Source organism: Oncorhynchus nerka, linkage group LG26 (assembly GCF_034236695.1).
Source record: "Oncorhynchus nerka isolate Pitt River linkage group LG26, Oner_Uvic_2.0, whole genome shotgun sequence".
NCBI lineage: Eukaryota > Metazoa > Chordata > Actinopteri > Salmoniformes > Salmonidae > Oncorhynchus > Oncorhynchus nerka.
In genome coordinates this window covers 2,725,911-2,836,305 of record NC_088421.1, presented here as the reverse complement: position 1 = coordinate 2,836,305, position 110,395 = coordinate 2,725,911, and the positions used below count along the sequence as shown (strand labels likewise).

General features: G+C 43.2%; 7 protein-coding genes across 11 annotated transcripts in view; 5 read left to right on the top strand and 2 right to left on the bottom strand.

Annotated features, from left to right (window-relative positions):
- LOC115110852 (uncharacterized) overlaps positions 1-420 on the bottom strand; it is a 6,858-nt gene extending 6,438 nt beyond the window's left edge. For all 3 annotated transcript variants that reach the window (XM_065011086.1, XM_065011087.1, XM_065011088.1), the window contains exon 1: positions 362-420. The gene's annotated coding sequence lies outside the window, so the exon portion shown is untranslated. The remainder of the gene's footprint in view (positions 1-361) is intronic.
- Positions 421-34,171: 33,751 nt separating this feature from the next.
- srrm2 (serine/arginine repetitive matrix 2) lies at positions 34,172-47,886 on the top strand. The gene is given in 16 exon segments (XM_065011052.1): positions 34,172-34,375; positions 35,561-35,815; positions 36,450-36,545; positions 41,621-41,806; positions 41,932-42,018; positions 42,130-42,252; positions 42,519-42,647; positions 42,735-42,848; positions 43,057-43,195; positions 43,347-43,997; positions 44,000-45,444; positions 45,638-46,305; positions 46,308-46,380; positions 46,515-46,604; positions 46,810-46,917; positions 47,221-47,886. Coding segments are annotated over 15 exon segments (4,212 nt in total). The 5' UTR covers positions 34,172-34,375; positions 35,561-35,567; the 3' UTR covers positions 47,276-47,886.
- Positions 47,887-50,049: 2,163 nt separating this feature from the next.
- Positions 50,050-55,575, top strand: thoc6 (THO complex 6). The gene is made up of 13 exons (XM_029635320.2): positions 50,050-50,175; positions 50,513-50,604; positions 50,838-50,902; positions 51,110-51,213; positions 51,339-51,376; positions 51,544-51,592; positions 51,679-51,750; positions 51,964-52,066; positions 52,204-52,253; positions 54,117-54,179; positions 54,517-54,627; positions 54,776-54,904; positions 55,337-55,575. The coding sequence occupies exons 1-13, from the start codon at positions 50,161-50,163 to the stop codon at positions 55,415-55,417; spliced, it is 972 nt and encodes a 323-aa protein (XP_029491180.1). The 5' UTR covers positions 50,050-50,160; the 3' UTR covers positions 55,418-55,575.
- Positions 55,576-56,340: 765 nt separating this feature from the next.
- On the top strand, positions 56,341-62,868 carry si:dkey-16l2.16 (ras-related protein Rab-35). The gene is made up of 6 exons (XM_029635332.2): positions 56,341-58,234; positions 58,715-58,765; positions 58,910-59,033; positions 59,324-59,448; positions 61,815-61,939; positions 62,326-62,868. The coding sequence occupies exons 1-6, from the start codon at positions 58,174-58,176 to the stop codon at positions 62,473-62,475; spliced, it is 636 nt and encodes a 211-aa protein (XP_029491192.1). The 5' UTR covers positions 56,341-58,173; the 3' UTR covers positions 62,476-62,868.
- A 5,023-nt stretch (positions 62,869-67,891) lies between these two features.
- Positions 67,892-83,207, bottom strand: LOC115110019 (putative carbonic anhydrase 5). The gene is made up of 8 exons (XM_065011105.1): positions 82,881-83,207; positions 82,535-82,686; positions 81,271-81,360; positions 80,898-80,970; positions 80,206-80,690; positions 74,512-77,703; positions 69,409-70,159; positions 67,892-68,774 (listed from the first exon to the last, which is right to left on the bottom strand). Exons 2-5 carry the CDS (start codon positions 82,661-82,663, stop codon positions 80,506-80,508), a joined length of 477 nt encoding a protein of 158 aa, XP_064867177.1. The 5' UTR covers positions 82,664-82,686; positions 82,881-83,207; the 3' UTR covers positions 67,892-68,774; positions 69,409-70,159; positions 74,512-77,703; positions 80,206-80,505.
- rnf25 (ring finger protein 25) lies at positions 70,697-77,231 on the top strand. Of its 2 annotated transcripts, XM_065011092.1 has the most exons (10): positions 70,697-70,766; positions 73,530-73,598; positions 74,184-74,280; positions 74,672-74,739; positions 74,868-74,937; positions 75,172-75,243; positions 75,454-75,600; positions 75,793-75,882; positions 76,078-76,215; positions 76,332-77,231. In XM_065011092.1, the coding sequence occupies exons 1-10, from the start codon at positions 70,750-70,752 to the stop codon at positions 77,127-77,129; spliced, it is 1,566 nt and encodes a 521-aa protein (XP_064867164.1). In that variant the 5' UTR covers positions 70,697-70,749; the 3' UTR covers positions 77,130-77,231. The 2 variants fall into 2 exon arrangements, with proteins under 2 accessions (XP_064867164.1, XP_064867165.1); XM_065011093.1 differs by lacking the exon at positions 73,530-73,598 and having other exon boundaries at positions 70,735-70,766.
- Positions 83,208-87,363: 4,156 nt separating the features above from the next.
- kat8 (K(lysine) acetyltransferase 8) lies at positions 87,364-98,908 on the top strand. Of its 2 annotated transcripts, XM_029635299.2 has the most exons (11): positions 87,367-87,736; positions 88,076-88,150; positions 88,284-88,462; positions 88,627-88,680; positions 90,303-90,467; positions 90,672-90,761; positions 91,026-91,166; positions 91,752-91,845; positions 92,224-92,374; positions 96,425-96,579; positions 98,640-98,908. In XM_029635299.2, exons 1-11 carry the CDS (start codon positions 87,406-87,408, stop codon positions 98,702-98,704), a joined length of 1,500 nt encoding a protein of 499 aa, XP_029491159.1. In that variant the 5' UTR covers positions 87,367-87,405; the 3' UTR covers positions 98,705-98,908. The 2 variants fall into 2 exon arrangements, with proteins under 2 accessions (XP_029491160.1, XP_029491159.1); XM_029635300.2 differs by lacking the exons at positions 96,425-96,579; positions 98,640-98,908 and adding an exon at positions 93,505-96,418 and having other exon boundaries at positions 87,364-87,736.
- The last annotated feature ends 11,487 nt before the right edge of the window (positions 98,909-110,395 follow it).

Below are 110,395 nucleotides of genomic sequence, written 5' to 3'. Positions count from 1 at the left end.
ATTAAACATTTGAAGTTGCATAAATACAAAGCACGCGCTAAGGTACCATGCATCTGGCATGATGCCAAACCATATAGCTAATTGTTAACCATATGGTAAATGCTCCTTTCATTACTCTAATAATGTATAACCATCTATGTAGAATAACAAAGCATATTACACTAGAAACAGTAACAAACTATTTTAAAGTATTGTATATTTTACAATTCGTTTGCATGACAGGCATGAGCAAAGTAATACAGCTAACGACATACATTAAAGGCATTGCAATTTGTGAGTAAATGCAACCAACATTGATATGTAAGAAACTCTATCAATAACAAGATTATCATCATTAGCTAAATGCTTGAATCGAACTTACAAACAAATATTTTTCCAAGGCTGAAGCGTGACAAGAAATAACTACATTGAAAGACCTGCTTTTCTGCTTTAACAGTTGTCCAGCGTTGTTTGTAGCTGCATTCTAATGCTTTGAATGCAAAACAAATTCTGACAAAAAGCGCAAGGTACAAACCACTTCCTGTTTGCGTCAGTCTTTCTAAGTACCAGAAAGCGCCACTAGGGGGCAAATAACACCATTGAACACAATGAAAATCCAATTGAACCATTGTAATAAATAATCTGTTACCTTCTAACAGGATGGCAGCACACTATTTATTATAAAATCCTCACCCTGTACTTGCATCCGGTCTCCCAGCGTCTGTCGTTACGGAACCGTTTCAAGTTTATGTAAAATCCTCTACCTTCTGTAGGGTTATCAAGTTTCCACACATCTACTGATATGTGGCTATTATTCTCTTTCTATCGTATATTGTTACTCAACATACCGAATATGGTAATGGACATTTTCTTTGTTTTAGTTTGAGGCTTTTTTAATGATCACACATATATATATATATATATGCAGCTTCTTCTTACTGTCACAACATTTTCAGAGATTTGATGAGATGTGTGATGAGATTATTTTAGGGAATACATAGATACATAGTTAAGTTTGTATTTACTCTGAAAATGAATTACATATACACAGTGTACAAAACATTAGGAACACCTTCCTAATATTGAGTTGCACTCCCTTTTGCCCTCAGAACATCCCCAATTTGTCAGGGCATGAACTCTACAAGGTGTCGAACGCGTTCTTTATACACATGGGAAACTGTTGACCGTGAAAAACCCAGCAGGGTTGCAGTTCTTGACACTCAAACCGATGCGCCTGGCACCTACTACCATACCCCGTTCAAAGCCACTTAAATATTTTGTCTTGCCCATTCACCCTCTGAATGGCACACATACACAATCAATGTCTCAAAGCCTAAAAATGCTTATTCAACCTGTCTCCTCCCCTTCATCTACACTGATTGAAGTGGATTTAACAAGTGACATCAATAAGGGACCATAGCTTTCACCTGGTCAGTCTGTCATGAAAAGAGCAGGTGTTCCTAATGTTTTGTACACTCAGTGTAAGTGCAATGCGATATCTATTTTCACTTTCACTTCCGCTCATACATGTATTCTTATTTTAATGTACACGATGAGGTAACAGATTTGGGATAAAGACCAAATTGGCAGCAGAGAATGTCATTAACCGTATCAGTCCCGAGACCTCAGCAAAATTCGGATTTTAATTTATCTGACTTTCATTTATCTGCATGTCCAGCTCTTATATATACATTTTTAAGACAACCAGGGCTACAAGTAGAACACAAAACAATTTGGCATCAACATTTGCATTCATGAGTTTTATTGACAAATTGTCAATAAAAGAATTAAGTCTGCCAAAGAAAAAAATATATAAAAATGACTTTATATGAATGCTGTAATTACAGAAATGGTTTGCTCAATGGGAAATTAATATCCAACTAGTCAGTGACAACTGTGTAGTTTGTAGATTGTGACAGCAGCTATGTGAGCTTATTACAGTATTATAGATACTATGTCCTAGGATTCCTTATGATCTTCTAACGACTCTTGAATAGCGTTTGAGCGTCATAGAGCAAAACATATTACACGTGCATGTTTGTGGGAGCTCAGCTTTTCATAGATTGTTTATCGTTTGTAACTCAAACAATTTGAATCAACTTTTGTTTTTAAAGTGAAATTTCAACCACAGGATTATGTCATCATGTTAGCCAAATTTTTACATAGACAAACCTTGTATAAAATATGTTGAATTTGAACCTTTAAAAAAACGTCAGATCTTCAACATTATATCCACTATCAGAAAAACAAAACGATAGGGAGCACTGTGATCTATCTAAAGATACACTTTGGTCTCCCATCCAGGATTTTAACCAAACCCAGCCCTGCTTAGTTATGGTATTTGCCAGTAACTATTTTCAATGTGCTATCGTGAATGATTGTTGAGAGTTCTCTACTTAAAAACGAAATAGATTTACTGTTTCTATCGAAGCCATTCCACTCTCCTCAAACAATAGCATGGTATTCTTTCACTGTAAGAGCTACAGTAAATTGGACAGTGCAGTTAAATTAACAATAATTTAAGCTTTCTGCCAATATCAGATATGTCTATGTCCTGGGAAATGTTCTTGTTACTTACAACCTCATGCTAATCACATTAGCCTACTATTGCTCAACTGTCCTGTGGAAGGAACACCGATCCTGAATAAGCTTTTAACAAGGAAAATGAAATGTAACCATACTTTATAACTAAAATAATCAATGATGACATTTAGGTCTACAGTATAAAGCATTTGCAAAGTCATCATCAGCCATGATTTAAATTCAACCTAGATTTTAAACAAAAATGGACAATACAACAGTCCTATATTTAGTAGGGGTGTAATGCATGGCTCATTATGTATTGCGGTTTTGGGGTCACAGTTCAAGTACAGAGGGAAAATGAATGCCAACAGTTACTTTAGTTATTTTTTGTTTATTTGGCAAAGCTAAAAAGCACCCTATTTGTGGCCCAAGTCCAGCTACTGTGGCAGCATTCACAAGGTTTCTGGCATTATATGTTGTAACAGGGATTGTTATGTTGAGCCTCTCAAGTAGAGGTCTTAAGAAAAAATACTTGAAAGTAGTACTTAAGTAGTTTTTTGGGGTATTTGTACATTACTCTACTATTTCTATTTGGGACAACTTTTACTTCAGTACATTCCTAAAGAAAATAATGTACTTTTTACTCCATACATTTTCCCTGACACCCAAAAGTACTCGTTACATTTTGAATGTTTAGCAGAACAGGAAAATTGTCTAATTCACACACTTATCAAGAAAACATCCCTGGTCATCCCTACTGCCTCTGATCTGGCAGACTCACTAAACACATGCTTTGTTTGTAAATTATTATTGTGTTGGAGTGTGACCCTGGCTGTCCATAATTTTAAAAAAATGTTTGGTGCTGTCTGGTTTGCTTTAATATAAGGAATTGGAAACAATGTATACTTTTACTTTTGATACATTTTAGCAATTGCATGTACTTTTGATTCTTGAGTATATTTCAAACCAAATACTTTTAGACTATTACTCAAGTAGTATTTTACTGGGTGACTTTCACTTTTACTTGAGTAATTTTATTTTATATTTAATCCCAAAAGATCTCTGGCCAACAACATGGCCAACAACTATGCCATGTTATTTGATTGTAGGTGACAGCTTTGAGCTGCCAACTAGCTGACAGATATTCCATCTGTACTAGCTAGTTAACGTGAGCTAACTATTTGGCAACAATGCTATAGACCTCTATATGAGTGACTGTGTCCAACACACCTGATGTTATGTTGAGCACCTACTGAACAAAAAGGATGTTATTATGAAATACAATTTTTTTTCTCCCCTTGACTTTTTCCACATTTTGTTATGTTACAGCCATATTCTAAAATGTATTAAAAAAATGTTCATCAATCTACACACAATACCCCATAATGGCAAAGCAAAAACTGTTTTTTGGTCAGGGAGGTTACCAAGAACCCGATGGTCACACTGAAAGAACTCCAGAGTTCTTGTGTGGAGATGGGAGAACCTTCCAGAAGAACAACCATCTGTGCACCACTTCACCAATCAGGCCTTTATGGTAGAGTGGCCAAACAGAAGCCACTCTTCATTAAAACGCACATGACAGCCAGCTTGGAGTTTGCCAAAAGGCACCTAAAGACTCTCAGACCAGGAGAAACAAATTCTCTGGTCTGATGAAACAAAGATTGAACTCTTTGGCCTGAATGCCAAGCACCACATCTGGAGGAAACCTTGCACAATCCCTATGGTGAAGCATGGTGGTGGAAGCATCATGCTGTGGGGATGTTTTTCAGCGTCAGGGACTGGGAAACCAGTCAGGATCCAGGCAAAGATGAAAGGAGCAAAGTACAGAGAGATCCTTGATGAAAACCTGCTCCAGAGCGCTCAGGACCTCAGACTGGGGTGAAGGTTCACCTTACAACGTGGACACTGACCGTGAGCACACAGCCAAGACAACGCAGGAGTGGCTTCGGCACAAGTCTCTGAATGTCCTTGAGTGGCCAAGCCAGAGCCTGGACTTGAACCCAATCTAACATCTCTGGAGAGACTTGAAAATAGCTGTGCAGCAACATTCCCCATCCAACCTAACAGAGCTTGAGAGGATTTGCAGAGAAGAATGGGATAAACTCCCCAAATACAGGTGTTCCAAGCTTGTAGCGTCATACCCAAGAAGACTCAATGCTGTAATTGCTGCCAACGGTGCTTCAACAAAGTACTGAGTAAAGGGTCTGAATACTTATGTAAATACTTTCCAAAGGCACTGAATATGGACATTTAGACATGACAATGATGAATACATACACTACCATTCAAAAGTTTGGGGTAACTTACTGTAGAAATGTCCTTGTTTTTGAAAGAAAATCTTTTTTTTCTGTCCATTAAAATAACATCAAATTGATCAGAAATACAGTGAAGACATTGTTAATGTTGTAAATGACTTTTGTAGCTGGAAACGACTGATTTTTAATGGAATATCTACATAGGCATATAGAGGCCCATTATCAGCAACCATCACTCCTGTGTTCCAATGGCATGTTGTGTTAGCTAATCCAAGTTTGTAATTTTAACAGGCTAATTTTGTATGTTAGCACAGCTGAAAACTGTTGTGCTTATTAAAGAAGCAATACAACTGGCCTTCTTTAGACTGGTTGTGCATCTGGAGCCTCAGCATTTGTGGGTTTGATTACATGCTCAAAATGGCCAGAAACAAAGAACTTTCTTCTGAAACTCGTCAGTCTATTCTTGTTCTGAGAAATGAAGACTACTCCATGCGAGAAATTACCAAGAAACGGAAGATCTCGTACAACGCTCTGACTACTCCCTTCACAGAACAGCGCAAACTGGCTCTAACCAGAATAGAAAGAGGAGTGGGAGGCCCTGGTGCACAACAGAGAAAGAGGACATTAGAGTGTCTAGTTTGAGAAACAGATGCCTCACAAGTCATCAACTAGCAGCTTCATTAAATAGAAGCTGCAAAACACCAGTCTCAACGTCAACAGTGAAGAGGCGACTCCGGGATGCTGGCCTTCTAGGCAGAGATCCTCTGTCCAGTGTCTGTGTTCTTTTGCCCATCGTAATATTTTCTCTTTATTGGCCAGTCTGAGATTGGTATTTTTCTTTGCACCTCTGCCTAGAAGGCATAAAAAATTAAATTCATGTGAAATGTTATATACACTGTAAAATACCTTAGGCACAATTTCTGTAATTTCCTTTTCAACTAAAATAGCAAATGTTATGACATGGTGGTAATGATATTTCCCGTCGGGTATTTGGGGAAACCGATAAAAATCTTTATTTTCTTAAATACAGATCTGAAATAGATCTGAATTAATTAAATATTCTTATTAAATACTTTTTTCTTTACATAGTTTAATGTGCTGACAACAAAATCACACAAAAATGATCAATGGAAATCAAATTTATCAACCCATGGAGGTCTGGATTTGGAGTCACACTCAAAATTAAAGTGGAAAACCACACTACAGGCTGATCCAACTTTGATGTAATGTCCTTAAAACAAGTCAAAATGAGGCTCAGTAGTGTGTGTGGCCTCCACGTGCCTGTATGACCTCCCTACAACGCCTGGGCATGCTCCTGATGAGGTGGCGGATGGTCTCCTGACGGATCTCCTCCCAGACCTGGACTAAAGCATCCGCCAACCTTGGTGTTCTCTGGCAAATGCTAAATGTCCTGCACGGTGTTGAGCTGTCGGGCCCTCATACCACCCTCATGGAGTCTGTTTCTGACCGTTTGAGCAGACACATGCACATTTGTGGCCTACTGGAGGTCATTTTGCAGGGCTCTGGCAGTGCTCCTCCTGCTCCTCCTTGCACAAAGGCGGAGGTAGCGGTCCTGCTGCTGGGTTGTTGCCCTCCTACGGCCTCCTCCACGTCTCCTGATGTACTGATCTGTCTCCTGGTAGCGCCTCCATGCTCTGGAAACTACGCGACAGACACAGCAAACCTTCTTGCCACAGCTCGCATTGATGTGCCATCCTGGATGAGCTGCACTACCTGAGCCACTTGTGTGGGTTGTAGACTCCGTCTCATGCTACCACTAGAGTGAAAGCACCGCCAGCATTCAAAAGTGACCAAAACATCAGCCAGGAAGCATAGGAACTGAGAAGTGGTCTGTGGTCCCCACCTGCAGAACCACTCCTTTATTGGGGGTGTCTTGCTAATTGCCTATAATTCCCACCTGTTGTCTATTCCATTTGCACAACAGCATGTGAAATTTATTGTCAATCAGCGTTGCTTCCTAAGTGGACAGTTTGATTTCACAGAAGTGTGATTGACTTGGAGTTACATTGTGTTGTTTAAGTGTTCCCTTTATTTTTTGAGCAGTGTAGTATGGTTTCAACCACTATTAGATTTTGTTTCCAGACAGAGTAAAGAAAATATTCAGATAGATGAAAAAAAGTTTCAAGAGGTTTCCTTTTCCATAACATTTCACATCCAAAAGTGACGTATTTGCAAAATCAACCATATATGTATTTTTTTAACTGACAAATAAAATCAGTCAATCAATCCAAACTGTCCATCGTACAATTGATGAATGGAAGGAGACATTTTATTGACATTCAGAGATTGTGAAGTAAAGCCTTCGATAGTGGGTAAGCCTACAAGGTAGGGAGGGATGTATTTTCTGTTTGTCCAGATTGAAATTATCTATTTACTGTGGTGTTGAAAACACAAACCATGATTTTTGAAGTGCCTGAAATCTGCATGCTTTGTTTGTTGGTTGTGTGATGCATTGGCACAGAAACCTGTTGGTTTAAAATTTGGCATCAAAATGTTGAAAATCTGATTTCCCCCTAGCTGATCATTGTCTGCAGCTGGCTCTGACCCTAGTGTAATGAAACAGTCAGGGAGAGTGAGCTCGTCTGTGGTAATAGGAGCAAAGGAGGAATTTGGTTCCTAAACGACCAAATTAAATCCTCCAATAAACAGCCTGTTGTAATGAAGATCAAATGTGGTTGTGTGAGAGCTGGTGAGAGATTCTCCCATATGTTTCCTCTAGGGTTTTCACTGGAATAGAGAGAGAGAGAATCCCCCCTAATCTAGTCTCTCCCTGCAGATCTCAACAGCTCTTCATCCTGCTGGCTCTGGACTAATGGCTTTGGTTGGCAGATCTGCAGGGAGGGAATAGATTAGGAAATATTCTCTCTACAGATATGGAGTTAAATTTTTCCAGTGCCTAAATTTACACCCCCTTTAACTTTTTTTCACAGTTAATTGTAATTATTTGTAATTAATCTACTTCATAATGTTAAAGTGAAAAGAAAATTCTACAAATGTTTTTTTTTAAATGTAAATTTTTCTAAAATATAGCCATTGCATAATTATTCAACCCCTTTGTTTAGGCAAGCCTAAATTAGTTCAGAAGTCAAATTTGGCTTAACAAATCCCATAAATTACATTATATTTCTGTGTGAAATAATAGGGATTGACAATATTTGTATGGTCCCTCAGTCAAGTATTGAAATTCAAGCACAGATTCAACTAGAAAGACCAGAGAGCTTTTCAAAATCCTCGTAAAGAAGGGCAGTGATTTGGTAGATGGGTAACAATAATAAATCAGACGTTAAATATATCTTTAAGAATGGCCAAGTTAATAATTATGCTGTGGATGATGTATTAAACCACCCAGACACATCAAAGATGCAATCGTCCTTCTGAACTGAGCTGCAGGAAAGGAAGGAAACCGGCTTAGGGACGTCACCATGAGGTCATTTGTGATTTTAAAACCACAGAGCTCAATGGCTGTGATGGGAGAAAACTGAGGATGGATCAACAACATTGTAGTGACTACACAATAATGACCTAAATGACAGAGTGAATAGAAGAATTATAAATATACAGAATACAAATATTCCAACACATGCAGCAAGGCACTAAAGTAATACTGAGATGGGGAAAAAACACAGCAAAGGAATGTCATTTTTGGCCTAAAGGCAAAGCCTTATGTTTGGTGCAAATCCAACACAACACATCACTGAGTAAGTGCCTCCTTATTTTCAAGCATGGTGGTGGCTGCATCATGGTATGGGTATGCTTGACATGGGCAAACACTGGGGAGTGTTTCAGGATGAAAAGAAATGGGATGGAGCTAAGCACAGGCAACATCCTAGAGGAAAACCTGCTTTACACCAGACATTGGGAGATGAATTCACATTTGAGCAGGACAATAACCTACAACACAAAACCAAATCTGCACTGAAGTTGCTTACCAAGAAAACAGTGAAGGTACAGTTTTGACATAAATCCTTGGCAAGACATGAACATTACTATCTAGCCATGATCTCCAACAACTTCACAGAGCTTCTCACCTGCATTACTTGCTGATTGGAGTTTTAGGCTGGGTTTCTGTACAGCACTTTGAGATATCAGCTGATGTAAGAAGGGCTTTATAAATCAATTTGATTTTAGCTGGAATCAATTTCTAAAGAATAATGAGCAAATACTGTACAATACAGTTGTGCAAAGAGGACTCACCGCTGTAATTGCTGTCAAAGGTGTTTCTAACATGCATTGGGGATGAATACTTATCTAATAAAGATATATTAGTGTTTTACTTTGCATTAATCTTTAGAGTATTTTGTGTAGATTGTTGATAACCAATGACAATTAAATCCATTTTAAACCCACTTTGTAACACAATAAAATGTGAAGAAATCCAAGGAGGCGTGTTTGGGCCTTCAGAGAGTATTCACACCCCTTTTCCAAATGTTGATGTGTTACATCCTGAATTGAAAATGGATACCATTTCGATGTTTTGTTACTGGCCTACCAACAATACTTCATAATGTCAAAGTGGAATTATGTTTTTCGACATTTTTACAAATTAATTAAAAATGAAAAGTCATTAAGTATTCAAACCCTTTGTTATGGCAAGCCTAAATAAAATCAGGAGTAAAAATGTGCCTAACAAGTCACATAATAAGTTTCATGGACTCACTCTGTGTGCAATAATAGTGTTTAACATGATTTTTGAATGACTACCTCATCTCTCTACCCCACACATCCAATTATCTGTAAAGTCCCTCAATTGAGCAGTAAATTTCAAACACAGATTCAACCACAAAGACCATAGAGGTTTTATCATGCCTCGTAAAAGGCACATTTTGGTAAATTAAAAAAAATGAATCCATTGAATATCCGAGTTTTAATGACTCCAACCTAAGTGTATGTAAACTTCCAACTTCAACTGTATTTCACCTCTTGGTGATGTCATTCGGAAACATAATGTTAACTTTCACTGCTATGAGGATGATACACAGCTTACATTTCAATGAAACATGGTGATGCCCCAAAATTGCCCTCCCAGGAAGCCAGTGTTTCAGACATAAGGAAGTGGATGGTGGCAAATGTTTTACTTTTAAACTCGGACAAAACAGAGATGCTTATTCTAGGTCCCAAGAAACAAAGAGATATTCTGTTGGATCTGAAAATGAATCTTGATGGTTGTACAGTCGTCTCAAATAAAACTGTGAAGGACCTCGGCGTTACTCTGGACCCTGATCTCTCTTTTGACAAACACATCAAGACTATTTCAAGGACACCTATTTTACATCTTCGTAACAATGCAAAAATCCGAAACTGTCTGTCCCAAAATGATGCAGAAAAGTTAGTCCATGCTTTTGTCACTTTTAGATTAGACTACAGCAATGCTCTACCTTCCAGCTACCTGGACAAAGCACAAAATAAACTTCAGTTAGTGCTAAACATGGCTGCTAGAATCTTGACTAGAACCAAAAACTGGCTTCCTTTTAAGGCTATGGCTGATTTCAAGGTTTTACTGCTAACCTACAAAGCATTACATGGGCTTGCTCCTACCCATCTCTCCCATTTGGTCCTGCTGTACATACCTAGACGTACGCTACGGTCACAAGACGCATACCTCCTTATTGTCCCTAGAATTTCTAAGCAAACACCTGGAGGCAGGGCTTTCTCCTGTATAGCTCAATTTTTATGGAATGGTCTGCCTATCCATGTGAGAGACGCAGACTCGGTCTCGACCTTAAAGTCTTTATTGAAGACTCATCTCTTCAGCAGGTCCTACGATTCAGTATATTATGGCCCAGGGGTGTGAAGGTGATGAACAACCCTTGCAAATCTCTGCCAGGGCGGTTCCCCTCTCTCCACTGGGATTCTCTGCCTCTAACCCTATTACAGGGGTTGAGTCACTGGCTTACTGGTGCTCTTCCATGTCGTCCCTAGGAGGGGTGCATCACTTGAATGGGTTGAGTCACTGACGTGATCTTCCTGTCCAGGTTTGGCACCTCCCTCGGGTTCGTGCTGTGGGGGAGATCTTCGTGGGCAACACTCAACCTTGTCTCAGGGTAGTAAGTTGGTGGTTGAAGATATCCCTCTAGTGGTGTGGGGGCTGTGCTTTGGTGGTTGGGTTTATATCCTGCCTGGTTGGCCCTGTCCGGGGGTATCGTCGGACGGGGCCACAGTGTCTCCCGACGACCCCTGTCTCAGACTCCAGTATTTATGCTGCAATAGTTTGTGTCGTGGGGCTAGGGTCAGTCTGTTATATCTGGAGTATTTCTCCTGTCTTATCCGGTGGCCTGTGTGAATTTAAGTATGCTCTCTCTAATTCTCTCTCTTTCTCTCTGAGAACCTGAGCCCTAGGACCAAGCCTCCGGACTACCTGGCCTGATGACTCCTTGCTGTCCACAGTCCAGCCTGGTCTGGTTCCTGCTCCAGTTTCAACTGTTCTGCCTGCGGCTACCTGTTCACCAGACCTGCTACCTGTCCTGGACCTGCTGTTTTCGACTTTCTCTCTCTACCGCACCTGCTGTCTCTACCTCTGAATGATTGACTATATAAAGCCAACTGACATTTACTCCTGAGGTGCAGACCTGTTGCACCCTCTACAACCGCTGTGATTACTATTATTTGACCGTGTTGGTTATCTATGAACATTTGAACATCTTGGCCATGTACTGTTATAATCTGTTACAGCCAGAAGAGGACTGGCCACCCCTCAGAGCTTGGTTCCAATCTAGGTTTCTTCCTAGGTTCCTGCCTTTCTAGGGAGTTTTTTCTAGCCACCGTGCTTCTACGTCTGCATTGCTTGCTGTTTGAGGTTTTAGGCTGGGTTTCTGTATAGCACTTTGTGACATCGGCTGATGTAAAAAGAGCTTTATTAATACATTTGATTGATTGATTGATTGATAATATTCCAAAAACATGCATCCTGTTTGCAACAAGACACTAAAGTAATAACAGTGGCAAAACAATTACCCTTTTGTTTTGTCTTGGGCAAATCCAAAACAACACATTACTAAGTACCACTCCATATTTCAAGCATTGTGGTGGCTGCATATTGACACCTTCAATCGTTCTCAAACACAGCAATACATGTATTGTCTCTAAGCACAATACTGCACAATAAAAAATAAAAAACTTCCTCATCTCAAAGACCTATCTGTAAAACTCTCCCAGCCCATTGACTATGACAAATCATTCTTGTCAATAGTAGCCCTTTGCAGGGGATTTTTGCAGACATGTCTTTCTATTGTGTTTTGAGAATCTGCAGAGAAAAGAATGAGGTGATTGTGGCTTATTCTTTTAAGAATAATGTGCAAATATTGTACAATCCATGTGTGCAAAGCTTGCCCAGACTTGCCACGAAAGACTCACAGCTGTAATTGCTGCCAAATACATTTTCAAACATTTAAAAAAGCACGTTTCTACTTTGTTATTTTGCTGTATTGTGTGTAGATGGAAAATGAATCAATTTACCTCATTTGAATTCAGTCAAGGGTTTTGAATACTTTCTGAAGGCACTGTACCAAGAGTATTCTTCCAAATACATTTCATAGGTGTCAATTTACCACCACAAACTGATGCTGGCACTAAGACAGCACTCAATGAGCTGTATAGGGTCATAAGCAAACAAGAAAATACACATCTAAAGGCGGCGCTCCTAGTTGCCGGTGGTTTTAATGCAGGGAAACTGAAACAAGTTCTACCTCATTTTTACCAGCATGTCACCTGTGCAACTACAGGCGACAAAACTCTAGATCATTACTCCACACACAGAAACCCATGCAAAGCTCGCCCTCTCCCTCCATTTGGCAAATCTGACCCTAACTATATCATGCTGTCAAGCAGAAACTCAAACAGGAAGTACCAGTGACACGCTGACGTTTTTTTTTCAAATGCTAACATGCATTGGTCAAAACTGAAGTCACATTGTCAAAACTCTTCACACAGTCAGCGAAACAGAAGTGTATGTGGACCAAACTGTGAATCATTTTTCATGCATTCACACAAAATGCATTCAATGACCACATTCTCCGAAATCCATGAACACTTTCCACATTCATACTCCACCACCTGCAAAACTATATATTTGCAGCACATGTTTTCAAATGCTAAAACACTGTTTCCAATACTGTTAAAAACACATTCAAAAACAGAATGATTGCAAATGTCATGCATTTCTGCAGTAACCAGATTGAAACATAGAAAATCTCAGCAGAACATTTAATCATTCCAATTGTAATTTCAGCTGAAAGTCAACCCAAGTGTCCTGTTTTTAGTCTCGTTACCAAACAGACAAAAGAGGACGGCTTCGGAATGGTTTAGTTTGGAAACATGGAAGACAGGTTGATGGGGAAAGAAGAGTGGCAGGGAGAGGGAGAACGCGTGGAGGACAAAGGAGAGGAAGACCAAGAGCAGTGGTCTCTGATGAGATAAGGGCCACAATTATTGACCATGTTGTAAACCATGGTCTCTCTTTGAGAGAGGCCGGTTTAAGGGCACAACCAAATCTGCGGCGTTCAACCATTTTCTGACCAAACAACAGCTGTGATGTGCATCCTTCAATGATAATTGAACTACATATTACAGTACAATACAAGAGTTAGAGGTGAGGGAGTGAGAGGAAGAGGAGGACGAGGAAGGACAGTTATCTCCGATGCGATCAGGGAGTATGAGTTGAGGGAATATCACCATGTGCGCAGCTGTTAGCCAGCAAGGCATCCGCCATCACCATGCCAAACTTGGTCCCTACAACACCGCCCTTCTCATCACTTTGTCACGCCCTGACCTCAGAGATTCTTTTTATGTCTCTATTTTGGTTTGGTCAGGGCGTGAGTTGGGGTGGGCATTCTATTTCTAAATGCATTGTATCCACATTTGTAGTTGTATTGTGTTATTAAATATTCAAATCAAATCAATCAATCAAGGAATACTAGTGCGGAGTATTGTATTCTACATTATACTACAACATTTTATAGTAAGCACTACACGATCGAGGGGGAACCTCAACATGAGCTCCCCATGGACAGCACGTTCAAATCAAAACAGCATTGACAAAGCTAGCAACTAGCAGTAAAGCTAGATAGAAGTTCAATTGATCTAAAAAATCTCAAGTTATCACGATGTGATCAAGGCATACTACAGTGTCTAGTATACTATTCTCCAGTGTACCACAACATTCTATAGTAAGCACTACATAATCGAGGGATACTACAGTGCGTAGTATAGTATAATACACAAATCTAGTTCAAGTGCAAATTCGATTTTCACATCTGCAATTCACATGTGAGGTAAAAACATGTTATTCTCATGTTTTAAAGGTGGTGTTAACATGAACTCTATATTACAGTTTTTTCCAACTGCTTACACAAGTTTTCAAAACTATCTACTTTTTTTCAAAACTCTACACACAATTCCCAAAACTGCACACACAAAATGGCGGCAGTCACCAGTGCTAAGCTAGTGCTTCATCTCTTCTCCGGCCTCTTCTCCGGCCTGGGTCTGGCCACAATACTTCGTCCACATCACAAGATACGTTTTCTCTTGCCAAACATCGAGGGAAGTATCTCCTAGCATGGTGTATCCATCCTTGGACAGAGGCAACCTCCATGTCCCCACATGCGTCCTCCATTGCCTGGAGAAGCGGCATGCAGGCATAGGGTTGGCGATCATACACTTTCCAGCGCCAGGCTGAGAAGAATTCCTCTATGGGATTTAGAAAAGGTGAATATGGGGGTAGGTACAAAACTACAAATTGTGGATGGGTGGCAAACCAGTTTTGAACCAGAACAGCCGGGTGAAAACTAACGTCCCATAAAACCACAAATCTAGCAGGCTCCTGATCTGGATCAGGGACAAGCATTGTGTAAATTGCATCCAGAAAAGTGAGCATATGGCCGGTGTTGTACGGTCCGTACAGTGTGGCATTGTGATGGAGGACCCCGTTTTGAGTGATGGCAGCACACATATTACCCCCACGCTGTCCAGGGACATTGGTAATCGCCCTCTGTCCTATTATATTTCTTCCGCGGCACCTGGTTTTGGTGAGGTTGAAGCCAACCTCATCCACATAAATAAATTAATTGCGAATTACATGGGCATCCAGCTCCAATACTCTCTGTAACAGACAAAAGGATATACAGATGAGTAAATATGGTATGTCTGAAGTACTGGAAGTAGTGTTGCATACATTCCTCTACAAAGTCATGTCGCATATTCTTGACTCTGTCAGAGTTTCTCTCAAATGGCACCTTGTAAAGTTGTTTCATCGTCACTCGGTGCCGTTGGAGGATGCGTTGTATGGTGGACAGGCCTACAGCATTGATGTTGTTAAATATGGTGTCATTATTCAAGATATGCTCTCTTATCTCTCCAATCCTAATTGCATTGTTGGCCAAAACCATATTTATAATTGCAGTCTCTTGTACATCTGTAAACAAGCATCCTCGTCCTCCATGATGTCTTTGCCTTTCCACTCTGGACAGAATTCAAACACAGTATGTGTTCAGCATAGGAACTGTAAACAATGTACAAAAAAATGTAGTACAGCATGATAACCAACCTCATTCATTCAATGCAGTGCAGTAAATGGATGGCTTAGAGTTACATATGTTTATGCAATACTATGCAGTCATACGTATTTTACAGTACATTACTGTAATGCTAAAATAGTCATTAGATAGTTGCATACCTGTTCTCATTTCTGAAGGTTCGAATTATGGACGCTGTAAATCGACTCAAGTTGGGCTGGACTCTCAGTCCAGCCTCTCTCATGGTCAAACCGTGGTTGATCACATGATCGACAAGTGTTGCCCTAATCTCATCAGAGATGGCTCTCCTTCCTTCTCTTCTTTGCCCTCGTCCTCTTCTTCCTCTTCCTCTCCCTCCTACTCCTTTTGCTCTCTGTCCATTGTTGGCATCCATTGTTCAAAACAGGTAATCTGACCTTTGACCTATACTACAGTAAAGCAGTGATTGGTTAGTGATCAGTTAAGCTATTAGTGTTTGCACATGTGAGGAGTGTGTGTGTCACCTGGTGAATAAGTGTAGCATTTTGATTGGTTGTGTTTGGAAAAGGAAAGCAAGTCACTTCCTGTTAGATTTTTGTGTTTTAGTTAGAGAATTGTGTGTAGTGTTTAGAAAAAAGTGTTTTATGCAATTGACAACTGAGTCAAAGGCTGAGAAATAGCTTATGGTTTTGGATATTTGGTGAGTAGTTTTGCACTTTGAGTGAGAGGTTTCAAAAATCGTGTGACATGAAAAGATTTTGTGTGTAAGCAGTTGGAAAAAACGGTAAATAATAACAACTGTCTCTTTTTGTTTTCACATGTGAAAATGTCAGCTCAACATGTGAAAACAGTTATTTGTATTTTGTAAGGGAAGTAATTACATGGTATGGGGGTAGCAGGAAAATCGGAATGCCGTGAACCAAGAGGTTGTGAGTTCAAATCCCAGGAAAGGATATGTTGAATAATGATTACTGTATAAATTAACATACACAATGTAATCGTGTGTGTCAAATATGTAAGTGGAGAACACTGCGGCTATTTTGTGATGTTCCGGGGACATCCTAACATCTTTTGTTTGCAGGGCATCATGTAAAAATGTTCATCCACATGTGAAAGGTTATGTGATCACGTGACAATCTACGTGTGTGTGTGTGTGTGTGTGTCACGCCCTGGTCTAAGTATTTTGTGTTTTCTTCATGTATTGGGTCAGGCCAGGGTGTGGCATAGAGTTTTTGTATTGTGGTGTGTTTTGTCTTGGGATTTTGGAATGTGTGTATAGTGGGATTGTAGCTTAGTGGGGTGTTCTAGGAGAGTCTATGGCTGTCTGACGTGGTTCTCAATCAGAGGCAGGTGTTTACCGTTGTCTCTGATTGGGAACCATATTTAGGCAGCCATATTCTTTGGTTGTATTGTGGGTGATTGTCCTGTGTGTCTTGATGTCCTGGTTAGAGGTTAGTAGACACTTGTATAGGCTGTTTTCGTTTTTGTAGTGTTAGTGTTTTGTTGTGTGTTACGTTTGTTTATTAAAGATGAATCACAATAGACACGCTGCAGTTTGGTCCGACTCTCCTTCACCATTAGAAAGCCGTTACAGTGTGAAACTTCATGTGAAATATCACATGTGAATTGTTCCAAAACCACATGGTTTCACACGATTTCACATGTGCATAACATGGAAATTCACGTGAAATCATATGTTTTTTCCCCGTAAGGCATAGTCATAGTCCCAAATGGCAACTTATTCCCTATATAATATATACAGTGTGTGTATATACATTTACATGACATTTAAGTCATTTAGCAGACGCTCTTATCCAGAGCGACTTACAAATTGGTGCGTTCACCTTAAGACATCCAGTGGAACAGCCACTTTACAATAGTGCATCTAAATCTTTTAAGGGGGGGTGAGAAGGATTACTTTATCCTATCCTAGGTATTCCTGAAAGAGGTGGGGTTTCAGGTGTCTCCGGAAGGTGGTGATTGACTCCGCTGTCCTGGCGTCGTGAGGGAGTTTGTTCCACCATTGGGGGGCCAGAGCAGCGAACAGTTTTGACTGGGCTGCGCGGGAACTGTACTTCCTCAGTGGTAGGTAGGCGAGCAGGCCAGAGGTGGATGAACGCAGTGCCCTTGTTTGGGTGTAGGGCCTGATCAGAGCCTGGAGGTACAGAGGTGCCGTTCCCCTCACAGCTCCGTAGGCAAGCACCATGGTCTTGTAGCGGATGCGAGCTTCAACTGGAAGCCAGTGGAGAGAGCGGAGGAGCGGGGTGACATGATATATATATATATATATAATGTATACCATTTATCAGACACTTTTATCCAAAGTGACTTACATTCAAGCATGCATAAACTTTTGCATAGATGGTCCCAGTGGAAAACAAACCCACAGTCCTGGCATTTCAGCCACCATGCTATTCTACAGTATATAGTGCACTACTTTTGACCAGGGCCCATAGGGTCAAAAGTATTTTACATTATAGGGCATAGGGTGCCATTTGGGAGACACCCTATGACTATTTTGGGCTCCCGACTGGCGCAGCGGTCTAAGGCACTGCAACTCAGTGCAAGAGCTGTCACTGCAGTCCCTGGTTTGAATCCAGGCTGCATCTCATCCGGCTGTGATTGGAAGTCCCATATGGTGGTGCACAGTTGGCCGGGTTAGGCCATCATTGTAAATAAGAATTTGTTTTTAACTGACTTCCTTATTTAAAGGTCAAATTACATTTCAGAGAGGAACAGGCGAAGCCACGCGTTTTTAAAACCAGAGTTCCAAGCGGACCAATCAGACCAGTGACAAATTCTTCTTTAGATGTTAATTTTCTCAATCTAAATGCAAAACCTAGATTCGAGCCAATTTCTTAAAGTAACTGTCCAGTGAACATCTCACTTTTAAAGGTTCATATTCTGTTAACTCATATCCAAATAATGTTGTTGACTCGCCCTATAGCCTACTCGTATATGTGGCCAAAGCATAAATTGGAGAAAATAAACATTAAAAAATCCACCTCAAACTTGTATTTTAAACAGATCTGACCAATCAGCAGTCTACTCGCATGAATATTTTTAATGACGGTATATGCCCTCACCATTCTGTTGTTGGGGTACATTTTAGTTCATATTTCATAGAAATCTGGAAACATTGGACAGTTACTTTAAGCAATAATAATTCATAATAATTCATTTCTATAGCGCTCTGTGCTTAGGCTGCTACTAGGGCACCATGGCAACTAGAACTAGCATCTGAGCATGTCCTAACTCCAGCCTCGTGAAGTTCCCAATATGGTCAAAAACGACTTTCTATCAAAAGAGTGCTTTCAATTGGACTGGATGCATATACACAGTTCAGCTTGAAATGACCTGATGACGTGTTTCTGCGCATAACGTTGGCATGAAATTGCCTACAAGAGTGATCGGGGGACTTATATTGGAGAAGCAGTTCCTGGAACTCTTCATGTCCTCTATACTCTCTTTGGAAAAAGCTGTATACCACCATCTTTGCTGTATCACACATTCGAATCTATCCTGTTTGCGGGGCTAACCAAGTCAAAAGTCCCTTTTCCACTGTTGCATTGCTGGAATCTACAGGTAACTGGCAAACTAAAGGAAACACTAACATATAGGGCCCTATTTTATCAAACCTAACGCAATGGTAAATCTAAGCGCTGCTGGTGGCGCTATAGACACGCTCAGGTATGGCAGAGATATTTTAGCTATTTTCACTGCTGGAATTATGGTTTTAGTAGCTGGTTGCGGCACGAAAAGGCTCGGGTTTGATGAATAAATTCATTATAGGCGTGTTGAGGCTTGACCCATCACTGGACAATCAGAACATGCTCCATGGCGAAATATGTGGTTGTTTCTCACGGATCCTCTCCGGTGCTGCTGCTCATTCCTTTCACCAGCTCCGTGAAAGGTCTATGTCACAGGCCTTCTATTCGTCACAGGCCTTCTACGCACACCTGGTTCCCATTCCCCCTGATTAGTGTGTGTATATATGTGCCCTCTGTTTTCGATTGTTGTCCCCATGTCCTTTGGTCTTGTGAGTACCTGTGCTCTGTTGTATCGGCTTTCGTGGTATTGTGCACTTGTTATTACCGGCCTCGTCCCATGTATTATTTAGAGATTTTACACCTCACTCTTTTGTTCGGATTACATCCCTGTGTTATATATTTACGTGCCTGTTTTGGGCTTCGTCCCTGTCGTTTTCATGACGTACTTTATTTTGGGGAGAAATAAAAGATCCTATTACGTATTCCTGTGCCTGTCTCTTATCGTAATACAACGTGACATTGCTTCAAGTTGTGTGTTTTATGTATTGCGTTGTCATCAACTCCAATTCGAATGTTAGTCCGTTATAGCCAAGCTGGTTGAATCAACGTTGTTTCAGCATAATTTGTCAACGTATTGTGACGTGGGGTCTACATGTAAAACCCATTTGGATTTGCAAAAAGTCATCAACCAGCATCAGGGGCAGACTGGGACAAAAATTCAGCCCTGACATTTTGAGCTCCTCTGTCACTCTGTCTGTGATTCTCCTTGTTGTCCTCTGACTTTTCTAGGGCATTTGCCTCTCTTTCCTCAACTTGATGATGGGCTTGAGCATCAACATTATCTGGTTCAATGTCTCCCACAAGTTGGATTGGCTTGATGGGCACTTCTTACGTACCATACGGTCAAGCTGCTCCCACAACAGCTCAATAGGGATGAGATCCGGTGACTGTGCTGGCCACTCCATTATAGACAGAATTCCAGCTGACTGCTTCTTCCCTAAATCATAGTTTGGAGCTGTGCTTTGGGTCATTGTCCTGATGCAGGAGGAAATTGGCTCCAATTAAGCACCATCCACAGGGTATGGCATGGCGTTGCAAAATGGAGTGATAGCCTTCCTTCTTCAAGATCCCTTTTACTCTGAACAAATCTCCCACTTTACCACCACCAAAGCACCCCCAGACCATCACATTGCCTCCACCATGCTTGACAGATGGCATCATGCACTCCTACAGCATATTTTCATTTTTTCTGTGTCTCACGAATGTTCTTCTTTGTGATCCGAACACCTCAAACTTCGATTCGTCTGTCCATAACACTTTTTTCCAATCTTCCTCTGTCCAGTGCCTATATTCTTTTGCCCATCTTCATCTTTTTTTTTTATTGGCCAGTCTGAGATTCTCACATGGAATAGCCTTCATTTTTCAGAACAAGAATAGACTGACAAGTTTCAGAAGAAAGTTCTTTGTTTCTGGCCATTTTGAGCCTGTAATCGAACCCACAAATGCTGATGCGCCAGATACTCAACTAGTCTATAGAAGGCCAGTTTTATTGTTGCTTTAATCAGAACAACAGTTTTCAGCTGTGCTAACATAATTGCAAAATGTTTTTCTAATGATCAATTAGCCTTTTAAAATGATAAACTTGGATTAGCTAACACAATGTGCCATTGGAACACAGGAGTGATGGTTGCTGATAATGGGCCTCTGTACGCCTATGTAGATATTCCATAAAAAACCTGCCGTTTCCAACTACAATTGTCATTTACAACATTAACAATGTCTACACTGTATTTCTGATCATTTGTATGTTATTTTAATGGGCAAAAATGTTTCTTTTCTTTCAAGAACAAGGACATTTCTAAGTGACCACAAACTTTTGAACGGGGGTGTATGGAAATGTGATATTTCAGTTGTTTTTTTAAATAAATATGCTAACATTTATAAAAATCTGTTTTTGCTTTGTCATTATGGGGTATTGTGTGAAGAAAAACTATTTTATCACTTTTTGAATAATGCTGTATTGTAACAAAATGTGAAAAAAGTCAAGGGATCTGAATACTTTATGAATGCACTGTGTCTATATACAAAAATGTCATGCCCTGATCTGTTTCACCTGTCGCTGTGACTGTCTTCACCCCCTCCAGGTGTCGCTTATTTTCCCTAGTGTATTTATCCCTGTGTTTCCTGTATCTCTGTGCCAGTTCATCTTGAATGTTTAGTCAAGTCAACCAGCTTGTTTTTCCCCATACTCCTTTTCTATTCTCTTTTGCTAGTCTTCCCAGTTTTGACCACTGCCTGACTCTGAACTACTTTCCCGCCTGCCTGATCATCCTGCCTGCCCTGACCTTGATGCTGCCTGCCCTGACCTTGAATCTGCCTGCCCTTCGGTACCTATTGGACTCTGAACTGGTTTTGACCTTTTGCCTGTACACGACAATTCTCTTGCCTACCCCTTTTTGGATTAATAAACATTGTAAGACTCCAACCATCTGCCTCCTGTGTCTTGCATCTGGGTCTCACCTTGTGCTTTGATACAAAAATACAACCAAGTAATAGACAAATCATGTTTTAAAGAAGAAGCAGGAAGGGTAATAGGAATATATACACAATGAATATGTTTAATATTTCAGTGGTGATGCCCGAGAAGCCGGTGTTTGAAGGGGTGTTGTGCCAATATATCCTCCATCACCGGCTTTGAGGGCATCATCATTTTTATACAACGGGTAACATTTTCAAATAATGATTGACATATTTTAATGAAAAACGTTATTTTGAGAAATATATTCATACTATTTCTTCCTTCCAAAAGATATAGTCCCGATATAGTCCCGGCAGGCTGGTCATTCGTTCTATTGGTTCAGTTGCTAGAGACGCGACCCAGTCGTTTAGTCTTTTTGTTCTGTATCTATGGACGCGACCCAGTCATTCGTTCTAAATGTTCCATTGCCATACTGGCTGGCAATGTTCTTATCCCTTGCTTGCTAGCCTACTACGGCTAACTTACAGTCACGTCAAAAAGTGCAGCCAGAATAACAGCAAAGTAGCTGCATTTGTTTAAGCTGCTTTCTAGTGACATTTATTTGCATACATCCATAAAAATTTGCTAATGATTTCGCCTGGCATATAAAATGTGCTCACTCGTCAGGACACTGTTGTTCAGAGGAGCTAGCCAACAACACAGCTAACACAATCACAAACTGAAGCTGGAAAGACTGCAAAACGTTCACCTTTTTCTAATTTACATTTCTTTGTATATATACATCAAAATTATGCCAGCTGATTCAAGATTTCGATTGGCTGAGAAACACTGCCTGCATGTCTGTCTCGTCCCGACTCCCGACATGTTCATTACTATGGGACAGCTGGAGATGGAATTTGAATATTGAAACAATGTTGCAAATGTCGGGGAGACAGACAGCAAGTTTATACAAATCTCCGCTGTCTAAAAGAAATGTGAGATAATGTCTGGATGCTTTTTATAGTGGATATCAAGTTAATAAATTGCTTGGCTGGGCTGATGAGACAGTGGATTGCGCAGTCAGATGGAACAGAGTAAATAGTCATTTTAAGGTCTAGATTTAGCCTGTGGTAACTTGTGGAATAGACACCTGCTGTAATGCAGTTTTAACCAATCAGCATTCAGGATTAGACCCACCCGTTATATAAACTATGAATATACTATGAATACTACAGAATATGGTGGTATGTGCAATAAAGTAAATAGTAGCAGCAGTATTGACCGCGTGTGTGTGTCTCTGTTTAGTCTTCCTACCTCCACTGCACTTGACTCTGCTGCAGCAGCTGAGCTGTCTGTGCATCGTCTACCGTCACTGGGACCAGAAGATGAGGGGATCACACTGCCTGTACTGGGCCCAGCAACATTCTAGTGGTGAATGAATAAACACATACAGATTAGACAAAGAAGAAAATCACTGAATAAATGCCTCATAGATCAGTGGTTCTCAAAGTGGGGTTTGGGGTGTCACACGTGAAACTCAGCAGCATTGCAGTTCTTGATACAAGCTTGGCACCTACTATCATACCTGTTCAAAGGCACTTAAATCTTTTGTCTTGCCCATTCACCCTCTGAATGGCACACACACAATCCATGTCTCAATTGTCTCAAGGTTTAAAAACCTTCTTTAACCCGTCTGTTCCCCTTCATCTACACTGACTGAAGTGGACATCAATAAGGCATCATAGCTTTCACCTGGATTCACCTGGTCAGTCTCCATCATGGAAAGAACTGTCCCTTATGTTTTGTACACTCAGTGTATATCTACTATATACTGTATCTACTGCTGATTCGGAGTTTGACTGAAGTGCCTATATCTGTGCAGCTTACAATGAGGAACCCTGTTGTGTCTGCCTGAGGGGAGAAGCTGAAATTCTAGGTGGAGGACATGGGAGGGTTAGTCTCATGATTGTTTGTTCATAAACACAGTCTGCAATGCAGAGCTACCTCACACCTACTGTATCACCTTCATGGCTGTCTGGACCAGGCAATTGATTTGTTATTTAAAGTAACTGACACGTTTCCAAACCTGGCTGAAATGCCATAGAATACTCTATATGGCAGCCTGGTAGAATAGGAGCATGCCCTTCTGTTTGACTCCAAAAACCCTGAACCTACGCAGAAAATAAAGGCATTGTTAGACACTAGAACATTTGTAAGAGTGGACCTGAATTTTTGTCCACGTTATGGACCACCACAGGTGAGTGGTCACCAATAGATTTGGGGTCAAAAAAACATTTCCACAGTTTGCTGGACATTTAGGATGAGGTACACAAACCTTTGCATCTCTGACATATACACAGTCGTGTCAGTGTCTATACATTAGACTGAGAATGGAAATATCAGAAAACTGGACAACATAGTCTACTTGTACATTCATTTGTATACTGTGTGAATAGGATGGGTGAACTCTCAGCCTTGGGGGGCACCTCAATGACCTTTGGCTCCCGTTGGTCAGAAATGAGTGATACCACCTGATGGTATAGGGTTTGACTGATATCTGTCTGAGTTTACTGAGGAGGATGTGTGGCTGCAAGATGTTAAATGCTGAACTAAAATTCACAAATAGCAGTCGAGCATAAGCCTTGGGGTTCTCCAGATGTTGCAGGATGAGATGCACTATGCTGAAGATTGCTTCATCAGTGCCACGCTTGTATTCTTAAGCAAACAGACACAGGTCCGACAGTGTGTTGAGTCTGAGGGAAGCTTAAACACCATGATCTTTTCAAGACAATTGATTACAATGGAGGACAGAGCAACAGGTATACAGTCTTTGTTTTCTTTGGGAGAAGGCTTTAAGGGAAGAGGGGTGATGATTGCTTTCTTCCACCAAGGTGGAACTGTGTGGGAATGTACAGACCTCTGAAAGACCAGGACCCAGGCTGGTGTAACTAAGGGAATGGCGTCGGCCGTTTTACGGGCTCCTGACCAATGATGCTTTTTTGTTTTTGCATTGATCATAACTTTTTTTTGTACATAATGCTTCCGTCATAATTTCCTATGACTGAAAATAGCTTCTGGACATCAGAACAATGATCGCTAACCTCGATTTGGATGAAGAATTCTACTTCAATGACTCGGCCGCGAAGGACATACTGTTCAACTGGGACCAGGTCCTAATCCCTGACACTGAGACAATGAAAAGATGAGCTCCGTTCGAGATTATTATATTAACGGGACCTGGATTACCAAGACTCATGAGCTGACCAGCTGGCAAATGTCTTCACAGGCATTTTCAAACTCTCCCTGACCCTTTCTAAAGGACTATCGCACCGTAGCACTCACATCTGTAGCCATGAAATGCTTTGAAAGGTGGGTCAATGCTCACATTAACACCATCATCCCAGACACCCTGAACCCACTCCAGTTCACATACCGCCCCCAACAGGATGCAATCTCTATTGCACTCCACACTGCCCTTTCCCACTTGGACAAAAGGAACACCTACGTGAGAATGCTGTTTATTGACGACAGCTCAGTGTTCAACACCATAGTTCCCTTGAAACTCATCACTAAGCTAAGGTCCCTGGGACTGAACACCTCCCTCTGCAACTGCATCCTGGACTTCCTGACGGGCCACCCGCAGGTGATGAGGGTAGGCAACAACACATCCGCCACGCTGACCCTCAACACGGGGGCCCCTCAGGGGTGTATGCTTAGTTCCCTCCTGTAGTCCCTGGTCACCCATGACTAAGTGGCCATGCACGACTCCAACGCCATCATTAAGTTTGCCGACAACGATGAGATTGCGTACAGGGATTAAGTCAGAGACAACAACCTCTCCCTCAACGTCAGTAAGACAAAGGAGCTGATCGTAGACTACAGGAAACAGAGGGCTGAGCACAGCCCCATTCACATCAATGTTGAGTAGGGAGCTTCAAGTTCCTCTGTGTCCATATCTGTCACGAACCGGTTCAAAGTTCATAACAAAAAGGGAGACAAAGTGGAGATAAGGAATAACAAAATATATTTATTCACTGGAGTAAACTAAATACAATTAACAATGGTGTGTGTAGTCAGTAATCAGTAGTGTAAGTGAGTGTTTGCGTGCATAAATGCGATAATGAGGGGTGTTGAAAGGTGCCAAAGCACGCACACAAACAAACAAACAAACAAACAAACAAACAAACAAACAAACAAACAACCACAAAAATGCCACAACCAAACTCTATCAGTGTGTCTACATGGAGAGAGTCTCCTCAATAAATGGGGAAGAGGTGTATTTATCCCAGGACACACCCGAGCCAAGGTGTGTCCCATTTCGCTGACGACCCTCCTGGCTCTGCCCACCGACATCCTATTAAGGAAAACAAGAGCAAAGAGAAATAATTCGGCAGACAGAGTGGGAGGGTCATCACACATCACTAAGGGTCTATCATGGTCCAAACACACCAACACAGTTGCGAAGAGGGCACGACAATGCCTTTTCCCCCTCCAGGAGGCTGAAAAGATTTTTCATGAGACCTCTCAGATTCTCAAAAAGTTCTACAGCTGCACCCTCGAGAGGATCTTGACTGGCTGCAATCACCACTTGGTATGGCAACAATTTGGCATCCATAGTGGGTAGTGCGTACGGCCCAGTACATCATTGAGGCCAAGCTCCCTGCCATCCAGGACCTATATACCAGTTGGTGTCAGAGGAAGGCCCAAAAAATGGTCAAACACTCCAGCCACCCAAGCTACAGACTGTTTTCTCTGCTACTGCACAACAAGCAGTACCAATGCACCAAGTCTGGAACCAACAGGACCATGAACAGCTTCTACCCCCAGGCCATAAGACTTCTAAACAAAACTGCTAAATAGCTAATCAAATGACTTCCCGGACTACCGGCATTGACCCTTTTTGCACTAACTCTCTTGCACTGACTCTATGTACACATACTGGACCCTACCCACACACTCACACATACTTACACTGACACCCCAACACACACATACACACACTGCATAAGCCCACAAAAACATAACATTCACACACATGTAAACTGATGCCACACACTCTAACACACACACACACACTTTCACACTCAGTGTAACCGATGTGAAATGGCTAGCTAGTTAGCGGTGGTGCGCGCTCACTCGCTCTGAGACCTTGAAGTAGTGGTTCCCCTTGCTCTGCAAGGGCCGCGGCTTTTGTGGAGCGTTGGATAACGATGCTTCGTGGGTGTCTGTTGTTGATGTGTGCAGAGGGTCCCTGGTTCGGAGCGAGGGGACGGACTAAAGTTATACTGTTACATTGATGCTGCTCATTGACTCGTTATTGGTACTCGCTGTACAGTATAGGGCCATGTTATTTTTACTCATTATTTGTATTCGTTATTCACTATGTATTTTTTCCCCCTGTGTCACTATTTATGTGTTTTATCTTATCTTTAACTCTGCATTGTTGAAATTGGACCCGTAAGTAAGCATTTCACTGTTCGTCTACACCTGTTGTCTACAAAGCACGTGACAAATAACATTTTATTTTATTGGAAAGTTCCTCTGCACAAAGCAGAGACGCCATTGGGGCCTGTTGTCAGGTTGCTTAAAGAGTCTTGTGGCCTCTCTAGGGTTACATTTTAACTTGGGCTCACAGCCATCATTAACAAAGGTGTTGAGCAAGTATGCAGAAGTCATGACTTTAATTTGCCATTGTCTTTTCATCTGTTGTGTATACTGGCTTTCTGGTAGGACTCGTATAAGTGATGGATTTTTATTGTTAACCCTTGTCCTTGAATACTGTTCATTCTGGGCTGGTATGCTGCCAAATTCTACAATAGTGATTGCTGTATATTGAGCCAAACACAATTCGGGCATTGGGCCACCAATCGCTGCCAGAACATCTTTAATGCGCCTAAGCATAGATTCAACAAGTGTCTGGAACTCAATTGGAGGGATGCGACACCATTCTCCCGTGAGAAATTCCATCATTTGGTGGTTTGTTGATGGTGGTGGAAAGCGCTGCCTCAGGCGCCGCTCCAAAATCTCCTAGAGATGTTCAATTGGGTTGAAATCTGGTGGCTGAGACAGCCATGGCACATGGCTCACATAATTGTCATGCTCATCAAACCATGCAGTGACCACATGTGTGCTGTGGATGGGGGCATTGTCCTCCTGGAAGAGACCACTCCCATCAGGATGGAAATGATTCACCATAGGTTGAAGGTGTTCACTCCGGATGGCTGTGTATTTATCAGGGTTGAGTAGACCTAAACCATGGCATGAAAATGCAGCCCACATACCATAACCGATCCGCCAGAACCCTCATTTACTCAAGTGTTTCCTTTATTTTGCCAGTTGCCTGTAGCTATTACTACTCTGACTTTGGGGCGAAGCAGTATATACCGTCATCTTTGCTATATCACACTTACTCAAGTCCACCCTGTTTGCGCTAGCAGGGTCTAGCCTAATCAAAAGTCAAATTTCCCCTCTTGCATTGCTGGAAGCTATTATTACTGTGACTTGTACTGTATATGGATAATATTCTCGAATAGAAATGATAGGAGGCCGTCTGCTCTCTTTAAACGTCCTTTATTTCAAATAGTGATGTTCCAGATGCGTATCAAAATAAAGAATAGTGGAAGAGAGTGTGCTGGTCCCCATATCTTCTAATATTCTGTAATAATAACATGTAAGAACATGGACTGTTGCCCATCATTGCAAACGAAAATGTGTCGTTAGGGCGTCGCCGGAACATCAGTAGGTTGTCATGGTCGCCGGGATGTCCTTAAGACATCCACTGTTTGCTTATATGTTTTTATGCTTTTCTACTGGATATTTATTGCACTTAAAGACGAAAAACCTGTCAACTTTAACATGCTGCCTTTTTCTATATCTCTGAAAGCTTGTACATTTAATCCCACCAACAGAGGTAGTGATGATTTCAGTATTTCTTTTCATCCCGCCATACACCTCTGTGTAAAACGAGCCATAAAAACATTTCCAGGCTTTGGGACAGATGCTCACTTGTGAGCCAATCAGAAAGATTCACAGAAATGCTTTTATTCATTTATTCTCTCCATTTAAATGTATACAGTTCCGTCCTTGAGCTGTTCTTGTCTATTGTCGCAGAAATGCCTTGGCATTTAGCCTGGAGGAACGCACACAGTGCATCTGCCATTTCATCTGGTGGCTACTTTCAGCCAGCTTCATCTCATTCTCGATACCATGTCTTGTTTTGAGATGTTTTGACTGACGTCACGTCGATGCTAATATGGTTCAAAATTCGCTAGCTATTCAACAAGTGTAAGGATGTGTTTAATTAAGAGACAAGTGCTCATTGTGCAAACGTATATATGTTTTCAATAAACATTGGAGACAAAATATAGTTTAGATGTTGTCAAGAATCTTAGGCCAACGCTGTCTGTTTCGCTACATAGTTGCGCACACGTTGGTTTTGTTGCTAAACAATGCAGGCAAAGATATTTATAACTAACCCAAGATAGTTAATTGATGTCATTTACGGTGGGAGCAAATTAATTGCATAGCGGGCAGAATACGCAAGAAGGTGGACAAAGCCACACACGAGCTAGCGTTGTAGCATATAGTTAAATTCAAATCAAATTTGATCAGTCATATGCGCCGAATACAACAGGTACCTTACAGTGAAATGCTTACTTACGAGCCACTAACCAACAATGCAGTTTTTAAAAAATGAATCAGAATAAGAAATAAAAGTAATAAGTAATTAAAGAGAAACAGTAAAATAACAATAGCGAGACTATATACAGGTGGGTACCGGTACAGTCAATGTGTGGGGCACCGGTTAGTTAAGATAATATGTACATGTAGGTAAAGATATTAAAGTGACTATGTATAGATGATAACAACAGAGAGTAGTAGCGGTGTAAAGGGGGGGGCAATGCAAATAGTCTGGGTGGCCATTTGAATAGATGTTCAGGAGTCTTATGGCTTGGGGTAGAAGCTGTTAAGAAGCCTCTTGGACCTAGACTTGGCGCTCCGGTAACATTGTCGTGCAGTAGCAGAGAGAACAGTCTATGACTAGAGTGGCTAGAGTCTTTGACAATTTTTAGGGCCTTCTTCTGACACCACCTGGTATAGAGGTCCTGGATGGCAGGAAGCTTGGCCGCAGTGATGTAATGGGCCGTACGCACTACCCTCTGGCATCCTCCCTATATATAAGTTGTGCCTGGCCATGCAGTCATGAGTGAACAGGGAGTACAGGAGGGGACTGAGCACGCACCCCTGAGGGGCCCCGGTGGTGGGATCAGCGTGGCAGATGTGTTGTTACCTACCCTTACCACCTGGGGGCACCCGGTCAGGAATTCCAGGATCCAGTTGCGAGGGAGGTGTTTAGTCCAAGGGTCCTTAGCTTATTGATGAGCTTTGAGGGCACTATGCTGTTGAATGTTGAGCTGTAGTCATTGAATAGCATTCTCACATAGGTGTTCCATTTGTCCAGGTGGGAAAGGGCAGTGTGGAGTGCAATAGAGTTTGCATAATCTGTGGATCTGTTAGGGCGGTATGCACATTGGAGTGGGTCTAGGGTTTCTGGGATAATGGTGTTGATGTGAGCCATGACCAGCACTACAGACATGAGTGCTACTGGTCGGTAGTCATTTAGGCATTTAGTGTTCTTGGGCACAGGGACTATGGTGGGCTGCTTAAAACATGTAGGTATTACAGACAGGGAGAGGTTGAAAATGTCAGTGAAGACACTTGCCAGTTGGTCAGTGCATGCTCGCAGTACACGTCCTGGTAATCCGTCTGATCCTGCTGCCATGTGAATGTTTTTTTTTTTTTTACCCCTTTTTCTCCCCAATTTCATGGTATCCAATTGTTGTAGTAGCTACTATCTTGTCTCATCGCTACAACTCCCATACGGGCTCGGGAGAGACGAAGGTTGAAAGTCATGCGTCCTCCAATACACAACCCCACCAGCCGTACTGCTTCTTAACACAGCGCGCATCCAACCCGGAAGCCAGCCGCACCAATGTGTCAGAGGGTACACCGTGCACCTGGCAACCTTGGTTAGCGCGCACTGCGCCCGGCCCGCCACAGGAGTCGCTGGTGCGTGACGAGACAAGGACAGTCTGATGGCACAGCTGGCACTGCAGTACAGCGCCCTTAACCACTGCGCCACCCGGGAGGCCCTGCCATGTGAATGTTGAACTCTGGTTGCCTCTTTAACAAGCTGAAAGAAATTTGGTATGACAGATTTCAGTTTCCCTGCATTAAAGTCCCCAGCTTCTTGGAGCGCAGCCTCTGGGTGAGCGTTTTCCTGTTTGCTGATGGCGGAATACAGCTCATTCAGTGCAGTCTTAGTGCCAGCATCGGTCTGTGGTGGTATGTAGACAGCTACAAAAAAATTCAGATGAAAACTCTCTAAGTAGATAGTGTGGTCTACAGCTTATCATGAGATACAAAAATGATTAAACGTGGATCAAACAAGCTCCCTTTTCAGAAAGAGATTTCTAAAGCACATACAAGTTTCTAAAGTTTCTAAAGCACATACAAGCACCTTTGTTCCACAAAATTCAAGTTGTTTGGGGAAAATATTATTAATATTTTATTCTATTATATTCCATTATATTCTTATTATACAATATATGTGTTGACTGTTATTAGGGCAGGGGAATGTACGTGTGTCTTATCTGTTAAAGTAACAAAATAACAAACTATTGATTGTATCCTTTTCCCTCTCGCTCTCATCCAACACTTCCCACACTGCCCCTACTCGGATGGTATCGCGCCGTCCCAACCTTCGCTCTCTCTCCCCCGCTACTCTCTCCTCTTCCATCCTATCATCTCTTCCCTCTGCTCAAACCTTCTCCAACCTATCTCCTGATTCTGCCTCCTCAACCCTCCTCTCCTCCCTTTCTGCATCCTTTGACTCTCTATGTCCCCTATCCTCCAGGCCGGCTCGGTCCTCCCCTCCCGCTCCGTGGCTCGACGACTCATTGCGAGCTCACAGAACAGGGCTCCGGGCAGCCGAGCGGAAATGGAGGAAAACTCGCCTCCCTGCGGACCTGGCATCCTTTCACTCCCTCCTCTCTACATTTTCCTCCTCTGTCTCTGCTGCTAAAGCCACTTTCTACCACTCTAAATTCCAAGCATCTGCCTCTAACCCTAGGAAGCTCTTTGCCACCTTCTCCTCCCTCTTGAATCCTCCTCCCCCTCCCCCTCCTCCCTCTCTGCAGATGACTTCGTCAACCATTTTGAAAAGAAGGTCGACGACATCCGATCCTCGTTTGCTAAGTCAAACGACACCGCTGGTTCTGCTCACACTGCCCTACCCTGTGCTCTGACCTCTTTCTCCCCTCTCTCTCCAGATGACATCTCGCGTCTTGTGACGGCCGGCCGCCCAACAACCTGCCCGCTTGACCCTATCCCCTCCTCTCTTCTCCAGACCATCTCCGGTGACCTTCTCCCTTACCTCACCTCGCTCATCAACTCATCCCTGACCGCTGGCTACGTCCCTCCCGTCTTCAAGAGAGCGAGAGTTGCACCCCTTCTGAAAAAAACCTACACTCGATCCCTCCGATGTCAACAACTACAGACCAGTATCCCTTCTTTCTTTTCTCTCCAAAACTCTTGAACGTGCCGTCCTTGGCCAGCTCTCCCGCTATCTCTCTCAGAATGACCTTCTTGATCCAAATCAGTCAGGTTTCAAGACTAGTCATTCAACTGAGACTGCTCTTCTCTGTATCACGGAGGCACTCCGCACTGCTAAAGCTAACTCTCTCTCCTCTGCTCTCATCCTTCTAGACCTATCGGCTGCCTTCGATACTGTGAACCATCAGATCCTCCTCTCCACCCTCTCCGAGTTGGGCATCTCCGGCGCGGCCCATGCTTGGATTGCGTCCTACCTGACAGGTCGCTCCTACCAGGTGGCGTGGCGAGAATCTGTCTCCTCACCACGCGCTCTCACCACTGGTGTCCCCAGGGCTCTGTTCTAGGCCCTCTCCTATTCTCGCTATACACCAAGTCACTTGGCTCTGTCATAACCTCACATGGTCTCTCCTATCATTGCTATGCAGACGACACACAATTAATCTTCTCCTTTCCCCCCTCTGATGACCAGGTGGCGAATCGCATCTCTGCATGTCTGGCAGACATATCAGTGTGGATGACGGATCACCACCTCAAGCTGAACCTCGGCAAGACGGAGCTGCTCTTCCTCCCGGGGAAGGACTGCCCGTTCCATGATCTCGCCATCACGGTTGACAACTCCATCGTGTCCTCCTCCCAGAGCGCTAAGAACCTTGGCGTGATCCTGGACAACACCCTGTCGTTCTCAACTAACATCAAGGCGGTGGCCCGTTCCTGTAGGTTCATGCTCTACCACATCCGCAGAGTACGACCCTGCCTCACACAGGAAGCGGCGCAGGTCCTAATCCAGGCACTTGTCATCTCCCGTCTGGATTACTGCAACTCGCTGTTGGCTGGGCTCCCTGCCTGTGCCATTAAACCCCTACAACTCATCCAGAACGCCGCAGCCCGTCTAGTGTTCAACCTTCCCAAGTTCTCTCACGTCACCCGCTCCTCCGCTCTCTCCACTGGCTTCCAGTTGAAGCTCGCATCCGCTACAAGACCATGGTGCTTGCCTACGGAGCTGTGAGGGGAACGGCACCTCAGTACCTCCAGGCTCTGATCAGGCCCTACACCCAAACAAGGGCACTGCGTTCATCCACCTCTGGCCTGCTCGCCTCCCTACCACTGAGGAAGTACAGTTCCCGCTCAGCCCAGTCAAAACTGTTTGCTGCTCTGGCCCCCCAATGGTGGAACAAACTCCCTCACGACGCCAGGACAGCGGAGTCAATCACCACCTTCCGGAGACACCTGAAACCCCACCTCTTTAAGGAATACCTAGGATAGGATAAAGTAATCCTTCTCACCCCCCTTAAAAGACCTAGATGCACTATTGTAAAGTGGCTGTTCCACTGGATGTCATAAGGTGAAAGCACCAATTTGTAAGTCGCTCTGGATAAGAGCGTCTGCTAAATGACTTAAATGTAATGTAAATGTAATGTATGGTATAGCCAAGTAGTCTATAGGCTGCACCGACCTGTAACATAATTCAACTCAAAATGACTATTATGTTATTTTGAAATAACATAACAAGAAATAGAGGAAAATGGGACTGTTTGAAAAGGGATCATATAAACATTGCCTCTTTTTCTTTTACTGGCAAAAGGCTGTGAATTCTGTGTCAGTTAGGTATTATATGGATAATCATGTTGATTCATGGGTGTCAGTAATATGCAAATAATTGTCCACTTATGAATTTGACAGTATAGGTGTAATTTCCCCAGCCCCATCATTTACCTTATTGTAAACAAGGTGGCAGGAATGCTGAAATTACAGATCGTGCCTTTAAATGAACTAGATAACCTGAATATACAAGGGGGCTGTCATTCATGGCATGGACAATATGTCTTCACATTAGGCCACTCATACAGCAGATAAACTCATACGAAGGGTTGTTGTTCCTTGTGGCATCAAGTCAACAAGGTGAAAAGTTTATACACCAATAGGTGTGTCGTCGGCCAGAAAACTTTGAAGAGGAAGAAGGAAAGTGTTAATGGGAAACATGGGAAATGTAGGGCGGTAACGCATCAAATTGAATGCCCACCGCCGTTAAACCTCATAGAAGAAGAAGATGGGAAATGTAGTTTAGATGCGGAGTCTGGGGTCGCCATCATCATCACGCGTGGTTTTCCCCCGATGTTCAACCAGTGACGATATCCGCAGGCATTAGGTGTTTGTTTTACGAATAAGTACTTGAAGTAGATTTGCTTTTGTTTCGATTGTCATTTTATTTCGTTTTTTTTTTGCCAGTGTATTTGCTTCCATTCATCGTCTCCGTTCGCGGGGAACTCAGAGGTAACGTTAGCTAGCTGGGTAGCATGTTAAATTGACTTGCTAATTATGAAACGTTACGTTAGCCACGGTTATTGCTAGCTACCATGCGGGGTTAAACTATTTCGATATATAGATACTATAGCTGACAAAAAAATACAATGACCTGACTGCTGTCCAAATAACGTTAGATACCTATATTATTTTTGATGCATTCCACAAGTGTATAGCGCACTGTAGCTGCCTACGTTAGTTGCTAGCTAGCCTAGATAGAAGGCCTATTTGGGCCAAAGTTTGGCCCGTAAGGCAGGGGGCTCGTTCCAAGCCTTGGTTCGATCCTTGTGGTTACTGGGGGAGATGACGCTCACAAATAGTGTGTTTGTCAAAACGTTGTCTTTTATAAGTGCATTAACTAACTAGTCAGGTAACGTTAACAACTGATTTCGACGTATTGCCCGCTAGTTCGCCAACGTTAGTTATTTCGCTAGCTAGATATCCACGATTCATTGTAGCCGGCCATTTGCTCCTACTAGTTTAGTGCGTAACGTTAGCTAAATAAGTTAGCTAGCTAGCTATCTCAGTTTCTGACCAATCTCATACTATTAACGTTAGCTAGCTAGGCTTATTTGTCTCTTTCCTGTTGCAAAGTGTTGTGGTATGGTACAGCAGTAGCTAGTTAACGTTAGTTGGTTACCTAGAGATTGGTGGGTTCAAAAGCAGGTCACTGTTTTTTAAATATTTTTTGGCTAGCTATTGGTGACTATATTATTACGCTCTACTAAGCTAACTGTTGTATTCAGGAAGTAAACGGAATTTCAAATACCAAATGTTTATCATACTTCCTGAATTAAATCATTATTGACCCCAACTAGGTGTTTTGGCGTTTATTACAGTGTAGCCTAGTTTGGAATCTCTTCTATATCATCAATATGGTTTATAGGGGAGGATTGTTATAGTTAACTATTTGTGCATTGTACCTACCCAATCCACTCTCATTTAGTCTTTATTGGCATGCCTAACTCCATAGTGCAGAGTGGATGGCTTATGATACTATGACCAACATTTATTTTACAATAGTGTACTTCCTGATTTGTAGGCTGTCAATTCTGTTCTGTTCGGGACTGACAAATAGGCCTACCCTCTATCATTCCAGTCCCCATCATTTTAATACTCTCACTTATCTGACCATTGTCCTGTCTCTCTCCACAGAGGAGCCATGTACAACGGCATTGGCCTGACCACGCCACGAGGCAGCGGCACCAACGGCTATGTGCAGCGCAACCTGTCGAGCGTGCGGGCAAAGCGTCCACGGGACGAGCGCGGCGGCGAGCGAGACGAGAAGGACCGTGAGAGGCTGGAGAGCCAGCTGAACCGTCAGCCCAATGCCGAGATCCTGGAACACCAGAGAAAGAGGCAACTGGAGGTCAAGTGTGCAGAGCTGCAGGATATGATGGAAGAGCAGGGGTAAGAAAGAGGGATGGGTGGATAGGTGAGGGAGGGAGGGATGGGTGGGGGAAGAGGAAGGAGTAAGAGTGAGAGAGGGGATTTAATTAAGCTGGCCAGTGTTGCACTGGGCTATGGCCCGTGTTGCACTGGGCTATGGCCCGTCACGTGACCGGATGAAGCCGCTGAGGAAGGCGTGCCCTGGTCAAATTGAACGGTAATCTGCACCGCTCTGTCATATTGTCAACTATGCAGCGTGTTGTTTAGAAACATCTGTTTTCTATAAAATGTATATTGTTACATTTCAGGCTAGTTTCCATTGGGAAGGCAGGTGAAGCAATCACTTTCATATGTGAACACAGAATCCTACTCATTACTCCACATGCTTAACCAACATCACTTTTTTGGGGGGAGGCAATGTCGGCCAGAGCGGGGGCCCTGGTTCACACCGGGGAAGCAGTCCGGTTCCAAAATGAATGCAGTCACTTTTCACCCAGTGCAAACTCCAGGCAGCCGGACCATTTTAATCAATTCCCCTCCGAGAGGAATGGGAGGGACTGAAATATTTGGAGAGAAAAGGGTGAAGATATGGGGTGCAGAAGGGGAGAGTTAGCTGCTGAGTCTTATCTCTGTGTGTGTGTGTGTTGGATGACAGGTATTCCGCTGAGGAGATTGAAGAGAAGGTGAACAGCTTCCGCATGATGCTGCAGGAGAAGCAGGAGCCGCCTTCGGCCCCCACCGAGAGACCATTGTAAGTACACACCACCACAGATCACTGTAGAGTAATGAAACTAGTGAAACCACCACAGATCTGGCCATCACTACGGACTAGTGACATTTCTACTGCAGACTACTACAGACCAGCATGGCTGCACAAACTTTAAATCAACTCAAATCCGGCTTTATTTATGCAGCACATTTCAGACATGGAAAAATCTAAGAAAATAAAAATGAAATATTTACTCAACAAAGAGGATTAAAAAAAAGAACAATGAACAAAAAACTGACTGACTAAAAAGCACCCTAAGGAAAAGTAAAGCTAAAGGGTGTCTGTCTCTGATCTCTTAAAATGTAAAAAGTTTCAGTCCCCTTCAGGTTCTCAGGCTGGGGGCATAGTAACTCTAGGCTGCCTGGCCATGCCTCTTGGTCCTAGTCTTTGGTATAGTTAAACGGCAAGTGCCAGGGGACCTACTGGGTACATACCTTAAAAATTGGAAACTCACAGGCAGCCAGTGCAGAGCCCTGAAACTGTGTGCTCTCTGTCTGGTCTTGGTCAGTACCCGTGCTGCAGCATCCTGTATGTTTTGCAGTTGACCAATAGCATCCTTGGATAGACCAGACAGGAGAGCATTACAGTTGTCAAGCCTGCTTGTAATAAAAGCGTGGATGATGAGTCTCTGTATCAGCCTGAGAGAGAAATGGCTGCACTGTGGCAATGTTCCTCAGGTGTTAAAAGTCTGTTTTGGTCACATAAATTATTGTTAATTTTTTTTAAGCCTTTATTTAACTAGGCAAGTAAGTTAAGAACAAATTCTTATTTTCAATGACGGCCTAGGAACAGTGGGTTAACTGCCTGTTCAGTGGCAGAACGACAGATTTGTACCTTGTCAGCTCAGGGGTTTGAACTTTTAACCTTCCGGTTACTAGTCCAACACTCTGACCACTAGGCTACCCTGCCGCCCCGAATCACACACTCCTAATGTGTGATTCGAAATTGAGTTCACAATCTAATATACCACCTTGGTTTTTTACCTGGTGTTTGGTCTTTATTGCCTGTGAATTAAAATGTGCGGCCAGATACTCTCTGTGCTTTGGCTCCAGAAATAAGTACCTCGGTCTTGTCTTGGAGCTAAAATCCTCTTGTGACTGAAATGTAAAGTTGTGTATAGTCTGCTTAGCAGTGAAAATCAATGCTGTGCTTTCTGATAAAGCTGCCAAGGGGTAAAATATACAGTTGAAGTCAGAAGTTTAAATGCACCTTAGTCAAAAACATTTTAACTCAGTTTTTCACAATTCCTGACATTTAATCCTAGTAAAAATTTCCACAATACGGCGGGTGAATTTTGAACCATTCCTCCTGACAGAGATGGTGTAACTGAGTCAGGTTTGTAGGCCTCCTTGCTTGCACACACTTTTTTTTAGTTCTGCCCTCAAATTTTCTATGGGATTGAGATGGCCACTCCAATACCTTGACTTTGTCGTCCTTAAGCCATTTTGCCACAACTTTGGAAGTATGCTTGGGGTCATTGTCCATTTGGAAGACCCATTTGCGACCAAGCTTTAACTTCCTGACTGATGTCTTGAGATGTTGCTTCAATATATCCACATAATTTTCCTTCCTCATGACACCATCTATTTTGTGAAGTGCTCCAGACCCTCCTGCAGCAAAGCACCCCCGCAACATGATGCTGCCACCGTGCTTCATGGTTGGGATGGTGTTCTTCGGCTTGCAAAGCCCCCCCCCCTTTTCCTCCAAACACAACGATGGTCATTATGGCCAAACAGATTTTTGTTTCATTAGACCAGAGAACATTTCTCCAAAAAGTACAATCTTTGTCCCCATGTGCAGTTGTAAACCGTAGTCTGGCTGTTATATGGAGGTTTTGGAGCAGTGGCTTCTTCCTTGCTGAGCAGCCTTTCAGGTTATGTCGATATACGACCCGTTTTACTGTGGATATAGATACTTTTGTACCTGTTTCCTCCAGCATCTTCACAAGGGGCTTTGCTGTTGTTCTAGTATTAATTTACACTTTTTGCACCAAAGTACGTTCATCTCTAGGAGACAGAACGCATCTCCTTCCTGGGCAGTATGACAGCTGCGTGGTCCCACGGTGTTTATACTTGCATACTAGTGTTTGTATAGAATAGCATTGTTCCTTCAGGCATTTGGAAATTGCTCCCAAGGATGAACCAATTTTTTTTCTGGGGTCTTGGCTGATTTCTTTTGATTTTCCCATGATGTCAAGCAAAGAGGCACTGAGTTTGAAGGTAGGCCTTGAAATACATCCACAGGTACACCTCCAATTGACTCAAATGATGTCAATTAGCTTATCAGAAGCTTTTAATGCCATGACATTTTCTGGAATTTTCCAAGCTGTTTAAAGGCGTATGTAAACGTCTAACCCACTGGAATTATGATACAGTGAAATAATGTCTGTAAACAGTTGTTGTAAAAATTACTTGTCATGCACAAAGTAGATGTCCTAACCGACCTGCCAAAACTATAGTTTGTGAACAAGAATTTTGTGGAGTGGTTGAAAAGTGAGTTTTAATGACTCCAACCTAAGTGTATGTAAACCTCTGACTTCAACTGTATAAACTGAACAGTACCAGACCCAAAATTGAACCTTGTGGAACCCCGCGCCGTGATAAGTATTTTCTGAGTTATGTTCACCAAGGGTGACAAACTCTCGACCGGTTAAATGGGTCCTAAACCAATTTAGAACTGGACCAGAGTGGCCAACCAACCTCTCCAATCTGTCCACAGTCTCGGTCAACAGTCTTAAATCCAAGGACAGAATGGAGAGGGGGGTTGGCCTCGCCCTTGGTGTAATCGGTAAAGCAGTGCTTTGGTGGCCTTATACAGGGTTTTGGCCAACACCGGTGGCTGAAATTGAAACACTATAGCATGCTGCTTGAAAGACCCAACGTCACCAAATGAAATGTCCTTACAGCTGAGACCATAAATAGAAATAGATGCTGTCCCCACCCTTTTTCCTTTTTAATGATAGTGTGAAAAGCTGTAGTCTGAGGGGAGAGTCTCTACAGTCAGCCATGTGTCAGTGTGAAACATGAAATCAACTTTGCGCTCAGTAATGAGGTCATTCACGAGAGGTTTTTACTAGTGATTGCATTTAAGAGTGTTATATTCAATGTGTGGGCCACTCTTCACCTGGGGCATCTGCCTAGAGGTAACCAATGGAATAACAACCAAATTATTAACGTTACAGCCACGTTTTCTGACAGTCTCCAACCTATCAGAATGGTACGAGGTGAGTTTGTATTAACTCACTAGAAAGCAGAGTTAAAGGAACATAAAATTAGGTTACTTGCAATAACCAAAGTGCCATTGTTGTCGGGGTTGATATGGTTTCCTCTTCTGCTTATTCTGACAGGGAGAACTGGAGCACTACCAGACCCTGTCTGTCAGTCTGTAAAACAGGTTGATGTTGCTGGGACTGGAGCACTACCAGACCCTGTCTGTCAGTCTGTAAAACAGTTTGATGTTGCTGGGACTGGAGCACTACCAGACCCTGTCTGTCAGTCTGTAAAACAGTTTGATGTTGCTGGGACTGGAGCACTACCAGACCCTGTCTGTCAGTCTGTAAAACAGTTTGATGTTGCTGGGACTGGAGCCCTACCAGACCCTGTCTGTCAGTCTGTAAAACAGTTTGATGTTGTTGCTGGGACCCTGTCTGTCAGTCTGTAAAACAGTTTGATGTTGCTGGGACTGGAGCACTACCAGACCCTGTCTGTCAGTCTGTAAAACCCTGTACCAGACCCTGTCTGTCAGTCTGTAAAACAGTTTGATGTTGCTGGGACTGGAGCACTACCAGACCCTGTCTGTCAGTCTGTAAAACAGTTTGATGTTGCTGGGACTGGAGCTCTACCAGAACCTGTCTTGTCAGTCGCTAAAACAGTTTGATATTGCTGGAAATTGGAACCCCTGCGGTTAGGGGGAATCCCATCTCTTTTAAGAAGTTCTGGTTGCGCCCACAAAAAGACATTCCTGTCATTGCAAAGTTTCTTCGGGTACTCGTTTTGGGCAAAGAGTCGGCTGAAATGTTCCGAACCCCTTCGGTAGCACGGGAGAGGGCCAGAGATAATAATCATCTTCCCTCTGCTAGCAAGGGTCTTTAAAAAAACTATGTGTAGTTCTCCCTCAGATCGCCTAAAACGAAGATTGTTTAAACCTACGTGAGTGACGATGGTGTCTATTGGAGTAGTTGACCAGAACCGTGGGCAGGAGAGTTGATGTCATGGACACGGGCTCCTGGGTGACAGTGGACCTTAGTCGGTCTGTCAGACCAACATCTCCCACCATCGAGCTGCCCACAAGGATTGTGGTAGTGATGGAATCCGAAGGGGAAACAACCTGCTGAACTGTGATGGCTATCAGGCTGTTGGTATACACCCATGCTCCGTGCGGATTCCGGGGGCTGCTAGGTCCATCTCAAGCGGTGCGAAGCTGTTTGATAGCTGGATCGGATCTTCTAGGCTAGATGGGTGACCTAACTGCCTCCCCGATCTCCTACGCCTATGTCCAGTCTCCCGTGGGGCCGCGGAGTTGCGCTTCACATCTGTCCGTTGGATTGGGAGAGATCAACGCTGCCCGACTCATCAACAGCTTTGCTATTAGCAGCCATTTAAAACAGAGATTTGGGTTGCCTGGGTTACAGCAAGGTCGGTGTACATAGAAAGCAGGGTTTTCTTTCCTCGCAGCCAAGCTAACAGCCGGAGGATCTCTTTCCTAAGCTGCTTGATGCTGGTGCTTTTAGGGAAGACTAATCCTTGTCCATTTTCCACTTCCACCTTGTGATTGTGTGGAAATCATCTCACACCTGAAGCATTTGTGCCCAGCCTGGGATGAAAACACTGGTGGGCTAGCACTGCTGATGTTCGCACGTTGCAGAATCAATAACAATAAAAACAGCAAACCGAGTGTGGGCAGTGAAGTGTTCTGTTGCTTGGTGACGTGGCGCTTCCTACAGTTGCTGACCATTGAACACGGTGGCGAAACACCACTGTTCCACTCTTTGGGAGTAACCTAGCGTGACAATAATAGGACCTATTGAACAATGCCCCGCACCCCCCTTTCTCTCTCAGGGCGACAGAGACTCACGCCCTGGCTGCAGCCAATCAGCAGAAGAACGACCGGCTGAAGGCGGCGTTCGGCATCGCCACGGACTACGTAGATGGCTCCTCCTTCCATCCGGAGCGCAAGGAGCGAGAGAAGGAGAAGAGGGAGCAGGAGAGGCTGGAGAGGGAGAAGCAACAGCATCAGAAATATGCGTAAGTCAAGGGGGGGGGTCTCGTAGCTAGCTAGCCTTTCTCGTGTAACTCTGATTTTCCTTTGTTTATCCCCTCTGTTACTTACCATCTCTTTATTTCTCTCTCTTCCTCGCCGTCTCTCTCAGGCTGGTAGAAGAGTCAGAGGACTCTGACTCCCCGGCCCAAAAACAGAGCCGCAAGAAGAAAAGGAAGAAAAACAAGAACAGAGACAGGTGAGAAAAGAGGGAGAAAGAATGGAATGAGACGGTCCTATTTTGTGTGCGTGCGTAAAAATAATGCACAGCGTGTTTGATCAACATGTCACTTTACTCTCTTCTCTTCAGCTCAGAGAGCCCTTCCCCCTCTCCTAGACGGGTGAAAAAAACTAAAAAGAAGAAGAAGAAAAGGTTTACCGGTTGTTTTTTTCCCCTTCATTTTGCAGTCAGTGAATGGACTTCATGTCCGGCGTAGTGTCACAATGTTGCTAGTTATTTCAGAACATCTCAATTGCAGTGGATCAGAACCTCTTGTGTAAGAGATGTGTGCGCTTACAGCTTGACGATCGCCTGTGCTCGCGAGGACTCCTTAGGGCTCAGACACACCAATACAATTAGCTGGCCCAGAGTACTTAGCACCTCTGAATGTAATTTGCGCACTGAGTGCGTACCGGTTTTACATGTGGAATCACGTACAGCGGGTGTTCCCTGAAAAAACGAAGCGTGCTGAACGATTGACAGACAAACGCTGGATTCACGTTCGGGGTGATGTGTGTGAGCCTTTACCCTTTTTTTCAGCTTAATGAACAAAGACTCTGTGTTCTCTGTTCTAGGGACGGGTCGGAAGAAAAGGATGACAAAGATAGGTGGGTCCTGCAGAACGTGGGTCCTACAGAACGTGGGTCATAGTGTGTGTGTGTGTACTAAAATACTTTCTTTGTTCCCCATCTCAGCTCCTCAGACGAGAAGCAGGCGTCTAAGAAAAAACGCAAGAGAAGTGAAAATGAGACTCCACCCCAGAGTAAGACACGGCGCCATAGGAGTGGGTCCTCCAGCTCTGCTCACAGGTAATTCCGGGTCACCAGAACAATTGGGGGTTGTAACTTACTCTAAATTCCTAGGTTTTCCACAAATCCCCGTCGACGCTAGCGAAAATTTGCAATCCTACTCGCATCAATTCTAGTCATTCAATTCAGTAACTTAAAAGTCAAGGCAGTTTTGAGTTGCACCCCATGCTGTTATTCTATCTCTCATGCCATAACTCCATTTGATCAGCCAATCCCCTGCCCCGCTGAGAGAGAGGCAGAAGAACCAGCCTGTCAAGAGAGCAGAGGAGGGGAGAAAGGGGCTATCTCCTGACAGGAGGGGGCGTGGTCGCGAGGACGGGAGTCCACAGCGTTCGGGAGGCAGAGCGGTAAGACCACCAATCACAGGTCTGGTGATCAGCTCCCTCTACCATTTCAAAACCTGCTTTGTGCCAATTGGGCATAATCAATGGCCTCCAGCACTCGCTAATTCTCTATTTTCTGCTCACCTCTCTCTCCTTACCTCCTTTTCCCTCTCAGAGATCTCCCAGGTATCCCAGCTCCCCTGAACGCCGACCGAGGGCAGACAAGGAACGGGAGAAGGAGCGACTGAAGGACAAAGAGAAAGGAAGAGAGAAGGAGCGTGAGAAAGTGAAGCCTACCAGAACGAGACACGACTCCTCTTCCCCCTCTCCTCCTCGACTGGAACGAGAGAAAGGCAGGCGCTCCAGAAGTGGAGAGAGGGAGCGAGAGAAGGATAGAGGAAAGGAGAGAACAATGCTGCAGAGGAGCAGACACGACTCTTCTTCATCCCCCTCTCCACCCCCGAAACAACTGGACACCAGGAAACAGAGGAGCGGAAAGGACAAACCACAAATGCGAGACTCCTCGTCTCCCTCTCCAGAAAGAGAGGGAGCAAGGAGAGGAAGGAGCGGAGAGGGGGAGCGAGGAAAGGAAAGAAATGCCCGAGCCCCAGCTGACAGAGAGAGGGGGAGGGGGAGTGAGAAAGAAGGATCTCCCCCTAGTCGGAAAAGTGATGGCGGGAGAGGTAGAAACTCATCCCGCGACTCCACATCCCCTGTCCCTCAGTCACCTCTCACCAATGGACGACAGAAAGAAAGGGAGCACGAGGGAAGGAGGGGGAAAGAGAGGAAACCGGAGGAGAGGGGGAAAGAGGGAAACCGGAGGAGAGGGGGAAAGAGGGGAAACCGGAGGAGAGGGGGAAAGAGAGGAAACCGGAGGAGAGGGGGAAAGAGAGGAAACCGGAGGAGAGGGGGAAAGAGAGGGAGAGGGAATTGAGCAAAGAGAGGGAGAAACCAGAGGAGCAGAGGAAGCGGGAGATCGAAAGGGAAAAAGAGAGGGAGCGAAACCGAGATGGAGGGAGAGAGCGCGAGAGGTCCGGCAGACTGTCTTCTACCCAACAGCCATCTACCTGTTTGACTGAAGACCTCCGCGCAGAGGGTGAGGGGGAGAGGAGGGACAGAGAGAGGGGGGCGGGAGAGAAGGAGAGAAAAAGACAAGCAGAGGAGGACAACAGGCGGGAGAACAGAGACCGGAGCCTGCAGGAAAAGGAGCGAGAGGAGTTGAAGGCAAAGGAAAGGGAGAAGGAGAAGGAAAGGGAGAAGGAGAAGGAAAGGGAGAAGGAGAAGGAAAGGGAGAAGGCGAAGGAAAGGGAGAAGGAGAAGGCAAAGGAAAGAGAGGAGAAAGCGAATGAGAGCAGCAGTAGCAGCGGGAGTGACAGTGACAGCTCTTCCTCATCCTCAGACTCATCCTCATCATCATCCTCCTCTTCTTCCTCGTCCTCCGAGGGAGAGAAGAAAAAGGGAACCGTGGTGAAGAGCAGCCCAGTGAAAAAAGCCCTCCCCGCTCTCATCTCCCCTCCCACTGTAGGTGCTGCCTTCCAGAGGTATCTGGCCAATGGGGGCAGAGAGAGCGCTTCAGAGAGTGACGGACAGAGAGCTACCGGGAGAGAGAAGGAACGTGAGAGAACAGGAGGGGACAGGTTCCTGCTCTCTGAAAGGGAAAACCCGCCTCCTGCTCCCCAAAAAGCTCCGGTCTCCCAACTCCCCTCTGCTGCAGAGCGCTACCCCCCCACAGACAGAGAGAAGGAGCGAGGGAAGGGACAGGAGAGGTACAGCCCCACCGAGGTAGAGAGCTCCAGCCCTCCACCCTCTCCTCCCAGAAGAGGAGCCTCCAAAGGCGGAGGCGAGAGGTACTCCCCCACTGAAGTGGAAAGAGAGAAGGAGAGAGAGGGAGGGGTGAAGAGCCAGGCCAGGAGGGCAGAGCAGTACAGCCCCTCTGAGCAGGAGAGAGAGTGGGAGAGGAGGAGGGCGCCCTCCCCAAAAGCCCCCGCAGCAGCAGTTGTCCCGCGGCCCTCCCCCCTCGCCGCACCCCCACGGCAGTACCAGGACCCCCCCACTTGCTCCCCCAGCTCCCGACGACAAGCCGCCACCCGGAGAGCCTCCCCTCCGTCCCGCTCCCCGACTCGCCACTACGCCCCACGGCGGAGCCGCAGCCGGGAGCTAGAGCACAACCGAGAGAGGCAGAGAGCGAGGGATAGAGGGAGGGACCGTTCCAGAGACAGAGGAGCCAGAAGGAGCAGGTCGAGGAGTCCCAGAAGACGCAGTCCCCTCTACAGGTAGGACCAGGACTTATTCACACCAAATCAAACGCAACTCAACTATACACACATCAATCAAACATCACACACAGTGGGGCAACTTCCTGTGTACATAAATCAATAATAACTCAATTCAAATCTGCCAAGACCTCAGATTGCCAAACCAGATTCTGAATTGTTTATTTAATTTATATTTTGTATTTGTTTTCAGGTCCCGGCGATCCCCCTCTCCCGTTCGACAAAGGAGAAGCAGTCACTCGCTATCCAGAGAAAGGCAGAGACACCAGGAGAGAGAGAAGAATAGAGAGCTGGAGAGAGCGAGGGAAAAAGAGCGGCAACGTGAAAAAGAGCAAGAGAGGCGAGAGCGTCAACCTCTTAAAGAGGTCCCCCCACCCCGTCGCTCACCCTCTTCATCTTCTCGTTCTTCTTCTTCTTCCTCATCCCCATCCCCCTCTCCGGCCCGAGAGAGAAAGGAGCCGCCTGTAGAAAAGGTGATGAAACCAGCAGTAGAGAAAGACCGAAGAGGTGATAGAGAGGAGCGAGAGAAAGGGGAAGACAGAGGAAGGAAGGCTTGTTCCATCTCCTCACCGCTCCCCTCCAAGGAGACCAGTCCCCTTCCCAGCCAATCAGAAATCAGAGCCCACCCCAAAGAAACACGGCACTCTGACCCGCCCCGCTCCAGGTCGCCACAGGCCCTCAGCCATTCAGAGACCAGAGTCTCTGTACGAGATACCTCGAGGACCCAATCACCTGCGGTGCTCCCCTCAAAAGGCTCTGCCCACCCCACAGACCGACCAGTCAGGACTGAAAACGGTGTGAGCGAGAAGGGGGTCGAAGAGAAAAAGAAAGGAAAGATGGGCAGCCCCAGCTCATCATCATCATCTCCTCCTCCTCGTCATCTTCCTCTTCGTCTTCATCAGACAGTTCTGACTCTGATGCAGCGCAAGGAAAAGCGTAAGGAGTGTTAAATGACTGACATGTTTTTACATTTGGATCATAATATATTGAACATTGCCGATAGAGATGTCCTAAATAGAGCTGACATGATTCCTCTCTTTACAATGTCCCCCTCTCTCTCTCTCTCTCAGAGGTGCCAGGATAGCGGCTGCCCATAGCTCTTCCTCCTCCTCCTCCTCATCATCCTCTTCTGAAAGCGAGAAGGAAGACAAGAAAAAGAGGTAATGATGCTGACATAATGTTAACTACTTGTTACAGATCTATTATTTCCATTGATTCGTGACCAGAACAACTCCTATACTTTAATGCTTCTAGTTATGATTCATGGAAATGACAATGTTATTTATTGTTATTCAAAAAGTCTGGAATATTTCTGTAACATACAGGAACCAGTTGATCTTTGACATTTGACATCATCTCTTCCAGCCCGGCGCGACCTCACAGAGTGCCAGCTGATTCGCTGAGAGACTCGCGCTCACTCAGCTACTCTCCACCCAGACAGAGGCGACCTGCACATTCCCCACCCACCCGCAGGTCAGTAGCCAACTAGCCAATTTGAAGGCAAACATATTTCTGTGTTCCTATTGGACAAAACATACTCCTATTTAAAATGATTGACTCCAACAGAAGGTGCAGGTTTCGAGAAATAAGTACATGTTAATGTTTTACGGAGGGAAAATTGACATGTCATTCTCGCCTAGCCATCTTAAGATGAATGCACTAGTTGCATATGGTCTGCTAAATGACTAAAATGTAAATAAACTACTCTGTATGTCAATCGTGATTGTGGAGTTGTCTGTATTGATTTATTTGGTTATTCTTCCTCTTTTTTTCTAGGAGTGGCAGCAGGCAGTCCCCAAGCCGATCTCCAAGCAGTCGGAGAGGAAAATGACCCTTCACTCTGAAATGTAACTAACTTTCCCTCCCCCTCAATCCTCAGATTTTTCCTAAACACTTCTGGGCTGGTTTGAACTGGACTGTACCATTGGATATTATAGGGAGGGGGAAGTTAAGGACATTCGATCTGTGAATGACCGAGTGAATTAAGCATTGTTGTTGATTCTGTGGCATGAGGATAGCACCACAGGAAGAGAGAGGCAGAATTTGAAACCCAACAGGGGCCAAGAGGTCTGCTTTTAGTCAAGGGTTTCTGTACATTTTGTTTTATGCTGTACTGTAAGGAAGAGATGTAACTGTAAATGGTAGGTGAGAGTCCGTGATAGGAAAGTAACCTCTGTGCAGACCCATACAGACTGGAGTGAAGCATTCCAGTATCAAAACACACACACACACACACAAAGTCCTATTAAATTATCTCACAACAACAAAGTAACTTTCACTGCGCTTTTTCTGCCCCTCTGTATTTGCCCATTCTACATGTAGATATGACTCATCTGTATTTTGGTTATCTCCGAATGGATTACGTGCTGTTTCCATATATGTTGACTAGAAACTGCAACTCTTGGTTTGTTTCTCTTTGTGAAAATAAAAAGTTGTATCTTCCTTTGTGTTGGCAGTGATTTGATTTTAAACCATGCAACCATTTGGAAGTAATTTCTGCAACCTAGAACTAAAATCTCGTTCCATTGTATGTTAAATACGTCTGTCCACAACGGATTTGTTTGTAAGTAAACAGTGCAATTACTAACCAGGTTTCCCATCCACACTTTTTATGCGAAGAATGTACTGTAATCTGGTTTATCTTCTTTGAGAAACTTTCTGATTTGATTTAATTTTGTTCAGTTCATTTGTACTTAAATTACTATGTTGATGGAAACAGAACATTTGTAGATAAACTTTCCAAATGTCGACAAAACACGCAAGACAAGGTGGCATCTTTTTGTGTCAGTAAAATGAATTATGCGAGAATTGTAGGTGGAAATGAATTTCTGCACATTTCGCTATAATATATGTAAAATTGGAGTAACGAACGTGTCCTCGCTATTAATCGAAAGTGTCTCGAAGGGTGCAATTGCGGCCTGCAATTCAGTACGTTCCTGCATGCGCAGGAACACTTTTTATACTTATATTGGTCCATTTTTAATCTATGACACAGGGGCAGTACAATAGGTGGCGTTAATGCACAAGAACGTTGGATGCCAGCCACCGCTGAACTCCACAGAAGAGGCGGGTACAGTTTCCCCGCAGCAGTTCTGCGAATGGCAGATGTTAGGCAGACAGGCGCGAAGGACACTGCTAGTTTGTCATTTGTCAATATGAAATTTGGCCAAAAGAATAATGAAATTAATTACATCAAATTGTTTCAGCTTATTTCTATTGTTGGTGAAGAATCCAAGCAGTACACCTCTCCACAATAGTGTAAAATCTTCAGAAATGTGTTCAATTATAAATCTACTGATGTCTTGCCACAATTTTATTACACGAATACAATGTCAAAAAAGATGCAACACTGTTTCTGGGTGGTCATTACAAAAGGTACAAATTGAGTTGATGTTTTCCTTAAACTTTTTCATATGGTGGTTGGCAGGATAGTATTTATGAAGGAAACTTATTTAATTTTGTTAACAAGTAGGAATGTGTGTGGCAACATCCAAACTTTTTTCCAACAGATATTATCAATAAATCTATTCCAATAAGGCATGACATAAGGTATAGATACAACATCCTGCTGAAACAAGGTTCGTATTGCTCTGTTGTTGAATGGACCAAAAGAGAAACAAATCTTTCCCACTGATGAGTCAATAGAAGGTAGGCTCTGAGGGTCAGGTCTTGACACGTTCCTGAATAACAGAGCAACACCTGAGGGAACGGCATCTAAAACAATTGCAAAAATGTTAGGTGTTACAGGGACCGTGTAAAGTGATAAGAATTCCTTATAACTAAGTAAAAGACCCTCTGCATTTACCAGTTGGCTCACCAATAGGATATTTCAGAACCAATATTCTAAAAACAAAGAAGTGTTTTTATACAATATATCCCATTTATTCCATATATAATATCTGTCCGGAGAAAAATTGTGCTTAGAAATTAAGGACCATGACAAGAACCTGTCGATGAAAAGCAGAAAGTATCACTGGAACTTTGTCAATATTATAATTGCAAACCAACATAAGTTAATTTAAGGCCACCAAAAGTAAAGAAGACATGATGAGGAAAGAAATTCCACATAGAAGTGCATCTTCATAGGAATTGTTTTATCCAATTGATCTTAACATGATTATTTAAAGTAGTAAAGTCCAGAAAATTCAGCCCACCAGTCTCATAAGTGTTCATTACAACAGTTTTCCTAATGTAATGGGTACGGTTTCTCCAAAGAAAGTTGAGAAGCATCTGGTCTATCTCCTTGCTTATGTTAGTCTAGAGATACCTTCAGCCTTGGTTATTAGGACTCTACATTTTAAAGATAAGTCCCTCTGTAGCCATTGATTTAGCTTCTTCTGTTTTTTTTTAATAAGAGGGTTAAAATTTAGTAAGTCTCTAGACTTCTGATCCTTTGTAATGGTTATGCCTAAATATGTAAGTTATTTTACTGGAATTCCATAATATGATGGTGTCACACAATCTTTGACAGCTATGAGTTCACATTTAATAATGTTAAGATATAGACCAGTCGTTTTGGAGTATTATCTGTCTCATTCTCATTGTTCTATCTGTGGCTTCTATCGCATCCGCGATTTCATGTCCCAGAATGCTTGTAAAATGTGCTCTGACGTCATCTTTTGGCGACTGGTTTAAATGGGAAACACGACATTCTCAAACATTAGTTCAACAATATTTAGATTTTCTGACCCTTAAAACTGTATATTCGTCTGCACAATGGGTCCTGTCGAGGTAACAGTTTCTACCGTTTATGCATGTACACTGTTTTCTTCTGGCCATATCAGGAATAGTTATGCAATCAACGGAAATCAAGTCTCCTGTTCCGATAACACGATTGCTAGCAATGTGATCGCAGCTAAGTTAGTTTGCACTAGCTACATGAACGCTTACAGACATGTTGTTAGTCATCTAGCTATCTACATTAGTTAGCTAATGTTACTGTAACGTTAAACATCTAGCTAGCACTATTTGTATCATACCCATTCAATATGTTTTAAAATGCTGCTATTGTTTAAAAAAAATCTGATATCCTAATTACATTAACTATGTGTCACTGTTCTTCGTCCAGCACCTCCACATGTCCGTGTTCTCCCAGAGTTTCTCTCCCTGTGGGCGCTTCCTGGCCGCCGGCAACAACTACGGCGAGATAGCGGTGTTCAGGTGAGACCAAGCGAAGTTGAGGACATGTCGTTTACTGGCTGCTTGCACTTTGAGTAGTGACAAATACAATGATATGAACAGAGATTATGTAATCAGCCTGTCTCTGCAATAAACATGTATAATTTAAATGTTTGAATGGATAAAGCACATTTTTATCTGAGATGCCCACGTCCAATGTATCCTATTTACTTGGGTTCTTTACAGTAAATTGCTATTTTAATCATTTTCCCCAGTCTCTCCTCAGCGCTTAGCCCAGATGCTACAGATCTGAGCCAGACACCCATCCTCACATTTACTGGTCAGTCTCTCTTTCCTTTGATGTGTTGAGACATTCTCTACTTGCTACTTTATGGTTGAACACCAGTGTGAAATAGCTTTCAAGACATGCTGTATCTCACCCTTCATCCCTAGATTGTGACACCTGTCTCTCCGTCTGCTCCTCTTACCCCTCTTCTATTTCTTAATTTTCTTTATTTCTCCCCCTCACTCATTTATTCTCTCTCAGCTCACGAGGGGCCCGTCTTCTCTCTCTTCTCTACGGACTCTCACCTCCTGAGTGCCGGCAATGGAGAGATCAGTGCATGGAGCTGGGCGGAGCTTATCAAGCGGGTAAGGCCGTTACAAGATAAAGCAAGCCTACCAAAATGAATGGCTGTTTAGTGTGAACAGTATGTATTTCTATACAGTCTATGAGGGTATGTGAGATGGACCCTGTTTCTCTCTCTCTCTCCCAGAATACCAAGGCTGCTTGGACAAGGAGGCCAAATTACAAGTAAGGCACCACTCGGCCGTACATTTGTTTTGAGAAAACACATGAAAGTTTGTCTGTGTGTGGACTGTGTACATTTGTGTTGGTTATTTTATCTCCAGATGTTTGTCTTTGCTGTCTGATGCTTGTAGCCAACAAGTGAGTATGTTTTTAAATGCTCCTCTTTGCAGATCCAGCCTGGAGATCCCAGAGATCAATGCCATGACTGTCAATCCCACAGTAAGTACACAGACACTTTTCAGATTCATTAAGTACCTCACTGTACTGAGACAAGTTCTCTACTTAATTATCTCTCTCGCTCTCAGGAGAACAGTCTAGTGATTGGTGGAGGGGACAATAACATCCACATAATGGATCTGGAAAGTGGTGTCTTTAAGGTTTGAGAGAAATTCATTTCTTCGATTGTGTCTCAAGATTCAGAAATGTGATGTTGAACATTTATATAAATATTATTTGTTGCTTACATCTCTTTTAATTTCTCTCCTCTCTCCCTCTTTCTTCCAATGATTTCTCTCTTCATCCTTCTCTCTCGCTATCCCACACTTAACCTTTATGTTCAATCTCTTTATTGCTCTCCCTCCCTTCCCCAGTCAGTGTTGCAGGGTCATACAGACTACATCCACTGTCTGAGTGTGAGAGAGAGGGAGGGGGAGATCCTCTCTGGGGGCGAGGACGGCGCTGTCAGGATATGGGGTGAGTGACGGATGAAGCAACCTATTACTGCTTCAGGTTCCCTTGTCAGTCACTGACACATTTGGAATCGATGCATGGTTGTATTAAATTATACTGTAGTGTTGTCATGTATCTCACTCTCTGAGCTCCGCCTACAGACCACAGGACCGGCCAATCCGTGCACTGCATTGAAGTCTACAAATACGAGGTAAGATATTGGGATGGATGGGTGCCTGCCCCTACCCTCCATATGTACAGAAGTTATAATGTAGCATCTTTCTTACATACAAAAGTATATTTCAGTTATTTTTTTCTTCACCAAAAACATGTTTGTGTTTATAACATGTTTATAACCTGTTTTGGTGATTTCTGGTATATCATCAAAATAAATCAATCTCCACCTATTTTTGTACTAATTAAGCAGTTGTTACCCGATTTAAGTACAATACCATTGGAAATTTATGTTGAAAGTTCCAACTAAGTTGAAATTGATGCTGTTGCTTTCTGTTGACCAGACATATTGATACGTGTGCAACAATGGTAATCAAGGAGCACCTTATAAACTGCACATGCACCAAAAACCCTGTATTTTGTCAAGTGACATTAAATCACTCATCGATGGGGCGGGGAGTATATGCACAGTTGAAACAACCACGGCTCAAAATACACATGGAAACTGGATGTATTTTTACATCACTGGTTAAAGGAAAACATGCAGAACAGTCAGCTACATTTTGTAATGTAGAATTTTGGTACAGGGGTCACCAAAACAGAAAGACAAACTCAACACTGTTTTTGTCAGTCACTCCTATCGATTATCACGTTGAAATCAATTGTTGCACGAGAGGAGGGAGATGAGGTTGTTGGTAAAGCATGACGCTTGCAACGCCAGGCTGGTGCGTTCAATTCCCATAGGGGACCAGTATGAAAAAGTAAGAAAACGTATGCACTCACTATTGCACGTCATTCTGGATAAGAGCATCTGCTCAATGACTAAAATGTAATAATGTTGCATGTCCTGTTAAAACTAACACAGCTCAAAAACCACACGGGATCTGGGAATAATGTGTACACCACTGGTTAAAGGACAATTTGTAGAAGACGGGTAGCTCCATTTTTAAGTTGTATTTTGATTCAAGTGGGTCGCCAACGCGGTAAGTATAACGCCACACTTTTTTGTTGTTAATCAATTCCATCGATATCACGCTGGAATCAATAGAACGGGGCCAACGTTTGGGGTGTCGCGCTGTTTTGATCTAACACTATTCAAGGCCACACGGAAACTTGGAATAACCTATACATTGTTGTTTAGATGAGAATGTGTAGAAGGCTTCTATCTATATTTTGGAATGTTGATTTCAGGAGGCTGCCATCATGGAAAGGGGTGGTGGGGGGGGGGGGTGCTTTCTGTTAACTTCAACTAATCACAACCCTCCATAGGATATCAACAGTGACAACGGTTGGCTGCTATTTAAGTGATAGTTTGACTGTCAAATTTGTGCATTGGTGTGTGGTTAGCGTCTTTTATAGAGAACTGCCATTTCAGAAAGAAAATGATGGCTGTCTTAAGTCCTGCGAACCCCAGCGCGTATGACAAAATCAGCAGTACAAAACCAAACATATTGATATGTTTTAAGCAATTGATATTTTGTCATCGTGTTGACTATACATTTTTTATAATAACATCACCAATCTGAGGTAAAAGGATGTGCAACCCCCCCCCCCCCCCCCCAATTTCATGTGGTCAAACCATTAGCTTGTGTAGTTGGGGAATATACATTTAATTAGATATGGCAAAATAATTATCTTAATTTAGGATGATAGTAAGTCAAGAAAACAGATTTTTTTTTCAATTATCACTTGTTTAACAGTTTAGTGATGACAAAATGCTCCTTAACACAATTTAACCAGACAGGTGGTCTTCACTAGAGCCTGCATAGGGCCTGTGCAGCAGGCTGAACATTTGACATCCATATTATATGGCACCTTTCTGCAGATTGCTGAACAAAATACACATCAAACTACAAACAAAATCTTTCTCCCTTCTGTCTCACTCCCCCTCTCTTCCTAGGAATGCGCCCGCCCCCAATATGGCAAGTGGATCAGCTGCCTGACGACAGAATCTGATTGGATGGTGAGGAAAGGGCAGCCCTTGCAATTAGTCAACAGTCCCTTCCCCATAGGATGAGCTCTCTCTCTTTCTAGAAATTGTAATGACTTGTTCAGTACCTCAGTCTGAAATGTGGCACTTATGTTATCAGTGTGGCTGCCGTGGCGATGCGTTAGAACAGTCGCCAAGGTCAAATCACCCTGTGGAATGCCTCGCGCTGTTGTCGTTTACTCCTTCAGGATGAAATGATTTGCAATGCAGATACTGTAACATTACTCAGCATTTTCCTCCTGTAATTTGATCTCCTTTAATGTAATTAAATAATTCCCCCTTACCCCTGTCCCTTATTTTCCCTCACCAGCTCTGTGGAGGAGGCCCATCCCTCTCTCTATGGCACCTCCGCTCCATGTCACCCACCTCCATCTTCCCTCTCTCCGGATGCCAGCGACAAGCCAACTTTTACCAGGACATGGTGAGACGTGTGTGTAATCTTCAGGGTGTGTGTGGGTCAGACTGTGTGTGAAGGGAGAAAGAGTTTATTGGTTTGTCTTTCTCCAACTGTAGACACTAGTCCGTCTGTTTGTGTGTGTGTGTATTTGTGACCTCTCTCCCGCCTGTAGATCTTGTCGGTGGGCGAGGGCCAGTGTGTGTCCCACTGTCTCCTGGGGGGAGAGGTAAAGGCTCAGATCCCCTGCACCCCCCACTCCCTCAACACGCTGGCACTGAACCTCAACAGCACTGATAACAGGGTGAGAGTCGTTTAGACAAACCATCTGAACACTACATTACTCATCCAACCCCTCAGGTTAAATTTCCTTCTTTGCTTGTCCCGCTTGTGGTCTACCTGTTCTCGTTCACAAATCCTGTGTGGCTCAGTTGGTAGACCATGGCGCTTGCAATGCCAGGGTTCTAGGTTCGATCCCCATGGGGTACCAGTACGAAAAAGTAAAGTTATTATGCACTCACTACTGTAAGACACTGTGGTATGGAGCGTCTACTAATGACTACAATGTAATAAATAGTTTTGTCCACATCAGAGCTTCAGTACATGGTATAATTGATATTCAGTTTTGATATGGTCTGTCGATATGGTTGAGTTTTGTTAAGCAGGGACAGTGGTGGCTTTCAGTGTATGAAGGACGTGGTTGTCATGTTGTGTTCTGTTGTCTTTGCTGTTCCAGGTGCTCACAGTAGGTGGAAGCAGTCACCAGATAGACGTATTCACCAACCTGTCCTACAGAACCTTCTCGTTGTCTTTCTGAGGACACACACACAACCCCATTTAAGCTCATAATGTGCTGTCTTGGATAATTGTATTTCACTATTCTGTACCTTTGCTCATGCCTCTCTTGTTCGAAGGACTCCCATTCCAGGATTCATGTTTTTTATGATAATAAAATATTTTGATCACTTTTCCAAATCTGTGCTTCAGTCTTGATAAATTTGTCCCGGTTTTATGCTCTGAATGAATAAATTGTCTGAAATATCTGTATGTATTGTCTACATAAAGTCTTGGATTATTCCATTTAGAATTCTAGAATATTGGGTTCCCTCCCCAGTTTTCCTATTTCCTATTTGCAGCGAGTGTAAGTAACCCTGCCAAATACTACAATAATCCCATTAAACAAGTATAGTACAAACAGCCCTATTTCGTTTTTTTGTATGTATTGATGAGACAAGATAAAGCACATTGAGCAAGAAGGGAGATGGGATGAACAGAGAGGAGGGAGAAGCACATGATTTGGATGAAAGTAACTCCACAACACTCAGGTGTGGCCTGAAGACGTGGACCAGTCTAAGGCTCCGAACTTTCCTGAGTCACCCCCCCGGAACCAAGACGTCTGGAACGGTCAACAGATCCTAGCATTTCTTCTTCGGACTGACCAATTGCACAAGTCATCGTTTTGGTGATCGCAATTGATCATTTTGTAGCACGACGCGTTTGAAATACGCATAGAAATTTAGCTACACTAGAGGAATTATTCCTATACCGTTATCTAGCCGAGTTGTGTTTTGCGTTTATCAAATTTCCACGAGAAAGTAACTTTTAACTTCGTCTGTGGGCGAGCGGCTTGCTCATGGCAATCCCCAAAGATCCCGGATACAAACGAATCTAGCCTCTGCTCAGACAGTCACTGCTGATCCTAGCTGCTGATAATGCCCTCTGGTTACATGGTAGGTAAGTGTGTTAAACCCACATTTCTATGGTTTAAACTAAATCAAACGTTGTGGTGTGTGTCATCAACTGTTTTTGAATAGTTTGCGATTGTACCTAATTTACGACGAGTGTTATTGTTGCGACCTAGCCAACTTGTTTTTCTCAGACAGCTGACGATTGTAGGGACTAGGGAGGGACACTTTCCCAGGATTTTCAGTAATGGTTTCATTGATAATCACGACGAAGAAGAAGCCCTAGCAAATATTTTAACTATGTACCAATGTGTCAGGATTCAATTTCAAGAACTAACTTGCTCGCCCCTTGTACTCTTTCCTGTTTTTATTATGGAACAAAAAACTGTCCTCAGTCTTTTTGTATTCTTTCGCCCTAAATCGGCGACGCGGACAGACATGAGGGATTCTTGAGTTGTCCCCGAAAATACTTTGCTCACTTAGTGAATATCAAAGAAAAAGTATGTTTCTATGATACCTATATCCTCTCTACTATTTAACCATATAACATTTCCCCCAACGTTTGTTTTAACTTCTTCCCAATCCAGCTCACCTTCAACCATACATGCAAGCTGATGTTTCATGTGGTTAATATAGGCCTATATTTAATGTGTGTGGAGAGAGGGCAAACGGTTGGAAACGTTAAATTTAGAGACAGCTGTTCTAGTGAACAGGGAAGGGAGGGTGCATACAGGGACTGGGTTGGCATACAGTCAGGGAAGTTTTGACAATGACAGACTACAGGTTGTCTCCTCACTCTGTCTCTGTATATTGTCATTGATAAATATTCCATACAGACGGTTCTTTTTCAGGGTATGGTCCAAAGAAGGGAGCTGAGGAAAGCCTGAAACAAACCAAATACTGTGAAGGCGCCCACCATTTCTCCGCCCATAGCTCAGAGAGGAAGAGAAACCAAGGGATTGAGACCGAAGCAGTTCAATGGATGAAAACGTTGCATGGACTGTAGATTGAAAGAGGAAGAACTTCATCCTCTCAGATTTTTGCTTTTGATCACTGCTTGTACAACCTTTCAGGCCCCTCTGCCTGTTATTTTGTTTCTTGTAAGAGGTGCGTGATAACTTGACGCAGAGATGACAGTGAGACTGTGGGATAAGCAAGAGTGGTAACTGAGAAGAGCAGTGACGTGAATCCTTACATCCGTATGCTACCCACTGGAATATCTTAAGTATTAGCTAATCAAGCAACAACAATCCATCTACCTTGGACACAGACTAACAACTGAGCACTTTCAGACGCTCATGGATGTAGTGACTGACTGCCAGAACGCAATTTGACGAGGATAGTCTCTTTGCCCATGTGTAGAGTTTAACGTGTCAGAAGTCCTTCACCAGTCTGTCATTGCAGCCCAACTTTAAGGGGGAAAAACACTTTACCGGACTGATGGAAAGAGAACTTAGGTAAACCTGTGATGAGTCGGAATGTGGTGCTGCAAATAACTGGGAATCCCCTACTGGAGATAGTGGGAGGAACTGGAACTGAGGTGGAACCAGAACCAACCGAGGCCTAAGCACGACAACTGAATGCCATGTACTAAACTGGAAATAAGCTTGATTTAACTGGTAATATTGCACTTGCGAGGTAACAGGAATAGTTTGTAATATTGAATAATAATTCTGGACTGGAACTGATCTGGGAAATCAACTGGAAATGAAATTGCAATGTAAGTGTTTTGTGGATGTTTTCTGTACAAAATCTTCCTCCATTCTGAACTGGTAGCGTTGGGGGGGGAGACTGTTTCATCCTGGGATTTGGGAAGACTGGAATCTGTTCCTGTGGAACTGCATTTATTGGGAGAGGATTACTGAAACCAACAGCACCGTCTGCAGAAATGGCGGGCCCGGGAAAGGACTACAACCATCTCTTCAAACTGCTCATCATTGGAGACTCCAGTCAGTGCATCTTAACTTCCATTTTCATACAAAGTTCCTGTGGTCCCTTAGTGCTTACTCTGTCTGTGTTAAAATAGTAGTGTAATTCAAGTGTGCCGTGCTGTTACACTGATGTTTAGCAGGCAGCTCATATTGTACGAGTTGTGATTTAAAGAATTAGGCTAATAATACGGCTTAATCTCCTTAGTAACACAGCAAATATCAGTCAATCTGCTTGTCATTGGGTGATTATGATGAACATGCCTCACTTACTCACCAAGCTTACAGTTCTGATGACTTACAAAGGAGACTTATTTGTCGCTAACTCTTCAGACAATATGATAGATTTTAAAACATTTACCCATGCTCTAGTGATGTGGCTTGCCATATGTAGGCTACTAGTAATGGGACAGTAAGTAGTCTGATACTGTCTACTCAGAAGTGAATGAAGAAAGGCCTAATCACCTAACCTCTTATCCCTGTCTGACCTCTCTGTTCTAGATGTAGGGAAGAGCAGTCTACTACTGCGATTTGCAGATAACTCCTTCTCTGGTGAGTTGCTGTTCTCTATCTGGTCAATATATACTATTAAACCATTTGAATGCGAGTGGTTAGGAACTGTGTTTTTTAAAATATTTTCTTCAAGATTGTGTGCTTAGCATGTCACTGAGTTAACCTTGCTGCTTTGGCCTGCAGGTAGCTACATCACTACGATCGGCGTGGACTTCAAGATCCGTACGGTGGACATCGACGGGGAGCGAGTCAAACTGCAGATCTGGGACACGGCGGGCCAGGAGCGCTTCAGGACCATCACCTCAACGTAATCTATCATCTATATCAATGATCTATCTACACGTATAGAAGCTATATATCAATACGAACGCTGTTTATCACCATAGTTGGTTTGAATTTACTCTCAATTTCAGTTAGTTTCATTCTTTCAGTTTTATAGTCATTAACTCAGTGAAGTGCTATTGATACCAGCCCGGGACAAAGTGCCAGCCAACGATAACTATCACCCGAAAAACAATGCAGCGATTTCCTGTTTTTATACAGTACTCTTTTACAATCCTTTGCTATTTTCCACTTTCTCCCTGTTTCTCCTACCAGGTATTATAGAAATACCCACGGTGTGATTATTGTTTACGACGTCACCAACCCAGAGTCGTTTGTGAACGTGAAGAGGTGGCTTAATGAGATCACTCAGAACTGTGACAACGTCTGTAAGATCCTAGGTGAGTTTGGTGTGCTGATGTGATGGATGGATGAAGAGTAAAATAGGAAGAAAATTAGGAATGAAGAAAATTCACTGAGGAATGACTTAGACTTCCAGTCCAATGTGGTAGTGTTATGCCCGATTGTGAACTGATAAACATACACTATATATGCACAAGTATGTGGACACCCTTTCAAATGAGTGGATTCAGCTATTTCAGCCACACTCGTTGCTGACAGGTGTATAAAATCAAGCACTCCGCCATGCAATCTCCATAGACGAACATTAGCAGTAGAATGGTCTTACTGAAGATCTTAGTGACTTTCAACATTACATTTACATTTACATTTAAGTCATTTAGCAGACGCTCTTATCCAGAGCGACTTACAAATTGGTGCGTTCACCTTAAGACATCCAGTGGAACAGCCACTTTACAATAGTGCATCTAAATCCTTTAAGGGGGGGAGGGTGAGAAGGATTACTTTATCCTATCCTAGGTATTCCTGAAAGAGGTGGGGTTTCAGGTGTCTCCGGAAGGTGGTGATTGACTCCGCTGTCCTGGCGTCGTGAGGGAGTTTGTTCCACCATTGGGGGGCCAGAGCAGCGAACAGTTTTGACTGGGCTGCGCGGGAACTGTACTTCCTCAGTGGTAGGGAGGCGAGCAGGCCAGAGGTGGATGAACGCAGTGCCCTTGTTTGGGTGTAGGGCCTGATCAGAGCCTGGAGGTACTGAGGTGCCGTTCCCCTCACAGCTCCGTAGGCAAGCACCATGGTCTTGTAGCGGATGCGAGCTTCAACTGGAAGCCAGTGGAGAGAGCGGAGGAGTGGGGTGACGTGAGAGAACTTGGGAAGGTTGAACACCAGACGGGCTGCGGCGTTCTGGATGAGTTGTAGGGGTTTTATGGCACAGGCAGGGAGCCCAGCCAACAGCGAGTTGCAGTAATCCAGACGGGAGATGACAAGTGCCTGGATTAGGACCTGCGCTGCTTCCTGTGTGAGGCAGGGTCGTACTCTGCGGATGTTGTAGAGCATGAACCTACAAGAACGGGCCACCGCCTTGATGTTAGTTGAGAACGACAGGGTGTTGTCCAGGATCACGCCAAGGTTCTTAGCGCTCTGGGAGGAGGACACAATGGAGTTGTCAACCGTGATGGCGAGATCATGGAACGGGCAGTCCTTCCCCGGGAGGATGAGCAGCTCCGTCTTGCCGAGGTTCAGCTTGAGGTGGTGATCCGTCATCCACACTGATATGTCTGCTAGACATGCAGAGATGCGATTCGCCACCTGGTCATCAGAAGGGGGAAAGGAGAAGATTAATTGTGTGTCGTCTGCATAGCAATGATAGGAGAGACCATGTGAGGTTATGACAGAGCCAAGTGACTTGGTGTATAGCGAGAATAGGAGAGGGCCTAGAACAGAGCCCTGGGGGACGCCAGTGGTGAGAGCGCGTGGTGAGGAGACAGATTCTCGCCACGCCACCTGGTAGGAGCGACCTGTCAGGTAGGACGCAATCCAAGCGTGGGCCGCGCCTATAACATAGCACGGTCATGTCATAGGATGCCACCTTTCCAACAAGTCATGTCCAAGTGCTGTTATTGTGAAGTGGAAATGTCTAGGAGCAACAACGGCTCAGCCGCGAAGTGGTAGGCCACACAAGCTCACAGAATGGGACTGCCGAGTTCTGAAGTGCGTAAAAATAATCTGTCCTCTGTTGCAACACTCACTACTGAGTTCCACATTGCCTCTGGAAGCAACGTCAGCACAAGAACTGTTCGTCGGGAGCTTCATGAAATGGATTTCCATGGTTGAGCAGCCGGGGCTGTTTTTCATGGTTTGGGCTAGGCCCCTTAGTTCGAGTGAAGGGAAATCTTAACGCTACAGCATACAATGACATTCTAGATGATTCTGTGTTTCCAACTTTGTGGCGACAGTTTGGGGAAGGCCCTTTCCTGTTTCAGCATGACAATGCCCCCATGCACAATGCGAGGTCCATACAGAAATGGTTTGTCAAGATTGTTGTGTAAGAACTTGACTGGCCTGCACAGAGCCCTGACCTCAACCCCATCGAACTCCCTTGGGATGAATTGGAACGGCGACTGCGAGCCAGGCCTAATCGCCCAACATCAGTGCCTGACCTCACTAATGCTCTCGTGGCTGAATGGATTCTTGTCCTTGCAGCAATCTTCTAACATCTAGTGGAATGCCTTCTCAGAAGAGTGGAGGCTGTTACAGCAGCAAAGGGGGGGACCAACTCCATATTAATGCCCATGATTTTGTAATGAGATGTTCAACGAGCAGGTGTCCACATACGTTTGGTCATGTAGTGTACTATGCTGTCCAAAACATCTTTCATTCATCCCCACTTCTTTCTCTCGCCCTCCCTCAGTGGGGAACAAGAATGACGACCCCTCCAAGAAGCAGGTGGACTCCCAGGATGCAATGCGTTTCGGGGAGTCGGTTGGCGTCCGGGTATTTGAGACGAGCGCCAAAGAAAACATCAACGTGGAAGAGGTGACCTTAGTAGCCATGTTCTAAACTCAGGGTGTATCTCATTCACTTCCTCATTAATAATAATAAAAAACAAACTAAGCCTCAAATATCCCAGATGTCTTTGGGAAAGCTGAGCTTGAGACCTGATATGGCTCTCACAGGGAATTATCAGTTTATTATGCTTTTTTTAATGACAAGAAATATATAATAATTACACTGCCAATAAATTGTCCACACCAGTGTGACAATGGTCATCTCATATCTCTAAAACAGTTAATTTATTTCAACTTAGTTCTGGTGGCTAATTCCCTTTCCAAGGAATAGCACTTCTGTATGTATCTGGGTGTGTATGTATTTTACAGTCATTGCCCTGTTTCTTTCCTTCTCCCCATCTCTCCTTCCCTCAGATGTTTATGGCTTTCACTCACATGGTCCTTCGGACAAAGAAGCAGAGTCAGAGTCGTGCAGAGAGAGAGCGGGAACGAGAGAAGGAAACGGTCGACATCAATTCTCACAGACACAGAGAGAGGAGGAAGAGGGGGAAGAAGTGTTGCTGAGGGAGAGAAAGGAAGGCGATTTTCTAAGAACAGGACAGACCAATGGAGAGTCGAGCATCCAAAGTCTGTCTGCACTCATGGGGAAAGAGCCAGGACATTACATGTTGACATTGCACTGAGGCAAGATTACAAGAGGGTGAGGACAGAGAACCACTATTATGTGCCGAATTTTTACCTTAGCAGTTATTTTTTATGAATGCATAATAATGTCATTTTATCATTAAAAGGGAAACTGGATCCCCACTGTGTCAAACTGTCATTAAAACCCCTAATTGAGGAAATACACTAATGACTTCAAAAGTGACTAGAGTGATGTATATGTCTTATTTGTAATGAAAAAGACTGTCGTGAAAAATGTAACATGTCTAAATAAACAGTGAGCAATAAAGTGAATGTGTACCTTTATATGCAATATAGGTGACATTGTTGCCGGTGATGTCTGGTGAGGACCTGCCTTACAACAGGCCTACAAACCCTCAGTGCAGCCTCTCAGCCTATTGCGGACAGTCTGAGCACTGATGGAGGGATTGTGCGTTCCTGCATGGTGTAACTCAGGCAGTTGTTGTTGCCATCTTGTACCTGTCCCGCAGGTGTGATTTCCGGATGACACTGTAAGGACAATCGGCTGTCCGTCCTGTCTCCCTGTAGCGCTGTCTTAGGCGTCTCACAGTACGCACATTGCAATTTATTGCCCTGGCCACATCTGCAGTCCTCATGCCTCCTTGCAGTATGCCTAAGGCACATTCACGCAGATGAGCAGGGACCCTGGGCATCTTTCTTTTTGTGTTTTTCAGAGTCAGTAGAAAGGCCTCTTTAGTGTCCTAAGTTTTCATAAATGTGACCTGTCTTAGCGACCGTTCTACAGGTGCATGTTCATTAATTGTTTATGGTTCATTGAACGAGCATGGGAAACGGTGTTTAAACCAACGTCATACATCTGCCCGGTACCATTGAAACTGGGATTAATCCGTGAAGAGCAAACTTCTCCAGCATGTGGCCATCAAATGTGAGCATTTGCCCACTGAAGTCGGTTACGACGCAGAACTCCAGTCACGTCAAGACCCTGGTGAGGATGACGAGCACACAGATGAGCTTCCCTGAGATGGTTTCTGACAGTTTGTGTAGAAATTCTTTGCTTGTTCAAACCCAGAACTTCTTCAGCTGTCCGGATGATGAGATGAAAAGTTGTGTTTATACAGCAAAGCCCAGCACATTAAAACCTGCTTGTGAAAAGCTGCCAATTTCACAGGAAGTTTACCCACAATATTTGTAGTAAAAAAGTCAACCTTCCGAGCTTCTGAAAAACAAAATGAGGTACAATATTCCAGAAACTGTGTTTTTTTAAGTACCTTTTAACCCAGTTGACTTATATCTAATTAAAGAAAGTGAAGTCTAAGACATTTAGACCGCCATCACAAAAACCCTGTTGGTGATAACATCTCTTATCTTATGGCTTGTTTTTCCATGTGAATTTGTACAATAGCCTATCTATCTACAGTAAGTGGATTTGGGAATGTCAATAGATAGCCCCTCAGTTTTGGACAAAAGCACCCTCTTTTGAAGACTTAAATCCCTCCCTAACCATGAGGATTTTTTATAGATTCAGTTACAGGATTCAAATGAAGATTATTCTCAGCCTTAAGATTTTTGGTTATCTTTACACCAAGGCAGGTTACAGTATATTTTTCCAGAGATGTTACAATCTGCTGGATTGACAGCTCATTTCAGAACAAACATCTCACATTTGGAAAGATTTAAATCCAAACCTGAGATTTTGGGGAACAGCTTCACGTTATCCAATGCTAATCTAGCTTGTGACATCTTTCAAAAACAAAGTGAGGTGTCATCCGCCAGTTGGGATATCTTGACCTCTCTGGCCTGGAATGTAAATGCCTTCAAATTGACTTTGATAAACTAATGAGCATAAGGTTTGAGATAATAACAAAAATAAAAAAGGTGAGATTGGACAACCTTGTCGTATTCCTTTGTAAATGTTAAACGTGGAGGATATTCCATGAGAGTTTGACACAGCTATTGCCACCATTACACAGAGTTAGCATCAACAAAAAAATGACCAAACTTCAAATGCTTAAGACAATCAAAGATAAAATTGTAACTTACGGTATCAAATGCTTTCTGAAAATTTTAAAATCAGGTAACAGGAAAGTCATCCAATACATCACAATTCTCAATCTAACACTAGCCTCAGATTATTAGATATATGGTGCCCTTTCATACATCATGATTGACATTCATGAATCAGATCATTCAAGCGTATCTTTAACCTTTTCACAAAGATTTAGGCTATAATTTTGTAATCGTCATTTAGGAGTGTGATTGGACAGCAATGATCAATAATGAAGAGATCCTTGTGGTTTATGTATGAGAGTAATAACCCCTTGCTTCAGAGAGGCAGGTAGTTCTCCCTTCTTTATAGCCTCCTTAAAGGCTTCAAGTAAAACATTTGCTCTTTCTTCAGAGAATGTTTTGTCAAATTCAGAGGTTAATCCATCACAACCTTGAGATTTGTTATTTTTTAGTCGAGCAACCCCATATCGGATGTCCATAATGGATAAATCTTGACAACAAGACCGATTTGAATTCTTCATTAACCGAGTTAACATTCTCTATTGAATAAAGGAGAACCTTAGAGTCACTCAAACTGTTATCTTAAGGAGTAAAGATTCTCATAAAACTTAGTGGTAAAGTCTGATAACAACTCTCTATCCTCAGCGGTTACCCCATTAATCTTAAATTATTCGAAGTATGTTGAGTTCTCCTCTTTTCAAAATTAAAAAGTATCTGTTCTTTTTGCCTTTTTCAAGCCATTGTTTTCTGGATCTTTATGAAGGCACCTCTAGCCTTTTCCTCATAAAATGTATCTACTGTAGTTGATTCTTCCTCATGAAGTGTGATATCAGCTATTTTCTCAGAGAGCTCAGCTACCTCACATCTTCTTAAAGCAAGCCATTTCCCATAAGTAATACAGGCAGAGTGGATTTTTAAATTTCAGCAGTTCCCAATATTTCCCCTATTCTGCATTAGAGGTAGCTACATTTCAGTAAACAGAAATTAGATTCTTAATCACAGTTTTTCAATCACCATGCAATAACAATGAGTTATTCAATTTCCAATAACCACCCGAGTATTTCTTATCATCATTACTGCACATTCTTACAGTCAGCCATATGACTTTATGATCATCAGGACTGCAGGCAGTATTTTTACCTCTACAGTGTTAACCTTTAGTCTTGAGCCCATCACCCACAAGTCAATTCTTGATTGTAGTGAAGATCTCTCTTACTCCATGTATATTGTTTCTCTCCAGGATTTTTAACTTTCCATATGTCAATTAAGTCCAGGATTTGACAGAAAGTCACCAATTTGTTCACACCAATGTTAGGCCTATGGGGCAATCTATCAGTCTCATAATAAACCATATTAAAATCCCCACCAACTATTATCTGACTGGATGGATATTTTCTCATAAAAATGTAAAACATTTCCTCAATTTCCTCTAGAGTAAGTAATTTGGAGGACTAGAACAGTATCTATATACAGTATATTACACAACACATAACCTGTCCATGTGGTTGACGACCGCTACTAGCAAATGTCCATTGGTGTCAATTTGAGTAAACAAAAATGTCCCTTTGAAATTGTCTGCTAAAATGTGGCGGGCCAGGCGCATGTACGCTGACACGGTCGCCAGGTGTACGGTGTTTCCTCCGACACATTGGTGTGGCTGGCTTCCGGGTTAAGCGGGCATTGTGTCAAGAAACAGTGTGGCTTGGTTGGGTCGTGTTTCGGAGGACGCGTGGCTCTCGACCTTCGCCTCTCCCGGGGCCGTACAGGAGTTGCAGCGATGAGACAAGACTGTAACTACCAATTGGATACCACGTAAAAGGGGTAAAAGTTAAAAATAGAAATAAATTGCCACCCTAGCTGAATGATTAGTCCCGTGGGCCAAGATAATGTCACTGCCCCACTGATTTTTCAAAAAATTATAGTCCTCTTTGCATGAATGTGTCTCTATAAAAAGGTGCTTCATAATTGTATTAACAGAAGTCTTAACTTGTAAACCATAACCACAATTCAAAACTAGAATGCTCAGTTTGTTGTGGGGAAGGGGCTACCTTATAAGGCTAAGGATAAGGATAAGGTGGAGCAAATCCCCTAAGTCTAATTAATTTTTTTGTCAGCGAAAAAGGCTCTGATTCCCCTGTAGTACCCACCCTTTCCTTGATTTCGGGCCTGTTGGACGAGAGGCCACTACTTTGCCTTTGCTGCCTTGTGTGCTGCAGTCAGGTCCTCACCGAATCAATATTTTCTCTCTTTCAGAAAGGTGCTTTCCGTTGCTTTCTTTCAAACGGCATCTCTCGCTGTGCGGAAAGCAAACTGAATGATGATCGAGCGGCTGCCGATGGCATCTTGCTTTGTCCCAATACGATGAGCGGCATCCACAGCCATGTCCATATATCCTTTGTGGAAGTCCGGAACCACATGGTTACAGATGTCTCTTACTATGTGCTTCACATTCTCACCCTGGTCCTCGGGGACACCACAAAGCCGTAGCCCTGCCGTATACGGTATCACTCCGACAAGCGCTCTTGCATATCTGCAATGGTCTTCTCCTTTGCAGTACATTTATCAGAGGTTGCAGTGGTTGCACGTTTAAGCTCTCCGATACTCTCATATGCATGATTCAGGGTCATCTTGAGGTCAACAATTATTTATGTATTTTCATGTATAATTTTTTTGTTTATCTTTATAGTGACAGCATCGATTATGTTGACCTAGAGTTCACGCTAAGACAATTCTGTCTCTGTCTTTTTAGGTGCAGGACTATTGACAAGAGTTCCTGAATCAACCGAATGTCCAGATTCCTCCATTTATTCTCCTGAGGAGTCTGGTGGTGTTTTCTACCTGGTGTATGAGTGGTCAGTTAGCAACTGCCTTCTTCTTTGCCAAGTTTCTGATCAAGTTAACGGTCTACTGAGCGTTGCTCTCTGTTGTGTTTATTATAAATCAAATCAATTAAATAAGTTTGAGAGGGATAAAAGTTACTCGGAGCAAGATAAAATCCCATCTGCACTCGCCGCCATCTTTCTGGAACCCCCTCAGGATGAAGTTGGTGAAGAGCAACTTTAGAAACATGCAGTCGACTGCAGCAGAGAGGAAGAGAGAGGCTGAACTTGGCGGAAAATCTGTCTCCCTCCAGGAGGTGGCGTTTTTTTCTTCATTGTTTCACCCACCAATCAAAGAGATTTTTGTATGGAGGTCAATGAGAGTTGAATTTGGTCACCAAAATAATGTATGGCATATTTACTGAATTAGGTTTATTTGATCTAATAGAAGTTTTGTAATGCTTAAGTTATGAGTGTACTGATATAAGCAGGAGACGTGACATCCCGGCAACTTTGAGAAAAAATCAAATCAAACTTTATTTGTTTACATGCGCCGAATACAACAGGTGTAGACCTTACCGTGAAATGCTTACTTACAAGCCCCTAACCAACAATGCAGTTCAAGAAGAGTTAAGAAAATATTTACCAAATCAAATCAAATCAAATTTATTTATATAGCCCTTCGTACATCAGCTGATATCTCAAAGTGCTGTACAGAAACCCAGCCTAAAACCCCCAAACAGCAAACAATGCAGGTGTAAAAGCACGGTGGCTAGGAAAAACTCCCTAGAAAGGCCAAAACCTAGGAAGAAACCTAGAGAGGAACCAGGCTATGTGGGGTGGCCAGTCCTCTTCTGGCTGTGCCGGGTAGAGATTATAACAGAACATGACCAAGATGTTCAAATGTTCATAAATGACCAGCATGGTTGAATAATAATAAGGCAGAACAGTTGAAACTGGAGCAGCAGCACAGTCAGGTGGACTGGGGACAGCAAGGAGTCATCATGTCAGGTAGTCCTGGGGCACGGTCCTAGGGCTCAGGTCCTCCGAGAGAGAGAAAGAAAGAGAGAATTAGAGAGAGCATATGTGGGGTGGCCAGTCCTCTTCTGGCTGTGCCAGGTGGAGATTATAACAGAACGTGGCCAAGATGTTCAAATGTTCATAAATGACCAGCATGGTTGAATAATAGTAAGGCAGAACAGTTGAAACTGGAGCAGCAGCATGGCCAGGTGGACTGGGGACAGCAAGGAGTCATCATGTCAGGTAGTCCTGGGACATGGTCCTAGGGCCCAGGCCAGTTGAAACTGGAGCAGCAGCATGGCCAGGTGGACTGGGGACAGCAAGGAGTCATCATGTCAGGTAGTCCTGGGGCATGGTCCTAGGGCTCAGGTCCTCCGAGAGAGAGAAAGAAAGAGAGAAGGAGAGAATTAGAGAACGCACACTTAGATTCACACAGGACACCGAATAGGACAGGAGAAGTACTCCAGATATAACAAACTGACCCTAGCCCCCCGACACATAAACTACTGCAGCATAAATACTGGAGGCTGAGACAGGAGGGGTCAGACAAACGAAAGTTAAAAATAATAAAAAGTAACACAATACAATAACGACGCTATATACAGGGGGTACCGGTACTGAGTCAGTGTGCGGGGGTACAGGTTAGAGGTCATTTGTACATGTAGGTAGGGGTATTAGTGACTATGCATAGATAATAACCAGTGAGTAGCAGCAGTGTACAAAACAAATGGGGGGGGGGGGTCAATGTAATAGTATGGATTAATTATCCAGCAGTCTTATGGCTTGGGGGTAGAAGCTGTTAATGAGCCTTTTGGTCCTAGATTTGGCACTCTGGTACCACTTGCCGTGCGGTAGCAGAGAAAACAGTCTATGACTTGGGTGACTGGGGACTCTGACAATTTATTGGTTTTCCTCTGACACCGCCTATTATATAGGTCCTGGATTACAGGAATCTTGGTCCCAGTGAAGTACTGGGCTGTACGCACTACCCTCTGTAGCGCCTTACAGTCAGATGCCGAGCAGTTGCCATACCAGGCGGTGATGCAATCGGTCAGGATGCTCTTGATGGTGCAGCTGTAGAACTTTTTGAGGATCTGGGGACCCATACCAAATCTTTTCAGCCTCCTGAGGGGGAAAAGGATTTGTCGTGCCCTCTTCACGACTGTCTTGGTGTGTTTGTACAATGATAGTTTTCTGGACACCAAGGAACTTGAAACTCTCGACCCGCTCCGCTCCAGCCCCGTTGATGTTAACGGGGGCCAGTTCGGCCCTCCTTTTCCTATAGTCCACGATCAGCACCTTTGTCTTTCTCACATTGAGAGAGAGATTGTTATCCTGGCATCACACTGCCAGTTCTCTGACCTCCTCCCTATAGGCTGTCTCATTGCTGTCGGTGATCAGACCTACCACTGTTGTGTCGTCAGAAAACATCATGATGGTGTTGGAGTTGTTTGGCCACGCAGTCGTGGGTGAACAGGGAGTACAGGATGGGACTAAGTACACACCCCTGAGGGGCACCAGTGTTGAGGATCAGCGTGGCAGATGTGTTGTTGCCTACCCTTACCACCTTGGGGGGCGGCCCGTCAGGAAGCCCAGGATCCAGTTACAGAGGGAGGTGTTTAGTCCCAGAGTCCTTAGCTTAGTGATGAGCTTCATGGGCACTATGGTGTTGAACTCTGAGATGTAGTCAATGAACAGCATTCTCACATAGGTGTTCCTTTTGTCCAGGTGGGAAAGGGCAGTGTTCCTGGAGTGCTCTGTAAGGGTGAAGGAGATTGAGGTGGCAAAGGTTAGAGCAGTAATTTGAATCTCCTATGCGGAGGCGATTAAAATAATTGAGAAAACAAGTGCTGCTAGTGAAAATATGGTAGTGGATGCACCACAGCCTGTAGTAAATGTTTGCTGCCAGTCAAAAGACACCCTGTTATGTTAAAAAAAAAGTGGGTTTTGTGGTGTTCATTGCCACAGTTATAAACTGTTTGGCACAAATCTCAAAGAAGTCTAAGAACTGGACATTTTTCTGGCTGTGGCAGAAAAGTTTGGGGGATTTAAGGATTTTACATTTGAAGACTTGCAAGGGGTACTGGTGCCGGAAGACCCGCCCTCCCAGGTTCCCCTTGAGCCTTTGTAGGGATCAGATCTTTTAAAAAAATTTTTAATGTTGTTTGATTTAGCTTAGTTTATTAATAGATTTTTGGGGTCATTTTGAAGTTTTTTGGGGGGTATTTAGTTCCATTTTTGGTCATCCTGTTTCCATCCCACACAGTAGGTGGCGGGATACACATTTAAAATGTGCGATCGCCAATATACCATAGAAGAAGAAGTAGTCCCGGTCGGCAGAACGAAGATGGCAGCTGAAAGCGAGTGAGTTTGTTGATGATAGCGTGTAGGTGGAGAAAATGTGGCAAATGCCTGTATAATACGTTCATTCATATTCAATACAATTTAATTGAAGATGTATCTTCAAATGATATGTACGTTGTAGATTGTGGTTAGCTAGCTATGTGTCACTATCTTGCTAGCTCCGGCGGCTAGCTGGCTAGCGTTAGCTACATACACCATGTTAACTAAACGACACTGCTGAGTGCAAGGTATGATGCGTGTTGTGATCATACGAAAAGGCTCTTGCAGGCAAGCTGTTTGTTCAGCATTGTAATTTACCAAATAGATTACATTACATACAGTGCTAGTTAGCTGACATCCATTTAGGAAAATATACAAAGTTTATATCGGCTTGAACCAGAATCTGGCCTTAAAGGAGACGTTGAACGTGGCGAGGAGAATCGACCAGATTCTGGTTCAGTGCTACGTCGTTCCATGTCATTTCAGCAAGCCATGACACACACCATCTCAGATTGTTCTGAAATAATTTCCGTAGTTAGAAACCGATAACGTTAGCATTCCTGACACATTGTTTTGCTGAAATGTAATTGACCTGAGAAATTAATGATTGATTACACACAAATGGGCAATTTTAAATGTATGGAATTCATAATATCCAATAAATATAGTACCTAACATCCGGTTTTGACCGTACTTTTTTCTAACAAATGAAGTCCAAGGAAATGGTCAAACGCCAGCCATGGACCCCTCGCACCAAATTCCCCACAAGTAGTATGGCGCTGCGGCTCGGAGTATTGTTTCTTTGTCTTATGTAATGTATTCTCATAGAATTAGTTGATTTTTATTTTTCTCCCCCTGTTTAGAGAAATTAGTCATTGAAATTGTTAGGTTTATGTCCTATCCTGCATTCTGATATTACCAGTTTCTGACCACTAGATGGTGGTGTTCCTGCTAGTATTTGATGATTATTTATTTTTAAACAGCCCCTCAATGTTAAAGGGACAGTTAATCAAAATCACAATTACATTGGTTTCCTTACCCTGTAAGTGGTTTATGGACAAGGTATGACAGCAACCCATGCTTTTGGTTTTGTTTCCCTGGCCACTGTTTCAAATGCTAATGTTTTAGCATTTGTGACACAATTCCAATGCAAGTCAATGGGACAGTGCCTAACAGAAAGTCTACACCCCCTTGGATTTCTTCACATTTTATTTTGTTACAAAGTGGGATTAAAATGGTTCAATTGTCATTTTGTCAACGATCTACGCAAAGTACTCTGTCAAAGTGGAAGAAAAATGTAATTTCTTTTTAAAGATGAATGAAACACTTACACCTTAATTAAATAGGTATTCACCCCCCTGAGTCAATGTTAGAAACAACTTACACCTGTGAGTCTTCTTGGGTTAGTCTCATAAGAGCTTTGCAGGCTGTGTCACATCCGGCTGTGATTGGGAGTCATAGCACAATTGGCCCAGCATCGTCCGGATTTTGCCGGAGTAGGCCGTCATTCTAAATAAGAATTTGTTCTTAGCAGACATGCCTAGTTAAATCAAAATTCTTCATGCTCTGTCAAGATGTTGGTTATCATGGCTTGACAGCAATTTTCAAGTCTTGCCATAGATTTTCAAGCAACTACTGAGTATGCTCAGTTCAGAAGTATGACTGCATCTTTGTGTCTGGGTAGTTTAATACATCATCCACAGCATAATTATTAACTTGACCATCCTTTAAGATATATTCAATGTCTTGATTTATCTACCAATCACTGCCCTTATTATTATGAGGCTTTCGAAAAGCTCCCTGTTCTTTAGTTGAATCTGTGCTTGAAATTCAATACTTGACTGAGGGAGATGTTGTGTATGGGGGACAGAGGAAGGGGGAGTTATTCAAAAAGCATGTCAACACCTATTTCACACACACTGAGTCCATCTAACTTGTGTTATTTGTTAAGCCAAATTTGACTTCTGAATTAATTTAGGCTTGTATAAACAAATTGGAGGAATACTTATGCAATGACAATTTGAGTTATTACATTTAGTCTTTTCACTTTGACTTTATGGAGTATTTTACGTAGATCGATGACAAATGCTAAGTTAGTGGACGACAACCAAAGCATGGTGGGGTTCTTATAAAACACCTCGAGCCACACCGTCTAGTGGTCAGAACCTGATGATGTAGGATGAAACCTAAACCTAACAACTTTAATTACTCATTTCTCTGAACAGGGTTTTGAAAACCATCACCAAATTCACTGGGAATACATTACAAAGGCTGAAGAAACAATACCCTGAACCGCAGCAAAATACCACTTGTCAGACAGAGAACTAATTCTATTTACTCATTGTTGGAAAAAAGTTTGGTCCAAATCAGGTGTTTGATTTATTATATGAATCCTATAAATTAAAATAGCCCATTTGGGTGCAATCAATTACTTTGGTTTTTCACCTGGTTAAATAAAGGTGAAATAAAAAAAATAAAAAACTTTGGTTTTTCAGAGATCAAATTATATTTCTAACAAAATAATTTCTGAACAGTCTGAGATGGTGGGTGTCAATCCTCTTTCGTGTGCTTTATGAGGTTAAACGACCCTGCTGTCATTTTATAGCTAGCTTGACCATTTCCCACGCATGATTAACTGAGCTATGCAGGGTCTACATTCTCACATTTGGTTTCGCTAGTTAATGATCCTGCAGTAAGTCAATGCGTTACAGTTCAAGCCATTTCTGCCGTAACATCCAGATTGTTGCATCATTCATTGACATTGGCTACATCTCCTCTCTACAGTGTGCTGTCTGAGATTGAGGTTCTCCAGTCCATCTATCTGGATGAGCTGCAGATTAACAGGAGAGATGGGTGAGCCACTCAGTTTGATGATAACCCATGCCCCAGAACACCACTAAGACCTCACTTTGATGGTAGCAGTATTTTGCTGACTCATGAATCTATATAAATACCAGCTGTAGCCTGGTTGCAGATCTGTTTGTGCCCTGGTGTGGCATAGCAACAAATGACAAAATAACTTGGTTCACCTTAAGCACATACAGTATAGATCTGTGACCAGACTATAATACTATACATAAACACACCACGCCATTGTATCAGAGGTGCGGTGTGCTTGTTAGCTATGTTTTTTTTGTCGCGTCACGAGGCTGGACCAGATAGAGGGATATTGCAGGTCTGTTGCATCATACTCAGCTGATTGTTGCGTTCCCTCTGTATTCAACATCCTGTCCTCCCAACTGCTCTCTGAAGAGGTCTGTCATCCTTCACACTTAAACAGACATCTCTTTCTGCCCTCTCTTCTATCCCCGGGTGTTTTACTATAATGTATGAGTGATTAGCCTCCCCCGGCCAATGGATAAGACTAGATGAATAGCTGATGGGCTTTGAAGTGGGTGCGTGTGTTTAATTGACATTGTCTGTTGCTCTCTCTTATAGGGGATGGGAGGTGAGTCTGGTTCTATATCCCTCCACGGGTGAAGATTCCCTCTCTCAGTTTGTGCGACTCACCCTAACTTTGACTCTCGACTTGCAGGTATGTTCATATTCCCTGCTACCTTGTCCTTTGCAATCCATTTGATTGTAAAAAGAAATATTCCCTGTCCCCTGGCTTAGGTCATGCATATAGGTTACTTGTGTAAAAAAATAAAAAATAATTGTGTACCCCCTAAATATACTGGCCTTCCCTTCTCCTGGAGAGCTACCTACAAGGTGTGTACACTTTTTTTTGTGTATTGGTGCAGGGATGTAACAAACGCCTGCTTACCCAGTAGTTCTCCAGGACTGGAGTTGACACTTCCTGTCATTGTGAAAGTTTTTCCTCATGCTCTCATAATTTCCTTTCCTTAGAACCCTGCCCTGTCCTTTTCATTCTCAGGACATGCCACTTTCAAATGTTATACACGATCTCTCTTTCTCTTCCTAAGTATCCCTCCTCTCCTCCCTCCATTTCCATCCACAACCCTCGGGGTCTTTCTGATGACAAGCTGTGCAGGTAACGAGAGTAAATCTGTTGTCCTCCATCTTAGGTTCATTGTAGTCTGCTCTGATGAAGGGTAGTTTAATTTAGTGTATGTCCCCTGTTGCTTGTGTTGCTCCAAGATTTCTCTCTCTCTCTCCCAGTGTGCAGAAATGTCTGCAGACAGAGGCGGAGTCCTGCCTGGGTTCCCCTGTGTTGTACCAGCTCATTGAGGCCAGTTCTCTTTCTTTCTTCCCGTTTCTCTCATTCTCTCTGTTCTTATTTGAAATCTCTTAGTTGGAGACTACAGTAATTTAAGAACTGTATTTGTGATATTATAATTAGAACTGTGGATCAAAGATGCCCTTTGTCCTGATTTTAAAAAAAAATGTTTTTTAAAATTTAGGAATGTATAAATAGAGAATATCAAGTACCTGACTCGGTCCCTCTTTTCTCTGTCTCTCTCAGAAAGCCAAAGAGATCCTGACGGAGAGCAATATTCCCCATGGGAACTGCGTCATCTGCCTTTACGGGTTTAAGGTGATCTGTTTTAATGAGTATTTCCATTAGACCACACAAGATGAGAATTTAAACTAGTCTTCCTGTTTGAAACTCTCTGTAGCCCATGTTAACACCAATCCAATGCTTTTGAAATCCGTGAGGGGGAGTGAGCAAGTGGACACAAAATGGAACCGCAGCATTGTGTGTCATGTAAACCTTGTCCTCCCTTGTCTTTCTGGTCTGTCCCAGGATGGGGAGGCGTTCACCAAGACCAGATGCTACCACTACTTCCACTCCCACTGCCTAGGCCGCTACATCACCCACTCTGAGACTGAGCTCCAGGAGAGGGAGAAGGAGCTGGAGCAGGACAAGACACGGGAGAGGACCGACGATGAGGTGAGATCAAGTATCCATATGCAGCAGTAGAATTGACTGGGAGTTGCTGAAGTGAAACTGCATTTTTTGGGGGGGGGGGGGTCAAAGTATATATATATATATATATATATTTTTGCTATATTCCTGGAGATTTTAGTGATGATTCATTTAGTGGTCATTTTGACTGGCGGTTCTTTCTCCCTCCCCCTGTAGGAGCTAACCGTTGTGTGTCCCGTGTGTAGAGAACCTCTGACTTACAACGTTGCCCAGCTCCTGTCCAATCCCGCCCCTAGCTTTCCAAAGGTAAAGACACAACTGCACACACTGACGACACACTGTACTGCTATGTTGCTTCTTGTAGCTGTTCTTTTTTCCTCTACAGTACTGTCATAATTTGGCTTGCAATTTCAACTACACCACTTGTGGTACACCACACCTTCAATTATAGTGGCTGCTATTGCAAATACATCCATTTGTGCTGACCTCTACTTCACTCAGCTGGAGGGAGCGGTGATAGGGGTGGAGTTCCGGCAGAAGTGGGCTGAGCTCCAGAACCTTTTGGAGCGTCAGAAAGCAAAAGGCGGTATTATTGACACAGAGGCGGAGTCTAACCGCTTCCTCATACATATTAATGAGGTAAGGAACAAGGAGGGGCTTAGCAAACAATATTAGCTGAAGTGTGTCTGTGCGTGAGCGTACACTTTCCTGATGATGTATCTTAATTAAACAACATTGCGACTTGTTTTTCACAGCCGCCTCCCGACTTGGACAACGTCACCACTGACGGGAATGCCTCTCCCAGCCAATCACTGCTCTCCCTTCCCCCTGCCTCCACCAATCAGATCACAGCACCAAAGCTGCAGCACGCAAGCCACTCGCATCGCAGGGGAAGGCCAGGTCACCAGTACTGGCACCAAGGGCCACAGGGCCACTTCAGGGGCCTGAGGAGGGGAGGGAGAGGCAGGCCCCACACCCACCCAGGGACACCTGTCCCCCCCACTGACCATCTGGACAAACTCTCCCTGTCTTCAGAGAAACATGACAACTTCCACAGTGCTCCTCCTGCCAACTCTCATGACGCACCGATCAAAGCCAGACTTCAGGAGAACTCTAACCACCCAGAACTGGGACAAGCACAGTTAAGCCAATTGGAGAAGGAAGAAGGGGAGGGACGTACGGAGCTAGGCCAACAAGAGGCTCCAGTTCCTAAATACGGTCAGCCAATAAGCAAATCGAGCCTGGACACTCCTAAAATGGACATCCCACCTAGCAACGGCATGGAAATGGAGCCTGGGCGAGGCCATAGGGAGAGGGGAAGGAGGAGAGGCCCTCGCGGTTCAGCGCAACAGCCTGACCAATGGCAAGAGCGGTATTTCAGAGGAACGGACCAATGGGATGCTCGGGGGGGCAGGCACCATCGCTACTGGGACGGGCGAGGTCAGCGAAGCAGGGGAGGTGCCAACTACCCCCGTGGCAGAGCTCACATGGCTGGTGGGAGGGGCTTCCATCAGAGTGTGGGACAGGTGGAGAGAGAGGGTGCTGCTCTATGACAAAGGTACAAAGGAGGAACTAAGAACAGCTATGTCTGTACCTCCATTTGCATTCTCGATACACCTAAAATAAAGCTTTGCATTGTCTGGCACCTAAGTGAACCGGTGTGTCCTGCCTTCTTTCCTATTGCCGTTTGAATTGTTGTTGTCAGTGGGCAGTTGTTTAGTTTACACTGAAGCATTCTTTTTGCTGCATAAGATACTAATGACAGGGTACAGTTGTCCTGAGGGAACATACAGCACATTTATTATTGACAGAATTCGGCTGAAATTGACCTCCCTTGAGTATCAAACACTTATTTTCCCCACCCTCTTCTTTTTTCCTCCTGCTTTCCCTCCACCCCTTATTTCTGCATACCTCCCCTCCCCTGGGCGTCCAGCCTCACCCCCAGCCCAGTAGTAGCAGTAGTAATAGGCCGGGCGAGAGAGCGCCTCTGCTGGATGTCTGGCCGCTGCTGACGCGGCCCAGTGGGTACACTGACACCCCGGGGGAAGCGTAGACGGGGCGCCCGTTGAGGCGCTGCACTGGCCGGTAGATGTTTCTGTACTTCAGGGTTTTAGGAAACCGCTCCACCTGAGAGTGGGACAGGGGTATGAAAGGATTATCTTAGGCACTGTACATTATGAGGGATACATGTGGAAAATCGGATGTCTGAAATAAAAATGGATGGCCCTCACTTCAGTAAAATATATTTTTACCTGACCTTACCTGAAAGCTTGAAAAAAGTGACCCTCTCCTACACCCCAAATAATAATTAAAAGGTGCGCTATACAGAAATCGCTCTGCCATTTCCTGGTTGCAAACATTCTAATAGTTGCTTAATTTCAGTGATGGAAAAAGCAATGTAGACAATCAGTGCCATCTAAACCCCTGTGAAATAAACACTACATGACCAAAAGTATGTGGACATGTGCTTGTCAAACATCATTCCAAAATCATGGGCATTAATATGGAGTTGGTACCCCCCCCCCCCTTTGCTGCTGTAACAACCTCCACTCTTCTAGGAAGGCTTTCCACTAGATGTTGGAACATTGCTGCGGGGACTTGCTTCAATTCAGCCACGAGCATTAGTGAGGGCACTGATGTTGGGCAATTAGGCCTGGCTCACTGTCGGAATTTCAATTCATCCCAAACGTATTCGATGGGGTTGAGTTCGAGGCTCTGCAGGTCAGTCAAGTTCTTCCACACCGATCTCGACAAACTATTTCTGTATGGATATCGCTTTGTGCACAGGGGCATTGTCATGCTGAAACAGGAAAGGGCCTTCCCCAAACTGTTGCCACAAAGTTGGAAGCGCAGAATTGTCTAGAATGACATTGTATGCTGTAGCGTTAAGATTTCCCTTCACTGGAACTAAGGGGCCTAGCCCAAACCATGAAAAACAGCCCCAGACCATTATTCCTCCACCAAATTTTAGTTGGCACTATGCATTGGGTTAGGTAGTGTTCTCATGGCATCCCAGATTTGTCTGTCGGGCTTGCCAAATGATGAAGTGTGATTCATCACTCCAGAGAATGCGTTTCCACTGCTCCAGAGTCCAATGGTGGCGAGATTTACACCAATCCAGCCGACGCTCAGCATGGTGATCTTAGGCTTGTGTGTGGCTGCTCGGCCATGGAAATCCCTTTCATGAAGCTCCCGACAAACAGTTCAGAGGCAGTTTGGAACTTGGCCGTGAGTGTTGCAACCAAGGACAGACGATTTTTACGTGCTACGAGCTCAGCACTCTGTGGTCCCGTTCTGTGAGCTTGTGTGGCCTACCACTTAGCGGCTGAGCCATTGTTGCTCCTAGATGTTTCCACTTCACAATAACAGCACTTACAGTTGACCCGGGCAGCTCAAGCTGGGCAGGAATTTGACGAACTGACTTGTTGGAAAGGTGGCATCCTATGACGGTGCCACGTTGAAAGTCACTGAGCTCTTCAGTAAGGCCATTCTACTGCCAATGTTTGACTATGGAGATTGCATGGCGGTGTGCTTGATTTTGTACACCTGTCAGCAACGGGTGATGCTGATATAGCCGAATCCACTAATCTGAATGGGTGTCCACATAAAGCGTATTTCCCATAACCAAAAGTATTGTATTGTCAGCTGTTTGAAGCTGGTGTACCAAACCTAATGTATAAGACGCAAAGATTACATTTAAGAACAGGAAGCATAGAAATAGCGAACAGAACAGATCTACTGCTTCTTAGACTTGCTTTCACTGAGAATGACAGATCTATAACTCACATTTCTACGTGAATTTTGTTGGTCGCCCAAAAAGTAACATATTGCAGTGGATAGCAGAGAACATGCCTACATTCACCACTGCAGACAGGGGTGAAAAGATCTCCATTTCAGTAAAAGCACTACATGAATACAGTATTACTTCTTATTTGCGGCCCAATAAAAAAAATTGCCTTGTATAAACGCATTTCATGCAGTTCTATGTCATTTTACATGATTGGAGACGAGCAGAATCTTTTTAAATTCCACAACAGAGCATGACAACGAATGAATGCACGCTGCATAATCTGAGATGTTTTGATTTCTATACAGGCTAATATATAAAAAATAAAAAAATAGGATAGTCTAAGTCCTCATCTTCACACTCCCCCCTCTCTCTCAAACTGAACAGGACATCAGTAGGCCTAATCCGCACGCACAGATATTGAATTTTTGGGACAAATACAATTTCTTTTGCAGAAGAAGCCTTTGACTTTCTTCCTGAAGGGCCACAGTATACTTAGACATCAGCAAGAGCAGGCCAAGGCTCATGATTGTGGTAGGTCGTTTTATATACACACTCCAAGTACATTTTCCCCAGGACTGAGTTTGGGAAATGCTGGCCTAGGTCTATAGTATAGGCTATGGATCACTTGATTGAGACCACACTAGGCGCATCTGATATTGCACGCCCAGCAGAGAATAAGGGATGAAGGGGCAGCATTGGGCACACATCGAGATATAAGCAACTAATTCTCAAACACTAAGCAATATGACATTTAATCTATTACAAATGACATGACCCTCCCCTGGACTAAATTTAAAAAATGTAACACTCCCCCTGACTGAACTTGAAAAAGCACGAACCTCCCCCATTTTCCTCTGGGTAACAATTGTGTAAATTTCAACCGCTGCCTTAGGGCTTCTTCAATGGCTCAGGCAAATAAAGCTGCACACTCCTCTTTCATTTGACATACATTTTCCTAAGGAGAACGCTTGCTGGAGTGTAAATCCAACCAATCGACAAGTCAGCCCACCACCACTCACTCACCCTCAGCGGGGTTGAAAGAAACCGTAAGCATGCGGTTTTCAGGAAGCGGAGGTGACGACTCAAACCGGATGCTTCCCGTTTCTTCCAGCTCCGCTCAGGCTTTTCTTTTACGCCTGCTATGTTAGGTTACCACTGACTAGATCTCTCCGCAACTTGATTGGCTCTTCGAACACGGTCCATACCACCACTTCATCGCAGGTGGGGGTGGTCAGAGAACCCTGGTAGCGGTAGAACTTGGTGAGGTCCACACTTCCTAGCAGATCACTGATGGATAGTGGCTGCACTATGTCAACTGATGAACCTGAGACATAAGGAGAAGGCTGTAGTATTATAAATACTAGAAACATCACCACCAAAGGGAGGAAGCTCTCCCTTTGTTAGTGCCCTAAAAGCAATGGAGGTTTCACTTTGCTCTTGCTCTCTCTCTCTGCAAATTCAAATGAGCTACATTGGCATAACAATAGAGAATATAAGTACTTTAAAGCTAGCTGGCACCACTGCTCCTCACCCTTCTCTGTTATATTCAGCAGATATGATGTCAAAGTCCTCCAGGATTCCATATGCCATTGGTCGCCTGTCACCTGGAATCCATGGAATGTGTTGATGATAGCACAAATAACAAGCAGTGGAGGCTGGTGGGAGGAGCTATAGGAGGACGGGCTCATTATAACGGCTGGAACGCATCAAACACATGGTAACAGCGTGTTTGACTCCATTCCACTGATTCCATTCCAGCCATTACAATGATCCCGTCCTCCTATAGCTCCTCCCACTGGCCTCCTCTGATAACAAGGTATTCTGCCATAACTCCGATTACTAAGTCAAGAATCATAACTCTGTCATAGTATTGTCATCATCAGTGTAGAACTGTTGTGACGTACATCTATGAAGAATCCAAACACTGCTATCCTCTCCGGGTCAGTCTTAGCCTGCTCCATTGTCAAGCCTTCCTTCAGTGTCACAAGGTGGATCTGAAATCCAACAGAGTCACATCATATAGGACACAACACACACACACACACACAGAGTGATGTGTATTCATGGATGCCAAGGGAAACTAGGCTTCCCAAAAAACTTGACCAATAAAAAAAAAAAATAAAGCATAACATAATTTAGCTTTCATCTCTGTGTTTCAACATTTTCCTTCAATTCGCAAAAGGCTGATTGTATCTCAGAGGAGAAAGCTAAATTACCCATGGATGGAGATAGGGATTTGGATTTGTGGTTTTACTTAATTCTCTGTACTGGCCAATGATTATCACGGCGATTCTGGTCCAACCATTAATTCAAACCTTGTGCCCCTGGCCTGAGAGGATGGAAGTTCAATATGTAGCTAGATGTAGAAAGCTAATGTTAACTAGCTAACGTTGCACAAGAATGGAAGTTAGGCTAGCGAGCAGGCATTTTAGCCAGGTAGCCTAGGACAACAAAAAATGTAAGTGTGTACTGTATGACAGAGATATAGACCATTTCGTCAACATGAAAGAAAGGAGGATGGCATTGGTGTTTCTCTACAAGTAGGGTGAGTCAACATGTTTTTCTACTTGCACAAACGCGCATGCAAACACACACGCACACAGAAATCCAAACCATGGGCAGCCACATCATATTTAGCTTACATTGATTGGACTAATTTTTTGGGGGTATATTTTAGTTGTCACTGTATTAGAGGTGATTTGATGATGTTGACATGTTGAAGTTTAAATGGTGCTGGAATAGTGGAGGCAGCTCTTGTTTTCTTTGTGACTTGAGGTAACTCTCTATGGTAAAAAATCAATAGTTGTTTTGTGGTCCAAAAATTTCAGAAATATTAACTTGCTTGACCAAGCTGTAGGCCATGTAACTGACTTACTGTACATGCAATATGCTTTGTGGACTTCACTGAACATAGGTTGCTATCAGGTTTTGTGATAAAATAAAGGTGTGGCTGAATTTATTCTGCCACTTTGTCTTCTTATTGTCTCTGCCTTTAGGCCTATATGTCATGGTTGCAAGACATATGAATTAACAGGTTATAGAGCAAACAACACAATTATCATAACACAGGTTGGAATATGGCTTTGGGGGGGGGGCTTGGCTTCCCCAGTGATTTTACCCACGCACCGCTACTGCACACACTCTCTCTCTTCTAGTACAGTATCTCACCTCCATGGGGTATCTGACTGAATCCACTGTGTGCTCAGAGCCTGGGTGGCACAGTGAGTCACCTCCCCAGTGGAAATGCATCATGACGGCCGTGTAGCCATGAGGGAGCCCCCCTCCTCTCACCTCCATCAGGCCCTCTAACACACAGCTCACTGGAAGGACGAAAATAAGTTGTGGTTTCCCCATAGTATACGTTAATATGGTATTGTGTATTCACTAACAACTGTTAATGAGTAAATGATACCTGTGTCCTGAGCTACTGAGATTACTTTAAAGAAGACTAGACAACACATGTCCTACAGACACACTATAAGGACAGGACCAAGGAGATTCACCACAAGAGTACCTGTGTGTCCATTGTTGGTGAGGAACTTGATGCTGTGTGGATTAGTGATGTCACTGAAGGTGAGGTTGCGGAGACTGGGGTCAAAGGTCAGCTGGTTAGTATCAATGTTGATCGGCGACTGTCTGACCCCCCCACACTGAGAGTTGGGAAGGGAGGGCCAGAAAGAGGGGCTGTTCTCTAAAAGAGGAGAGAAAAAGAAAGCCTCTGTCAGTTTAAATGTTTGCCGTTCTGAACTGTGTTTGTGTAGCACAATGGACGGAGGTGAAGACAGAACTAGTGAAGTCTTACCACAGCCATTGTGACACCAGGGCTGGTCTAAAAGAAACACATTTGAAAATACATATAATTCATAGAAAATATATTAATATTCATGAAACTTTTAAAAAAAAAAGTTGTTTTGGAAGGCTACGCACCTGCTATAGCTCGTGAACAGAGATAGAGGATAATAGACACAGATGTCTGAAAAGCAAATATAAATACAATGTAGCATAATGATGCATGAAACTAGCTTTGTTATCTACATGATTAGATTTCTGTCCAAATGTAGCCATATCCCTAAATGTATGATTTAAAAAAGAAATCTTACCCACTTGTACAACATAGTTTCATGAGTTTGAATTAATTAACCACATTAATATTGAAAATACATGTTCTTATATGCCTAGCTACAGCCTGCATTGCCCAACCGCCAAAACGACTTTTCAAGGCTATGTGGAACGTTATAACAAGTGTGTAGTGCTGGGGGAGCACGAGCCTCACCTTTTTCAATTTGAAAATACATGGACAATTTATTCTGATCAATTCTAAATAAATGATATTTAATTACGACAAAAAAAATTCACTTAAAAAAACTATAGAATGAAAAACCAAATAAATATGTAGCCTACAGCAGCCTAGAGGTAGGTCTGGCGGAGGCGAGAATGATGAAGAACTGTAGGCTACATGTGGGCATTGCGGAAGCCCTTTGGAGGCTTGACAAATTTGGCCAATCAGAAGGTAAAACAAAAACAAAATCTAAATTCATCATGTCTGTCTTGATGTTCATAAAACCTCACCGACCCCATCTTGCGCAGTGGAACGGAAAACGACATGTGACCACTTGGTTACGGTGACGTTCTGCGGAGGACACCCAAACCAGTGGCCACCTGCAAAGCCCAAGAGCCTGACCCTCTCTGGAAGTTGCTGTCGCCCTGCTTGGGAAATTTAGCCTACATAATTGTAATGAAACAGCAGGGAGCAGGTCTCGAACCCTCGACCTTCTAGCCCGAAGTCCTGCCTGCTATCGACTGTGCCGCAAAAACATGCTCAAGCAGCAGAGTCGATTTCCGCGCTTATAAACCCAGGGTCGTTACACTATATTGGCTGTTGGTTGAGACGCAGGGCCGGTTAGCTTGGTATGTCAGGATATTAGACATTTTGAATTGGGCCAAATTGGAAGTAATAATGAATGTAGGTTATAGTTTATTGAGATGCATTAATACACCACACTAAAAGCTTGATTTTATGGCTGTTTTACAGCTAATTTCCTGCAGTTCTATGTAGTCTATTAATGAATTATGTTCACTACTTGGTCAATTGATTTGATGATCAAATCTATGCAAATTCATTATATGAATTGGTAGTTCACCTGTTTTATTTGATTCTGTAATAGGGTATACTGCAACCACGTGTTCAAGCTAATCAAATCAACGTGTATTTAGCGCTGTCCTTTAACAACCACGAAGGGCGCCCTAATCATTTAAAATAACACACATCACGATCTGCTGCCTACGCCTAATAGTGCTTCCCACTCATCATGTATTATTATGACAAATGGAAGATGATCACTTCTCACAATGGTGCTCGTTTAGTAAAGTTATATAGTAGGCCTATAACGTTACCGTTCAACACTGTTACGCCAAAAGTCCTCATTTCTAATGAGATTTTTTAGCTGAAACTGAATAACCATCTAATGAGATGGTTAGCTGAAACTGAATAGTAAAACAAAAACAAAAAAACATTATTGCGCCAAAACTCAGCAGAGCCACGAGGCAGGATATATGCTGATTGAAACCAAATACAGGTAAGGCTAATAATTTAATAACACCATCTGCTCTAATTCGCTCATGAAAACAGTATTTCAAGAAGATCAAAATGCATTGGCTATTCCCATGAAACTGATTGAGATCAATTAAAGTATTGGCATGCAGATGCGGTTTCACCGGCAAAAACGTGAATAGGCCTAATTAGCATTCACGATTGACAGTGATGATGGCCTATTTTGAAATTAAGTATGCCTAACTTGAGGGTATTAAAAATACAACATTTTCTTCAGACAATATGTGGGCATTGGCAGACGTTGCAATTGGAGTATGCACTTGATGCATATTCTTTAGCAGAGCTCTCCAACCCTGTTCCTGGAGAGCTAACATCCTGTAGGTTTTCATTCCAACCCTAATCCAGCGCACCTGATTCTAATAATTAGCGGGTTTATAAAATGAATCAATTGCGGTTGGAGTGAAAGCCTACAGGAGAGTAGCGTGTCAGGAACGGGGTTGGAGAGCCCTGTAATGGTAGGCTACATCTGTCGTACGACCTTTGACTGAGGAAATGATGACGTCTTTACATACGTCGTCTACGGCGATACGGATATCACGTATTATTGATATCGACATCGTTTGAGTTTAGTTGAATTTTTACAGGGACAGTGCACATGAATCAACGTTTCAGTAAAAGTGCCGGTTTTAGGCAGCCGGCTAATTTTCAAACGCAGTCCCTGGGCAGGTTATTAAAAACCGTTACAATAACAATACAGACAATCAATGAACAGTGAGTGTGACAGGTTAAAGGACATATTCATAGCCTGTTATACATTGAAAAGTATTAGTAAGTTCATAGTATGTGAGGATCTTAAAACATCTAAGGTTAAAAATATGCATTCAGTATTAGTTGATAGAGATTGATAACATTCATATAATTGTGTTAAAGTTCAAATCTGTCAAAGGGTACGAATTGTGAGAGTAATGTGTAAACGTTGTATTGATTACTTTATTTTGTGGTGCCTAAAAGTGTTAATCTGTGATCTACGAAATGCTTTTAATCTATGAGCCGGAGATCGATTGCTCTGGTCTCCACCCATATTCCTGGGGAAATTCGCGGTCTTTTTCTCATTGAACTAAATGTTGACTTGAGAATACAACACCGTATCACTCTCGTGATTATTTCTCCCCTGTTTTCAGGGGCGTAACATGAGCACACCCAGAGCAACATAGGACAAGCTAACACGTAACATGCGCATTGTGAATCACACTGCTGCTCTCTTGTTTATCTATTTGCGTCTTGCGGATTGTGGTTGTTGTGGATGGCTGTTCACCAATCTAAATGTGTATTTGAACCCAATAATGGTTGAATTCAAGAAGTTTAAGCTACCTATCAATCATTGTTTTTGAAACCAGTGGACAGCCAGTGAAAAATGCACTCTTGCAACAGCTGCATAGTGCGGATCCAAGCCTATGAGCAATAAAAGCTCCGCGTTTATTCCAATCTAATTAATGCTGATAAAATAAATAAATCCATAGGCCTAATGGACACATGCTCAAACTTGCACACTTTTGATAGACTTAAAGGGGCAATCTGTAGTTTCTACATCAATTTGACTTATACATTATATATATATATATATCCATTGATTCTTCAAGAATATAATTTATAAATCCCTCATGAGCTTAGTTCATCTGTCACACTCCATGAGAACCCAAAATATAAGCTTGTTTTATTCCAATGTTTGTAAACATTGTAAATGTTAAACACTGTATAGCCCCATAACATGGTTAAAACAATCATTTTATATCATGGATGGTCAGTTCTTACATCCATAGCTCTGTCTATTAATCTGAGAGTGGTTACATTTCTCCGTGACAACACAATCATAAATAAGGAGGGGTGGCTAATAAATCCTTAGTTTTGAGGTCATGCTCAGGTAAAACAATTTGGCTAATCTGTACTTCCATAATTTCCAAGTCCTATTCTTGAAGATCAAGAGGTATAACATTTATTGGAATGACTGGAATGCTGATAGACTTTGGTTTTTAATGTAAATATATAATTTAATCATATTATATGTAGTAGAAAGCAATGGGTTAGAAGAAGCCAACATAACCAACCCATAAAGTAAAATGTAACATCCATATATGGCCAGTTATATACACTTTAACATTGATTTATCCTGCAGTAGATGTCGTTCAATTGGTAACATACATTTTTGTCTTCTTCTAATGCCTCTTATAGGGAAAGTAATCTAAAAGTAACGGAATGTAGTCAGATTATGTTACTGAGTTTGGGTAATCCAAAAATTACGTTACTGATTACAAGTTTGGACAGGTAACTGTAACGGATTACATTTAGAAAGTAACCTACCCAACCCTGGAGGTAGATAACCTGATGCTAGATCTGTTAGAAGAGCAATTTGCTAAGAAGTGTCGTGTACGCCCCCCTCTGCACTACGCAAACTCACATCGTCCGGGGCAGTGTTTTGAAATAAGACAAGATGTCTGCCGGAGCAGTGCTAATGGCGAGCGAGCGTCATTTTCGAGACAATAACTATAACAACAATCTTCCAGAGGACCGAATGGACGTTGAAATTGACCCAGGACACAACCTAACGGACCGGGAAGACTTGGACGCCGGAATACAAGCCCCTTGTTCATCTAACGGCAGTGGCGGGGAGGAGGATGAGTCGGAGGCCATTGATCGGGAAAGAGAAGCCGGGGGCTCGATTCCTCAGCGCAACGGGGAAGGAGTGTTGTTGGGCAGGGAGCAAGAGGTGTCGGTCGAAATCGGAGAGACGTATTTATGTCAGCGAGCCGACAAGACATGGCGTAAGTATTTTTTTTATAAACCAATGCTAGTTAGCTACGTTTGAAAAGGCTGTGAGGCAGAGGCAGAGCACTATTTATCAGTGCGTCCCGACTTGTTCTGCGTGCATCTAAAGACTGATAGAGAAACATTTCGTGACTAATTGCAGTTTTTTTTATCGACGTTGGTGATCTCAAGATCAATTTTGCTTCTTGACCATTAGATATGTTCAATTGTGGTTTTGTTTGTTGTTTACATTCAAGCCCATCAAGCTCTATGAGCTGTAAGCTATAGTTAGCAAGCTAGATGTGCTTTTTACAGAGATGGCTACAGTTAATTCAGTAAAACTCAACCTCTTTCAGATTCTGCTGAGGTTATCCAGTCCCGGCTGAACGAACAGGAGGGCAGAGAGGAGTTCTACGTACACTATGTTGGATGTGAGTGGGGCACACAGAGCATGGAAGTGCTGTGTATCTTTTCATACACCTCTCCTTCTACTTTCCTCCACCTCCCTTTATCGTTTCTTCCTTCTCCTCCAATGCCCTCTCTACCTCTCCCCTGGAACTGTAGTTAACAGACGTCTGGATGAGTGGGTGGGCAAGGCTCGCCTGGCACTGACCAAGACGGCGAAGGACGCAGTGACAAAAATCGCTGAGGGTGGAGGAGGGGGCGAGCTAGGGGAGCAGCCAGAGAGGAAGATCACCCGCAACCAGAAACGCAAACATGATGAGATCAACCACGTGCAGAAGGTAGGCTAGTGGAGGAGGTTCTAGACTACATACCCCCACAGCGGGGGATCAGGTCCCCTTTGTCAATTTCTAAATTGTTCTTCTGTCAGTCAGATGAGTTATATTCAGATGTTAAATGGGCTCCCTCTGTTCTGTTTTCTAATGGAACTCCTCTTTCCCTCCAGACGTACGCAGAGATGGACCCCACCACAGCTGCCCTGGAGAAGGAGCATGAGGCGGTAAGTGTGTGTAGCTATAATGTTATGCACCTTTTGATATACAGAACCTGTCAAAAGTTTGGACGCCTATTCATTCCAGGGTTTTTGTTGAATTTTTATTATTTTCTACATTGTAGAAGAATAGTGAAGACATCAAAACTATGTTAAACAAATCCAAAATATATTTGAGATTCTTCAAAGTAGCCACCTTTTGCCTTGATGACGGCTTTGCACACTCTTGGCATTCTCTCAACCAGCTTCATGAGGTAGTCACCTGGAATGCATTTCAATTAACAGGTGTGCCTTGTTAATTTGTGGAATTCCTTTCCTTAATGGGTTTGAGCCAATCAGTTGTGTTGTGACAAGGTAGGGGTGGTATACAGAAGATGGCCCTATTTGGTAAAATACAAAGTACATATTATGGCAAGAACAGCTCAAATAAGCAAAGAGAAATGGCAGCTCATCATTACTTTAAGACATGTAGGTCAGGCAATCCGGATTTTTAAGAACTTTGAAAGTTTCTTCAAGTGCAGTCACAAAAACCATCAAGCGCTATGATGAAACTGGCTCTCATGAGGACCACCACAGGAATGAAACACCCAGTTACCTCTGCTGCAGAGGATAAGTTCATTAGACTTACCAGCCTCAGAAATTGCAGCCCAAAGAAATGCTTCAGAGTTCAAGTAACAGACACATCTCAATCAACTGTTCAGAGGAGACTGCGTGAATCAGTCCTCCGTGGTTGAATTTCTGAAAAGAAACCACTACTAAAGAACACCAATAAGAAGAAACAACTTGCTTGGGCCAAGAAACACGAGCAATGGACATTAGACCGGTGGAAAGCTGTCCTTTGGTCTGATTAGTCCAAATGTGAGATTTTTGGTTCCCACCGATGTGTCTTTGTGAGACTCAAAGTAGGTGAACAGATTATCTCCATGTGTAGTTCCCAACGTGAAGCATGGAGGAGGTGTGATGTTGTGGGGGTGCATTGCTGGTGACACTGGCAGTGATTTATTTATAATTCAAGGCACAGTTAACCAGCATGGCTACCACACCATTTTGCAGCGATACGCCATCCCATCTGGTTTGCGGTTAGTGGGTCTATAAATTGTTTTCAACAGGACAATGACCCAAAACACACCTCCAGGCTGTGTAAGGGTGGTGGTGGAGTGCTGCATCAGATGACCTGGCATACACAATCACCCCACCTCAACCCAATTGAGAGGGTTTGGGATGAGTTGGACCGCAGAGTGAAGGAAAAGCAGCCAACAAGTGCTCAGCATAATGTGGGAACTCCTTGAAACTGTTGGAAAAGCATTCCAGGTGAAGTTGATTGAGAAAATGCTCAGTGTGCAAAGGTGTCATCAAGGCAAAGGGTGGCTATTTGAAGAATCTCAAATATAAAATATATTTTTTACTTGATTAACACTTTTTTTGGTTCCTACATGATTCCAAATGTGTTATTTCATAATGTTGTCTTCACTATTATTCTACAATGTAGAAAATAGTACAAATAAAGAAAAACCCTTGAATAAATAGGTGTGTCCAAACTTTTGACCCGTACTGTATGTAGTAGTAAAACAAAGCAATTCCTAGAGAAGGAGGGAGGAAAGTATAAATGTGTCCTTGCCTCTCTCTCCCAGATTACTAAAGTGAAGTACGTGGACAAGATCCAGATTGGTAACTTTGAGATTGACGCCTGGTACTTCTCCCCATTCCCAGAGGACTATGGCAAACAGCCCAAGCTGTGGATCTGCGAGTACTGCCTCAAGTACATGAAGTACGAGAAGACCTTCAGATACCACCTGGTCAGTGACTGTCAGCTTCATCCGTTTAAAAGCACTGTTAGCTTCAACATTGCTGTTGTCTTTTTATTACCACCTAGCATTTGAGCCTAGCACTTCTATTTGACCAATATACAGTTGAAAAGCTTTGAACCACATACTTATGTCTCATCCTTCTCCACCTCTATTTCCTCTCTCTACCTTTCCTCTCTCTATCTGTTCCTCCAGTCCCAATGTCAGTGGAGGCAGCCTCCTGGGAAAGAGATCTACAGGCGGAGCAACATCTCTGTATACGAAGTGGACGGTCGCGACCACAAGGTAAGGACACAAGAGGCAGGACCAGACCACAGAGAATTACCCCAAACTGTGTCCTTGAAAGCAATATAAACAGGTGTTAGTTAACTGGGAACAAGAACAACCTTGACCATTCAACTTAGGTCTTGGGGGTACCCCTGATTTGCATATGTTTGTTCCAGCCCAGCACTCGCACCTGACTCAACATCATTGAGCAACTGCAAAGGGTATTAAAACAAAACAAACAAACCCGCTGATGATAATACTGACTCATGTTTCTTTCTGTAGATCTACTGTCAGAACCTGTGTCTACTGGCCAAGCTCTTCCTGGATCACAAGACGCTGTACTTTGACGTGGAGCCTTTTGTCTTTTACATCCTGACTGAAGTCAACAGGCAGGGAGCACACATAGTGGGATACTTCTCCAAAGTAAGTACTGGTCCCAGTACAGGGATGGGGATATCGGTAGCTACTTGTCCAAATAAAAAATGTATATCTGTAATGTAGCTGGTTTCTTTTGGGCATGGGTTAGTAACATATTTCATTAATGATTGCCATTCAAATCAAAATAAAATAGTATTTGTCACATGCGCGGAATACAACGAACACAGTGAAATGCTTACTTACAAACCCTTAACCAACAATGCAGGAAAAAAATAAGTGTTAAGAAAATATTTACTAAATAAACTGAAGTAAACAATAAATACATAAAATAGAAAAATAACAAATAATTAAAGAGCAACAATAAAATAACAGTGAAGAGGTTATATACAGGGGGTACCGGTACAGAATCAATGTGTGGGGGGCACAGGTTAGTCGAGGTAATGTGTACATGTAATGCAAATAGTCCGGGTAGCCATTTGGTTAGCTGTTAAGAAGCCTTTTTGACCTAAAAATGTCTTATGTCTTGAAGAAAGTCTCAAATCTGAAGGAAAGTGTTCATCGTTTTAGGAGAATGGATAACTGGTATAGTGTTGGCCTACAAAAGCTGAGCCTGTTTTGTGTGTTCCACAGGAGAAAGAGTCGCCAGATGGGAATAACGTGGCGTGTATCCTCACCCTCCCGCCCTACCAGCGCAGAGGATACGGAAAGTTCCTCATAGCCTTCAGTGAGTGGGATACACACACACACATGAGCTGGGCAGTATGGACAAAAATCCATATTACGATAAATTGAGTGAATTATTAGGTTAATGATAAATTGTGAGAAGTTAATTCAATTATTAAGCACTAAATACTTTATTTATACCCCTTAAACAACAACTACTACTACATTGAATGTTAGCAATTTCCCCATTAGCAATAGCTCATATTAGCCGGCTTAGGCCTTTTCCATTTCAAACTTCACATTTCTAGTAAAGGCTACTTATCATTATTAACGATATCAGTAAGATGTTGTTGATAAATGGCCGGTTTGGTTGGTGACAATGATTTTTGGCTTATCGTCCCAGCTCTAACACACACTATCACATGTGCTCTCTCTCTAGGTTATGAGCTGTCTAAATTGGAGAGTACAGTAGGTTCTCCAGAGAAGCCCCTGTCAGACCTGGGCAAGCTGAGCTACAGGAGCTACTGGTCCTGGGTGCTGCTGGAGATCCTCAGGGACTTCAGGGGCACGCTCTCCATCAAGGACCTCAGGTATGTACACACACACGTAACCTCTTCCACCTCACCATAAATATATTCTCATGTACAGTTCCAGTCAAAAGTCTGGACGCACTTACTCATTCCAGGGTTTTTCTCAGTTTTGACTATTTTCTACATTGTAGAATTTGCAGTGAAACATCAGCACTATGAAGTAACACGTATGGAATCATGTAGTAACCAAAAAAGTGTTTATATTTGAGGTTCTTCAAAGTAGCCACCATTTGCCTTGACAGCTTTGCAAACTGTTGGCATTCTCTCAACCAGCTTCATGAGGTAGTCACCTGCGATGCATTTCAATTAACAGGTGTGCCTTATTTAAAATTGTATATGTGGAATTTCTTTCATTCTTAATGTGTTTGAGCCTATCAATTGTGTTGTGACAAGGTGGGGGTGGGATACAGAAGATAGCCCTATTTGGCAAAAGACCAAGTCCATATTATGGCAAGAACAGCTCAAATAAGCAAAGAGAAATTACAGTCCCATCATTACTTTAAGACATGAAGGTCAGTCAATTTGGAAAATTTCAAGAACTTTGAAAGTTTCTTCAAGTGCTGTCGCTATAGTGAAACTGGCTCTCATGAGGACTGCCACAGGAAAGGAAGACCTAGAGTTACCTCTGCTGCAGTGGACCAATTCATTTGTGTGACCTGCCTCAGAAATTGCAGCCCAAATAAATGCTTCACGGAGTTCAAGTAACAGACACATCTCAATATCAACTGTTCAGAGGAGATTGTGTGAATCAGGCCTCCATGGTCGAACTGCTGCAAAGAAACCACTACTAAAGGACACCAATAAGAAGAAGTGACTTGCTTGGGCCAAGAAACATGAGCAATGAACATCAGACTAGTAGAAATCTGCCCTGATGAGTCCAAATTTTGCATTTTTGGTTCCAACCTCTGTGTCTTTATGAGATGCGGAGTAGGTGAATGAATGATCTCCATGTGTGGTTCCCACCGTGAAGCATGGAGGATGATGTGTGGGGGTGCTTTGCTGGTGACACTGTCTGATTTTTATTTAGAATTCAATGCACACTTAACCAGCATGGATACCACAGCATTCTGCAGCGATACGCCATCCCATCTGGTTTGCGCTTAGTGGAACTATCATTTGTTTTTCAACAGGACAATGACCAAAATCTCACCTCCTGGCTATGTAAGGGCTAGTTGACCAAGAAGGAGAGTGATGGAGTGCTGCATCAGATGACCTGGCCTCCACAATCACCTGACTTCAACCCAATTGAGAGGGTTTGGGATGAGTGGGACCGCAGAGTGAAGGAAAAGCAGCCAAAAAGTTCTCAGCATATGTGGGAACTCCTTCAAGACAGTTGGCAAAGCATTCCATGAGACTACCTCATGAAATTGGTTGAGAGAATGCCAAAAGTGTGCAAAGCTGTCATCAACACTTTTTTTTGGTTACTACCTGATTCCATACGTTATTTCATAGTTTTGATGTCTTCACTATTATTCAACAATGTAGAAAATAGTAAAAACAACTAAAAATGGAATGATTAGGTGTCCAAATTTTAGTTTGGGACTGTATGTGAATATCCATCCACTTGCAAATCCACAACACCTGCATTCACTTGTACATACACTACCGTTCAAAAGTTTGGGGTCACTTAGAGATGTGCTTTACTTTAAAAAACAAGGACATTTTTTTTGTCCATTAAATAACAAATTAATCAGAAATCCAGTGTAGACATTGTTAATGATGTAAATTGTAACTGGAAAAGGCAGATTGTTTTATGGAATATTTACTATGGAATATTTACATAGGTGTACAGAGGCCTATTATCAGCAACCATCATTCCTGTGTTCCAATGGCATGTTGTGAAGAGGCAACTCTGGGATGCTGACCTTCTATGCAGACTTGCAAAGAAAAAGCCATATCTCAGACTGACTAATAAAAATAAAAGATTAAGATGGGCAAAAGAACACAGACACTGGATAGAGGAACTCTATCTAAAAAGTCAGCATCCCAGAGTCGTCTCTTCACTGTTGATGTTGAGACAGGTGTTTTGCCCGTACTATTTAATGAAGCTTCCAGTTGAAGACTTGTGAGGCATCTGTTTCTCAAACTAGACACTCTAATGTACTTGTCCTCTTGCTCAGTTGGGTACCGGGCCTCCCACTCCTCTTTCTATTCTGGTTAGAGACAGTTTGCGCTGTTCTGTGAAAGGAGTAGTACACAGCATTTTACCGGATCTTCAGTTTCTTGGCAATTTCTCGCATGGAATAGCCTTCATTTCTCAGAACAAGAATAGACTGATGAGTTTCTAGACTGAAAGTCCTCTGTTTCTGGCCATTTTGAGCCTGTAATCAAACCCACAAATGCTGAGCCTCCAGATACTCAACAAATCTAAAGAAGGTCAGTTTTATTGCTGCTTTAATCAGCACAACAGTTTTCAACTGTGCTAACATCATTCCAAAAAATTTCAACGGTAGTGTATGTCAAGTACTCCCACGTCATAGTGTATGTAAACTTCCGACTTCAACTGTATACAACTAAGGTTGAAGTCATTAAAACTCATTTTTCAATCACTTCACAAATTTCTTGTTAACAAACTACTACTTTACATTTGTTTACAGACAGATTATTTCACTTATTCACCGTATCACAATTCCAGTGGGTCAGAAGTTTACATACACTAAGTTGACTATGCCTTTAAACCGCTTGGAAAATTCCAGAAAATTGTCATGACTTTAGAAGCTTCTGATAGGCTAAGTGACATAATTTGAGTCAATTGGGGGTGTACCTGTGGATGTATTTCAAGGCCTACCTTCAAACTCGGTGCCTCTTTGCTTGACATCATGTGAAAATCAAAAGAAATCAGCCAAAAAAAATGGTTCATCCTTGAGAGCAATTTCCAAATGCCTGAAAGTACCATGCTATTCTATACAAACACTGGTATGCAAGTATAAACACCGTGGGACCACGCAGCTGTCATACTGCTCAGGAAGGAGATGCGTTCTGTCTCCTAGAGATGAATGTACTTTGGTGCGAAAAGTGCAAATCAATACCAGAACAACAGCAAAGGCCCTTGTGAAGATGCTGGAGGAAACCGGTACAAAAGTATTTATATCCACAGTAAAACGAGTCTTCTATCGACATAACCTGAAAGGCCGCTCAGCAAGGAAGAAACCACTGCTCCAAAACCGCCATATAAAAGCCAGACTACGGTTTGCAACTGCACATGGGGACAAAGATTGTACTTTTTGGAGAAATGTCCTCTGGTCTGATGAAACAAAAATAGAACTGTTTGGCCATATTGTTATGTTTGGAGGAAAAAGTGGGAGGCTTGCAAGCTGAAGAACACCATCCCAACCATGAAGCAAGGTGGCAGCATCATGTTGCGGGGGTGCTTTGCTGCAGGAGGGTCTGGTGCACTTCACAAAATAGATGGCAGGAAGGAGAATTATGTGGATATATTGAAGCAACATCTCAAGACAGTCAGGAAGTTAAAGCTTGGTCCCAAATGGGTCTTCCAAATGGACAATGACCCCAAGCATACTTCCAAAGTTGTGGCAAAATGGCTTAAGGACAACGAAGTCAAGGTATTGGAGTGGCCATCACAAAGCCCTGACCTCAATCCTATAGACAATTTGTGGGCAGAAGTGAAAGTGTGTGCGAGCAAGGAGGCCTTCAAACCTGACTCAGTTACACCTGCTCTGTCAGGAGGAATGGGCCAAAAGTCACCCACTTTATTGTGGAAGGCTACCTGAAATGTTTGACCCAAGTTAAACAATTTAAAGGCAATGCTACCAAATACTAATTGAGTGTATGTAAACTTTTGACCCACTGGGGTTGTGATGAAAGAAAGAAATAATTCTCTCTACTATTATTCTGACATTTCACATTCTTAAAATAAAGTGGTGATCCTAACTGACCTAAGACAGGGAATTTTTAGGATTAAATGTCAAGAATTGTGAAACTGAGTTTAAATGTATTTGGCTAAGGTGTATGAACACTTCCGACTTCATCTGTACATTTGACCACACACACACCCAGCCCCAGATTCTCATTGCTCTCCTCCCTCCACAGTCAGATGACCAGTATTACCCAGGGTGACATCATCAGTACGCTACAGTCCCTCAACATGGTGAAATACTGGAAGGGCCAGCATGTCATATGTGTCACTCCCAAACTGGTTGAGGAACACCTCAAGAGCGCCCAGTACAAGAAGCCGCCAATCACAGGTAGACATGTTTCCTTTTCACTTCTCCTTTTCATGTCTCGAAGGCTCCGTCCCAAATGACACCTTATCCCCCCCCCCAGGGCTGCAGGTAGCCCAGCGGTTAAGAACGTTGGGCCAGTAATTGAAAGGTCGCTGGTTCGAATCCCTGAGCCGAATGTGTCTGTGCCTTTTGAGCAAGGCACTAGTTGACCTCTCTCTGAGAGTGTTTTAGGGATATGCAAAAATTCAGATTGACTTGCATATAATATACACTACATGTGTGAAATAGAACAAATGTAAGCACCCACTTTTTTATTATTCCCTATATAGGGAATAGGGTGCCATTTGGGACAAGCCCCTAGTCCCTTCATTTGTAAGTACTTATCAGAAAGGACTGAATACTTTTTTTGTGGCCTTGGTTCCATCTGAAATATACAGCAAAATGATTGAATACTTTATAGAGTTTACCTCACAGATTTGAAAAATGTGTTTTGCTATTATGTATAAAAAACAAAAGTATTCAGACCCCTTGACTTTTTCCACATTCTGTTACGTTACATCCTTATTGTAAAACGCATTAAATAAATACAAATCCTCAGCAATCTACGCACAATGACAAAGCGAAAACAGGTTTTGGGAAATTTTTGCAAATGTATTCAAAATAAAAACTGAAATGCCTGTAATTAAAACAGGTAAAATGTTGAAGGATTAATGTTCTTTCTCTTAGAAAATAGTCCTGATCATATAGGTCTAAACCTAGACAAAAAAAAAAAAACTAACAATACCCAGAATTCATACATTTCCTTCATTTTAAATGGTAAAGTCATGTCTTCCTACACAATAACAAAACACATTTGTTCATTTTTGCAAAAACAAATCTTTTGAGAATCCTTATTCTCGTGGTCTGAGAGTCTTTAGGTGCCTTTTGGCAAACTCCAAGCGGGCTGTCATGTGCTTCCGTCTGCCTACTCTACCATAAAGGCCTGATTGGTGGAGTGCTGCAAAGACTGTTGTCCTTCTGGAAGGTTCTCCCATCTCCACAGAGGAGCTCTGTCAGAGTGACCATTGGGTTCTTGGTCACCTCCCTGACCAAGGCCCTTCTCTCCCGATTGCTCAATTTGGACGGGCAGACAGCTCTAGGAGTCTTGGTCGTTCCAAACTTCTTCCATTTAAGAATGATGGAAGCCACTGTGTTCTTGGGGACCTTCAATGCTACAGAAATGTTTTGGTACCCTTCCCCACAATCCCGTCTTGGAGCTCTACGGACAATTCTTTCAACCTCATTGCTTGGTTTTTGCTCTGATATGCACTGTCAACTGTGGGACCTTATATAGACAAGTGTGTGCCTTTCCAAATCATGTCCAATCAATTGAATTTACCACAAGTGGACTCCAATCAAGTTGTAGAGACGTCTCAAGGATGATAATTGGAAACCGGATGCACCTGACCTAAATTTCGAGTCCCATAGCAAAGGTTCTGAATACTTATGTAAATAAGGTATTTCTGTTATTTTAATAAATTAGCTAAAAAAAACTGTTTTAGCTTTGTTTTTATGGGGTTTTGTGTGTAGGTTGCTGAGGATTTTATTTAATACAGTTTTGAATTAGTCTAATGTAGCAAAATGTGGAAAGTCCAGGGGGTCTGAATACACTGTACTTAGAAGAACTGCTAAAATTGTTTATTTATTAATTAATTTTTTCCCCTCCCAGACAGGCAGCAGCTCTTTAGAGATGATGACTTGGAATTAAATGATAGTTATAAAACAAATGTAATGTACACAATTGAAATATTTGATTGAAGTAAAGTAAATGCGAATAAATTGTGTGTGTGTGTGTGATAAGCGGTAATGGGCCGTGACTACCATCATGAGACTTTTTATTAATTGTTTTATTCTGTGTTACAGCGTTCAATGTTTAAACAAATACTTTTTTTTTTGTAATGTACCAAAACCAACCTCAAAGCAGTAATCGCTCAGCACTAGTATACAGTATGCAGTTGTCTCGTGAGGATGACATCATAGTAACACTGTCACAATATGTGTGTGAGCGTGAGCCTGACCAGAGTGTTTCTCTGTCTCCTCAGTTGACACCGTGTGTCTGAAGTGGGCCCCGCCCAAACATAAGCAAGCCAAGTTCTCCAAGAAGTGAGGGGAGGTGCTACTGACATCATGCCAGACCACCCAACCAACCTACACACGCATGGTATTTGTTCTCAAAGTGCCTCCTTCCCTCCCCTTGTTCTTTGTCCCCAGTTTAAGCTATTTGTTGTAAAGAGGAACCAACATGTACATCACTAGCTTCTTTCAGTTTTTTTCATTTTTTTTTTTAAATAAACAAGAATAGTGATATTCACTTGGGTGATCTTTTTTCTTTCATTAACTTAGTGATTTGTACTGACAATTTCTACTTGACTCAATAGCAGTGTTTCACTTATTTTTTTCCCTTCGGGTGCAAAGGCACCTGAAGCAACTACTATGAAGACTGAGTGAAGACTACTTTATGCTTTGAAAATACTGGTAATAACAATCATGGATGACATTTTTTTAAAGTCAGTATTGTTTAAAAAAAAAATGTTTTTAAAGACAATGGTATTATATGGCGCTCAGTTGTTACTCATTTGTGTAAAGTGAAAGATGACATGAAGTGAGAGAAAGCAATTGGTATTAGATTTTTCACATGGAGGCGTTTTTCTCAACAAATTCCCGTAAGACTGTCTGTATTGTCATGGGGATAATAATACGTTTTTAAAGGAATTGAATGGGAAAACGGGTATACGACACTCTTCCTAGAGTGTTAGGTTTGCAGGCTTTTGCTCTACCCCTGCTCTAACACACCTGAATACCGGTACACTTACTTTTCCTGGCAACTCATCCACGTCGCTCTGGCCAACTGACGCTTCTTCTCCACCATGAGTCTGGATTTGCCTTCTCGACGATTTCTAGAATGCGAGCACATTCTGATTGGTCCCAGAAACAGATCTAATGATGCTATCAACTTTAATACTCTTATTGGTTAGATTTGTTCTACGATCCAATAGCTGATGAATTTGTTTTGTACAACGCCCCTCATTTTGAAGTCAGTTTCAGATTGACAATGTATGTAGCGATCTATAGAGCAGCAGCATTAAAGTCCGGGTGAGTCATCAGGCAAACACTTGCTGAGCTGCACTGTTTCAGGACTGCCTTAAAGGAATACTTTGCCAAAATCACACCGTGGCCCTTTATCAACTTCCCCAGAGTCAGATGAACTTGTGGATACCATTTTTATGTCTCTGTGTCCAGTATGAAGGAAGTTAAGAGATATTTTTACAAGCCAATGCTAACTACATTGGCCTCAAAGTATTCATACTTTGACTTATTCCACATTTTGTGTTTATTTTATTTATTTAACTAGGCAAGTCAGTTAAGAACAAATTCAAATTTACAATGGTGGCCTACCAAAAGGTAAAAGGCCTCCTGTGGGGATGGGGGCCTAGGATCTTTAAAAAAAAAAAATATATATATATATATATAGGACAAAACACACGAGAGACAACGCTACATAAAGAGAGACCTAAAGACAATATAGCAAGGCAGCAACATATGACAACAACATGGTAGCAACACAACATGATAGCAGCACAAAACATGGTACAAACATTATTGGGCACAGACAAACAGAACAAACGGCAAGAAGGTAGACAATAATACATCACACAAAGCAGCCACAAATGTCACTTAGAGTGTATGTGATTGAGTCTTTGAATGAAGAGATTGAGATAAAACTTTCCAGTCTTGAGTTTGTTGCAGCTTGTTCCAGTCGCTAGCTGCAGCGAACTGAAAAGAGCGACATTTACATTTAAGTAATTTAGCAGACGCTCTTATCCAGAGCGACTTACAAATTGGTGCGTTCACCTTATGACATCCAGTGGAACAGCCACTTTACAATAGTGCATCTAAATCTTTTAAGGGGGTGAGAAGGATTACTTTATCCTATCCTAGGTATTCCTTAAAGAGGTGGGGTTTCAGGTGTCTCCGGAAGGTGGTGATTGACTCCGCTGTCCTGGCGTCGTGAGGGAGTTTGTTCCACCATTGGGGGGCCAGAGCAGCGAACAGTTTTGACTGGGCTGAGCGGGAACTGTACTTCCTCAGTGGTAGGGAGGCGAGCAGGCCAGAGGTGGATGAACGCAGTGCCCTTGTTTGGGTGTAGGGCCTGATCAGAGCCTGGAGGTACTGAGGTGCCGTTCCCCTCACAGCTCCGTGAGGCAAGCACCATGGTCTTGTAGCGGATGCGAGCTTCAACTGGAAGCCAGTGGAGAGAGCGGAGGAGCGGGGTGACGTGAGAGAACTTGGGAAGGTTGAACACCAGACGGGCTGCGGCGTTCTGGATGAGTTGTAGGGTTTAATGGCACAGGCAGGGAGCCCAGCCAACAGCGAGTTGCAGTAATCCAGACGGGAGATGACAAGTGCCTGGATTAGGACCTGCGCCGCTTCCTGTGTGAGGCAGGGTCGTACTCTGCGGATGTTGTAGAACATGAACCTACAGGAACGGGCCACCGCCTTGATGTTAGTTGAGAACGACAGGGTGTTGTCCAGGATCACGCCAAGGTTCTTAGCGCTCTGGGAGGAGGACACAATGGAGTTGTCAACCGTGATGGCGAGATCATGGAACGGGCAGTCCTTCCCCGGGAGGAAGAGCAGCTCCGTCTTGCCGAGGTTCAGCTTGAGGTGGTGATCCGTCATCCACACTGATATGTCTGCCAGACATGCAGAGATGCGATTCGCCACCTGGTCATCAGAAGGGGGAAAGGAGAAGATTAATTGTGTGTCGTCTGCATAGCAATGATAGGAGAGACCATGTGAGGTTATGACAGAGCCAAGTGACTTGGTGTATAGCGAGAATAGGAGAGGGCCTAGAACAGAGCCCTGGGGGACGCCAGTGGTGAGAGCGCGTGGTGAGGAGACAGATTCTCGCCACGCCACCTGGTAGGAGCGACCTGTCAGGTAGGACGCAATCCAAGCGTGGGCCGCGCCGGAGATGCCCAACTCGGAGAGGGTGGAGAGGAGGATCTGATGGTTCACAGTATCGAAGGCAGCCGATAGGTCTAGAAGGATGAGAGCAGAGGAGAGAGAGTTAGCTTTAGCAGTGCGGAGCGCCTCCGTGATACAGAGAAGAGCAGTCTCAGTTGAATGACTAGTCTTGAAACCTGACTGATTTGGATGAAGAAGGTCGTTCTGAGAGAGATAGCGGGAGAGCTGGCCAAGGACGGCACGTTCAAGAGTTTTGGAGAGAAAAGAAAGAAGGGATACTGGTCTGTAGTTGTTGACATCGGAGGGATCGAGTGTAGGTTTTTTCAGAAGGGGTGCAACTCTCGCTCTCTTGAAGACGGAAGGGACGTAGCCAGCGGTCAGGGATGAGTTGATGAGCGAGGTGAGGTAAGGGAGAAGGTCTCCGGAAATGGTCTGGAGAAGAGAGGAGGGGATAGGGTCAAGCGGGCAGGTTGTTGGGCGGCCGGCCGTCACAAGACGTGAGATTTCATCTGGAGAGAGGGGAGAAAGAGGTCAGAGCACAGGGTAGGGCAGTGTGAGCAGAACCAGCGGTGTCGTTTGACTTAGCAAACGAGGATCGGATGTCGTCGACCTTCTTTTCAAAATGGTTGACGAAGTCATCTGCAGAGAGGGGGGAGGGGGAGGAGGATTCAAGAGGGAGGAGAAGGTGGCAAAGAGCTTCCTAGGGTTAGAGGCAGATGCTTGGAATTTAGAGTGGTAGAAAGTGGCTTTAGCAGCAGAGGCAGAAGAGGAAAATGTAGAGAGGAGGGGGAGTGAAAGGATGCCAGGTCCGCAGGGAGGCGAGTTTTCCTCCATTTCCGCTCGGCTGCCCGGAGCCCTGTTCTGTGAGCTCGCAATGAGTCGTCGAGCCACGGAGCGGGAGGGGAGGACCGAGCCGGCCTGGAGGATAGGGGACATAGAGAGTCAAAGGATGCAGAAAGGGAGGAGAGGAGGGTTGAGGAGGCAGAATCAGGAGATAGGTTGGAGAAGGTTTGAGCAGAGGGAAGAGATGATAGGATGGAAGAGGAGAGAGTAGCGGGGGAAAGAGAGCGAAGGTTGGGACGGCGCGATACCATCCGAGTAGGGGCAGTGTGGGAAGTGTTGGATGAGAGCGAGAGGGAAAAGGATACAAGGTAGTGGTCGGAGACTTGGAGGGGAGTTGCAATGAGGTTAGTGGAAGAACAGCATCTAGTAAAGATGAGGTCGAGCGTATTGCCTGCCTTGTGAGTAGGGGGGGAAGGTGAGCGGGTGAGGTCAAAAGAGGAGAGGAGTGGAAAGAAGGAGGCAGAGAGGAATGAGTCAAAGGTAGACGTGGGGAGGTTAAAGTCGCCCAGAACTGTGAGAGGTGAGCCGTCCTCAGGAAAGGAGCTTATCAAGGCATCAAGCTCATTGATGAACTCTCCGAGGGAACCTGGAGGGCGATAAATGAAAAGGATGTTAAGCTTGAAAGGGCTGGTAACTGTGACAGCATGGAATTCAAAGGAGGCGATAGAAAGATGGGTAAGGGGAGAAAGAGAGAATGACCACTTGGGAGAGATGAGGATCCCGGTGCCACCACCCCGCTGACCAGAAGCTCTCGGGGTGTGCGAGAACACGTGGGCGGACGAAGAGAGAGCAGTAGGAGTAGCAGTGTTATCTGTGGTGATCCATGTTTCCGTCAGTGCCAAGAAGTCGAGGGACTGGAGGGAGGCATAGGCTGAGATGAACTCTGCCTTGTTGGCCGCAGATCGGTAGTTCCAGAGGCTACCGGAGACCTGGAACTCCACGTGGGTCGTGCGCGCTGGGACCACCAGATTAGGGTGGCCGCGGCCACGCGGTGTGGAGCGTTTGTATGGTCTGTGCAGAGAGGAGAGAACAGGGATAGACAGACACATAGTTGACAGGCTACAGAAGAGGCTACGCTAATGCAAAGGAGATTGAATGACAAGTGGACTACACGTCTCGAATGTTCAGAAAGTTAAGCTTACGTAGCAAGAATCTTATTGACTAAAATGATTAAAATGATACAGTACTGCTGAAGTAGGCTAGCTGGCAGTGGCTGCGTTGTTGACACTACACTAATCAAGTCGTTCCGTTGAGTGTGATAGTTTCTACAGTGCTGCTATTCGGGGGCTAGCTGGCTAGCTAGCGGTGTTGATTACGTTGCGTTAAAAGAACGACAATAGCTGGCTAGCTAACCTAGAAAATCGCTCTAGACTACACAATTATCTTTGATACAAAGACGGCTATGTAGCTAGCTATGTAGCTAGCTCCGATCAAACAAATCAAACCGTTGTACTGTAATGAAATGAAATGAAAAATGTGATACTACCTGTGGAGCGAAGCGGAATGCGACCGGGTTGTTGAGTGAGGAAGTTCTATTCGGTAGACGTTGGCTAGCTGTTGGCTAGCTAGCAGTGTCTCCTACGTTAAGGACGACAAATAGCTGGCTAGCTAACCTCGGTAAATTAAGATAATCACTCTAAGACTACACACTCTAAACTACACAATTATCTTGGATACGAAGACAGCAAAAACAACTATGTAGCTAGCTAACACTACATTAATCAAGTCGTTCAGATGTGTAATAGTTTTTACAGTGCTGCTATTCGGTAGACGGTGGACGTTTGCTAGCTGGCTAGCAGCTGGGCAGATAGCAGTGTAGACTACGTTAGGACGACGAAAATACGATAATTACGCAATTATCTTTGATACAAAGACGGCTATGTAGCTAGCTAAGAAGAAATTGCTAAGATTAGACAAATCAAACCGTTGTACTATAATGAAATGTAATGAAAAGTTATACTACCTGCGGACCGAAGTGCGGATGCAACCGCTCGCTCCAACCAGTAACTCTGAGCCAGAGGGACTTTTAACAGAACGTGACTGGCAGATCGGATGTTGTATGTGGAGGATGAGGGCTGTAGTAGATATCTCAGATATGGGAGAGTGAGGCCGAAGAAGGTTTTATAAATAAGCATCAACCAGTGGGTCTTGCGACAGGTATACAGATATTACCAGTTTACAGAAGAGTATAGAGTGTAGTGATGTGTCCTTTAAGGAGCATTGGTGGCAAATATGATGGCCGAATGGTAAAGAACATCGAGCCGCTCGAGAGCACCCTTACCTACCGATCTATAAATTATGTCTCAGTAATCTAGCATGGGTAGGATGGTCATCTGAATCAGGGTTAGTTTGGCAGCTGGGGTGAAAGCGGAGCAATTACGATAGAGGAAACCAAGTCTAGATTTAACTTTAGCCTTCAGCTTTGATATGTGTTGAGAGAAGGACAGTCTAGCCATACTCCCAAGTACTTATATGAGGTGACTACCTCAAGCTCTAAACCCTCAGAGGTAATAACACCTGTGGGGCATTCTTCTTACCAAACCACATGACCTTTGTTTTGGAGATGTTCAGAACAAGGTTACAGGTAGTGAAAGCTTGTGGAACACTAAGAAAGCTTTGTTGTAGAGCATTTAACACAAAATCTGGGGAGGGGCCAGCTGAGTATAAGAATATCATCTGCATATAAATGGATGAGCTTCCTACTGCCTGAGCTATGTTGTTGATGTAAATTGAGAAGAGTGTGGGGCCTAGGATCAAGCCTTGGTGTACTCCCTTGGTGACAGGCAGAGATAGCAAATCATTGGACTTTATACACCGCATTCTTTGAGAGAATTAGCTAGCAAACCAAAGACCCCTCAGAAACACCAATATTCCTTAGCCGGCCCACAAGAATGGAATGGTCTACCGTATCAAAATCTTTGGCCAAGTCAATAAAATAGCAGCACAATATTGCTTAGAATCAAGGGCAATGGTGACATTATTGAGGACCTTTTTAAGGTTGCAGTGTCACATCCATAACCTGAGTGGAAACCAGATTGCATACCCGAGATAATACTATAGACATCATAAAGCCAGTCAGTTGATTATTGACAAGTTTTTCCAACACTTGATAAACAGGGCAAAATAGAAATAGGCCTATAACAGTTAGGATCAGCTTGATCTCCCCCGAATAAAGGACGAACTGTAGCTGCCTTCCAAGCAATGGGAACCTCCCAAGAAAAGAGAGAGAGGTTCAAAAGGTTGGAGATGGGCTTGGCGATGATAGGGGCAGCAACCTTAAAGAAGAAAGGGTCTAAACCATCTGACCCAGATGTTTTTTTTGGGTCAAGTTTACGGAGCTCCTTTAGTACCTCGGACTCAGTGACCGCCTGTAGGGAGAAACTTTGTAGCGGTACAGGGGAAAAAGAGGGAGGAGCATCGGGGATAGTCGCATTAGAAGGGGTGGGAGATGAGGAAATGTTGGATGGGCAAGGAGGCATGGCTGAGTCAAATAGGAATCCTGACTTAACGAAGAGGTTTTTAAAGAGCTCAGTGACACCCACATCATTAACATTAAAGGACATGGGCAGCGTTGAGGAGCAGAGTTTTTATTCTCCAGGTCATTAACCGTTTTCCAGAACTTCTTGGGGTTAGACCCACAGAGAGAGAACTGCTCCTTAAAGTAACTAACTTTGGCCTTCCGGATAGTCCGAGCGCACTTATTTCTCATTTGCCTGAACAATAGCCAGTCAGCCTGAGTATGCGTGCGCCAAGCCTTTTGCCAAATGCAATTCTTGAGGTGGAGTGACTCTGCAAGATCACGGTCGAACCAGGGGCTGAACCTTTTAAATTCTCATTTTCTTTATAGAGGCGTGTTTGTTAACAATACCACTGAAAATATCAAAAAAGAAGGTCCAAGCACTCTTCAACAGAGGGGATCAAGCTGATTCTATACCATTTTACAGAGGCCAGTTCATGAAGGAAGGCCTGCTCATTAAAGTTTTTTAGCAAGTGTCTATGACAAATCAGGACAGGTCATTTCACTGAGCAGCCATCACGAACACAAGCTGTAAAACAGTGATCACTAAGGTCATTACAGAAAACACCAGACTGATACCTATCAGGATTATTTGTGAGGATAACATCAAGGAGAGTAGCCTTTTCTGGGTGTTTGGAGTCATGCCTTGTGGGATTGGTAATAATCTGAGAAAGATTTAGGCAGTCCCATTGTTATAGCTCAAATAAATAAATCATTTTTAAAACGCATTTTCATACTACCCTTTCATGACAAAGTGAAAACATGATTTAAGAAATATTTGTAAATTTATTGAAAATGAAATCTGGAAATATCTCATTTACATAAGTATTCACACCCCTGAGTGTGAATGTTAGAATCACCATTGGCAATTGAAGGGGGTTCACCTAAGAGTCATGATAGGGGCTGTACCAAATGTTTGATGTATTATAATAATTGATGAACAATATATATACATTATGAGGTTTAATATTGTTCCACAGTACTTTTCTAGGCTCTCTGCCTCTTATGAAGAAACTTTCTGAGAAATGTGTGACTGTGAAGACAGAACTCTGCAGGGGAGTGTAAGAGATAAGAGATTAGTTAGACATTCCACTATAAATCAACTTGGACATTTACTGCTAAGCTTTTAGATAGCTATATAACCAAGAGTTTTAGTGTTGAGTAGGTATGGTTTTGGTCTCATGGGTAAAAATTAATGACATAGGCAGTGGCATCTCTAGGGCTGGACTTCGGGTTTAATAAAATAACATGGGACCTTTTCTTGGATGCAGAACTTACTTGGAAACATGTGTTATGTTCCTGTTGTCAACTTCTGCCTGCAATTGCATTAATAAAGGTTTTTTAATGATTTAATTAAAGATATTGTCATAATGCTAATTTCACCAATGAGCCAATGATTGACAAGGAACAAGGAAAAGAGGTCTCTAAATCTCTTAAGAGCTTTGCACACCTGGATTGTACTATATTTGCACGTGATTATATATTTTTTTATTCTTCAATTGGCTGTTGATCATAGCTAGACAGACATTTTCAAGTCTTGCCATATACTTAAGTCGAAAGTGTAACTAGACCACTTAGGAACATTCAATGTCGTCTTGGTAAGCAACTCCAGTATATATTTGGCTTTGTGTTTTAGGTTATTGTCCTGCTGAAAGGTGAATTTGTCTCACAGTGTCTGTTGGAAAGCAGACTAAACTAGGTTTTCCTCTAGGATTGTCACGCCCTGGTCTTAGTATTTTGTGTTTTTCTTTATTATTTTGGTCAGGCCAGGGTGTGACATGGGTTAATTATGTGGTGTGTTTTGTCTTGGCGTTTTTTGTAGGTATTGGGATTGTGGTATAGTGGGGTTATCTAGAAAAGTCTATGGTTGCCTGAAGTGGTTCTCAATCAGAGGCAGGTGTTTATCGTTGTCTCTGATCTGATTGGGAACCATATTTAGGCAGCCATATTCTTTGAGTGTTTGGTGGGTGATTGTTCCTGTCTCTGTGTTTGTTTGCACAAGATAGGCTGTTTAGGTTTTCGCGTTACGTTTCTTGTTTTGTATTGTTCGTGTTTATTCGTTTATTAAACATGTATCAAAATTACCACGCTGCATTTTGGTCCGATCCCTGCTACACCTCCTCCTCAGAGGAAGAGGAGAAAGAGAACCTTAACAAGGATTTTTCCTGTGCTTAGCTCTTTTCCGTTTCTTATTATCCCTAAAGAAAACGCTGTAGTCCTTGCCGATGATAAGCATACCCATAACATTATGCAGCCACAACCATGCTTGAACATATGAACTGGTACTACTGTAAGTAGAATTTGCCCCAAACAACGCTTTGTATTCAGGACTTAAAGTTCATTTCTTTGACACTTTTTTGCAGTTTTAATTTAGTGCCTTGTTGCAAACAGGATGCATGTTTTGGAATATTACTATTCTGTACAGGATTCTTTCTTTTCACTCTGTCAATTAGGTTAGTATTGTGGAGTAACTACAATGTTATTGATCCATCCTAATTTTTCTTACATCACAGCCATTAAACGCTAACTGTTTTAAAGTCATGGTGAAATCGCTAAGTGGTTTCCTTTCTCTCCTGGCAACTTAAGTTAGGAAGGACACCTATATATTTTGTAGTGACTGGGTGCATTGATACAAAGTGTAGTGAATAACTTCACCATGCTCAAAGAGATATTCAGTGTCTGCTTTAAAAAAATGTTTTATCTACCAATAGGTGCTCTTCTTTGCGAGGCATTGGCAAACCTCCGTGGTCTTTGTGGTTGGATCCGTGTTTGACATTCACTGCTCAACTGGGGACCTTACAATTATCTGTATGTGTGGGGTACAGAGATGAGGTAGTCATTCAAAACACATGTTAAATGCTATTATTGCACACGGAGTGAGTCCATGCAACTTTACTTTTTACTCCTGAACTTATTTAGGCTTGCCAAACGACAGGGTTGAAGAAATATTGACTCAAAACTTTTCAGCTTTTAATTAAAAAAAAATATATAATTCCACTTTGACATTATGGGGTATTTTGTGTGGGCCAGTGACACAAAATCTCAATTAATACAGTTTATTTTCAGGCTGTAACAACAATGTGTAAAAAAGTAAAGGGGTGTGAATACTTTCTGAAGGCAGTGTTAGCACAATGACTAAGTCTATGGGTATTCGAAGTAACCCTTTAATCAGGGCTAGACGTCCCGCTTGCGGGACAACTTCCGGTGAAGCTGGAGGGCGCACAATTCAAATAAATAATCATAAAAGTTATGGATATTAAACATTTAGTGTCTTATATCGTTTGAAAGCTTTGAAAGTTTGAAAGCTTAAGTTCTTGTTAATCTAACTGCACTGTCTGATTTACAGTAGCTCTTACAGCGAAAGCATGCCATGCGATTGTTTGAGGACGGCGCCCCACATCAAAATATTTTTCCTCCGGCACAGGTTTCATAAATTCACAAATGGCGATTTAAATATCCACTTACTTTTTGAAGATCTTCCTTTGATTTGTCATACAAAGGGTCCCAGCTATAACGTGTCATTTTGTTAAATAAAATCCTTCTTTATATCACTTCTCACGTCACCCCGCTCCTCCGCTCCCTCCACTGGCTTCCAGTTGAAGCTCGCATCCGCTACAAGACCATGGTGCTTGCCTACGGAGCTGTGAGGGGAACGGCACCTCAGTACCTCCAGGCTCTGATCAGGCCCTACACCCAAACAAGGGCACTGCGTTCATCCACCTCTGGCCTGCTCGCCTCCCTACCACTGAGGAAGTACAGTTCCCGCTCAGCCCAGTCAAAACTGTTCGCTGCTCTGGCCCCCCAATGGTGGAACAAACTCCCTCACGACGCCAGGACAGCGGAGTCAATCACCACCTTCCGGAGACACCTGAAACCCCACCTCTTTAAGGAATACCTAGGATAGGATAAAGTAATCCTTCTCCCCCCCCCTTAAAATATTTAGATGCACTATTGTAAAGTGGCTGTTCCACTGGATGTCATAAGGTGAACGCACCAATTTGTAAGTCGCTCTGGATAAGAGCGTCTGCTAAATGACTTAAATGTAAATGTTATATCTCAAAAAGTCTGTTTAGTTGGCGCCATTGATTTGAGTAATCCACTCGTTCAACGTTAGACTGCTGACACCCTGTGGAAGCCATAGGAATTGCAACCTGGGAGCTAGAATTCAGTATGCCCCTATACTTTCCATTGTAAGAGCATGGTCTCTCAAAAAAAACTATTAACCCTATTACAGGGGCTGAGTCACTGGCTTACTGGTGCTCTTCCATGCTGTCCCTAAGAGGGGTGTGTCACTGAGTGGGATGAGTCACTGAAGTGATCTTCCTGTCTGGGTTGGCGCCCCCCTCGGGTTCGTGCCATGGGGGAGATCTTTGTGGGCTATATTCGGCCTTGTCTCATGGTAGTAAATTGGTGTTTTGAAGATATCCCTCTAGTGGTGTGGGGGCTGTGCTTTGGCAAAGTGGGTGGGGT

What these genes read in the sequence shown, in the direction of transcription:
- thoc6 (XM_029635320.2), top strand. An exon ending in TGGAAAGTGGTGTCTTTAAG is followed by an intron (nt 51,751 to 51,963) that starts GTTTGAGAGAAA and finishes TCCCTTCCCCAG; the next exon opens with TCAGTGTTGCAGGGTCATAC. An exon ending in CCAACTTTTACCAGGACATG is followed by an intron (nt 54,628 to 54,775) that starts GTGAGACGTGTG and finishes TCCCGCCTGTAG; the next exon opens with ATCTTGTCGGTGGGCGAGGG.
- si:dkey-16l2.16 (XM_029635332.2), top strand. Translation starts at nt 58,174, where the DNA reads ATGGCGGGCCCGGGAAAGGACTACAACCATCTCTTCAAACTGCTCATC. An exon ending in GCTCATCATTGGAGACTCCA is followed by an intron (nt 58,235 to 58,714) that starts GTCAGTGCATCT and finishes TCTCTGTTCTAG; the next exon opens with ATGTAGGGAAGAGCAGTCTA. An exon ending in TTCAGGACCATCACCTCAAC is followed by an intron (nt 59,034 to 59,323) that starts GTAATCTATCAT and finishes TTCTCCTACCAG; the next exon opens with GTATTATAGAAATACCCACG.
- rnf25 (XM_065011092.1), top strand. An exon ending in CAGATTAACAGGAGAGATGG is followed by an intron (nt 73,599 to 74,183) that starts GTGAGCCACTCA and finishes TCTCTCTTATAG; the next exon opens with GGGATGGGAGGTGAGTCTGG. An exon ending in TCTGATGACAAGCTGTGCAG is followed by an intron (nt 74,740 to 74,867) that starts GTAACGAGAGTA and finishes TCTCTCTCCCAG; the next exon opens with TGTGCAGAAATGTCTGCAGA.
- LOC115110019 (XM_065011105.1), bottom strand. Translation starts at nt 82,663, where the DNA reads ATGGAGGTGAGAGGAGGGGGGCTCCCTCATGGCTACACGGCCGTCATG. An exon ending in CAGTCAGATACCCCATGGAG is followed by an intron (nt 81,361 to 82,534) that starts GTGAGATACTGT and finishes GTTGGATTTCAG; the next exon opens with ATCCACCTTGTGACACTGAA. An exon ending in TGTTTGGATTCTTCATAGAT is followed by an intron (nt 80,971 to 81,270) that starts GTACGTCACAAC and finishes CATGGATTCCAG; the next exon opens with GTGACAGGCGACCAATGGCA.
- kat8 (XM_029635299.2), top strand. Translation starts at nt 87,406, where the DNA reads ATGTCTGCCGGAGCAGTGCTAATGGCGAGCGAGCGTCATTTTCGAGAC. An exon ending in AGATCAACCACGTGCAGAAG is followed by an intron (nt 88,463 to 88,626) that starts GTAGGCTAGTGG and finishes CTTTCCCTCCAG; the next exon opens with ACGTACGCAGAGATGGACCC. An exon ending in AAAGTTCCTCATAGCCTTCA is followed by an intron (nt 91,846 to 92,223) that starts GTGAGTGGGATA and finishes CTCTCTCTCTAG; the next exon opens with GTTATGAGCTGTCTAAATTG.